Source organism: Vombatus ursinus, unplaced genomic scaffold (genome assembly GCF_900497805.2).
Source record: "Vombatus ursinus unplaced genomic scaffold, bare-nosed wombat genome assembly UNPS02001419.1, whole genome shotgun sequence".
Taxonomy (NCBI): domain Eukaryota; kingdom Metazoa; phylum Chordata; class Mammalia; order Diprotodontia; family Vombatidae; genus Vombatus; species Vombatus ursinus.
This window is the reverse complement of record NW_020941197.1, coordinates 22,285,919-22,406,151: the sequence shown is the minus strand read 5'-3', so window position 1 is coordinate 22,406,151 and position 120,233 is coordinate 22,285,919. Positions and strand designations below refer to the sequence as shown.

The 120,233-nt window shown below is 37.1% G+C and overlaps 4 protein-coding genes across 13 annotated transcripts; 2 read left to right on the top strand and 2 right to left on the bottom strand.

Moving 5' to 3' along the window:
* The first annotated feature begins 3,939 nt into the window (after positions 1 to 3,939).
* Positions 3,940 to 11,776, top strand: LOC114046676 (speedy protein E4A-like). The gene is made up of 6 exons (XM_027867085.1): positions 3,940 to 3,952; positions 6,403 to 6,633; positions 7,577 to 7,635; positions 9,421 to 9,506; positions 10,400 to 10,574; positions 11,717 to 11,776. Exons 1-6 carry the CDS (start codon positions 3,940 to 3,942, stop codon positions 11,774 to 11,776), a joined length of 624 nt encoding a protein of 207 aa, XP_027722886.1.
* Positions 11,777 to 17,437: 5,661 nt separating this feature from the next.
* Positions 17,438 to 62,088, bottom strand: SLC35A5 (solute carrier family 35 member A5). 10 transcript variants are annotated; one of them, XM_027866902.1, is made up of 8 exons: positions 62,055 to 62,088; positions 61,717 to 61,925; positions 48,228 to 48,406; positions 35,891 to 35,989; positions 31,353 to 31,486; positions 23,531 to 23,598; positions 20,143 to 20,926; positions 17,438 to 18,627 (listed from the first exon to the last, which is right to left on the bottom strand). In XM_027866902.1, the coding sequence occupies exons 2-8, from the start codon at positions 61,743 to 61,745 to the stop codon at positions 18,559 to 18,561; spliced, it is 1,362 nt and encodes a 453-aa protein (XP_027722703.1). In that variant the 5' UTR covers positions 61,746 to 61,925; positions 62,055 to 62,088; the 3' UTR covers positions 17,438 to 18,558. The 10 variants fall into 10 exon arrangements, with proteins under 10 accessions (XP_027722703.1, XP_027722715.1, XP_027722731.1 ...); XM_027866914.1 differs by adding an exon at positions 56,526 to 56,681 and having other exon boundaries at positions 48,228 to 48,389; positions 61,717 to 62,082; XM_027866930.1 differs by adding an exon at positions 56,526 to 56,681 and having other exon boundaries at positions 48,228 to 48,389; positions 61,727 to 62,082.
* Positions 62,089 to 62,542: 454 nt separating this feature from the next.
* On the top strand, positions 62,543 to 87,432 carry ATG3 (autophagy related 3). Its single transcript, XM_027866977.1, has 12 exons — positions 62,543 to 62,670; positions 66,126 to 66,167; positions 71,339 to 71,388; positions 73,969 to 74,039; positions 75,183 to 75,290; positions 78,182 to 78,231; positions 79,958 to 80,036; positions 81,519 to 81,553; positions 81,883 to 82,038; positions 82,960 to 83,087; positions 85,511 to 85,579; positions 87,186 to 87,432. Exons 1-12 carry the CDS (start codon positions 62,599 to 62,601, stop codon positions 87,265 to 87,267), a joined length of 942 nt encoding a protein of 313 aa, XP_027722778.1. The 5' UTR covers positions 62,543 to 62,598; the 3' UTR covers positions 87,268 to 87,432.
* A 1,906-nt stretch (positions 87,433 to 89,338) lies between these two features.
* Positions 89,339 to 89,640, bottom strand: LOC114047501 (putative 60S ribosomal protein L37a). Its single transcript, XM_027868349.1, has one exon. The coding sequence runs from the start codon at positions 89,638 to 89,640 to the stop codon at positions 89,362 to 89,364; it is 279 nt and encodes a 92-aa protein (XP_027724150.1). The 3' UTR covers positions 89,339 to 89,361.
* Positions 89,641 to 120,233: the final 30,593 nt, after the last annotated feature.

Genomic DNA, 120,233 nt, shown 5'->3' with positions numbered 1-120,233 from the left:
ATTGCTCCCATAACAGGGATGTGCATTGGTCGTTATTGTTGCTAACAACTAATGTCAGAAGAGTTATTATTAGCTCATAATAATTCATAGGTTAATTCTTAATAAGACAAATGTTTGTGAATTTGTTGTTAGCTCTCTCATGACTGCTGTGTGGAGGACTTCAGGCATCCCCATCAAATCTCTGTTCTGCTGCAAACAAAAGTTCAAATGGGAGTCCCAGTTCTAAGAAAAGGAAGAGAACTTGAAAAAGTTTCCATTTCAGGTCTGTTCTTTCAGGAGAAGGAATACTATCATCCCCTCTTTCAAAAGAAGCAACTGATAACCCTGAAAGATTTCATTCCACTCAACAAACATGTATTGAGCACCTATTCTATATAAATATACTGTGCTGGATATAGAAAGGATATAGGGAAGGATAAAAGGATTGCTTTTGGGACCAAGGATATAGAAAAAGATATAGAAGGATAAGGATATAGAAAAAATAGGAAATAATCAAGAAATTCACATTTTAGGGGGATGGATGAATATGACATCTAAATGCAACTCAAAGTCTGAAACAAGGGGAACAAGTGATAAATTACATCAACTATTCTTTAAAAAAATTTGAGGAGAAACAGAAAGAGAGAGAGAGAGAGAGGGCTAATAACTGAGAGAACTGGGGAGGCTTCATGAATAAAGTGGCATCTGAGCTGAGATTTGAAGGAAGATAAGGATTCTAAAAGGGGAGATGAGAAAAGAATGCATTAGGATGATGGGACAATTAGTGTGAAAGCATAGAGGCCAGAGATGGAATATAAAGTTTAGGAAATAGTAATATAATTTGGTTATAGGGAGTAGAGGGAGTGAAAGGTGATACAAAATTAAGTGGAGAAGGAAGATCAGAACCAGACTGTTGAGGGCCCAAAGAGTCTGTGTTTCACCCTATAGGCAATAGGATACCACTGATGTTTTTGAACAGGGGTTGACGTTTTTCATTAGGAAGATGATTTTGACAGCTGTGGGAAGATTGTAGCGGGTAAAAACACAAGAAAGAGAGATGAAAATAACAGCATCTGAGCTGGAAGGGACCTCTGAGACTATTTAAGTTAACTCTTCCATAAATTATTTCTCGATAATAGAACCAATGTATCGTTATCCAAGAGAATAGAAGACTCTTACAATAGTCCAGGTGAGAGGTAATGAAGTTCCAAATGAAGTTCTAAAGGAGAGTGGTGGGTATATGAAGGCAAAGTGATAATATGTCATAGAAATGGAATCAGCAAAGCTTGCCAACTGATTATTTGTGGGGTGCTGGGGAGGAGCAAGAGCCTGGAGGCAGGGGAGTAGTCAGCAGAAGGAAGAGAACCAGGAGAGAATTATGTCACAGAAGCCAAAGATGGAGAGTTTCTGGGATAATGGGGGGCATTAATCAACAGGATTGTAAGCCACAGACGGATGGATAGAGGGTGAGGGTTTAGCCATCTGGGGATCACAACTAGCCTTTGAAGAAGGAGTATTGGAGTGGGATTGGAAATCAGATTGCAAAGAATTGAGAACTGAGTGGGCAGTTAGAAAGTCCAGCCAGTGAATGATTAAGGAAATTCTTTCTAGGTGTTTGACAATAAAAGAGAAGAGAGGTATAGGATGACAGCTTGGGGAGGTGGTGGTATCAAGTGAAGTGCCATTTTTTTAGAAGATGGACCTATGTGCAGCCATCAAGTAAGAAGCCATTTGGAGGAAGGGAGTGGGGAATATCAGAGGAGATGGGGTAAATACCACTAACACAACACAACTAGCCTTGATAAGATGAGGTACCTGCTTCTCTGAGACTGGACAAAGGAGAGGATGGGTGAACATATAGAGAGGTTTGAGTAGGGAATTATGGCTGGATGGTCTCAATTTTCTCAGTAAAGCAAGATTTTTGCTGAGCAACATTGTTTGCAAAATTGTGGTGGGGCCTTTTGAAGAAAGAAGATATAGAATAACCACTGTTGGGTATGATAGTCACTCACTTTTTGCACTGAGGATCTAGTTGACCTGGGAGGAGGGGCAAAGATGAGTGGAGTGGAGGGTAGGAGTTGTCTGAGGGCTGAAGTAAAATAGACTTTGTGAAAAACAAAAGGAAATAGATAGTAGGTGTTGCTTAAGACTGAGGATTGGCATTGACATGAAAAGTTGGAGTCAGCAATGTATTACTAAATGTTTAACCACCAGCTCTCCCACAAAAAAATATGTATGACACACTTTAATCATGCAAGTTTAACCTGCATTATTAATATTTGTCTATCATTTTCTTAAGTCCAGACAACATTCAAAACAATAAATCAAGCTCTAATTTTTAGTGTTTGTTCATTTTTGAGATGTCAGTGCTCACACTGAAAATTTAACAGTCTCTGAACTGGTATGAGTTAGCTACAGCATGCTTTTTTTTTTTTTTTTTTGGTGAGGCAATTGGGGTTAAGTGACTTGCCCAGAGTCACACAGCTAATGAGTGTTATGTGTCTGAGGCCGGATTTGAACTCAGGTCCTCCAGACTCCAGGGCTGGTGTTCGATTCACTGTACCACCTAGCTGCTCCTATAGCACACTTTTGGTTGGAGTACATAGAAAGAGGTTGGAGGACAGTGATCAGCTCTAAAGGTCAATGATAGGGTCAGTACTGAAAGGATGACTGAGGTTGTAGTAAAGGAGATGGATAAGGACAGTAAAATATAGAAAAATGGAGATCATAGGAACCATAGAGAATAGGTTTAGGAAGGAGAAAATAATTTGTTAAGCACTTAGTAGGTGCCAGGCATGTGCTAAGCATTTTCATTTGATCCTCATAACAACTCCATGAGATGCTACTAATTTCCCCATTCTACAGTTGAGGAAACTGAGGCCAACAGAGGAAATGTGACTTGCCCAGAGTCACACAGCTAGTAAGTATCTAAAGCTGGATTTGAACTCAGATCTTCCTGATGCCAGGCCCAGTATTCTATTCATTGCACCACCTCACAGGCACCCATGTTTGAGAGGCATGAGGCTGAAGAAGACATGAAAGGACAGGAGATAAAATTATTGGAGAGGAGAACTTTTAGATCATGGAGGTGGTATAATTATGGATCTAAGGTTGATGTCAAGGCCTGGAAGATTTGTTGCAATGGAAGCCAAGGAGAATGATTTCTCTAGTCCTGGGCATTAATTGGGGTTACTTCATTCTACCAACCCTCCCCAGCACATTCCCCAGGCAGAGGTGAAGGGGGTGGTCCATCTGGAGCTGAGGCCACTTCTTGATATTATTTCATTGAGAAGATACACCACTATTCTCTCAAGTAGAAGGTTCAGGCCTTCTCAGAGTCAATGGAGCTTTTGTAAACAATTTAGCATCCTCCATGCTCCTCAGCTTTTGGACATCTCAGAAATGAAAACATGATCAGGAGACCCTACTTTGGACAAGCATGAGCCTGGATATTGTTTTAAGATCTGACCTGTGAGTAAGTGAAAAAGGTAATAATTTTGTGGGGAGCCCAGGCAAATTCCAGCTTTCCTGAGACAGATAACCTAAAGTCTCATCACCAAAATAATTTTCTTCTTCCTTTTTCCTCACTCCAGCTTCTTCTTCCAACCACTCTGCCCTGCATGTCAGAACAATGGGCCATAGGTTTCATGTGGCCATTTGAATTTGAAGCTGTGTTGACAGTTCCCATGTGGAACTATCTGATGTCACCTGAGAATCCAAGTCTCATGCATACCCCAGAACCTTTAGGTCCATTCGGATCCAAACATTCAACTAAGCTCAGTGTTCAGTCGGTGCTGCCTGCTCATTATCACCTTTGGCAAAGAGAAGGATTTGATGGGGACAGCGAATTTCAGCTGACACAGAGAACTGGGAAAACCCAGCGGGGGCTGCTTTGAGTGGGGCTCTCACTTCCATCTCAGAAAGCCACCAGAAGTTTTTCTTAGATAGGCTAGAGCTGCCATGGAAAGTTCAGGTGGGTGAGGAGACAAGGAGGGTTGTGAGCGGCTGGGAGTGATTTGGGCTCCTGTGAGTATTTTAAAAATGTCCCTCTGAGATGTTCACATGTGAGATAATTCTATGATATCTTAGACAACTAGAGCTTTGCACAAACTAGGCAAGCAGAAAAGATCTATAGTCTTATATCTTATATCTTAGCTCTTTCCTCAAGGGTGGCAGATGAATAGTCCCTCATCTTCTAAGATGTGGGATAAACACTTATAATAGAGGTTCGTGACCATTTTTGCATCAGAGACCCCTTTGGCAGTCTGGTGAGATCTATGGACCTCATCTCAGAATAATGTTTTTAAATTCATAAAATATAGAGGTTTAAAGAAAATTATATTATATTATAATTATTATTTATATAATTTATATAAATACAAATATAATAATATATATAAATTATAATCATGTTAAATTAAAATACAATGATCAAAATATTCAAAACAAACAAATTCATGGATGCCAGGCTAAAAACCGCTGGCCTGTAGCATATCAGCCAAAGGCAGCATGAAAGATGATTTTGAAGGGTGGCACTAGGAAAATGGAAGTATGATGGTACAATGCTGTCCTGGGAGACGGGATACTTGGTTTCAAATCCTGGCTCTGTTGTTATCTAGCTATGTGACATTTAACTACTTACCACACTTCTCTGTGTTTACCTTTCCTCACCAGTACGATAAGAGGTGACGGAGGAGGTTTCCTTCTAGTTCTTAGAATCTATGATTCTATGAGGTAAACTAGGCTTGTCTTTGGCTCCTCCCCCCCTGGTGACTATCATATATTTCATTTATCTAGGCAGTGGACTGTTGTGGAAAGTCAGGGAAGATCTGGCATCCCATTCTGTCTCCTACACTTACCAGCTGGGTAAACTCAGACAAGTCAATTAATTGAAGCCCCTGGTGCCTCATCTATAAAGTGGAGATAATAATAACTATGCTATATACCTCACAAGGCTGCTGTGAATATTACATACAATGATTTATGTAAAACATGTTTTATGAACCTTAGAAAACTATACAAATAATTAGGTATCATTGTTGCTCTCAGGTAGGCCATTTTTGTAAGGGTGATAAGTGAATCAAATCACTATATGTCTTCTCATTATTAGATTGTATCCCCCTGTATTTCATTTCTTCCAAATCTTTTTTACTTGAATGTAACAGAAATTTATTAGATGTTTGCTCTATGAAAAAGGAGATACAAAACTGAATAAGACATGGTCTGTACTCTTAAGGAGTTTACAAATATAATAAACGAAATGATGCACACATAGACATTAAATAAAAGACTGTGATCAGTGCCCAAGAAAGTTACCCTAGGAGCTAAGTCCTTTCAAAGGAAAGAGAGCCATCACTTTCAGTTGGGATTGATCAGAAATGACTTCATGGTGGAGGGGAGATTCAAGCTAGTCCTTGAGTGATGGGTAGGATTTCAGTAAGTGGAAACAGCAGAGAGATTATCAAGGATGACATAAACAAAGATTTGGAGGCAGAAAAGCACAGGACATATTGGAGAAAACACACAATAGTGGCCCAGTTTGTGTCTCCTTGGGTGAAAATTTGAGTGGTATCAAAGTTGATGGGGAGGAGGGGTATGTATGTGGGCAAGGATGGCCAACAAGCCCAAACTGTGGGAAAACAGGGATGATCAGCAGGCCTAGGGAGGTGGCAGTGATAGAATTAGTCAGCATTTATAGGGTGTTTTAAGGCTTCCAAATGCCTTACAAATTTCATTTGATCAATTCAACAAGCCTGTGAGGTAGGTGTTCTTATTATCCCCATTTTATAAAGGAGGAGGACAGAATTTAAGTGACTTGCCCAGGATCACACAGCCAAGGATGTGTCTGAGGCAGGATCTGAATCCAGGTCTTCCTGACTCCAGGGACTGCTCTGTATGCTAGCTGTCTAGGTGGCAGACAGCTCAGAGCAATGCTATGTGGGTTATCTGGTGGTTCTAGCCACTTGTTAATAAGCGGTAGTCCGCTGATGGTCCATGGGATTAAGCAGAAGGGGTCAGAGCCCAAGGCAACCATGAGAGATGATTTAGGATTGAGCCTCAGGTATTTCAGGAGGTGGTGATCCCTCAGTCTATCTGATCCAATAACCACCACATAGTTCAACCATCCTCCTTTAGTATTCCTACTGTTTGAGTAACTAGCTTATTTATTACATAGACCTCATGGAAGAACACTGAACTTGGTCAGAAGAACTGGGTTCAAGTCTCAGTGCTCCTAGTTACTGTAATGTGTTTAGCTAGGGAGGGAAAAGTATATTAATATCTCTGAGCCTCAGTTTCCTCATCCATAAAGTGAGTACAGAAACACCTTTAATAAAGGCCACTCAGCACTGTTGTGAGTGCCAAACGAGGCAATGGGGACCCTCTCTGGTGCCTTCTTTTTCTGATTCTAATTTTTTTTCTCAGTAGCTTCCTTACTGGCCACTCCTAATGTCACAATTCAGACTTACATACCCTCAACCTCAGGGGACACCACACAGTCTCCATCTCTGTCAGAAGAAAGGAATGAGAGTAGACAAAAAAGAAAGAGGAAGGTGTGGTCAGTGATTGAGTCAACAGACACAAAGCTTGTTCTGAAAAGGAGAAAAATTGCTGACTATCGCCCAGAAGACTTAAAGGCTTTCTTCAGGCTCCTGGGTAAGAGAAACCATATCAGGAACTCCTGTTTCATATTTGCCCAACTACATTCCCAATATTCAGAGCCAAATCCGCTAACAATGAGCATAATGCCCAGGAACCTAAACCCCAGGAAGGTCGAATTAAATATAAAGTGCCTAATAGCAATAATCACATAATCAACTTGGAGTTGAGGTGAGCAGGGGGCTCCATTTCCTACCTAGAACTCTTGCCTGGGTGCAAACCCAAGACACTCTAGTTCCTCAAAGGGAAAGGAGATTCCCAGAAAAGGGGGAGTCTAGAAGGTAGAATTAGGATTGATGAGCTAAGGCCACAGACATGCGGATTTCAGCTCTAAAGCAAAGCTTCCTAACAATTAAAACTGTCTCCAAATGGAATGCATTGGCCCATCAGTCACAGGTGGTCTTCAAGTTGAGGTTGGAGGACCACTTGTTGAAGATTCATATACCAGGTAGGGTTTGGGCTAAATGACCTCTGAGATTCTTTTTTTTAATTTTTTTTTTATTTTTAGGCAATTGGGGTTAAGTGAGTTGCCTAGGGTCACACAGCTAGTAAGGGTCAAGTGTTCAGTCTGAGTCCAGATTTGAACTTAGGTCCTCCTGACTTCAGGGCCAGTGTTCTATCCACTGCACCACTTAGCTGTCCCTAGAGATTCTTTTTTTTTTTAAACTCTGAGTTTATGACTCTGATTCGAGCTACTTGTCTAACTTAGGATGGAGTGGTGATCATGGTGTGACAAAATATCACATCCTCTAGGAGAGGCCTATGGGGCCAAGGCTGGAGAGCAATCTAGTCCATGGTTTCTGCTTCAAGAAGAAGAGGGGCACCAGAAGCCCAGCTTCAAGGTGTCCTGGCATTTGTATCTGTACCCATAGCTTTCCTCTAGGGTTGGAGTGTTCACGATTTCCTTGCCCTGTTCTCACACAGCCTTTCTCCTCCACAGAAGACCCAATCATTCGGAAATTCTTGGATTCAGACAGCCATTTTAAAGTGGCTGATAAGGTATCTGCCGCTCCCCTGGACACCTCTCAGTGGGATTTGTTTTCACTCTGTAATGCTGGGGTAGGAAGGACCTCCTGTTGCATGTCTACCTGAGACTTTAGAGGAGATTGGTTCTGAGGGTTGGGTGCTTGCATTGGGGAGATTAAGGCATAGTGTTCTCAATCCCATGCTGTGCTCCATGCTTTGGCTGATTGTTCTGTCACCTCTAGGCTGTGCCATAGCATAGGCATTCAAGGGCCTTCTGGAGCAATGGCCAGTAGTTTTCTCTGGAGCAGTGGTCTCTATCATGTGGTTCCCTTGTATCTCAGTGACACCCCTAAAGTCAAGGAAACTTTGCCTCACTATTTCTTCAAGGCTAAGCCTCTGAGCTGAGTTTTAGCAGAGGGGTCCCATTCAGGTATTTAGCCTTTGTGCTAGTAGGTAGTAACGTCCCCTCATGGGATCAAACAAGATAATGTAAACCTCAAAGCATTATAGAAATGCTAGGTATTAATGATGTTGATGATGATGTGGGAAGAGGAAGTTATTTCTTACTTTTGGCTTAGCCCAGCCCATAGCTGAGCTCCTTTCCATTAAAATAATCACACTAGGATCAGGGCTAGCCATAGAGAAAATGGTGGGCAAAGATGACCTCAATTTTTCCTTTTATAACATAGCCTATAAATGCTATGTAAATAGCATTTAAATAAAATATATATAGGTAAATATATTTTATTATATAAATAAAATGCTATATAAATGTTTTATATTTTGCAAAGTGCTTTGAAAATATCTCATTTTATCCTCAAAACAACCCTGGGAAGTAGGTGCTATTATTATTTCCATTTTACAAATGAGGAAATAGAGTCAGACAGAGATTAAATGACTTACCCAAGGTCACACAGCTAGGGAGTATCTGAGACCAGATTTCAACTCAGGTCTTCCTCATTTCAGGTCCATTCATTGTGCCACATAGCTCCCTCATGCCTTCTACCTTTCTAAGTAAACATTGAAAGTCACAAGTTTTCCCAGCCAGATGGATTATTGTTTTATGTGTGTGGGGGCCTATACTACCTCTTTCATTTCAACAATTCCCTACATTGAAGTAGTTTGCTCTTTATAGCAAACTCCCCTCCAGTGTCCACCCTAAACTCTTTCACCACATTCTCTTGGGCCTCCCCTCCCCTCCCCACTACTCTTATCCAATTCTAACTCTTTTCTCCATGCCAAGTTGTTCCAGAATTTGTTGCTTTTATACTCCTCAGTGTCTTAGCATTTGAGCTGAGCTTTAAAAGTTGGGTACAATTTCAAGTATCCAAGATAAAAGGAAAGGGCATTCTGGGTATAAGGAACACCTTTGCCAAAAGCACAGAGATAGGAAAATTTGGGATGTGTTTAGGGAATAGTTAGCAGTCCAGCTTGGCTGTGCTTTAAAGTTATATGAAAGAGAGTAATATGAGGTGTAGTAACAGCCAGTCTGTGGAGGCCCTTTCAAGAACCCTCTGGAGACAATGGTCCTGCCTTTCTCTGTCTAACCAATTAAGGACTCCAGACATTGGTAGATTATGCTGGGAGACTTTTTTGGGCATGGGGAGCTCTTCAAAGTATATAGACCATTGTTTAACCTCCTGCCGACATAAATACTAGTTTGTCTTGAGAAAATCACAATCTCTCCGGACTTCAGTTTCCTGATCTACAGAATGAGGGGTTACAGTTACACTGGAGGGCCTCTTAAGTCTTTCTCACCTCTTTGATTCTATAATTTCCTGAGTTTGCCTCATTGACCACATTCCTCTCTTTTGTTAGTACCTGCTCTCCATGGTTGTAGAATACTTTGGCCGGGTGAGACTTCCTGCGTACACTTATAACCGGATCCATTTTTTTGTGGCACTGTGAGTACTTCTCAACGTTCAGCACCCTCATGTCCTCCACCTGTCTAAATAAACATTGAATGTCACAGGGTCTCCCAGCCAGGTGGATCATTACTTTAGGAGTGATGGGGCCAATGCCATCCCTTTCATTCCAATAGTTCCCTGAGCTGACCTAGGCAACAAAGACTGCTGATTTATATGCATTGTGGATATATAGAAGGGGAAGGGAAGGAATTGAAGATTGAGTCTGGTCTTGGAGTCCTAGTTTAGAGCATACACAATGATGGAGAAAGGAAAATTAGGATTCAAGGGCCTCTGTGAGGGCCATCAGAAGTCTCGAATGGGCTACTAATGACTCAACTTCCCTACTTTAGAGAACACTGGTCCTTAAGTAATCTTTATTACATTATTCCATTTTGGCCATATCTGATGACTCATCAAATTCTAGACGAAGGGTTCTTGACCTTTTTTGTATGTGTCATGGACCCCTTTGGCAATGAATGAACACTATGGATCTTGTCTCAGAACAATGCTTTTAAATGCATAAAATAAAATACATAGGTTTATGAAGGAAACCAATTATACAGAAATACAACCATCAAAATATTATAAGTTCCAAGTTCATGGACTCCCTGAAATCTCTGTGGACCCCAGGTTAAGAATCCTTGTTCTAGACCCTTTCTCTTGCTTCTTCTGATATAGACTTTCTAGGGCCTGTTGATTTAAAATAGAAGGAAATCAGATTAGTCTGATGAGATTTGTTTGGATTAAAGCTGTTATTAGTTCCTAACCTATGTATCACCTGGGTTATTTTGGGTGCTTGTTTCTTAGTTCTCCACTGTCACATTTCACTGGTTCTGAGTGGTCTGTCATTACTAGGCATCTGCTTAGCGTTTCCCCTTCCCTTGTGGCAGATTCATCGCCAATCAAATTGAGGAGGATGACATGAAATCTAAATTCAACATGATGCCTGTCCTTTTTGGAAAGAGACTGTGGCGTAGTCTCTACTATGATTTCTGGCGGGTACAGAGAAAGTTTATTGTTGCAATGAACTGGAGAGTTCTTGTCACTCGCCAGATTTGTGATGAAGTGAGTATCTGGTGGTGGGTAGTTTCACTGAGAGGATATGACACTGACATACGGGATGATCAGATTTCAGAAGAAGAAAGACTGTTCATTTCTAGTTTTCATCTTTTAAAAGTTTTCATTAAAAGAAAACAGGAAAACCTAAAATAAGTAAGACACAGAAATGTCACTGCCCGTGCAAGGAGAAAAGTAAAAGACAAAAACAAGAGAAGGACCAGGAAAGTGAAGGAGAGATTTAAAGGAGAGATTTTAAGAGGTTTTTTTTTTTTTTTGAAGGAAGAAGGAGGAAGGGACTGGTAATGGGATAAAATGATAATAAACATTTATATGGCACTTTAAGATTTATAGGAAACCTTTCTGTCAATAGCCTTTAAGAAAGGTCTCCATTTCATAGGCACAGAGAGATAGCTTAATCAATTTGTCAGTAGTTGTGGAGCTAAAAAGTGTTATTGCCAGGATTGAACTTAGGTCTTTTGACTCTAAGACTAGTGCTCTCTTCCATCATACATGGGGGAGTACAGGAAGACTTGAGTGTAGATATGAGTAGATGTAGGAAAAATAGATAGAATAGAGTGCAGATATGAGTGAAAGTAGGAAAAATAGATAAAAGGTAGGTATTGGGGAGGTGCACGGTGTGAAAAAGGCTTGAGCCAGTTGATATAAAAACCTTGAAAATTAAGATAAAGAAAGTATCTTGATTTACTCTCGAGGAATAGGGTGATGAGGAACAGATACAGATGAAAAAATATGAAGGAAAGGATCATAGATGTAAAGCTGAGACTTTTGATGTTCTTGAGTTCAGCTCCCTCATTTTACAAATGAAGAAACTGAGGCCCAGAGAAATAGGATCACATAGAGAGTGAATGTCTGAAGTGGGATTTGAACTCGGATTTTCCGAACTCTGTGGTAATGTAGTAGTGGTATTGTTATCCACTATACTACAATACTAAGATTGACAGGAAGTAATGCCTGATGGACAGTTAAGGCAGGAATAGATTACAGTGTGACCAAGGTCTAATCAAAGAGTTTTTGTGTACAATCAATAATAAACATTGGATTTAACTAAATGTTGGAAAGGACACAACACAGGATCGAGGGGAAATGTCACAAAAAATTTCTTACCCTTTAATCTAATTTGCTTTTAGATCCAAGCCCAGGCCCCTACACACTGGGTCTGGGACAGGGACCGAGACCTCCTCACTTAAACTCCAGCTCTAGAAGGGTGGAATGGAGGGAATAGAATGGATGATCCCAACATTCCAACAAACCCAGGGTGAGTACCCATTCCTGATAGCCCCACTCTATTGCTCACGCTCACCAAGGACAGAGCAACTTTGTAATCATCAGTTGCCTGCCTCCTGTAGGAATTCAATTTTAGGATATTGCTGTATTTTATTTGGAAACAGGGGTTCTGAGGTATATTATTTCTAGATGTACCCGTTAGAAAAGTGACCTTACCAAGTGATGATGGCATGTCCCAGGAAATGTGTCCATTTGGGATTCAAGTGGGTACCACTTGTCTGATGGTCACAAGTAATTTGTTTATATACCATCTGAGCCAGATGAGAATATATTGAATACCAATTGTGCTAACATACCAAAGACAGCTTGAGTATGATTTCTTGGTGCGCTATGCTCTAAGCTGTATATTGAAACGGATACCAAAGCTGAATAAGTTATGAGTCATTCAACTTTTGGAAGGAATTGGATAAGATTTTTTTTTTCAGAATCATGAGGGTGGGTCAAAATTGGAAGGGAAATTGTGTGGCTAAGTTATCCAGGTGGGATAGCCTAATGAGAAACCTGGAATTTAACTTAGTCTAAGGGCTTAGTACACTGTTAAAAGAATCATAACCACTCAAGAGGAACATTTTCTGATCCGATCTGTAAGTATTTAAAAGTGGAAGGTTATAAGAAAATGGGTAGATCATAGGTCAACCCCAAACACTTCTAAATAAGACAAAGGCTTTGTTTCAATCAGCAGAGGGTTGTTGCAGCTGACTTTCCTAGAAGGGAGATTGTAGCTTCACATTGACTTTGGGATAAAAATGTAAAGACATCAGCTTGGCTTTTAAAGCCCTCCATGATTAAAGGTCAACCTACTTTTCCAGATATTTCACATTATTCCGCTTCGCATACTTTTATATTTCAGACAAATTGAGTAAGTTATTCCCTGAACTTGACATTATATTTTCAGTTCCCGTGCCTTCATACAAACTGCTCTCTAAATACAGAATGCACTCTGCCTTCACTTCTCAATATTATCTTTCTTCAACATTCAGATAGGTCATCATCTCAGCAAAGCCTTCCAGATCCCCACGCTGTTAGCATGGGGAGAGAAGTGAGTTTGGTGTCTAACTATAGGAAGGCAGATCAGAGCTATCAGGCATATTAAAGGTATACACACTTTTAATCTCTACTGGTGGGGCAGCTAAACCTGGTGGATTGCTTGAGCTTGGGAATTCTCAGCTGCAGACATTGTGTTGATGCTAAGTTTGGCACATATGGTGACTGCTTGAGAGTGGAGAACCACCAGGCTGTCTGAGGAGGGGCAAACTGGCTCAGATTTGAAACAAAACAAGTCAAAACTCCCATGCAGTTTGGCAGTAGAGTCTAATCTGTGGGTGGCTGCTACACATCATCCAGTCTAAGTGAGACAGACATTTAGTTCCAAGGAAAAATAAAAGGAATGTAGAACAAAGATCACCAGTTCTACCTCACCTATTCCAATCTTGGCAAGTGAAGCTCCAAAGTAATCTGTATAAACCTTGGCTATTGTCATGGGTATGAAAGAGGTGAAAGGAATCTACTCAACCTTACACAAATACTGGGTTGGCCTGAAGGAATTACTTCTGGTGGAAGCAAACGGAAGGATTCTCTCCTTGTTGGTTGAAATAGCCTTCAGCCAGAAATTAGGTTTAAACTAATGCCTTGTACCATATTCCACAATACATTCTAGATATGTGTCCTTAATATTAAAGATCATACTATTAAAAAAATAGAAGAGAAGCAGGTCATATACCTCTCACAGCTACAGATAGGACACGTCATTCTTGATGAAATAGGGGATAGAGGCAACTATCAGGCAATTATTAGAGTGGACAACACTGATTACATGAAATGGCAAAGTTTCTGCATAAACAAAATAAATAGACCTTGGATAAAATGGGAAGTGGTAAAACGGGAAAAAATCTTTGCATTGATGAGTTTGGTAATCAAGATATATAAACAATGAATAAATAATACATATCTATATACATATCTATGTGTATATGTATATATATATAAAGAAAAATACTTAATATATTCCTTAACTGTATATATACTTACATAAATACATAATTAATATATCTGTTAATTATTTTCCCAATAGATAAATGGTCAAAGGATATCAAAAAGTTCTCAAAAGAATTGCAAACTATTAACCACATGAAAGAATGCTCTAAATCACTAATAATTAGAGAAATGCAAATAAAAACAACCCTGAGATTTCACCTTAAACCTTGTAAATCCGCAAAGATGACAAAAGATGAGAATAGTCAGTATTGGGACAGAGTGTGAGAAGATAGGCACTAGGTAGAGCTGTGAATCAGTATAATCATTTTGGAAACCAATGTGAAATTATGCAAATAAAGTGACTTAAAATGTCCACATCCTTAGACCCAGAAATTTCATTGTCTTGTACCCCAAGAAGGCCTTTGATAAGAAAAAAGTCCCTATATGTACCAAAATATTTACAGCAACACTTTTTGTGACAGCAAAGAACTGGAAACAAAGTAAATACCCGTCAATTGGGGAACGCGTAAATAAATTGTGGTACATGAATACAATGGAATGTTAACATGCTGTAAGAAATAATGATTGCAAAGAAGCATGGAAAGATCTATAGGGATACAGAAAACAATATACACAATGACTACAACAATGTAAATGGAAAGAACCACACACACAAATCAAAACTGAATGCTGAAAAATCATAAAGAACAAGTATGTCTTGAAAGAAGAGAGATGAGAAAAACACTCCCACCTCACCTCTTTACAGAGGTCAAAAGTCCACAAGTGTTGCACATTGCACTTATTTTTAGATTTTTGTTGATATATTGACCAATTATGCTGATTCTTTCCTCTTTTTTTAATCTTAAAATACTATTTGTTAAGTGAAATAGGTTTCTGAAAGGGGAAGGAGTTATGAGAGATACTGGGGAAAATATGGTGATGTTAAAAAAAAAGTACATCAATAGAAATTTATTTTAAAAAAAAGAAATAGCCTTGAGGCTATGAACAATTTCACAAAAGGGCTCTCACCACTGTCCTACAGTGAAGATGTCACATAGCAGCTCTAAGTCATTGTGAGTTTGGCAGTAACAGGTCAGTGGATATCCAGCAAATGACATCACCAGCTCTTTGGGGAACATCGAGCAGTTTCAGAGAGAGAGAGGTATTTCAGTAAGGGCTTGGCACTAGGATCATGAGTTGTTCCATCATCTCTCTCTCCCAATTCCCAGTGTATGGGAGAGCATATCCATGTATGTATAGGGATATGTGTGTGTGTGCATGTGTATGTATCCCTTGTTATTTACCTTGCTATTATGCTAAATGATTTTGCTTTGAGTTAATATTTTAAAATTTAGCCAGATAAAAGAAGCTGCAAATGGGGATTTGTGAGCTTGGATACTCACCCAAAGCATAGTTTGAAACCTGGGTCTAGTTTTCCGGGGACCATTTTTGTGGGAGAAGGGATCTAAGCTACATGAGTGTTTTCTCTTCCTCAAAATCTTGTATTTACTTATCTACATACATGTCGTTTCTCCAACACAATGTAACTCTCCAAGGGTAGAGCCTAGGTTGTTTTTGTTTTTGTAGCCTGAGTGCCTTGCACACTTCAGTAACAAAAATCAATGTTTATTGAATGAATTGAATTGTTTTACCAGGCTATCACACAAAGTTGGTGGCAGGTATACCTATATGTACAGAGGGGGAGAATTCAATTAAATATACCAAATATTCAGCACTATGCTAGGCACTCAGGGAGATACAAGATTTAGACAAAGCATAGTTTCTTCCCCTAGGGAATTCAAATCTACTAAGGGGAATGAAACACACATAACATATATGGAAAGGCAACTTGCTAAGATTCTAAGTTGCAAAACAGTTGTTGATCTTCAATGTTAGAGAGAGTTCCCTCACTGGGAGTTGTCGTCAAAGAAATCACAGATCCATTAGTTAAAAAAACAAAAACAAAAACAAAAACAATAAATACCTGACAACGACAGTAGAGAAATACAAATTACTATATGAGATCAGAGGGGCGAGGTTACACCTGGGAGTTTGTATAACAAGGACTCTCCTCCAGTCTAAAGTCTTTAGGGTTTTTCAACTTTGATTAACACAGATTTTTTTCTTTCTGGAATGAGAAACAACTAAGAATGGAGCCTGGCAGGAAAAACCTATTCCAAAAGAGGCATGGAGGATTCTTGGCCTGAGCATGGGGAAAAAACAAAACAAAACAAAAAACATGGTGCTGTGACAGAAAAGAGAGAGGAAGCTGGTAAGTGGTGAGTACCATGAGACCTGAAAGCAGGACTTAGGGGAGGGAAGAAAACCAATTTCATAATTTTCCAAGGGTTTGTCCTGATCTTAATTAAGGATGGGGAAATAGATGATTATGGAAGCCCTAGGTAAGTGTTCTTGTTCTATTCTCAATTTTCCTTGTATTTAATCCACTTTTGTGTGTTTCCCAGTAGAAAGTAATCTCTGTGCAGGCATTGCATTACACACAGTAGGTATTTAATAAATGTTGTTAAATTGACTTGAAGTCATTGATATATCTACATATCAGATGGTTTCTAAGAGAGAAAAAAAAACAATCATTGGCAACTTTGGCACAGAGGGCCAGACTTCCCTGGCTACAAGATCTGGGCTAGTGCCACAGACATTTGAACGAGGGAATTTGTAGTTGAATAGTTTGTCACGTCTAACTCTCCATTTGGGGAGAAACCTTATTTGGGCTTTTCTTGGCAAAGATGCTGGAATGATTTGTCATTTCTTTCTCCAGCTCATTTTACAGATGAGGAAACTAGGACAAATAGGGTTAAGTCACTTGCCCAGGGTCACGTAGCTGGTAGGTGTCTGAAGCTAGATTTGAACTCAGGTCCTCCTGACTAGGCCAGTGCTGTAGCCATTGCGCCACCTAGCTGCCCAAACAAGGGATGCTCTGGTAAAACTAGACTGGCAGTTCAGGAGGATCATGGACTGCAGTGCTGGCTATGTCCCTGACTTTGCTCACAGCCTGACTACATTCTTGAAAGAGAAGCAGCTAGGCCAGAAAGACAGCTGAGTCCACAGAATCATTACTGATATACCTGACGTAGCCTGTGGTCCGAATCAAATTATAGGCTATTCACAGTCTATGAAGGAACCAGATTCAGACTACTGATTCTAGGTTGTTAACCACTTATAATCATAGAATTTTACAGGACCGCAAAGGCCTTCTAGCCCAGCTTCCATCCTAAAGAAGGAATGCAGGAAGGTGAGACCAGATGAGCTTTAATACAATAGGTCTACCTCCTTGTATATACTTGTTTGATATACTAGAAACAGCACCAATCTGTGATCAAGAGACTCGAGTTCTAGAGCCAGCTCTATCATACTGTGATGTGAGCCTGGGTAAGTTACTTCTCTTTGGCTCAATTTCTTAAACTGGAAAATGGAAAAAAATCCCACCCACCCTATCTATCATACAGTGCTATTATTTAATTATTATTTGAATAATAATAATAATAAATCATTATTATTTAAATAAGTAAACCACTATATGTGAGAACACTCTGAAAAAGAATGAAAGTGATACAAATTATTGTAAAATGTTTTATTTATTAAGTCTTTCTGTTTTAAAATAATTAGTTCATATCTGTATAATACTAATACTTATTTTCAAAGTCCTCCATTTGAGGAACTCTCATTCAGGCATCACAGCTGCATTCACACTGTTCTAACTTTGAAACAATCCCTAACTCTCCAGAAAAAATATGATACAGGATGCAGACACACCTATCAGTCAAAAACACTGCTTAATAATCCACAAACATATTATTCATTGAAATTTAATTGTATTCAAAAATAATGAACTTAAGATTTTTTTAATGGAGAAAAAAGCTCCTGCTTGTTCAGTGAATAAATTACTGGGTATGAGTGGCAACTATGGTGATCTGGAAATTCCACTTTCATTTAAAGCGTTGTTCACTTAAGAAGTTTACACAACAATCACTAAAATCTTATTGCTCATGAATCCTGTAAAATTCAAATTTGGACATTTGGTTTTTAGAAAAAAGAAATTAATTCTTTGGCAAAAGAAAAAATAATATACAAATTCCACATTCTGCTGAGTTATCAGAAATTTGGATTCTTTAAAGCAAAAATCTGATTAAGGGTACACATTTCCCTTAAGAGAAAAATAAAGAGATCACGGTGCCCTCAACATGCAAGGGAGTTACTTAAGTAATATTTATATCTATAGAAGGAGAAAAATAAAGACTTATTTTCTCCTCGGGGCAGGAGAGCCATGACCTTCATTTTTGGTGAGGCATCTACTCACTGTGAATCCTAACTTCTCTGAACCTTAGGAAATTCTGAAACTATAAAGTAGAGACAGGTTATGATTTGTATTTGTAGAAGGAACTGCCACACTGATGAAATTACAGGTCCTTGATGGACTGACATGAGTTTTTCCCACAAGTTTAGGGGGCTAGCTAAAGTGTCCACTGCATATTTTTTGGCACTTTGAGGATACCCTGTAAATATTTCACACTGACTCATAAAGTGTGGGGCTAGTGCTACTGTGCCCCAACACCACAGCTATTTCCTTGAGCCTCTGGTCTTGGAGTGGTATTCTGTACCAAAGTAGCAAGTGAAAAAGTTCAAAGTGAAAAGGAAAACATTTCAAATGAACAGCTGATTCTAGAGAGCCACCACTTGTTTTGGGTCTCAACTACAGAGCATCATCTTCCGATTCATTGTCACTGCTGGGTTTAGTCAGGAGTTCCAGTTCTTCTCCATCCTAAAGGAAATATGTGGAAGTCAATAATACATTAAAACAATGAACTATAATTATAATTTCCAAAGGCTCCTGAAGGGGGGAAAATGATAAGTTTTGTTTTACTAAGCTCTTGCTGTCAGATCAAAAAGGCATATTTATAGCTTGCAAAACCAGCTGCCAAAGATCTTACAAAACTCATTTTATAATAGAGATATTTTGGTAAAATATACTCCATATTTACTGCAAAGTTAAAGCCGCCCCAATGTTTTAGTGTGGCCATAGTTAAAAAAATATAGATAGCACACTCTGCTGGTCATTACCTGTAATGGCTATAGACAAAAAAAAAAAAAATCCAACCCTTTTTCCCTCTTACCCTTCCTCCCTCCCCCCATGCCCCCAGGAGTTATTTTTTTCAAATGTCCTTGAAAAGAGTGGCTATATCTTTTAGATAAGAAGGACAATAAATGCATGTTATTCAACTAAAAGGTTGAGCAAAAGATTGACATATTTCACTTGGGCAGAAAATTTTTTCTGAAAAAGTAATTTCCAAACTTTTTCTGCAAGTGATAGCTCTGTCACCAAGAATACAGATGCACAACACTGAAGGAAAACCTCCCTACAGGGAGCTTAGAGAGCTGTGGAAACATATTCCAAAGGAAGAGTGAAATATTAATTATTTGAAACATTTAAAAGTATATGTGTATATATGAGGAAATGGTTCATCTATGGCTAAATAAAGGGTGGGATATATTTTATTCATCTAATAAACATTTATTACACAACTACTGTGTTTAATGCACTGTGTGGGGTGCTAGGCCAGATACAAGGATAAAGAGCTGTTGCCCTCAAAAGGGTTTATATATCTTTGTTTAAATAACTGACTAACTCTCACTCTCACCCCATTAAGATGATCAAGACTCCCATCTACCACAATCAATTGATATTCAAAGTAAACGTCTATTTTGTCTACAAAAGCTTTTCCCTACTAAAAACAATCTTAAATTGTCATATGACATATGACAGAACTGTAGTGCCACATTACAGACATGGGGAATCTAGTCTCGGACATTTACTAGCTGTGTGATGCTGGGCAAGTCACTTAACCTCTGTTTGCCTCAGTTTCCTCATCTGTAAAATTATGATAACAGCACCTACCTTGCAAGGCTGTTGTGAAGACCAAATAAGATAATAGTTGCAATGCCCTTAGCACAGTGCCTGGTACTTAGCACTATATCAGTCATTATTATTCATGAATGAAGGGGAAATTAAGGAGATCAATTAGGTTTATATATGTATTATTACCTTTCCATGTTTAAATGCTATTTCCTCAACTGGATCATGAGGCTAGGATTTCGGGTCACATTTTTTGTGTATCCTATAAAGCATGTGGCATCTTATCCAGATATGCAATAAATATTTTCCTACTTAATAGATATTTTCAGAGATTCAAGAAATTAACTCTCTCCTCTTTTTATTTTTACAACCATCCCTAGAATTCTAGTGGAGGGGACAGAAAGTAACTTGCTAGGAACTCACCCCACTTGACCGTTCCCAGAGATTGCCACTTAGATCTTTGGTTCTCTCTTGCATAGAAGCGTATACCAGACTTCTAGATTTACTAGAGTTATAAATAAATATAGAAAGAAGGACTGTTGGGGCTTCCAAAAAGAACTCCAAAGATGGTTTGAAGTCAAAGACCAGGACAGATATTGTAGTGATTATCACTGTTGTGACTTGAGCCATCAGAACATGGAACATATTATCCAGGAATTTCAGAATAAAGGCTACTGAGAGACCCTGGAGAGCAGTGACAAAAATAAGTGCTACTGAAAATGCATTGTGGCCATAAAAAATCCCACAATTCTCCATCTGGCCACTATTAGTGGTCTGAAGGCTTAGGGTCAGACCATTAAAAAACACTCCAAAAGCATAGAGTTTGCTATTTTGTATGAAGATATTTTCAGTGAGCTGGTCCCCTTCCTTAAATATCTTTTCATTATAGATGTTGGCCATCGAGGAAATAAAACACTGAACTATCACAAGCACGTGACCCAGGCCCAGGCGGATACGACTGAAAGTCCTGGCAGTAGTGTTCCATTTGACTTCAGGAAGAGTCCATTGCTTTGCTGTGCAATTGTCTTTTCCATGGCACTCACTGAGAGGCCTGGTGAGGAGGAAGCAAGAGTTGGATGGGCTGAAAAAGGCATCATGATGAAATCCATGTCTTGTCAAGTGTGTATTTTCAGTCCCTGCCGTCAAAGCCACAATTGACAAAAAGAGAATCATCAGACAAGCCCACTGTATCCAGGTGAGATGCCGCCTATTCACAAAGGAAAAATAAGACCATATTTACTTGGTGTATTTTACCCTGTATCTTTCATGCTTATCATTAAAACCAACTCATTAGTATTTGTATTAATAAATCATGCACTGCTCTGAAATAATCCCCTCCTGCCCAAGTTCAAAGGAAAGTGATTGTTGTTTCTGGGTCTTAAACTTCGGCTTTTAATTAACATTTATAGGACATCCTTCCCTTCAGGTCACTGAGTCACCTCATACTGAAATTCATTTCAGAACCCTTTCTTCTAACTTCCACATCTAATTATCATGTTTTAAAGGTTCAGACTAGCTTTCTTGTCTACTGTTTTGTTGGTCATGTTCTTGACTTACAGTGATAGGGTTCCTGTAAGCTGTATTCACAGATCATTGTATCATAATCTTGGGAAAGCATCAAATTTGTAACAGATTAATAAGAAAATAACCATATCTTTAAGTATCAAAAACTTGAAAAGGAAATATTGTGGCATGGATAGACTTGCACAACTAAATGTCAGATTAAATTCCTTAACATAAACATCAAAACACTTGAGGCTAGGGAAGGGAACAGTTGCTGTGGGTTAGTGAGTATACTAGTGACCAAAAGACCATCAGGCAAAAGACAGGGCATATTTCTTTCAAGTGGTTTGATTTAAAATGAAAATGAAGTTTTGAGTATTCTACTTATATTTCTGTTTTTAATTACTGGACTAATAGCTAATAATAATCGACTAAAATGTTACTATAAAATGATTTTAACTTGACAAATTATGATGTTAAAAAACGTTTATTGCATAAGTGTGGGACCCCATTATTGCCTGGGACCCCATTTCCCTTCCACACACACCAGAGGAATATATATCCAGTTTTATAATGGAAATTGATAGGAAAATACTATTGTGCCCACAGACATTTGCCTGACAGAGTTATTTTCTATGATAGTGCTTTTTTTTCTGAAAAGCTCCTTAAACTATCTGGTAGTTAAGAATTTCAGTTTCATAATTCATAAATAAATGCATGTAAAGTCTTCGAAAGTATTAAAAAAAGCTAGCACTATACGAATTTTGATGAGATAAGTTTTAATGAAGAGCACCCCCCCCCTTTAAGGATAATAAAAGGAAATTTTCTCTGAGCAAAGGAAAAATCCTCAAAGAGTTCCTTGGACTTGGAGCGTTGAGGAAGGTACCATATTATCATTTATCATTCTTTGAATGGATAAAAGCCTGACAATTGTATATCCTAACTGATTATTCATAGTCTCATACAGATATGACTTGCAGTTTGAGGAATCAGAAACAGAAAAAAAAAAAGGGAATGTCATGTTAACAGCAAAAAGGACAAGCAACTAATATAATATCACTTGATTAAACTGACAATTTAAATGAGAATTAAGGAGGATTAAAGACCTGGAGAACCATATGCTCCAAATGGAGGCAGTGTAATATGATAGAAAAAAAGCTGGACTCAAAAGATCCCCATGGCAGCCTCATCTCTTCAATTTGCTAGTTCTCTGAGGTTGGGCAAGTCATTCAATTCTCTAATCTATGATAGAGGGAAAATAATACCTCCTCTACCTTCCTCACAAGTGTGCTGTGATCCTCAAAAGAGACAGTGAATATAAATCATTTGACAAAGTAAAAGCAAGAAATAAATGTAAGCTAATCATTATCTCAATTTAGGATATTTCAGTTACTGTACTTGGAAATAGTGCCTAATTAACAAAATTTATAATATCTAATGACCCTAATTTTAAATTATTATTATTAAAATATGATGCAGAGATTAGTTTCCCATTAAAGATTGAAAATTTGGTTCAATTCCTTTTACAGTTTGTTAACTTTCTGACTAGCTTAGGATGAGATAATGCATTCCACAGGAATCTGAAAATACTGTGAAAAGTTTAAGTCTGTCATTATTACTCTACAGTCTATTTGTAACATACCAAATTCCTTGTCTTAAGAGCTATTTTTAAAATAAGAAAAGTTATAATGTTTAAAAATATGTTTAATATATTACATTAGGCATTTTGTAGCCCTATCTCCCAAACTTAAAACATATCAGGAAACTCATGGCTTTCCACATTTGCACATGAAGCTTTTTTGGGTGGATGAATGAATGTAAAAGCAATTATTAAGTGCGGGTATGTGTTAAGCTCTGTACTAATAAGGCATGGGGTTACAGAGAAATCAAGATAGTCCCTGATCTTAAGGAGACCATACTCTAATTGGGGGAATGGGAGGACATGGAGGAAAGATGAATGGAAAGGCCCAGAAGCCTTGAGGATACAAGGATTCTTATGAACCATTTGCAGAAAGCCACAGCCTCAAAAATAAAATACTAACAATACCTTGCACATTTATCTTTCTTTAGAAGGGCTCAAACTACTTAATACACCTTATCAAAGGGATTTGGTCAAATTTTCACTGGAGCTGTGACTTGCATTTGCCTGATTTCCAGATGGGTTAAATAACTTGCCCAATACAACAAAGACAAGTAGGAATAAAATCCAAACTGGACTCTTGAGATTATGGTGTTCAGGGTATATCATTTGAAACAGGGTGAGGCAGTTTTTAAAGTATGATATATGCTTTCACAGTAAGTTACTTACTTTAGCACTATCCTGAATAGAAGAGCTGTTGTTATAATGCTAAAATTTGAGAAGAGCACAGCCATGGCCTAGAAAGAAACAGAAGATAAGGTTACAATGGAAACAAAGTAATGACCTCAGAAATCTCTCAACTTGGTGTTCACTTGACAAAAAGGCTTTCTCGTCAAAATATAGAGGTTATTAGGACAGCTCTTTCACTAGACGATTAAGTTTCATTATTATTGCTGGGTAAATTTATGCAGATATAATCAAATATTAGGCAGACCTTGAAAATCCATGCTCCACTGCAGAAACTGCTCATGTAAACAATCTGCATGTGCAGATTCGGAGATAGACATAAATTCTAAAGGTTTGACTTTAGAAATTAAGTAAGAAGTAAGATAGCAATTTTCATCAAATTTCATCAAATTTCATCTTCACAATGCATATCTCAAAGTGTTTCTTTAAGACTTCTCATCACTTTCTATGAGATAGGCAGTTACTATTATGCCCCCAAAACAGATGAGGAACAAATTATCTCCTTCTAGACTTGTTAGAGGCAGCTAGGAAGCAGTGGACAGAGCACTAGGCTTGGAATCAGGAAGACTCATCTTTATGAGTTCAAATCCAGCCTCAGACACTTACTAGCTATGTGACCCAGGGCAAGTCGCTTAACCCTGTTTGCCTCAGTTTCCTCATCTGTAAAATCAGCTGAAGAAGGAAATGGCAAATCACCCCTGTATCTCTGCCAAGAAAACCCCAAATGGGGTCTGACATGACTGAAACAACTGAACAACACCAACGCTAGTTAGAAAGTTAATAAATTATGAAAGGAAATGAGGAACTGAACCAAATTTTCAGACTTTAATTCACTAGGTTCTCAGTGTTTCTTCAAAATTAAGAGCTGACTTACTTTGGATTCCACTTTGAGGAAGTATGCTATAATGGAAATAGTACTGGCTCTCTGGAGTTGAAGGGCCTGGGTTCAAATCCTATGTGTATATCTTTGTGATCTTGGGCAATTCACCGTACCTCAGTTTCCTCATCTGTAAAATGAGGAGGTTGGCCTAGATGGCTTCTGAGGTTCCTTCCAGTTTGAAATCTAAGATCTTATGACATGATTTCAGTCATTTAGAAACTAGTTAATCTTCAGCTTTTAAAGATCTTGGTTTTCAAAATCAGCAATATTTTACGTGAATATGAGTAACAGACTTTACCACACTTAATATTTTCTCCAAACTCTTATGAAGACCCCTCCAAAAAAAGAAAGCAGTTCTAACTGGCTAGTGTATAACTTAAATGATAAGTTTATTTTCCTTACCAAACATCTATTACTAATTGTCAAATGTTGAGTAATTGTGAAGTTCTATCAGGATTTTCATAGGTAAGCCTAGAAATACAAACAATGGTAATCTTGGTATATGGCCAATAGGTTTAGTTCTTCTAGCCTTGCTAGTTTGTACTCCTTATTTAAAAAAAAATGGATATAAAAACTAGCTCAGAAATGTAGTCCTACCAATTCGTAAATGGCTGGGGGAGGAGAGGGAAGAAGGGAAGACAGGACCCAAACCCAGACCTCCTTACTCCAAATCCATTGCTCTTTGCTATACCATGCTTCGATATTGTTGATTTACTGGCACTTTCTGCTTTTCAAAGTACTTTCAAGTTTCCTTACTGGGAGTTCCCTATACCAATGAAATCATAGTTCTTCTACAATCTTGGAGAAAAACTTAAAATCTTGTTATTGCTTTATTAGATATTTCTGGGAATCTACATTAGGATGAGAGGTACTTGGTATATTTTGTTGAAGATAGATGTTTATGGGATGTGCAGCGATGGTAATTCTGGACAGGACTGATGGAAATTTTGTCACATAAAAATAATTTTATCTGATCAAATGAATAGGAAAAGCTATTGACAGAGTTAGTATTGAACAAGCAACATATTTAGTTTTGAACACCTAATCTTATTCTTACTATTCTTCTGTCATGCACAGAAGAAATGTATAGTTATTTATAATATTCTTGACTTCACAAAGCCAGCAAGAAGTTGCAGTGAGTTAGCTGAAAGTAGATAAGATCAAATACGATAAATCCTACTTTCTTGTAAGGCTTAAAGAAGGAGATAGCAAGCTGGACCTAATTTGGTCTAATATTTAATGTTTGGAAAAACTATCAATTATACTCAATAAAGTATTCAGTATTGATGTCCAAAAGACTCCCTCAGGAAAGTGTGAGTTTCCCAACACTAGAGGACTTTTGCTGTAACATGGATGACCAGTTGTCAAGAATATTTTAGAGGGGATTCGTATTCAGGGTCAGGCTTACTCCTACTTACTATTTCTAATGCAAAGGTAAAAACTAGATCCAGTAGAATTTTTTATACTAAAACATCTGATTGGGGCGGCTAGGTGGCACAGTGGATAGATCACTGGCCCTGGAGTCAGGAGGACCTGAGTTCAAATTCAGCCTCAGACACATAATACTTACTAGCTGAGTGACCCTGGGTAAGTCATTTAACCCCCATTGCCTACCCCCCCCCAAAATAAGTTAAAACATCTGATTTTTTAAAAAGGTAATTACATTTGGAGCCAAATAAGAATGCTTATCTTTCTCTGCTCTTCCAATATCCATTCTCTTTGTTAAATTCCTAATTTGGCCTGGATTGCTTCACTTCACATATGTCCCACCTTCTTTCTCTAACAGGAACCTGGCTCTGTCCAGAAGACACTGCATCCCTGGGTGTTCCTTCTCATGCCTCAAAGGCCATGCTCTTTACTCCTCACAGCCACCTTCCCATCAATTCCTTTATCATCATTCCTCAACAGCCTCTTTTCCTTTGAAGTTCAAATCCATCTATCCAGTCTTGATTCCTACTGCAGTTGTCTACTGGCATTCAATTCATTCCCCACTTTCTCAAAAAGTCCGGTACCTGGCTCACAATATTGTCTTCACCTGACCTGTTTTTGTATTTGGGGCTTCAATATATACGTTGACATCATTAACTTCTTTCCATCTATAATCTACACCTTCAACTCTACCTCAGTTAGACATAGGATAGTGAAACCCTTGATCAACCATATATATTCTGTCAAAAATACAGAACTTTGAAATTCCACCTATCCTTATATCTCTTATGTTTCATTCTTACCAGGGACTTAATCGCTCCATCCTGACTCTTTTCTAAATCATTACCCTGCTATGGCCCAACTTTTTTCCTTTCAGGCTTGATCTTATGATTGTTCAATTCAATTACATACTCTCTTCTGCCCCTGAATTTCTTGTCCTCTTGTCCAGTCTTGCCAAACACCAACTACTCAAAAATCTTCATTGGCTCCCTATTTCATTACTTAATCCCTCTGGGTCTCAGTTTCTTCAACAATAAAATGAGGGGGTTGGACTAGATGGCTTTTGAGGTTGCTTCTAGCTCTAAATCTCTGAGAATGGATGATTGCAGATAAATAGAACTTTCTTAACTTAGCATTTAAAGGCTTCAATCTGGCATTACCCGCTCAATCCTTACCCTAATCCCATTAGATTGTGAGCTCCTCTATAGTTAGGAACCTTCTTTTGCCTTTCTTTGTATCTCCAGGACCTAGCGCAGTGCCTGGCACATAGTAGACACTTAATAAATATTAGGTCAATATTATTATTAATAACATTGACTATTAATCAAAGTTTGCAGACTTCTTTCTTATTAGCTCCCTTCTTCCCTCCCCCTGCTCCAACTATTTTACCTTCCAGCCAATTGGCCTAGTAGCTATTCTTCAAATCTGAGCTAGCCTCCATGTCTGGACAGTCCCATCTTCAATTCCGCCTCTTAATGCCTGGTTTCATTCAGGGCTTAACTCAGGCGCCACTTCCTATGTGAAGCCTTTCCTGATCCACTCCAATTTTTAGAGCTCTCCTTTTCTCCTGAAATGATTTTTTATTTACTTATCAGTGTACAAGCTTCAACCTTTCCTGTATAACCTAAGCTCCTGATGGCATGGATTGTTTTGTTTTTGCCTTTGAATTCTCAGAACCTCCCAAATATTAGACACAATAAATATTTGTTGCGTTAAATTACTGGTGAAAAAAAATTATACAAATATTGACATTAAAGGAAATGTAGAAATGCAAATGTCACGCTTTCACAACCACTGCCTCCCCTAGTAGAGCTAGAAACTATAGAGGCTGTGAAATATGTTCATGATTATTTATTTATTGTGCACCTGCAGGGCAGGTAGCACTCACTGTTCAGATGTAGTTCAAATACAGTGTCTGAGAAGTTTTAGGGAACTTTAAAGCTATTAAAGCTTAAAACCACACTAAGACCTTTGGAACACCCTGCATATAACTTTGGTTAGTAATAAAAGTTAAATGTTAATAGCAATAACTAACATTTATATAGCACTTTAAGGTTTTGTGAAGGGTTTTACATGTTATCTCATCTGATTCTTACAATCCTGAGTGCTATTATTATCCACATTTTACAGATAAGGAAACTGAGGCTGAGACAGTCACTTAATGATTTGTGCAAGGTCACAGAGCTATTAACCATGAGTGAGAATTTGAATTCAGGTCTTCCTGGTTCTCGGTCCCCTAGTCTATCCACTGTGCCACCTAGCTACTGCTAAGAAGTCTCCTGTCTTTTGTAAAGATAAGTCTGAAAATCACAGATATAATGTGAACACATGGATTCATGTACCTATAAAAAACATACATATAAAGAAGCGAAGGCACTATCGGTACAGTGAAGTGGTTGAGGAGATGAAGGGTTTGCCAAGTTACTAACAGAAGCCTTCCTGGAGAGTTGAATTTTTAAGGTAATATTAAAGTCTGGAAGAGCATAGAACAGTCTAGGGAAAGGGCAATCTGGTTAAAGAAACTATTTGACTTTCCTTTAGATCAGGTTAACACATTCCCCAATATGAATAGCCTGGGTGAGTAACTAAAACAACCAGAATGGCAAGTATTGAGCATTTAGATCATCTGGATCTCATACCACTGAGTGCCAAGGAGAGGAAAGCTTTGAATATAATATTCCAAAAGGCAAAAATGTAAAGGCTTAAGATCAAGAATAACTTATCTGGCAAAACTAAGAATAATCCTACAAGGGGAAAAAAATGGTCCTTTAATGAAATAGAGGACTTCTAAGTATTCCTGATGAAGAGACCAAAGCTGAGTAAATACTTTGAAATGCAAACACAGTAATCAAGAGAATCATAGAAAAGTAAACACATAGAACAATTAGAAGGAATTATTTGACCAATGTACACAGCCAGCCCATGAGAAGTCAGGAGCTCTTCCCTTAGACTTCTGATCTGCACATTATCATGGTCAAACCAGAGTGAATCAGTGACTTCAGCCGGGTATAGCCCTTCCATGCTATGGCTAAGTAAACTTCCTTTTGTTAACTCTTTTTAAAAGGAAAAAAAAAAGAAATGAATGAAATGATTGCTGTGAGGGCTCTGATGAAGTTAGACAGTGTGGATTTGCAGTGGATCCAATCTGTATGATTCTGTGTCTTCCTCCAGAAGTATTTTGTACCTTAGGAGTAGGACCAAAGATGACAAAACAGTGCAAAGCAAACAGTGCTGCTGCTTTTGGAGCCAGGGGGCCTTGATACAAGTTCCAGCCCTGCCACACTCTGAACTTGGGCAAGTGACCTCCGCCTTCTCTTCTATAAGATGGGAGAGCTGGAGAAGGCAGGTGTGAGGGTCTCTTTCTATTATAAATCCAAAATCCGATGGTCCCAAGGTAGACACTTGTAAGATGAAGATTAGCAGGGCTTAAAAAGTTTAAGGACAAAGGAGAAAGGGGGTAAGGACTACACACAGTGCTTCTTTTTTTTAAAATTTTTTTATTAAACAGGTTAAATCTAGGGATCAGACTGTGAAAGGAGAGAAGTAAAGTCAGAATAGAAGTGGTGGACTAAGAAAACAAGGAGACTGAGAGTACACAGGAAAGGAAAGATGAAGTGGAGGAAGACTGTGGGAAAGGGTGAGAAAAATACTAGGAAATAATGATTTGAGAGGGATTTTTTTTGAGTTCTGGATCAGCCTGGGATGATTCGAGGATTTAGGGTGACTGTTCTTGTTGGCTGCTAAGCTATACTGGAGAGAGAAACCAGAATTGAGGATGTTGATAAACTTTATGAAGCCAGGGGTGTTTGTAGGATCATCCACCCAAAGACTTAAGTCCCCAAGAAGAAGGGCAAGGGTTGGGATGGAGATGACTATTAAGTGAGGTACTAAGGATTTATTGAGAAGTAGATGATAAGGATCTTATCACTGCATAGCCCTAAATAATTGAAGAAATAGAAATTGCTCATGGTAAAATTAGTCAACATAAGAAAAATGACACTACCTAAATTAATTTACTTATTCAGTGCCATATCAAGCTACCGAAGAATTACTTTATAGAAACAGAAAAAATAGTAATAAAATTCAAATAGAGGTAAAAAAGGTCAAGATCTCAAGGGAAATGATGAAGAAGTTGGAATAAAGGCGGCCTAGAGGCCTGATAGTACCAGATCTCAAACTATACTACAAAGTAGTAATTCTCAAAACAATTTTGTACTGGTTAAAAAATAGACTGATCAGTGGAACAGATTAGGTACACAACATATAGAAGCAAATGAATCTAGTAGTCATGTGTTCAATAAACAAAGAGACCCCAGCTACTAACTATTCAATAAAAACTGCTGGGAAAACTGGACAGTATTATATTGAATAAATTAGATTTAGATCAACACCTCATACTTTATACCAAGATAAGCTCTAAATGTCTACATGATCTATGGACAAATTAAAGAAATATGAAAAACCAGATGACTGGTAACTGGTGGAACACATTTCAAGGACCCAGGCTCTTATAGAAAACAGGTGCTTAATAAACGTTGGCTGAATTCAATCAATGAATCAACAAACATCTTATTAAGTGGTGACTATGTATGTGGCAGACATTTTTTAAGCACTGGAGATACAAAGAAAAAGCAGAAACAGTTCCTTCCCTCAAAGAGTTTACGTCAACAGGGAAGTAAACAATTACAAATAGGTACACACAAAATAGATACAGAGTAGATGGAAAGTAACCTTAAAGGAGAAGGTTGTAGCATCTGGGGAGAGCAGTAAAGGCTCCCGGTGGAAGGAGACGTTTGAGTGAAGGAAGAGACAAAGATGAGGAAGGAGAACATTGAGGTGGTGAAACTCAGCCACGGCAAAGGCAAAGAGACAGGAGATGGGATTTTGTGTGTGAGGAATAGAAACTAGGCCAAAAAGGCTGGCCCAAAGAGTTTGTGGAGAAGAGTAATGCTTAATAAGACTAGGAAGATGGAATGGGGCTAGGTTATAAGGGCTGAGGGTACTATGGAATCACTGGAGTTTGTGAGTAAGTGGGGGTGGGGAAGACTTAGGCTTTAGGTCTTAAGACTTAGGCTTGAGTCTTTAAGTCAGACTTTGGCTTTAAGAAAATAATTTTGATGCTTGTGTGGAAAATTGATAAGATTAAAGGAAGGGAGATTAATTAGAAGGCACTCACAGATTACCAGGACTGGTAGTCTCCCACCAAAGGGCTTCCCTTGTCTAACATAGGAATTGTGCCAATCCAGGGCAGTCTCTCACAATTTGCCAAGATTATAGGCTGCCCTACTAAGCCTACTACAAAAGTCCTAGTCTAGAACTTAAAAAACAGCTCATGCTGACCCAAGAAGACCAACAACAGGAGTAAATACCAGCAATGCCAATTTCAATATAAGACAACCAAAGCCAACAAATGTAATAATAAAAGAACAGCTCAGGGACTTTTTCCTGTGTTGCTTCAATGCTGCTTTTTTTTTTCTTTTTGTCAAGTTTACTTACAGGCTGAAGATAGGACAGGACATAGAAGACAATCAGGTTATCCAGAAAGTAAAGGAAGGCAGGAATGGACCACTTCATATAATGGCAGAGTTCTCTCCAAGAGGCACATCCAAAATCTTTACACTGGTAGTCTTCTACAGGAAAAGATAAAATGGATATGGAACTTGTATTGGTGAAAATGATCAAACTTTTAGATGAAAAGACAAAACTCTATTCCATTTCTGAAGATATTTCCTTAAAAAAGGATTTATGGATTTGTCTAGATGAATGTTAAATAACTTTAGAAAATAAAGGATAATAATGAATATAGTCAAGAATATAAATGTTTTATATATTGTTGATGTACCTTTCCTCTGCCCTTGGGAAACACAGTGAGAGTGATGACCATGATTTCTATTTACTTGAGATCCTGGAAGTAACAACTGCGGAGATCCAGGAATATGTACATGATTTTGCTTTACATCTATGGGCATAAGACTAAGAAGGAAGAATGAGGCAATAAGCTAGAAGAAATAGGCAGATATTTAGAGTAGATACTTATTTTCCCATTGTGGACCTAAAAAGATGGACTAGACTTCAAATTTGAACTCACCTCTGTGGCATTAAAGAAAACTAACCTTAACCTTCAACTGAATATACCCTGGTTTCCAAAAACTCTAGTGGAAGTCACCCCATAGACAGAGGGAAAAGGATAGGAAGACCAATGGCACAAAGCATAAAAATGCCCAAGTTTCATGCATCTTTCAACATTTCCCATCCAGAATCTTAGATTAAGAAGTTTAGTCTAATATGAAATAAGATTCTTAAATGCAGTAAACTGCTAGAGGTTCTCTTCTAGGCTAGCTCTTAGAAATTGCTTGTTTATATATTAAACCTCACAGTTGAAGCTTACTAGATGCAGGAGAACAGATTCCATACATGATTTTCTAATGATGCATCAATTCATCAGAATGAGATACTCCCTCCCCCAACAAAGCCTTCTTAGTAGATAAAATCCTAGGTAGTTTTTGAGGGACAGAGAGGTTAAATAACCAGTCTGGGGTCACAGAGGCAATAAGTGTCAGAACTATGATTTGAATCTTGACCCCAAGACTGGCACTCTATTCACTAATGTTTTTTCAGAACCAATACTAAACAGAAAATATATAGTATTTTTTAATATGGTCTGCATTCACAACATAAATAGCTCAGGCAACATAATTAACAGGATTCAATCAATAAGTATTTATTAAGTGCCTACTTAATCATTTGTTTAATTTTTTTATTATTAAATAAACTACATGGTATCATTTCAACAGCAAATTTAATCCCAAGGAACATAGAAACTAATGCCTTGTGGTTTGGCTATTTTTAACCAACATCAGATTAAGAAATAGCAAGATGAAAAAGGTGTAACTTAAATACTTTAAAAAAGAAATATACTTTTACAGAGATCTTATTAGGAAGGATAATGATTTTGTTACATTAGAAAGATTATGAAAGATACAAAAATGTTATTTCAGGTTTTACAATCAGTATGCCTTTTTTATTGTTATGGCTAAGTTTTCATTCTATCCAAAAAATTTCAAAATATAGTTTGTTACATGAATTAATGGAACATATACAAGTTCAAAATACATGTTTCATGACTAAAAAAAGTTTAACTGAGCATTTATAATAGACTTTTTTTTTCTAATAGATAATGTAACTCAAAATCTACATGCTTGATTGTAGATCAAGAGATGCTGGGCATACAAAGACAAAATGAAACAGTCCTTAAAAGAAACTTACTTAAGGGGAGACAACATACAAAATTTATCTAAAATTAACTCAGGAATATATAAAAATAACTCAAGATTCTGAGTTATAAGCTAAGTGCATCTTTTTAAGAGTTTGTAGCTAAGCTAATGGCCACCAATTGAGTAATAGCTCTCAAATGTAATGGAAGACTTCTAGACTACTGAGAAGCATGGGAAGACTTATATGAACTGATGCAGAGAATCAAGAAAACAATATAAATAATGTCTACAATAATAGTTAATATTTATACAATGCTGTAAGGTTAGTAAAACGCTTTATACACGTTATCTCACTTGATCCTTATAACTACCCTCCAAGGTAGGTGCTATTATTCTCTCCACATAACAGATGAGGAGATGGGGACCAAAAAAGGTTAAGTGACTTGCCATGAATACACAGCCAGTCACTCTGTATGGTGCTATTTGAAAACAGGTCTTCCTGACCCCTCAGGTAGTACTCTCATCATTATACCTCCAGACTATAACAATGTAAATGGAAAGAACAACAGCAAAAGAAATTGAATGTGATGTAATCTTGGCCCGGGGAGAAAATGCACCTGGTGCTTCTTGACGGAGGTCACACAGATGATCAGCATCAGGTGATAAACTGGTGAGTTTTGCTGATCTTCTTTCCCCCTCCCCTCCTTTCTGAAAAATTCTTTGTTACAAGGGATGACTTGATGATGAAGAGGAACATATTCAGAAATGAAGGTGATGTGAAAACAGAATATATAAATATGTGTACACTTATGAAGCTGCAAACTGTGCCACAACAAAAATCCATACAATATTAAAAGAAACAGGGTCTATCACCTTAAGACAACTAAAAAAAAAGAATACTTCCTTACTTAAAAGGAAGAAGAGTTTTGATAGACATTCTTAGAGAATATGACAAGCAGATCAATAATCTAGAGAAATAATTTTGGAATAAGCAGGCATTGCTTTACTGAGCAACAGTAAAATCTGAATAACAAGTACATGCCACTGGAGTTGTGTAATGTAATCTAAAAATGATTTATCTCTGAGAACCTATGAAATGGCTAAAACTCAAGAATGAAGTCAAAGGCCCTCTTTGGGTAACATCTGTATGAACATGGATGACAATATGCTGACAAAGAAATATCAAATAAATGCATGAGTCATACAGATTTATTTATGATGGCAATTCAGTGCCAGGTATTTGCTACCAGAAATTATAGAAGGGTTGTCTGTAAGGGGTCCAGACTTAGTGATTAATGTTGATTATGTGAGGAGATAGTAGAAATTGTGTAGCACATCACTACAAGCTTAAAAAACATAGCACCTATCAAATAGCTAGAATACATGACTAGCTGCTAAAATTACACATGATAATCTTTCACTGACTGACAGATTACAGATCCCCAAAGTCCAATATAGATTTCAAAATATCATGAAGATTTCAACCAATAACCTTTATTGGAAAATAAACCATTATCACAGATGGAACTGTTGCCCACATTCACCCAGAAATAACACTGATCCAAAGGAACTTAAGAATAATGTTTTAGATAGAGTTTCCAAATGAAATATTATACTCTTCAAACTAAATGAATGCAAAATTTTCAAAATATATGACCTAGTAGAGAAGATAAAAATTATATGGGAAGAGGATGAAGTCCATATCATTTCTGTTGTCCCATCTGCTACCAAAGTTGTACCAAGGATGCTTTCAGTAAGTATAAAAAGGGTAAGCTTACATACTAAAAATACTTTTATTAAACTCCAAAAAGCAGTTACTTTATATACCTCTGATATGGTAGACAGAACATTAAATCTAAAAGAATAATAGTAAGATAAGGACTTGTCCCAGATCTAACAGAAAAAGATGAGAAAAACAAGTTGTTAAAAATAATTGCTTATATTTATATAGCTACTGGGGCAGCTCTCAGTTCTGAGTCAGGAGGACTTGACTTCAAATCTGGCCTCAGTTACTTCCTAGCTGCGTAACTCTGGGCAAGTCGCTTAACCGTATTTGCCTCAGTCTCCTCATCTGTAAAATGAGCTGGAGAAGGAAATGGCAAACCATTCCAATATTTCTGCCAAGAAAATCACCAATGGTGCCACAAAGAGTCTTGGATCCCTAGTTCTCTCAAAGCTTATTTCAAGTTCCATCTTCTACATGAGGCCTTCCCCAATACCCTCAATTTTTAGCATTATACTCCCCACCCTGAAAATATTATTTTTCAGTTTCTTCATAGATATTTTATATTTATAGCATTTATGTACTTGTTTCCTCCTAGCAAAAAGCAAGCTTCTTGAGGAAAGGCACTCATGTTTCCATTTTTGTCTTTGTCCATACAGTGGGCGTTTCATAGCTTGGTGAATTGAACTAAATGCTTATTTAACAGTGTGTGACCAACTTCCCCTGGGCCTCAGTTTTCCCAATTGTAGAATGATTTTGGGCAAGATGATTTATAAGGTCCCTTCGAGCTATAGAATGCTGATGTTGTTGTTCAGTCATTTCAGTTGCGTCCGACTCTTCGAGACCCCATTTGGGGCTTTCTTGGCAGAGCTACTGTAGTAGTTTGTCATTTCATTCTTCAGCTCATTTTACAGATGAGGAAACTGAGGTAAACAGGGTTAAGTGACTTGCCCAGGATCACACAGCTAGTAAATGTCTGAGGCTGGATTTGAACTCATGAAGATGAATCTTCCTGACTTCTGGTCCGGCACTCTATCCACTGTGCTACCTATAATTCTAACTTGATGAAGAGACTATGAGGGATAGGCCTCCCTTACCTTTCTTCAAAGCCCAGATTGCCACAGCCACACAAAAGATCAGCTTCACAAGTTCTGAACACATGTTGACAGTTGTAGGAAGATAATCATATTTATTCTCTGAAAGGGAATAGAGAGGAATTTGTTACTCTATTTGGTATTAATGTGGTCATTAATTTGATAAATGTTTTATGAAGCATTTATTATAAATGTACTTCCAGTGAAATGTTGTTTTATAGACAATTTGTAGAACTGGAATATATCTGGGTATTCATGTAGCATTTTCCCATGAAAACTTTGTGAATTAGGGAGTATAAATATCACCATTGATAGATGAAGAAACTGAGGCTCAATCATCCACAAGCATTTATTAAGATTCTATTATGTACCAGGCGCAGTGCTAAGCACTTGGCAGACAATAAAAATAAAAACATCATCTTTGCTCTTAAGGGGCTCACATTCTAAGGAAAGGGAAACAAAATGCAAAAAAAAAGTATGCACACAAGATAAATACAGTATAAGTGAAATGTGATCTGAGAGGGGTGACACTATTGGGGGTAGAGAGGGCAGAGATGAGGAACAGGAAACATCTCCACCAAAAGTGGGATTTACGCTTTATCTTGGTGGAAGCCAGGAGGCAGAGGTGAGAAGGATGAACATTTCAGTCATGGGTGGACAGCCAGTGAAAAGACACAGTCAGGAGATGGGGTGTCCTGTCCAAAGAACAGTATGGCTAGATTGTAGTGTTTGTAGAAAGGAGCAAAGTGTAAGATGACTAGAAAGGTAAGAAGGGGTTGGGCTATAAAAGGCCAAAGAGAGCATTTTATATTTGATATCAGAAATAATAGGGAACCAATGCAATATGCTGAGAAGAGGGATACATGGTCAGACCCATGCTTCAGGAAATTATCTTTGATAGTGGAGGTAGCTTTGATAAAGGATGGATTAGAGTGAGGAGAGGTGTGAGACAAAGAGACCACTCAGAAGCTATTGTAATAGTCTAGGTGTGAGGGGATAAGGGCTCGTACCAGGGTGATGGGTATGTGAATGAAGAGAAGAGAATCTATACAATAGATGTTATGAAGGTTAAAATGACAAGATTTGGCAACTGATAGATATATGAGGTGAGTGGGAGCAAGGAGCCAAGGATGGCACTGAGGTTGTGAGTCTGTGTTTCTGGGAGGATGGTGGTGCCCTCAGCAGCAACAGGGAAGGATTCCCAGGTCACTCCCTCCCTAGACCACACATCAGCCTCTTCCTCACCTCAGGATGCCTGCAGTGTGAGGCCTGCTCTCCTGCTTTCTGTGTCCCTGGCCAGGATTGCTATTTTTCAGAGTAGCCCCAGACATACTAGCTTTACCTGCTCAGCAGCCTTGGACCCCCTACCCCTGCTTTCCATCTCCCTTTTATGGACTGTCTTCCCCCATTGGAGTAGGAGCTCCTTGATAGCAGAGACTGTCTTATTTTCTTGCATTTGTATCCCTAGAATTTAGCACAGTACCTGGCATATGGTAAGAGCTTAATAGATGCTTTATCTTGAAAAAAAAAGTAATAGGGAAGTTTGGAAGAGGGGAATGTTTGAAGGGAAAGATAATTAGTTCTGCTTTGAACATGTTGAGTTTAAGGACATCCAATTCAGTATGTCCAAGAAGCAGATGGTGATGTAATATTTGAGCTTAGGAGAGAGGTCAAGGCTGGATAAATAAATATGGAAAACATCAGTATAGAAATGACAAGTGAACTCATGAAACTGAAGACCAACAAATGACACAGTATGGAGAAAAGAAGAAGGGCTAGGACACAGCCTTGTCATTCTAAAGTGCAGATCTGGGGCAGCTAGGTGGCACAGTAGATAGAGCATCGGCCATGAAGTCAGGAGGACGAGTTCAAATCCGGCCTCAGACCAAACACTGGACACTTACTAGCTGTGTGACCCTGGGCAAGTCACTTAACCCTAATTGCCTCCCAAAAAAACCCCAAAAAACAAACAAACAAAAAATAAAATGCAGATCTGATAATGTTTCCTCTTTCCTCCCACCTCACCCAATTCAATAAACTCTAATGACTCCCTATTATCTCTAGGATCAGATATAAAATTCTATTTGACATTAAAAGTCTACCACTTAGTCATCCCTTCTCCCCACCGCTCCAGTCTTCTTACACCTTCTCCTCCTCCTTCCCCTTCCATGTACTCTGACATTCAGCAACATTGGACCCTTCCTGTTCCTCATACAATACAATTCATCTCCTGACTAAGCATTTTCACTGGTGATCCCCGGCCCTTTTCATCTCAGCCTCCCGGCTCCATTGGCTTCCTTCATGACCTGGCTAAAATTCTACCTACCAGAAGTCTTTCTTACTCCCTCTTAATGCTAGTGCCTTCCCTCAGTTATTTGTCTTGTTGTATGTTGTCTCTTCTATTAGATTAAGAGCTCTTTGGGGGTAAGGACTGCCCTTTGCCTTTCTTTTTATCTTCAGTGCTTAGCACAGTGGCTGGCACATAATGAGCACTTAATATACGCTTATTCACTGACTAACATCCATCATTACGGGCATGACCTTGATGAAGATCCCCAAAAGGAGACTAAGATGGAATGATCAGAAAGTAAGAACTAGGTAATCTCACAAAAACCTAAGGAAGGAGAGGGTTTCTGGGAGAATAGGGTGACTGACAGTGTTAAAGGCTGCAGAGAGGTCAAGAAGGATGATGGTTGAGAAATGGTCATCAGATTTGACAGTTAAGAGTTCACTGATAACTTTGGAGAAAGCAGTTTCAGATGAATGATAAGGTTGGAAGCCAGAATATAGGGGATTTAGTAATGAATGAGAGAAGAAGTAGTGGAGGTATTTAATGTGGACGGCTTTCTTAAGGAGGTTAGCTATGAAGGAGAGAAGAGAAACAAAATGACAGCTAGCAGAGATGGTGAGATCAAATGACTTGTCTACGGAAGGGTGTGTTAGTGCCAGTTCTAACCAGCAAGTCAACTGTTTAGTTTTCACTGTGAGCATTTATACCTCAGAAATCTGCAATCAGGGCTTGACTTATTGTTTTGTTAAGTGTCTAGACACTTAAGAAAGTGTTACTACTACCAAATAAACTTAAAAGTTTATTTAATAAATAAAATTAAAAGTTTACATTTTTCCTCCAGAGAGCCTATTGTCACCATACCCTTATATTGTTCAATAAACACTGCTTGAGCTCAGCAGGAATGCAGTTAAAGGTTTAGGGAATAAAGTCACTACCACATTGAAAGTCTAGAGACTGTAGGCTACTAATAATAATTATAATAATTCGTATTTATATAGCATTTTAAGATCTGCAATGTGCTTTAAATCCATTATCATATTTGAGTCTCGCAAAACCCTTGTGTTCATGCCATAGAGAGAGTTACAAACCAGAGCTGGGAACCAATCCAGGGCCTCCTGATTCCTGGTCAGTGCTTTTTCCTACTTGGACTTAGTGTCAGAAAAGCTAGGTTTCAGCCCTGTGTCCATTACTTATTCAGGGAAACAGAATGGTATAGTGGGAAAAATGCTGGAACTTAAGTCAGAAATGACTGGGTTCTAATTCTACCTTTGACATTTATTAGCTGGGTAATGACAGACAAGTAAATCGCTTCTTTAAGACTCAGTTTCCCCATCAGTAAATTGAAGATAATAATACCTATTGTACTTACCTCCTACTATTATCGTAAGAATTTTTCAATATTCATGGATTAAAGTTATATATATATATGTGACATTATAATTATTATACCATAATACTGCTATATTCTAACCAAAAGTCCAGAGAAGTAAGGATATGATAGCACTTCCACCAGTAGGGATCTACATAGATGCACATTCTAAAGAATTTTGGGATCATTAAATCATTACTTTCACATGCCTGTTTCCTCTTTCTATACTCCTCAACTATCATTCACCTAAATTTATTCCTCCTTTTTTTGTGCTCTATTTTGGTTTTTTTGTCAGTCTTTTGAAAATCGATCTCAATCACGTTCTAATCAATTTAAAATGTCTTCTTCATGAATCATAAATGTCTTATTAGCAGAGATTATTCCACATTACATGTATATACATATATACATATGTTTGTATGTATGTGTATTTATACATATATACTTAGATATACATACATATATATATACACACACACACATATGTATTCATTCCAAAAGCCAGCATGGTGGTTTGTACAAAAATCTAATAAGTCACAGAAGGCTACATTTGGAAAAGACTTTATGTAATGTCTATCCAATAATTCTCCTAATGTTTTTTCCCCACTTAATAGTATTTTATTTTTTCCGATTACATGCAAAGATAGTTTTCAACATTTACTTTCATAAGATTTTGAATTTCAAATTTTTTTTCTCCCTCCCTCCACTCCCCCTACCAAGACAGCATACAATCTGATATAGGCTATATATGTATAATCATATTAAGCATATTTTCACATTAGTCATGTTGTGAAAGAAGAATCAGAACAAAAGGGAAAAACCATGAGAAAGAAAAAAGAAAATAGTACGCTTTGATCTGCATTCAGACTCCATAGTTCTTTCTCTGGATGTGGATAGCATTTTCCACCATGAGTCTTTTGGAATTGTCTTGGATCATTGCACTGCTAAGAAGAGCTAAGTCTATCAAAGTTGGTCATCAAGAGAGGTGGAGCCAAAATGACAGAGTAAAGGCAGGGGATCACCTGAGCTTTCCCTCAAAACCCTCCAAATACTTTAAAAAACTGACTCTAAACAAATTCCAGAGCAGTAGAACCCACAAAAAATGGAGTGAAACAAATTACCAGCCCAAGACAACTTGAAAGGTCAGCAGGAAAAGTCTGTTGCACAAGGGTCAGGTCCCAGGAAACCTGAAGCAGGCCTCGTGGTGACCAAATCACTGGCAGCAGTGGCTGTTTCAAGACCTCTCAGCCCACAAATGCAAAAGACAGCTCAGAGGGTCAGCAGGAAAGGTCCCCTGCACATGGGTAAGAGTGGAGCGTAGTCTAGCATGCGCCAGGTCAGCACAGCCCTGGCTCCAGCAAACCAGGAGTAGGTCTTGGGAGTGACTGAATCAGCAGTGGCAACATCTGCTCATGGAGCTCTTAGCCCACAGCCAGGACAACTGGCCAGAAGATTACAGGGGTCTGTTGCTAGCACTGGGGCAGGACTCTATTGCTTTGCCCATACTTGGATCTGGGTCACAGTCCTGGGTGGCAGTCCCAGGGTGAAGAGGAGCACTACCATAGCAGAATTTGTGGCCACAGTGGAGGGGGGGACCCACCTCACAGTTCAAGAGCAGAAAAAGAGTGCTTGTGGTTGCTCACAGACTAGAGCACACACCAGTAGAGTAGTAAAGACCTCTTCTTAGATCATACCACTTTGGAAGAACTGAAAACTTACAGGTCCCTAGAAGTATATCTGAAAAAAGCTGTACAAAACCCCTGAAGATTGGAACAGTGCACCTTCCACCCTGGAAGCAGAGCCCTACTTTAACAAACAACTAAAAGTCAAGTAATAGGCTGGGGAAATGAGCAAAAAATGGAAAAAAAAACCCCTAAAACTCTTGACTATAGAAAGTTACTAAGGTGACAAGGAAGATCAAAATACACACTCAGAAGAAGACTACAAAGTCAAAGCCCCTATATCCAAAGCCTCCAAGAAATATGTGAATTGGTCTCAGGCCATGGAAGAGCTCAAAAAGTATTTTGAAAATCAAGTAAGAGATAGAGGAAAAATTGGGAACAGAGATGAGAGTGATACAAGAAAATCATGAAAAACAAATCAACAGCTTGAAAAAGAAGACACACACACACACACACACACACACACACAATACTGAAGAAAATAACACATTAAAAAATAGACTAGGCCAAATGGTAAAAGAGGTCCAAAAAGCCAATGAGGAGAAGAATGCTTTAAAAAGCAGAATTGGCCAAATGGAAAAGGAGGTCCGAAGTCTCATTGAAGAAAATAATTCCTTAAAAATTAGAATGGAGAAAGTGGAAGCTAATGACTTTATGAGAAATCAAGAAATAATAAAACAAAACCAAAAAAAAAAAGAAAGAAAGAAAAAATGGAAGACAATGTAAAATATCTCACAACCAACCTGGAAAATAGATCCAGGAGAAATAATTTAAGAACTATTGTACTACCTGAAAGCCATGATCAAAAAAAGAGCCTAGACAACATCTTTCAAGAAATTATCAAGGAAAATTGCCCCAATATTCTAGAACCAGAGGGTAAAATAGAAATTAAAAGAATTCACTGATCACCCCCTGAAAGAGATCCCAAAATGAAAACTGCTGGGAATGTGATAGCCAAATTCCAGAGTTCCCAAGTCAAGGAGGAAATATTACATGCAGCCAGAAAGAAACAATTCAAGTATGGTAGGGCCACAGTCAGGATAACACAAGATTTAGCAGTTTCTACATTAGTAGGGCTTGGAATATGATATTCCAGAGGGCAAAGGAGCTTGGATTACAACCTAGAATCCCCTACCCAGCAAAACTGAATATAATCCTTCAGGGGAAAAAATAGACGTTCAGTGAGGTAGAGGACTTTCAAACATTCTTGATGAAAAGACCAGAGCTAAATAGAAAATTTAACTTTCAAATACAAGACTCAAGAGAAACATAAAAAGGCAAACAGGAAAGGGAAATTATAAGGGACTCAACAGGGTTAAACTGTTTATATTCCTTTATGGGAAGATGATATTTATAAGTCATGAGACCTTTCTCATTAGGGTAGACAGAAGGAGTATATATAGACAGAGGGCACAGGTATGAGTTGAATATAAAGGGATAATATCTAAAAAAATAAATTAAGGGGTGAAAGAGGAATGTACTTGGAGAAAGAGAAAGAGAAAGGTAGAAGGGGGAAATTATCTCACATAAAAGAGAAAAAGCTTCTTCAGCAGAGGAGAAGAGGGGGGCGGTGAGAGGGAGTATGTGACCCTTAGTCTCATCAAAATTGGCTCAAAGAGAGAATAACATACACATTCCATTGTGTATAGAAATCTAGCTTACCCACAGGAAAATAGGAGAGGAAGGGGATAAGAGAAGCCAGGGGGTTGAGGTGTTATAGAAGGGAGAGCAGATTGAAGGAGGTGATAGTCAGAAGCAAGCACTTTTGAGGAGGGACAGGGTAAAAAGTGAGGGAAAATAGAATAAATGGGGAGAGGGAGGGAATAGGAAGGGAATAGTAACAGTAACTGTGAGAAAAAATTTGAAGCAAGTTTCTCTGATAAAGGTCTCATTTCTCAAACATATAGAAAACTGAGTCAAATTTATAAAAATAAAAGCTTTTCCCCAACTGATAAATGATCAAAAGATATGATCAGTTTTCAGGTGATATAACTATAACTATATGAAAAAATACTCTAGCTCACTACTGATTGGGGAAATGCAAATTAAAACAATTCTGAGAGACTAACTCAGACCTATAGGATAGAAAGGGTAAATGACAAATGTTGGTGGGGATGTGGGAAAAATGAGACATTAATGCACTGTTGGTAGAGGTGTGAACTGATTCAACCATTCTGTAGAGCTAAAGGGCTATAAAATCATGCATACCCTTTGACTTAGCAATACCATCACTAGGTCTGTATCCTAAAAGAGATTAAAAAAAAAAAAGGAAAAGGACCTAAATGTACAAAAATATTTATAACAGTTCATTTCTTGGGGCAAAGAATTAGAAACTGAGGGGATGCCCATCAATTGAGGAATGCCAGAACAAGTTGTGGTATGTGATTATGATGGAATACTATTGTACTATAAGAAACGATGAGCAGGATATTCTCAGAAAAACCTGGGAAGACTTGTATGGGCTGATGCAAAGTGAAATGAATGGTGTACAAAATAACAGCAATATTGTAAGATGATCAGCTGTGAATGACTTAGCTATTCTCAGCAATACAATGATCTAAGACAGCTCTGAAGGACTTATGAAAAATGCTATCCATCCCCAGAGAAAGAACTGATGGTGTCTAAATACACATCGAAGCATACTTTTAAAAAAAATTTTTTTTTAATTTTTCTTGGGTTTTTTTCCTATGTTTTCTTTTACAACATGACTATTATGGATATGTTTTGCATGTCTACACATGTATTACCTATATTGAACTGCCTGCCTTCTCAATGTGGGTGGGGTTGGGGAGGGGGTAAGGGAGAGAATTTGGAACTCAAAGTTTCATAAACTAATGTTAAAAATTGTTTTTACATGTAACAGGGGAAAAATAAATAAATGAATGAATTTAGAATAAAAAAAAAAGAAAATTACTTTAAGGAAAAGGACCACTATGTACAAAAATATTTATAGCAGCTCTTTTGGTGGTAGCAAAGAATTGGAAATTAAGGGGATGCCCATCAATTGGAGAATGGCTGAACAAGTTGTTCTATATAATTGTGATGGAATACTATTGTGCTATAAGAAATGATGAGCAGGATGCTCTCAGAAAGATCTGGAAAGATTTATATGAACTGATGCAAAGTGAAATGAGCAGAACTAGGAGCACACTGTACATAGTAACAGCAATATTATAAGATGTCCAACTGTGAATGACTTAGCTATTCTCAGCAATACAATGAGCCAAGATAATTCTGAGGACTTAAGATGAAAAATGCTATCCATCTCCAGAGAAAGAACTGTTGGGGCCTGAATACAGATTACTTTTTCTTTGCCTTCTTTATTTTTCTTGTTTTATTTTTTTTTTGTTTGTGTTTTCTTTTACAGCATGACTTACATGGAAATGTGTTTTGTAAGATTACATATGCATAACCTACCTGATTTTCTCATTTGACTCAGCATCAGTCCATACAAGTCTTTCCAGGTTTTTCTGAAATCTGCCTGCTCATCATTTCTTATTGCACAATAATATCCCATTACATTCTTATACCACAACTCATTCAGTTACTCCCCAATTGATGAGCATCCCCTCAATTTCCAGTTCTTTGCCACTATCAAAAGAGTCACTATAAATATTTTTGTACGTGTCAGTCCTTTTCTCTTTTTTATGATCCCTTTGGGATACAGACCTAGTACTGGAATTGCTGGATCAAAGAGTATGCACAGTTTTATAGCTCTTTGGGCATAGTTCCAAATTACTCTCCAGAATGGTTGTAATCCTCCTAATGTTACAAATGCCCTCTACAACATTTTTGACAGATGGTCATGTGGCCTCTCTTTAAACACTTTTTTTTTTGTAGGGAGCTCACTACTTTGAAAAGGATCCAATTCAATTGTTTGATAAATCTAATTCTTGAAAATGTCTCCTGCATATTAAGGCAAAATTTTCCTCCTTTGTCCACTGGTCCTGATGGACCAGTTGCTACAACAAAGAATAAGTATACTTGAACATGAAATTCATTCAAATATGGCTATCACTTCTCCCTAAGTCCTTTCTTCTGCAGTCTAGTTTTTTTTTTCATCTGGTCTTCACTGGACAGGATTGCCAAACCCTTTACCTTCTTCTTTATACTCTTCATTTTGCCAATAGCTACCTTGACAAAAACATGGAACTAATAAGTTATAGTAATATTACCAATTCAAAATTCAATTAAACAAACAACAATAATTTGTCAACAAGGCAAAGAGTACAGTTGGATTATTATTGATTGCCCTTGATTTAGATACTTTTTCTATTAATATACTAAATACATTAGGGTTTTTTTCTTTTTAGTAACTAAATCACATTATTGGTCACATAAAAAAAGACATCACTGATATCTTTGTATGAACTCCCCTATGATGACAGCCATTTATTGAAATACTAAAAAGATATATTTCATCCCACACTTATGCAACTGTTTTTTTAAAACTTAAATACAAGACCATTTGCCATTTATTCACTATATTATTATTAGTAGTAGTAGTAGTAGTATTATTAGTATAATTAACCTGGTTAAATATCAGCTTGTTAGTTTTGGTCTATTGGTCCAACCAATCACTACCTTTTAAATCCTTTATACTGTCAACCATAGAATTAGTTATCCCCAGCTTTCTGTTATTTAATTAGCAAGCTTTCTAGTCTTTATCCAAACCAGAAAAAAAAGAGATGAACAAGTAGAGAGCTCTGTGGTGACCTCTCTAGAGGCTTACATTAATCCACTGGTCAATATTCTTTGTTTTTTCCATGAACTATGAATCCATTTAATCATATCATCATCTAATTTAACTTTCTCCATCTTAACTACTATAAATATATCATAATAAACCTTGTTAGATGCCTTTGTGGTCAAGATACACTATACTTAAAGCTAGTATAATATTACAACATGAAAAGGATCTGTGATATTGTCAGCATAGGTAACTCTCAATGTAGATACTTCCTCCATCAGTGAAGACCTAAATCATGACTTTGAAGATATCCTAGGGAGTGTGAAGTATAGAGATTAAATGATTTCTCTAGGCTTACACAACTGGTTAATTCCAGAGGTGGAATTTGAAGTCTGGTTTTCCTAACTCTAAGGTCAGCATTATCCATTATGCTAAACTGCCTCCAGCCTAGTAAACTGATCAAAAAAAAGAAATGGGGTTAATTTTGCATGATTTTTTCTTAATAAGCCCATGTTATATTCCAGTTATTGCCTTATTTTAGGTGATTACACACTCCTTATTCAAATAATCTATTTTAAAAATTCTGCTAAGGATTGATATCATATTTATCTCCAGAGTCTGGAATCCTGCCTTTCCCCTCATTCAATAACTAGAATAACATTTCCTTGTCTTCGGCCTATTGGCAAATGTCCCATTCTTCGTTATGTCATAAAGATTATTGATAATAATTCCATAATCACATCTATAAGCTCATTAGTATCCTGGAAAATAATTTATTTGAATCTAGAGAACCTCACTGAAGTGGCTACAACTTTCTTACTAGCCTCTCTCCAACCTGTACCTTCAAATTCCTCTTAATGATATTTTTTCCTACCCTTTCAGTTTAATGACTTTTCCTTGCTGGGAAGATGGAAGCATTAGAATCAAGTAGTTTTGCTTTCTCTTTCTCTGTCAAATGTTAACAGAACCATCATCCCCAAGCAATGGTCCTATCCTTTTCTTGTTTCTCATGTTATAACCTGGGGGATATAGATGGCAAATGGAAATTTTAGAGAAAGATACCAATCAATATCTGTGAAATAAAAATCTCTTGCAAAGACGGGAAATTTCTCCCATGCACATGCCCATCAATGTTCATGGTTTATGCAAGCTGGACAGCCACTTTAGGAACATGAATGAGATAGTATGCACCAAATACTAAGTGCAGAGAGAGACAGAGCCTATTATGAAATAGTCTCTAGCTTATCTGGTAGGGCAATGAGGAGCTTATGATTGAAAAAAATAGACTTCTGCTCAGGATGGCTCTATGACAGGGAGAATGGCTGAACAAATTTTGGTATATGAATATAATAGAATAGAATGTTGTAAGAAATAAAAAGAGATAATTTTAAAGATTCCTGGGTAGTATGAACTGATACAGAATGAAGAGAGTAGAACCAGGAGAACAATTTATACAAAGACAGCAATGTTGTAAAGAAAAACAACTTTGAAAGATCCAAGTTCTCTGATCAATTCCGTAGCCAATCATGTCTCCCTAAAATCTATGATGAGGCATGCTACTCACCTCCTGACAGAGAGGTCATGGGAACAGAGTGCTGAAAGACATTTACATTTTTGGACAGTGTCACTTTGCGTAATTGTTTTGCTTAACTATGCTTTGTTACAAGGCTATTTCCCCCTTTCTTTCTTTCAGTTTTTAATTAGGAGGGTATTGGAGGAAGGAGGATCAGCAATAGTGATTCCCACCCCACTCCCACCGCAAGAAGCACTGTAACCTTTTTTTAAATGCAAAGAAGGAAACAAAATGTAGTTTAGAAAGAAGAACAAATAGAACAATTTTGAAAAAAAGGTGGATTATATACTTTTTTTTAAAAAGGCAAGTAATATCTCTGCGAAATGGAGATTCATGGTTTCATAAAGAATCCTCTTTTTATGTTATGTTGTGTTACAAAAAAAATTTTTTTGATGTTAAAATTCAGAGTAATTTTTAAAAATTCAGATGTTAGCAACATGGACCACACAAATTGGTTATTGTCTCCTATTAGACTATTAACCCAATCAACTAGAGACCCTACAACAGAATAAAACATATTGCTTAATAAGGCCAAAAATTTTTTTTAATATAAATCTACCTCATTGCCCATAGTCAACAATTTCACTTTACAGGGAATAATTTTAGTCTTATGTTTCTCATAAATAAACTAAAGACATATCTCTAAAGATATGATTCATACTGAAATTGAGTCATGGGCAGCACTAGGAACAGAATATAGGTTTTAGAATTACAGTGTGGATGGATATTAACATACCTTCATTGGCTGAGAATTTCATCAACAGAATACGACTTGAACTTAAAGTCACAAACATCGCCCCTAGAAGACTTGTGGAAGCCACTGATGTAATGCGTGGTCCAGGCTGACTGCAGCACTTGCCTTCCATTCCAATGTCTGAACTGTCTGGTTCTTTGCAGCCTTTAACAAAGCAAAACCTTCATAAGCAAAAATTCAGTGTTAGAAAATGGGCAAGCAAGTAATTTGGCATAACTGATGGCACTTTTCTTAGGCTTATTACACGTTGCTTCCCCTGATACCCTCAATTTGAAGTTGCCTGTATATGACATGCCATCTCCCACTTCTGGTCCTTTGCACAGGCTGTCCCATGCCTGGAATGCTCTCCCTCTTCATCTCTACTCCTGGAGCCCTTGGTTTCCTTCAAACTTACCTCAAGTACCACCCCTCTATAGTCTTTCCTGATTCCCTCACTTATTATTTGTCTGTGCACAGCAAGATTCTTTCATTATTTTTGCTTTTGTATTCCCAGTACCTAGTACAGTGCTTGGAATATAATAAGTGCTTCTTGAACTGAAATAAAATGGAAACTTCCTAAATTATCAAAACTACCAGAGTAAGTTCATCTGCAATAGTATTTCCATTTTAAATTATTTGAATAAGTGATACTGATATAATCCTAATAAAACTGTCCCTAGCCCCAATATTCTAACTTCCTTTCCCACTGAAGAGCAGGCCCACTGCTCCTACCGAGCTACTGCAAACCCCACTTCCCCCCCCGCCTACCCCAGACTCAGTATCCTAACTTCTTCATATCTGCCTCACTGCTCATTAGAACAACAGGCATGTGTGTCCATGAACTCGTGTTTCTCACAGAAACAGCAGGCATGTCCATGTGATGGGATCCCAGCCACTGCCTCTAGATAGTCACTACCCCCTCATATTTCCCACAGAAACAGCAGGTGTGTCCATGCACTCAACCACAACCACATCCATCCAGTCGCAGATAGGACCACAATACTCAGCTAATCAGAAAGCAGCACCACCAGGATGCCCAAGCAGGATGTGGACTCCAGAACAACAGAAGGGACTTTCCCTAAGTAGGCACCTGCACAGTAATAGCAAAAGCTGTCCTTTAGGTGAACCTATGACATAGAGAGGCTTATTATACATACATACCCCCCCAAATGGGTTTTTCTGTACACATTGTGGGTAATCGTGTGCGCAGTTCCATTGAGGCTGGGACCCCTCCCTTATTACCTAATCCCTTAATGAACCCCTCCCATCTTTTTAATATTCACAATTTCTGTTATGTAATTGCATCTTTACCCTATAAAAATCTGTCTTGCTTTCACTAAAGTTGCTGGTTCCTCTTGGAACTTAGCCTGCCTCATGAGAGACATCAATCTCAATAAATGCCTATACTTGGATTAGAGGTGGTCTGACTCTGATTCTTTGAGACGGTTCTGCCACAATACATCATGAAACTGCAACAGTTTTGGGCGTCCCTGGGTGGGCAGAGTCTCTCTGACTCTGACCCCCCCTCCCAACTGCAACACCACCATGTGCAGCCCAATATCTTTCAATATACAAGACATCACTATGCTGAAAGTAAACCAATATAGTTAAGCATTCTGTGCAGGTATTTAGGGAAAGGATAATCTAAGTCCTAATTTATTGCCATGGTCTCATAAAGCAAACAATTCAATAAATATTAAGTGTATTATAAAGTGCATTATATGCATTTAATGGTATATTACATTACTGTATTATGTTCAGCAATAAGCTCAATTGAGACAGTATTTCTAAATTAAGTGAGTACTTTGAGGGCAGGTAGTAGCATCACAGTTAGGGTTTTCCTAAAGCTATAACTAATGTTGAGTAAATGGGGCTTTACAGTTATAGAAGTTGTGGGAAGGCATAGGATACTTCTTCCTTGTGGTGATCACTGTCTCAGTGCTTTTCAGTTCTTCACCAGCTCACTCCAACACCTTCAGGATACCATTGAAGCCATGGGGCTCCTCTTATTTCTCTCCCAAGCCCACCTTCTTCCCCAATCACCTGAGATGAAAGGATAGACTTTCCTCTTTCTCAGAGCACCTCCATATGAAGTCAGATTGTCTTTTGTAATTCATCCCTCATTCTTTGCACCAGGTAAAAAATTTTGTAATTAAAGTTCAGGGGATGACAGATAGTGTAGCTGAACAATCTGGTGGTATTCACTGTAGTATAGTTCACAATAGAATAGAGTTAGTACACAACAGAATAGAGTTCTCAACACATACAGTAGAATGCACAAGAAGTCAACAAGGCCTAGGAGGACAGAAGACTTTGTTTTATGATTTAGATAACAAAGTGTACGGTAGTTAAGAGTCCCAAGGGCACTTCTATCTCAGCTCAATTGAAAACTGAAAAGGCCAAGGATTTTTATGAGCAAATGAAGAGCTCTGTGTATTTTTCTATGGGTGACTTAGGCATTTCAAAGTAAAACCTTACATTACAGGCCTCTTTGTCCTTAACTTAACATAGTCTACTATGGCCACTAACTCCTGTTGAAGCCAGAGAATGCCCTAGTTAGAAATATTGTCTTTAAGAGGAATGTCAGAAGCCTTCTTAAATTCTGAAGGAACACCATAGTAGACTATGTTAAGTTAAGGACAAAGGACAAAGAGGTCTGTGGCAACTCCCACCAAATCCCCTCTATATCTAGGTGATGATGATGCTTGATTCTATTGTGGACTTGTCTCTGTGGTAAGTAGTTTTAGGTACCCTGGACAAGTTATATCATTTCCTAGCCAGTTTAATACCTCCCATCAGCTTTGAGGGTGTTTGCTTCAATTCAAGAACATTCCTGAATTTTCCAACTCCATGATTTTTCTCTCACATATCACCTCTAGTCAAGGTTCCCTGTTTATCTTACATTTCAGGACCTCAGGACCATTATTCATTATCTCCCAAATAAAGATTCACCTTTACATGACATGTTGCTTTTTTTTCCAGTGGGCAAGTAGAGTACAAAAAATGAACCCTGGAAGAACATCTTCAGTTCTATGCCTCCTATATCAGGATAATCAGACCACCCTGTCTGTGGAATTTTGTTAGTGGAAAGTCTAACCATCAGTCCTCTCAGGATATGCCATTTTACATGACCTATATCTTCTACTTTTGTTTTCCTATATTTGTTGAATGATAGGAGTTGAAGGCCACTTAGGCTTCCACCTAGACTGACATACCAATAGAAGAAAAACCATTATCACAACCACTGGGGAATTTTGAAGCCAAGGAGACCAAGTATGAGTTCTTATAATTTTCATATCAGTAGAGCTTCTCAAAACATGAACAAAAGGCAGCAGGCTTTGCTCCTATTACTCAAATAGTAACTCCTTGGACTTAATAGCTCAGGCTCCACCTGACATTATACCAGGCCTTGTTAGGTTATGGCAGTAGCTTACTAATTGGTCTTCTGCATCATCAACCCACTCTCCACAGAGCTGCCAGAGCAATTTCCCTAAAGCTCAAGTCTGACTATATCACTTACCTGCTCAATAAACTCCAATGACTCTGGGAGCCAAGATGGCGGAGTAAGCAGTAAATCACTGTAACTCTCCCATAATCACCTCCAAATAACCATAAAATAGTGCCCCAAAACAAATCCTGGAATAACAGAACCAGCAAAAAGACAGGGTAAAACAAATTTTTAGCCCAAGAAACTTGGAAGATCAACAAGAAAGGTCTGTCTCACTGGGGTAAAAAGGGGAACACATTCCAGGATAGGAAGCTTCCCAGTAAACCAGCAGCAAGCTTCACCTCAGCAAACCAGTGGGAGATCCTGAGCCCCACTGTGGTGGAGCAGGCAAACGCCAACATCAGGACCCCCCATGTGCCTTAGCATAGCCAGGGGAACCAGCAGACTCCAGATCTAAAAACCACCACATGCTTTAGCACAGCCCCAGGCAAACAGGCATCCTCCAGCATGACAAGAAAGTAGGCCAGACCTTCACATACTTCACTGTAGCTCCAGGGAAATGCAAAAACACTCCACTGGGCCTCAGCACATGCCAGACACCACCATTAGGATCCCAGCTCAGGGCCAGGTAAGCTGCCAGACCCTTATAGCCTCCACCAGCACCAGCTACCCCTCCCACCTCACCCCCTCAGCACAGTACCAGATTCGAGGGTGCCTCTGGCCTCAGGGCAACATAAGCACAACACCAGGTAAACAGCCAGGGCCTACAGCCACTGGCATAAGAAGTCTGAGACAGTGCCCCTTCCACTCCAGGGGCAGAGCTCAAATTTAAAAGAATGGAAAAAGGACAAAAAAAATTTAGCGGAAAAAAAAAAAGAATCTGACCAAAGAAAGTTATTATGATGACGGGGAAGACCAAGACACAAACTCAGAAGAGGTCAACAATGTCAAAACACCTATGGGCAAAACCCCAAAGAAAAATGGGAAGTAGCCTCGAGCCCAGAAAGAACTCATGGAAGAGCTCACAAAGGAGCTTAAAAATCATATAAGAGAAGTAGAAAAAAATGGGAAAAGAAATGAGAGTGATGTAAGAGAATTATGAAAAATGAATTAACAGCTTGGAAAACTGCTTTAAAAGTAGAATTGGTCAAATGGAAAAGGAGATACAAAAATCCATTGAAGAAAACAGCTCTGAAAGAGTACAATTAGCCAAATGGAAAAGAAAGTACAAAAGCTAATTGAAGAAAACACGTTAAAAGTTAGAAATTGAGGAAATGAAAGCTAATTACTGTATGAGACATCAAGAATCAATCAAACAAATTCAAAAGAATGAAAAAATGAAAGAAAATGTAAAATGGTAGTCCAGAATCACTGGACTACCTGAAATCCACAATCAAAAGGAGGACCTGGATAGCATCTTTCAAGAAATTATCACAGAAAACTGCCCTGATGTCCTGGAACCAGAGGGCAAAATAGGCATGGAAAGAATCCACCAATCACCACAGGAAAGAGATCCCAAAATAAAAACTCCAAGGAACACTATAGCTAAATGTCAGAACTACCAGGTCAAGGAAAAAATACTACAAGTACCCAGAAAGAAATAATTCAAATATTGTGGAGTCACAATCAGGAGTACACAGGACTTGGCAGCTGCAACATTAAAGGATCGGAGGTCATGGAACATGATGTTCTAGAAGGCAAAGGAGCTACAACCAAGAATTACTTACCAGGCAAAATTAAGCATAATACACCAAGTGGGAAAAATGGTCATTCAACAAAATAGAAGGATTTCAAGCCTTCATAAGGAGAACACCAGAACTAAATCAAAAATTTGACCTCTAATATTAAGACCCAAGAGAAGCATAAACAGGTAAAAAAGGAAAAGAAAACATAAGGGATTCAATAGAGCTGAACTATTTACATCCCTACATGGGAAAATGATACTTGTAATTCTTAAAAATTGTATAGCTAGAAGGAATATACATAGAGGGTACATAAGGTGAATTTGAGGAAACAACATAAAATTAAGGAATGAGAAAGAGGAGTACAATGGGTGAAGAAGGAAGGGAGAGATAGAATGGGGTAAATTATTTCACATGAAGAGGTGTGAAAGACATATTACAGTGCAGGGGAGGATGGGAGGATGGGAGATGAGCATTGCTTGAACCTTACTCTCATCAGTATTGGCTCAAAGAGGGAGTCATATACACATTTAGTTGAATATAGAAATCTATCTTACCTAACAGGGAAGTAGGAGGGGAGGAGATCAAGTAAAGGGAAGGGGTGGGGACTGATAGAAGGGAGGGCAGATCAGGGGAAGTGGAAGACAGAGGCAAAACACTAGTGAGGAGGGAAAGGGTGAAAGGAGAGACAGGACAAACAAGAGGAAGAATAGGATGGAGAAAAATACACAGGTAGCAATCATAACTGTAATGTGAATGGGATGAACTCTCCCATAAAACAGAAGAAGATAGCAGAGTGGATCAAAAACCAGAATCCTACAACATGTTGTCTACAAGAAACATACTTGAAGCAAAGAGACACACACAGAGTAAAGGTAAGGGGCTGGAGCAAAATCTATTATGCTTCAGCTAAAGTAAAAAAAGCAGAGGTAGTAATCCTAAACTCAGACACAGTAAAAGTAAAAATAAACCTAATTAAAAGAGATAAGTAAGGAAACTATATTTTTTTAGATTTCTTTTTTAAAATTAATTTATTTTTAGTTTTCAACATTCACTCCATAAGCTTTTGAGTTTTAAATTTTCTCCCCTTCTCTCCTCATCTCCCTCCCCAAGATGGTGTGCAATCTGATATAGGCTCTACATATACATTCCTATTAAACGTATTTTCACATTAGTCATATTGTAAAGAAGGTTCCTCCAATAGGAGGAACCACAAGAAAGAAAAAACCAAAACAAAACAGAAGAGAAAAAAAAAGAGCAAATATGCATTCCAACTCCATAGTTTTTTCTCTGGATGTGGATATCATTTTCCATCATTAAACTTTTGAAGATGTCTTAGATCTTGCATTGCTGAGAAGAGCCATATCTATCAAAGTGAGTCATCACACAATGTGGCTGTTACTGTGTACACTGTTCTCCTGGTTCTGCTCACTTCACTTAGCATCAGTCCATACAAGTCTTTCTAGGTTTTTCTGAAGTTCACTTTCTTATCATTTCTTATAGCACAAGAGTATAAGGAAACTATATCATGCTAAAAAGGCACCATAGACAATGAAGCAATATCAATACTAAACATATATGCATTAAGTGGTATAGCATCCCAATTCTTAAGGGAGAAGTTAAGTGAGTTACAGGAAGAAATAGATAGCAAAACTATACTAGTGGGAGACCTAAACTGTCTTCTCTCAGAACTTGATAAATCCAACAACAACAACAAAAAAAAATGAAGTAGAAACTATGGAGGTAAATAGAAGATTAGAAAAGTTAGATATGACAGACCACTGGCATGATTTAAACATAAAAGGTGACACCACAAGCAAATTAGAAGAGCAAGGAATAGTTTACCTGTCACATCTATGGGGAGGGGAAGAATTCATGACCAAACCAAAGACAGAGAGCATTACAAAATGTAAAGTAGATAATTTTGATTATATTAAATGAAAAAGCTTTTGCACAAACAAAACCAATGCAACCAAGATTAGAAGGAAAACAGAAAGATAGGAAACAATCTTTACAGCAAGTGTCTCTGACAAAGCCCTCATTTCTCAAATATATAGAGAACTGAGTTAAATTTACAAGAATACAAGCCATTCCCCAATTGATAAATGGTGAAAGGATACAAACAGGCAGTTTTCAGATGAAGAAATTAAAGCTATCTATAGGCATATGAAGAAGTGTTCTAAATAATTTTTGATTAGAGAAATGCAAATTAAAACAACTCTGAGGTACCACTTCACACCTATCAGATTGGCTAATATGACAGAAAAGGAAAATGAAAAATGCTAGAGAGAAGATGTGGGAAAATTGGGACACTAATGCACTGTTGGCGGACTTGTGAACTGATCCAACCATTCTAGAGAGCAATTTGGAACTATGCCCAAAGGACAACCAAACTTTGCATACCCTTTGATTCAGCAATACCACTACTAGGCCTGTATCCCAAAGAGATCATAAAAACAGGGAAAAGACCTACATATGCAAAAATATTTATAGCAGTCCCTTTTGTGGTGGAGAAATATTGGAAATTGAGGGGACGTCCATCAATTGGGGAATGGCTGAACAAGGTATGGTATATAAATGTAATGGAATACTATTGTACAATAAGAAATGATGAGCAGGCAGATTTCAGAAAAACCTGGAAAGACTTGTATGAACTGATGCACAGTGAAATGAGCAGAACCAGGAAAATATTACACACAGTATCAGCAACATTGTATGATGATCACCTATGAATGACTCAGCTCTTTTCAGAAACTCAATGATCCAAGACAAGTAGAAAGAACTCACAAAGGAAAATATCCAGATAAAGAACTAACAGACTCTGAATGCAGATTGAAACATATTTCTTTTACTTTAGTCTCTATTGTGTTTTTTTTTCCTTTTGACCTATTTCTTTTTTCACAACTGTGAATAATATGGAAATATTTTTACATGATAGCACATGTATAAACTATATCAAACTGTCTACCATTTTCAGAAGAAGGAAGGGAGGAAGAAAATTTTGGAACTCAAAACTTAGTAAAAATCAATGCTAAAAATTTTCTTGACATGTAACTGGGGAAAAATAAAATAACACTATTAAAAAATAAACTCCAATGGCTTCTTGCTGCATTTAAAATCAAACACAATTTTTTGTTTGGCATTCAAAGCCCTTCATAACCTGGACCTCACCTGTCTCTTTGGCTTTATTATACTCTATGGTGTGACCACACTGGCCTTCTTGTTCTTCAAATACAATGTTCCATCTCCCACTTGTATGTTTTTAATATCCAGTTCCATACCTGGAATCAATTAGCATTTATCACCTTCCATGAACTGTACCAGGACCTAAGGATACAAAGAGAAAGCAAAACCAAACACAATTCTGGCCTTTAAGGAATTTATATTCTAATAGTTTAAACAATGTCTATAAATTAGAATATGCAAGATAAATAAGAAGTAAATGGAAGTTAATATACAGGGCATGGCACTAGTAGCTGGGAGGACTAGGAAAGGCCTCCTGGAGAAGACCACATTTGAGCTGAATCTTAACGGAAGTCAAGGAATCCAAGAATCAAACAATGGGAGGGAGAACATTCAAAGCACTGAATAGCAAGGGCAAAGGCAAGGAATAGAAGATGGAGTGTCATGGACAAGGGACAATAAGTGGGTTATCATGGCTGCACTGTATTATTCATAGCAAGTAGTAAAATGCAAGAAGGTTGGAAAAGTAGGAAAAGGACAAGTTGTGAAGAGTTTTAAATGTCAAACAAAGATCTCTATGCCCTGTAAGTAATGGGAAGTCAATGGAGTTTATTGAGTAGGAAGATGCTATGCTTTAAGAAAATCACTTTGGCAGTTATGTGGGGATGATTTTGAGTTAAGAAAGATTTGAGGCATGGAGAGCAATTATAAAGCTCTGCAGTGATCTATACCTGAAGTGATAAAGGCCTGAAACAGGACAGTGGCTATGCAAGGGGAATGTCTTTTTAAAAAGTTATGGAGGAAAAAATTACGAGATTTGGCAACTGATTAGATATGTGGAATAACTGAAAGAAGAGTTGAGGCTGCAAATCTGAATGTCTGGGAGGATGGTCATCCTCTAGGCAATAATAGGAAAGTTTTGAAAAACAGAGAATTTGAGAGTAAAGGTAATGAATTCTGTTTTGGATATGTTGAGTTTGAGATCCCTATGGGTCATCAAGTCTGGAATATCCAACAGACAGTTGGTGATGCTAGGCTGGTGCTGAGGAGAGAGAGTAGGGCTGGATAAATAGGGAATCATATGCAGAAATGGTAATTGATCTCATGGAGATGACAAGATCACTGATTGAGAATGAAAAAAGAAAAGTGACTATGGGCAAGTCTCTCAACATTTTTGTTTCTCAGGTCATTATACCTGAGGACCTACCACAGGCTTGTTATAAGGCTCAAATGGCCTAATGTACTCTATACTCCTCCTCATTTATATGCCCCTTAAAATTCTTTGTTTCCTTCAAAACTCAGTTCAGGTGCCCCTTCTACATGAGGCCTTTCCAGATCTCCTCAGTTGCTGATGTCCTCCCCCTGAAAAATAATTTTGTACTTATTTTATATACATATATATGTATATGTATATTCTATGTTTTCTACCCTGACAGAATGTAAGTTCTCTGAGGGCAGCCACTGTTTCATTTTTATCTTTGTATCCCTACAGGGCCTGGCACCTTCTTGGTGTGGTTAATAAACTGACTGATATTATCACCTCAACCCCAAATTATACCCTCTAGAGAGTTACTCACCACTGATAATTGTGGAGAGTATGCTGTTCAGGATATCCTTAAGAAGAAGGAAAATGTGGGGACAGCTGCCTATACCTGGTAGATCAATGAAATTTTTAATAACTAGTGTGCATTTCTTATAACAAAACTGTTAGGGCTAAACCAACATTTATCGAAGACTAAAAAGGTAAAGAATTTATCCAAAGTCATACAGCTGATTAGTGGCAAAGCAAGGACTAGAATCCAGATTTCCTGACTCTCTCTAGCACTCTTTCCATTATATCATATTTATATTATATTCCAGCTATGGAACCAAAAACTTATCATAGTATTATAATAAGGACCTCAATAATATTGAATATAGGGAGGATTTTTCTATAGTTTGCCCTTCTTAAATTTTTGCAGTGTCCTAAAGCAAATTCTATTACTGAAGCCAAGAGAGCCTGAAAATTTGTTTAGGCTTTTATGTTTTTGCATTATCAGTACCACTCCTATCTGTAATTTGCTAGTTGGTTTATCTCTCACGTGGGTTTACTCTCCTGTTTTCATAACCAAGTAAGATGCTTTCAGTTTTGTTTCTTGAAGGAGAAGGTATAGGCCAGTGTGAACATTCAATTACAAGCAGAGCACCTACATGTGCAACTTCAACTACTTCTACAGAACTTATTCAATTGCTAATATTCATAACGATGCTGCTGAAAAAGTTAAGCAATATTCACTATATAACAAGCTGCTTTAGCTCTTGAGAGAATCGCTGAGCTGACTGTCCCAGAGAGACTGAGGACTACTGACGAACTTTTATTATTCCATTTATTATTTAAGAAAACCTTTTGTTAATATAGGATATAGCTCAGAAATTGTTACATTTTTGTGGACAATTATATCTGTTTATACTCATTAAATACCTGATTTAAATTTTTAATAATAAAATAATTTATGATTTAACTCAGTTTCCTTTATAAGCACATTATTAATCCTTGGGAATTCTGAACAAAGTGCTATACTTCCAAAAATCTAGCTTTATTTTTTATCTGTGAATTTTACTTCCTACTTCTAGTTAAAAATTAAAGATGAACCTGCTTGTTGAATGAAATACATTAATCAATTTCAATGATTAATGTAATCTCTTCTTGTCTTTTATTCTCTGTTCTTTAACAGAAATAGTAGTTTCTATGTTGTGGAGACAATTTGTTTTATTTATTTTCTAGGCCTTACAGAAAACATTGCTTATAAATTCCAAAGCCATAGGAAACATGTAAAAAATATATCACTGAAGTCTGAGTCCCTCAGGCCTAACCCTTGTAATACTAAAAACGTCAATGGAGCAAAGATTATAATAACCAAATTAGTCAATATTTAAAGGATTTGTCATTTCATTGATAGTATTACCTCCGATGATGTACTGTAACAGAGTTCCTAATGCCTTCTCTCCAACTTCCCCTCCTACCCCCATACAATAGTCTTACCCAGATAATACCCAGATGATATGCTTGCCCCAGGTCATAGGAACAGAAATTAGAGCTAAAATAACTCTGAAGGTAATTTAGTCCAACTCCATAATTTTACAGATGAGAAAACTGAAGCTCAGGGGAGAAGGTGGGTTAAAATGTGGCAGATTCAGAATTTTAATCCAGGTCCTCAGACTCCAAGTCAAATACTACATTGTAGTCATCCAACAGCTGATGTAATTTGTGGCATACTGCATTAATTAAGTCAAGATAGACCTGGCTCTTTATAGCAGTTGAGCCCAAAGTAGGAGCTGGTGTCCACTGAGAAGAAAGGTGTAGTGTCCTGATCACGAGGTTTATCTCTCCAGTACTACCACACCTACCCTCATTCCCCAACATTTCCTCACTAAATCACCTCCCCCATTCTGAGCTGGGCCTCAGTCCTTCTGGCCAATTGTATAGCAGGTACCATTTGAAAACTCAGCCTCCTCCCTACTCCCACATATTCACTACCTTACCTCACTCACCCCATGACTGTGATAGACACCTCTCCAAGAGCTGGCTCTGCATTTGAGCTCTGCAAAAAGACCTCCCCTCTTTTTATTCTGGATGAATAAATGCACAGTATGAACAGATATGAATAGGTTTCAACAGAATCTCACCCCAAATAATCAATTGTCAAGTATTGTTTCTTCTTCCACATCTACCTCATCTGTCCCCTTCTTTCTACTCAAACAGCCACCCGATTAGGTCAGGGCCTCATTTCCCACTTGGACCATTCTATAACCTCCTAAATGGTCTCCCAGACTCATCTCTCCCCTCTCTCGAATCCATTCCCAATCAATGTTTCTAATGATGCTTTATCAAGTGCCTAAATTTTTTTTATCAAGTGCATAAAAATTGCTTTATTAAGCACCTTCTATGTGCTAGCACCTGACAAAATGAGTTTCCTAGTACTCAGCTGATCATGCCACTCCCCTACTCAATAAGTTCCAGTGACTCTCTATTGACTCTAGGATGAAATATTTTTTCTTTTAAGTTTTATGACATACAAAATTGTGGGTGTATATAATTTATAAAGAAGTATATGCATACTGGACATGCTTGCTTAAAAAACTTTTTTACTGATATTAGTGCAAGTTAAAGTTTGGGCATCGGTGCTGTACAGGATAGGTGTCAGTATAACCTCCAAGAACCCAAGAGGCTTTAAAACGGATTTATTTCATTCACAATCTCATTCAAACATTTATAAAGCACCTACTATGGTCAAGGAGGTAGGAGTTGATGATATCACAACAGGCCTTTTGGTGAAAGAATAACTTCAAGGCTTCAGTCCTGCCATCTGGGTGACCCTCCTTTAAAAGGGTAGCCTTAGCAGAAAAAGTATTCTGATAGCACTTGAGTTCCCCCACATGAATTTTAAGAATGGCATCAAGAAAGGAAATGAATTTAGCTCCCTGCCATCAAAGAGAACCCCCACCTAAGGAGCAGAAACCCCTAAGTTTGTCTGGATTTGTCTTCCCTTCCTTCTCTCCATCTCTCCCCTCAGACAAAAACAAGGGCACTTTGATTTTTCAAAATATCTCCTAGGATGGTATAACATGTTTGAAGAGACAGAAACCCCGGGTAGAGAGGGGAGGGAAACACAAGATTCGCATTCTTACTGTAAACAATGATGTGTTGTGACTGTAGCCCCCACAAAAGGGTCTGAGAAATACCTCAGACAGAGGCCAAAATGAAGGGGAGGGAGAGGAAAAAAAGGACTTCGTGATTAAAAGGAAATTCTCTCTTAAAAAAAAAACCCAAGAAAAAAAGTAAAAAGTTTTTCTTCTTAGAGAGCCCAAAGTCCAGAGTGGGTTCAGCTCCAGATGGAGGCAGAAGGGCCTGAGGTGACTCCTGGGCCTTTAAACCTGAACCACTTTGGCTGTGGGAACCTCCTCACAACCACCAGAGAAAGTGGGGGTCCTGGGCGCCCCACCTAAACCGGCATTTCCCGAGAGCTGCCCCACGCGAGGTCACCCCGCTCTTCCATCAGCCCGAAATGACAGCTCCCAAACGTGCAAGCGCACTCCAGGCACCAGCAAGCTCCGCCCAGCATCACGTGACAAGGATGCCCAGGGCCCCCCCCTTTCGCCTCCACCACGAAACGAGAGAAAAAAAAAACACCCAACAAACCTCTTCTTACACATGCGCAGTGGGCTCATAGTTTTTCTTCCTTCAGTGGGCTCCTCTCTGCCTACGCATGCGCTGCTTTCAATGCGCGGGGAGCTGTTACCTATCCCTGGTGCTGGGTACACCTGCGTAGGAGGAAGCGCATCCTAGGCTGGCGGTACACGCCAGGCTGGGCAGTGACGGGCAGATGTAGCAGCCGTAGATTCTGAGAACTGTCGAGGAAGGAGAAGGGAGTGGTGAGGGGGGGAGGATGAAAGGGGAAGAAACGGACCGATAAGATCGTTTCTGTTCCCTAAGGCTCAGCTTCTTGAACTGCCAGAAGAATTGGTACCTGAACATACCAGTCAGGAAATGAGCCGCTAAGGGGACCCCCTGCGCAGGCGCATTAACTAAGGGGGGGGTGGTGTTTGTGAAATGGGAGGAGAGAGAGCTGAGGGAGGGCCATGTGGCTCCGCCCCTTCTCTCCGCGCATCACGTGCAGGAGGAGTCCGGGGTCATGTGAGCCCTCCGATGGCTGTGAGGTTCTAAGCTACGGCGAGAGAGGGAAGGAAGGAAGGGGTGCGAACCCGTGCGAGGCAGGAAGGAGAAGGCGCGCGCTGGAGGGAGGGGTGCGCCGCCGCGCTCGCTCGCTCCTCTTCCCCCAACTTTCCCCTGGCTTAACTCCTGGCTGTCGGCGCGGTCTGAGGTAGCGAGCTCTCGTGCCGGGAGCCGGCTGCCCATCCCCCGCGGGGGCCGCTTGCGGGGTGTGAGGCGGCTGCGGGGAGCAGGACATCCCAGTCCGCTCCGGTTCCGGTCCCATCCCCCGCCCCCTCCCCCTCCTCCCGCCCCAAGCTCCCGGAGCCCAGTGCGCGGCCCGCACTCCGCGCCGTCGGCCCCGGCCCCGGGATGCAGAACGTGATTAACACGGTGAAAGGGAAGGCGCTGGAAGTGGCCGAGTACCTGACCCCCGTGCTTAAGGTAACCGGCCTCGGCCCCGGCTCCGAGGGAGGCTAACCCGGACTCCTGCCCCGCCGTCCCTGCCCCTTGCCCGGGGGATGGGAGATGGGGGATGGGGACGCACTGACTCGCTGTCCCCGTGGGGCACTTGGCAGAGACGGCACTAGTCGGTGTGCGACCCTTGAGCTGATGCTCGGGACCTGCTTGGATGCCACCGAGTCCCTGCTCGGGCAGGGCTGATTGTCAGCTGCTGAGGACTGTCCACACCGGGAATTCAGGGATAGGGAAAACTCGTCTGCTGTGGTCCTGCTACCTGGGCGACCCTCCCTTAAAAGGATGGCCTTTTAGGAACTGCTGTTGCTGTTAGCCTCCCCTCTCTCCTTCCACTCTCCCTTTCTTTCGTTGCTGTTCAAACTATCGTTTTTAGGTTTTTTTGGCCTCTATATGTTCCTTGTTCCAGTACTTACTTTAGTGCTTGAGCATATAATGGGATTACGTGGTCCTCAGACGTCCTCAGTAAGGAGCAAATTGGGTGAGGGTTGCAGAGGGGCAGATTTTGGTATCCTGTAAGGAAAAACTTCCAGAAAACTAGTTCTATCAGAAAGTGATGAATGGCGTGCCTTGGAAAGTATCTGTCTGGAGGTCTTCATGACTATTAATGTCAAACGTCAGAGACCTGAAGGGGATTCCTTAGGTACCATTTGAAACTAGCTAACTTTTGAAGTCCTTACAGCAGTGGTGTCAAACCTAAATAGAAAATAGATCCCTGCTGGCCACATATTTGAGTTAGAAAACCACAAGAGTAACATTCTGTGTTGTATTTCAGATATATATAGATATAGATATATAATTTTGTTAAACATTTTCCAGTTACATTTTAATCTGGTTCTGGCAGCACTTGGGAGTTTTGCAGCCTCAGTTTGACACCTCTGCTTTAAAACACAGATTCTGTAATGTATGGCAGTGCTGTTGTCTCAGAAACTTAGAGCTTAAAACGATCACATTTGGAATAGTTCAGAATAAAGTTTCTTGACAACTTGAAATACATTGTTTGAGCTCACAAGTATTGTAGGTGTGGTATCTAAGAGTATGGACTACTCCTAGGATTAAAAGGGGTCAAGGAAGTTTTGGATTTTCATTCTGAAAAGATTTTTATTGGACTTTTGTTTTTATTGGTATAAGGCTGTGAAATTTAGTTTTAGAGAATTAGAGGGAGAGGGAGGGAGGGAAGGGGATTGAGAAGATAAATGACTCGCCCAGGTTTATACAGCTAGTATTGTGGGAGGCCCTTTTCTTTATCCACTGTGCCACTGCTGCCACTCACTGAAAAATTGTTGTTCGTACTTTGTAAGTACAATAAGTACTTTCAGTGCACGACATTTTAATTTGGTTGGGGCTGCACTTGGGGGTTTTGCTGCTGGAGTTTGACACCTCTGCTTTACAGCCCCAGTGAATAGAGAGGAAAACTTTTCTATTCAGTATAATCCCTTTACCATTTCACTTTAAGCCACCAGAGTTGTTCAGGATACAGGGTTTTGGGAAACATGCCTCTAAGTTGACTTAAAATATCAAACATTTTGTTCTCTAAAAGTTTTATAAAAACCATCTATTTGTTTTATTAAAGTGCTGACTGAAGTATAAAACTAACTAAAGTTGCAACAAACTGAACACCCATTTGCTTCCTCTTAAGTTTTTTTTTTCTTTTTCCTCACCTAGATATTGCTGGCTAATATAATTAGCACCAGATATCTTATGGACTTTAGTAAGAGCAGATGTAAAATTAGCCCGCAGATTGATGATAGCTTTTCTAATGAAAAATATCAGCTGCATTACAATACATATAGTAGTAATCATAAAAATGTTCTATTTTCTTAACACTTTTTAAAAAAATAAATTTGTAGATTGTGAGGCTGCTTCCTGCTTTTGTAACTTATGTCATAAGCCATTAGAATTGTGTAATGGCTTTTTGTATATCCCTTCTAAAGAACAAATTATGGTCATTAGGAGTATCTGACTACCCCTTAGTCTTAATTTTTGAGAAATATGTTAAGATTCTTAATGAGAATTTAAACATCTTTGAAAATGTCTAAGACCTTTTTTATTTAAGATAAATAGAAAGCTATACCTAGCAAGCTGGAAACAATATTAAGTCCATAGCAATAACTCAGAGCATCCAGGGATTAGGTCAGCTTGGAGAGAAAATGCAAGTTGGACTGTAGTTTTATACTCATTTACAATTTTCTTTCAAGGATGTGCTTCATTTGCCTAAAACTTTTTTTTTTTAGTCAGGGACTTAGAATTTAAATTTTTGCTCATCTTTGAATTTTCTATACAGTATGACCTCTGGTAAATCATTAAATTATCTAAAAATGGAAATAATAGTTTGCGTCAATGTCAAAAGCAAATACTGCTTTGGCACATAATTTTAGCTTTTTAAAATACAAATGTGTTGAACCAAGCATTTAGAAGGAACCTTTGCCTTGAGAGTAAAGAAACGTGAGAAAACTTAGTTGAGTCAACTGGGAGTTGCTGTTATGAATGATGTATACTATTAGAAATGAAGTAAACACAGAGGAGGCTACTTTTTTCTGTGAAAAACCATAGATCTGTAGAAATCAGTTGAGAATCACAAATAAAAAGTAACTTTGGATATTTTGGGGGGGGAGGAGGAAGAAATTCTTCACTTTTAAAATTGACAGTAAGAATCTTTAAAATATTAAATAACATGTTATTTAGAAAAGCAAGTAGATTAGGGTAAATCTATTTGGCTTCTTGGGTCCAACTCTGTATAATTAACTAGTTGTCTAACTTTGGCTAAGTCACTTAACTTTTCTGGGTCTAATTTTTTTCAGGGAACTCTAAACTTCCAACTCTGAATCAAATGAATAACAAATTTCAAAAATTAAGCAAAAAACTTCCTTTAGTTGGAAAACTCAAGTAAAACTTTTTGTTTTTGTTTTTGTTTTTTTTTTGGCTAGGTGATGGGGTTAAGTGACTTGCCCAGTCACACAACTAGTAAGTGTTATGTGTCTGAGGTTGAATTTGAACTCAGGTCCTCCTGACTCCAAGGCTGGAGCTCTATCCACTGTGCCACCTAGCTGCCCCGAAAGTAAAACTTTTAATGAATTATTTTCTGAGACTTTTAATACTAAATTAAAATCCTTTAATTTAGGCTAAACAGAATTGATAGTAAAGTGATAGTAAACTAGTGTAGTCTTTGCAACATCAGCAGAAAAGTTATTTCTCAGCAATTTGATGGTTGTCAAGGAAAGTTGAAAATAGCTCGAAGTTTCTAAATTTCATTTCTAAAATTTCTCCAGAATCTAATTGAGGAGAAATTAGATAAGCTTTGTAGTGCCTTTAAATGTCTTTGATACCATTTCACTTGCTTGTGCATTTTTAAGGCTTGTTACGTATAAACAGCTCTAGCTTTATGCTTTGTCAAAGTGAACTCCTTTTTTTTTGGTTCATTTCAGGAATCAAAATTTAAGGAAACAGGTGTGATCACCCCAGAAGAGGTAAGTTTAATTTCTTTTAGATCTGTTTGTGGAAGATTTGTAGTATTTAGCTCTGATTTTGATAGTTCGATAAATTCTGCAATTCTGTACCCTTGGAGGGATTGTCAGCATTGATAAGATCATAGATCCGTTTTCCTAATTGTACTAAATTAATGGTTGTATTCCCTTCTCATGTTAAAAATATTCTAAATACTTACCTTGTTTGGAGTAAAGTTAATCCATTTCCTCCATGATTACTGATTTTACAAAAATGTACAGCTTAGAACTACTTCCTGAAGAAGGGGTTAATTCTTCCTCCTTTTCTACTTTACCAACTTTCTACATAGTTACTCTCTTCATAGAAATAGAAATGATGTAGCTAATCTGGTCATCCAAGCTCTCTTCATATTTAGATGGCACTGATGCTTGATTTAGCTTTACCTGTGCAAAGCAGTGTGTTGTCACATCCCCTTTTTAGAGACTGTTCTATAATGTTTGTGTTTTCTTAAGCTTTTCTAAAATGTTTCTTTCAATTCATCAAGTATAAAGCTTCTGCTGTGTGCAAGGTACAATGTTAGGCACTGCTTAAATGTTTCAATTGAATATTTCTATTTATCATACTGAATAGTTGCACCCTTCCTTTCAGTATTCACTGTTAACAAATAGTGGAACCCCTTTAATGATGGACTAAGGGAATAGAAGGTAATATACCTGTTACAGACTATATAATGATATTATATTAGTTTTTTTATTATGAAGCTGTAGTGTAAGGAATATGAATCCGCCTACAATACATTCCCAAAATCTGTGTAATAGTGGGTTTCTGTTATATTCTAAATAGTTTGCTTTTATTTGCTTCTTATTATAGGCATATATCCTGGTTAAGCTGACATTGTAATGCTTAGGAACCTAAAAATTAGACCAAGAAGTCATAAAAGCCATTGCCAGAGGTGGCAGCCTGTTATATAGCTGCGTTCATATGCCCTATATACTTTAGTAGGTCTCCCATTTACCTAAATACCACTCCTTTGGAGCTTTTAGTCTATTGAGGGAGCAAATGAGGGGTGGAACAAGTTCATTTTCAAACTAAATTTACTATTTACATAAGCATGTGATTTAATTTTATGAGCACATCAGTTTTATTCTTTGATTCTTTTAGATACCAATGCCACCTATATCAGGTTTTATGAACAGTTGAAAAAGTTGTATCTGGTTCCTTTTAAAAAATATTCTTTGAACTAGTACAGATATTGAGGTCTTCTATTATTTAAGCTTCTCCCAATTGTTCTTTCCCTCCAAAAGAGGGAAAAAAATGTCGTAAGCAAGTTGATTGACAGTATAACTTTATTACTTTGAAGGAAAAACTAGTTTGTCACGTTTTAGAATGAATTGTGTTGGATAATCTTATGACCATGGCAGACTTTGGTAAGAGAATTGATTCTTCTAGAAGAGTAGTACCTTAACACAATCCTGGTGAGTTGTAAGTGTGAGATGCCAAGAGAACAATGATATATTTTTATTTTCTTGACTGACCTTCAAGAAAAGCTAACAAAAATTTTAGTTTTAGTACAATTCACTTTTACACACATAAAAAAAGTGTACTTTAGACATGATTTTTGGACTATTATTCTGAAGATTTTACCATGGATTTTACCATGCTAAAAAAATTGAGTTTGGGGAAGATGCATTTCTTTTAAAAAACAAAACAAAACTCTGTTGATATATATTTTTTTACATCACCTTCATTTCCATATATATATATATATATATATGTATATATCTCCTCTCTCCTCCTCCTCTACCAAGAGAATTATCCCCTATAACAAAGAAAGAGTACATAATAAAAGTTAGTTCAGCAAAACAAGCCAATGCATTAACCAAGTGTGAGAGTATATGCGGTCTTCCACACCATAACCCTCCACCTCTATGAAGGAGGGAGGTGCATTTTGTCATTTTTTTCTTAAATACCAAACGAAATCATTATAATTAATCGGTGATCAGTTCCCTCTTCCCCCTCCCCCTCAGTTTTTTCTATTTACGTTGTTCTAAGTGTTGTGTATATTATTTTTCTAGTTGTGCTTGCTTCCCTTTATATTAGTTCATATAATTCTTCTCATGTTCTATATTCCTATAGCATAGTTATTGTCCATTATGTGTATTTATCACAGTTTGTCCATTCACTAGTTGATGGACAGGTGTTTTTCTAATATGGGTGGTCTCCCAGACAAGTTTCACAGGGTAAAATAATATGGTACAGTTATGTGATTGCTTTTATTGACTACCCTCTCCTTTTCCCCTATCACTACAAATGATTTTAGCACAGATGGACTATGCTAAACCAATCCTCACAGTTTTGTCTGGTCTGTCATTTATGAATGGGTGTTTGCTCAATCATAAAAATGTTGTACTTAAGGGTATGGACTGTGGCTATTGAATAGTTTGAATTATAGCTCACATTTATATAGTGCCTGAAAGTTGATAAACCACTTTCCACATAAGAGCTCTATCTGATAGGTAGTGTCAATATGATCTCCATCTTCCAGTTGAGGAAACTGAGGTTGAGAGAAAGTAAGTGACTTGCCCATGGTCATGAAATATCAGGTGGGAATTGAGCCCAGACATCCTAGATTTCAGGCCCAACTTTCTACTATCTTTCTAGCTGTTTCACATTAGGGGCTCAGCTCATGGTCTTGGTACCATTCACTGAAACACCTAATAAAAAGCTTGTTTCCTAAAGTTATCTCTTTTATAAAAGGCATTACCAGGTAACTGGTAGCACCAATGCAAGGATTAAATAATTTTTGGATGAAGAGAGTGCAATTATAGGAGTGAGATTAGGCCTAGAACTGGAAATAAAGTCCCTGAAACCTCCTACCTTACAAAGGGGATGCTGCTATGAGCAAATGCTTCCTTATCCTGTTCCTCTCTAATATGGTTGAAAGAAAGCTGGAACAACGGTATTGTGCTATGATGGAATTGTCTGTTTTATCTCTCTGGCTAAAATATCTCTCTTTCCATCTAAATGCATGTTGTGGAGGTATAATGGTAGAGGAGAGAGAGGTTAAAAATATGCATTACTTATCTGTCAGTAAAAAAAAATACTTTGACCTAATGTTTATAAGAGAACTATAACAAAAATATTTTGAGCAAAAAATTTTTTTGAAATAAAACAGAATTAAATAGGAATTATCTATCATTGGGTAAAGTGGCATTGATTTTATTGAGTACTTTGAAGTGATAGTATGTTGCATAAAGATCACTAAATAAAAGCTAGTGTTTTAGCAATAGTATTGATGCATTTAAGTCAGTTAACTGAAATTTAATGTCTGTAAGGTATGAAGCAAATCATGGTAGGAAGGAAGACAGAGAGCATCGATACCCTATTTATCTGATAAATCTCAGCTCTTTTTTTATGATATTACCTTTCCTTAGAGGTTGTTAGGAGACACTTACAGAAAGGAAGATTAGGGTAATATTGGCCATACATACTTATTGGAATTTTGTGTCTCACTTTTGCCATTAACATTTTAAGAAGACAAATTGGGTTCTAGTTTCAATTCTACTGCCAACTTGCTAAGTGATTGCTTCTTTTTTTTGGGCCTCAGTTTCTTTATCTGTAAATGAATTGTGTTGGACTAGATGACCTCTGAATTTCTTCCAGGTTTAAGAATATAAAATTATCTTTCTATTGTCTTTTTCTTAAAATGTTCTTAAAATATTCTCAAAGTATTTGATAATATATTAATCCATAGTGAATCTATCATTCTTGACATAAAACAAATTCTTTTATACAGTGTTGAAAGCATAAGGAAGACGTGAATCTTTTTCAGTGCAATATACTCATTAGCAATAAATGATTGGGGAACAGTAGTAGCTGGAAAAATGTGCATGTCCCTTGCTTAGGTTAGTTTTCACTACAAAATATATTTATCAGGATATCAGACTGTTCTGAAGAATATGTTCTCTATTCTACATTAAGGTGAGCTCATCTCTTGACCAGACTGAAAAATAAAATAATAGATATGACACTTAAAAAAATTCCACTATTTTGGTTCAGAAATACATGTTTGCCTTTGCATATTATGCAGTTTGTGTAGTTGGTGGATTCTGATTCATAGAATGTCTAGAAGTTCTTCAAACTTCAAAAGTACGTCATTAACCTTATTACTCCATTTATCTCTTCTTTATGTGTCCATCATTCAGACAATGGAGTATACTCTTAAAATTGAGCATATTGGAAATGAAAAACATACCACAATGTATGTAAACTTAATTCTTGTGTAAATAGTATCAGTTTTTATTCAGTATTTTCCCTATAGTTTTTCTCAATGAATTTTTAGCTAACAGCAAATATAAAACACTAGAATACATATAATTGGTAAGATGATCCTGCTTGGGAGCAGTGGAATAAATGAAAAAGCTCTTTCAGGTCTAGGAAGTTTGTGATTTAGTGAATGTAAAGTAAAAGTGTCCAAACAAAGGCTGGATGAACGCCTATTAAAAATAGAAAAAATTTCTGAAGGAGGTTGAATTAAGTGAATTCTGATGTTCAACTTTCAATAAATGTATTGTTTGCTATGTCTTAAAATAGATAAATTCACATTTCTATATGTGGGGACTTTTGATTGCATCAATATAAGAAACTCCCAATGTGGAAACCATTCGCTAATTCATATAGACAACTCTTTTATAACTTCTAGTCTTAGCATTCCCTAAATTAGGCACTGAGAAGTTGACAGTAGTCACCCAGAAAATAATCTGTTGGTACTGTGCTTGAACGCAGATCTTTTTGATTCTAAGGCTAGCTCTATCCATTATACCACATTGCTTCTTGTGGTTATTCATTCATAACCATTTTAAGTTGTAGCTTTATTTACTATGTACTGTGATTCTCACAGATAGTGATTTTATAATCCAGTGATAGTTATCTTAAACTCACATATTTTATTTCACTTCCAAATTTAGATTAAACCTTTTTCAATGTTTAAGCATTTGAAATTTAATAATCACCAGAGATAGGTCTAAAGACTGGTAGAACAGGTCTAGTGTCTTAATGCATTTTAAATTTATATGTACTGCTAAGGTTACCAAGGATAATCAGATTGGTATTTTGCCACACAATATCCAATGATATTCAACCTTTTTTCCCCTTTCCTATTCTTTCTTTTATCTTTCCTTCAAACTCTGAATAGTTTGTTGCAGCTGGAGACCATTTAGTCCATCACTGTCCAACATGGCAATGGTAAGTAAACTTCAGTGGAGATTAAAGTTTAGACATAAGCTGTGGTTTGAAAATTATAGGAAGCTGAATTTTACACAGTTGCAAAATATGCAACTGTATAGTTTTGACATATTTACCAAGGAGCCTTTGATATTGAAAGTGTTTCAGTGTTTCTCAAAGTGTAGTTAATCGAGAAGGAAGTGAAAATTAGTTTTGTTTTGCCCTGAAAACAGAAATGGTGTGAATTTTTTTTAGCGAAAAGCCTTTTCTTTCTCTGTCTTGAGCTTCTTTGTTAATAATTTGTACACCTCAGCTTTTGGTTATTTTGTTTTAAAAGCTCCAGTGCAATTGAAATATGACTGCTCTTTTTTTCAAAATGAATTAAAAAACATTTATCAAGGAAAAAGCCACTGTAGGTAGTGCCTTTTAATTCCCAGAATAATGCTTTGGAAAAGGAGAGTTTTGAGTTATATGTGTGCCTCAATTTATTTAAGACTGAAGATAGGGACACATTTGTTTCAAGGGTTTTAAAAATATAACTTCCTCTTCAGGAATGGATACTTTGAAAGATCTGTAGTAGTGATTAAAACACATCATGGCTACTTTGGTCTGCAGTTGTTGAAGGTTGGTGATTGTAAACTGGAGTCTGTTAACTTCGAGGCTTTTAAAAGTAATAGGAAAACCTCACTAAATTGGAGTAAAACTTCACGAAAGACAAATATAAATAATAGAATATTTTAAGGAAAATAGTCTTATTTTAAATGTATAGACAGTAACAAACTATAATGGCTAAAACAGTTTTCCTAAGAACCACTTTCATGAATAAAGATCATTTGTAATTTTGTATGAAAGTGCATGCTATTGGAATAGCCTTCCAAAGGTGGAGAAATATGTCTGTATTTCTTTTTATGTTCTAGATTTTTCTAGCAAAAATCTTTTCCACTGATAATATAGAACTGCCCTATTGGTTATGATTTTGTGGGATCCTGATTTATGTTTTGCTATATGCTATCTTTAAAACTTAATTAACTAAATAGTTTTAAAATAAGGTTTTAGATGAATTTCTCAACTGTGGTTTCTAAACTAAAGCCTTTGATCACTTCCATACTTTTTAATCATGTTTATCACCTTCTTGGGATTTTCCCTCCCTGAGGCACTATCATTTTGATGACTATTTTTCTTCAGCCTTTATGTGTGTTTTAAATTTACAGTTGAGTTTATAAGTTTATAAGCCATCTCTGATTTGGTATCTGGCAATTAAAAAAAAATTATCTTATACCTATTACCAAGCATGCTGTAGTTCCTTAAGTAACTTTCTAGACCATTTAACCTGTCAAAAATTTTTTATTTCACAAAAAACACCTTTTATTTGCATCTAAAATTTTCATCAGATACACTCACTGTTGTGAAGGTAGTATTCTTTTACATTTCCTTTATAAACAGAATGCCTGATAAAAATTTTAAATTCCTTGATTAATATAAGGGTTGATAGCCTATATTTAATCCATAGATGGAATTTGTTCTTCTTCTTTTTTTTTTGGCACATTTAATACTAATTAATACATTTAGTAAAGTTGGTGTGGTAGAATTGTTTTGTTTGCTTTTGAATTCAGTCCTAGCCCTGATCCTTGATCCGTACTTCTGCTTGACATCCCCAAATAGGCATAGGACTAGCTCACACTAGCTTTGTGTTTGAATATGCTACTCCTAACTCATTTGCTGTCACCTCAATATGATTGGCATTGAACTTGATCAGCTGATATAATTGATTCTTAAGCTTGGTGAGATGGGACAGGGCAAAAGGGGAGGTTGACAGGGTGCTGGTACTGCTGTGATAGAGTCCAGCATGTGGATAGGCCAAGAATGCAGATAAGCCTTAATTATATTTGTGTGCTGCTGTGGTCCACCTGGACCTCAGTGAGTGATCAACCTCTAACAGGTTTTTAACAAGTGTTTATGAAATAGACCTACTAATCAGAGGCTAGATGGCCTGGCAAACAGAATTTCGTCCTGTCTGGGACTCAGCTGGGACTCTGCCACTAATTTGATGCTTAATTCAGAAGCAAGGACATGGAAAGAGACTTAATATATTGCAAATCTGGTAGAGATGACCTTCTAAACTATACTTGGCACAACACATCCTTTTATGTTGTCTTTCTCTCAAAAGTTAACAAATAGGATTAAGAATCTGAATGGATGATGTAATGGTTTTTGTTCTGAGAACAAAAGTAGTTGTTAAGTAGTTCCATATTATTCTCTCTTATTATATCTGAATTTATATTTACTTGAGCTCCCTTCTCTTAAATATTTGTTTTGTGGTATGTGTTAATGCATATCTAGTCATTATAAAATAGCTATGCAGTTCTTAGTATAAGTATTGTCTCTTTGTTGAATGTTTAAGCAAATCGCTTATTCCATATTTTCCAAATTCTCTCTTATATACACTCTGAAAGTACTAATAATATTAGTTCAGCAAGGCACTATACTAGGCAACTTTTTAAGGATTCTCTGTGCTTTATTTTCAACCTTATAAACATGATACCTTCTAATTTACTTTTGTTGATTTTGATTTATTTATTTGCTACTTTTTACTATTTTCAGGGCTTCAGGGGAAGAATTGAAAGTCAAGGCATATCTACCAACTGGCAAGCAATTTTTGGTAACTAAAAATGGTAAGTTTTTTTTTTTTTATATTAATGAAATGGTATAAATCTTCTAGGGGCAGCTAGGTGGTGCAGTGGATAGAGCTCCAGCCTTGGAGTCATGAGGACCTGAGTTCAAATGTGACCTCAGACACTTGACACTTACTAGCTGTGTGACTCTGGGCAAGTCACTTAACCCTGATTGCCTCACCAAAAAGGAAAAAAAAAATCTTCTGGGATTATCAGATAAACATAATTGCACAAAAATGTAGAAACAAAAAAAAAGTTTGTGCTCATCAAGCTAATTTTACATGGATTGGTAATATAATTCCACTTGCCTTCTTAACTCTGAGAAGAGTTATGAAAACTAATGAAATTATATACTCTAAAAATAATTATGGATTATCTGAAGCTTTAGGAAGTCTTCTGAATTGCTTCTCTTTTTTTTTTTCCACCAGTTTCACTTAACTTATTCCATGAAAAATCAGAATGTATGTTGCGTCTCACCTTTAACCATTTTGATTTTGGCATAACACTGCAAAGATAGTTTGGATGTTCATGGCATCTAAGAGTTTAGAGACTATGGGGAAGAGAAGATTAGGAGTTGGTAACCAACATTTAAAGAAGCAGATAGCTAGACAGCTGAATTAACGAGATAGTATACATTGGAAGTTTTGTGTGCTTTTATCTTAGTTTTATTCCCTTTAAAAAATAAATGAATGTAAAATGATTAAAAAACTAGTTTGAGATTCTGTAAAGCAACCTAGCAAGCTGAAAGGCACCTCTACCACCCTGTTGACTGGCAGATGGTACCTTTCTCTTTCTTCATGTCTGCCTCCTGTTTCCGTGCGTGGAACATCAGAGTCATCATTGTACAATGTCAGCCAAGTGCCTCAATGTCACCTCTTTTTTCAACCCACTGCCTTCCATGTCTGGGTAGGTAGGATAGTGGTATCACCAAAAATCAAGCTTTTCTGGCACTTTTCCTGGTAGTTTTGCTAGTCAAAGAGTTTTATGCAGCAAAATAAGTATAGACATATCCCTTTTTAGGAGCATTTTAAATATGGTATCTATATGGTATTTGTGTTCTTCCTTTTTGGACTGAAGATTTAGCAAGAGAAAACACTCCCTTAAAGGATCAGTTAATAACTGCATGTGTCAATTTTCTTTTAGTGCCTTGCTATAAGCGGTGCAAACAAATGGAATATTCGGATGAATTGGAAGCTATAATTGAAGAAGATGATGGTGATGGGGGATGGGTGGATACATATCACAACTCAGGTAAGTAAAGAAATTGGTGATTAGTAAATGGGAACAGAGTGGCATATATGCAATTTGAACAAACTTCATAATCTTGTACAGCATTCTTTAAGCAAAAACTGTTCATGAGGCTTAGTTTTACCTCCAAAGAACTGTTATTTTTAAGCAAATAGGAATAAAAGATATAAAAATTTTACTTTAAAGAATACTAGATTCCTAAAGTACTTGTACTCCCAGCTGTTCTTTAGAGTTTGTTCTTCTTCCTTCATTTTCCTTTTCTTATTTTTTTTTAAATAGCTGTGTCAGTGACAACAGTTCTGCAATTTATTTTATTATTTGTGTTCCTTTCTCTACCTCTCCCTCTACTGCCTTTCTAGAATGTAAGCTGCTTGAGGTCAAGGATCATGTCTTATTTATCTCAAGTGTTAGCCCCAGTGCCTTGCAAATAGTAGGCACTTGATGGATGTTTGAGTGAGTCTTAAAAAGATTCTCAGCTGATTGTCCTGCTTTGACCTATATCTATACATTATAATATAAGCAGTTCATTTGCCAACAGTTGAAATAATAATAGCTTACATTTATTCAGCACTTTGTTACAAAGTTCTTTACATATATTATCTCATTTGGTCACACAGCCAGTATGTGGTGGAGCCAGGACTTGGACCCAGGTCTTCTGACTACAAATCCAGTGCTCTTTCCACAAGTTGTAAGTTGGTTATTTGGAACTCGAAAATCATTTTCTCGTAGAAATAACGCTATAAATGGCTAAGCTTGTTTTATCCATAACATAGCAAAAGTATGGTACTAGTAGTATTAATTTATTATATCTAGCTACCATTTATAACATTGTTTCTAAGGAAAAATACATTTTGAGTCCCAAATTGTGATATTAGGAACATATCCTCCTACTCAGTAACTTGTTAGCTTTCTACACCTCTGCATAATAGAAGACAGCTCTTTACATCTCCAAGTCTACATAAGAGAAAAAGCACCTTTCTTCAATTCTACATCTGCCTTAGAGAAGGCACTTCTTTATATGTCTCCATCTGTATAAGAGAAGATACCTCTAGGTCGGTTATCACCTCTGTGTTCAGAAATTGGGTACAAAGGGTAGTGGGGGGAGGTGGAGGTTGGGAGGGATTATTTTCCCATACCTATTCTATATGTCATTGGTAAATTAAGTTTTCTTAATTGGATAGCACCTCTAATCCCAAAGTTCACAGCTATATTTAAGCTTAAAATATCTTCATGCTTTCCCACACTGAATAGTTAGGCATTTGGATCTCCTTTTCTCTTAACCTTTCCTGAAAGTTTTGAGCTGCTGTTTTGTAAAACTAGAATTTTACTGTGCCTGGAGGATGTATCAAAGAGAAAGTATTACAAGGTGTCCTCTGGTCTCTGATTATTTCTTTCAGTGAGACAACTGTATTAATGTTGATGAGATTTTGAGTTCATTCACTTTGTAAGCCAGTTAGTTTTAGTTTATTCTGTTACCATGAGCTAGACCCAAATTTAGGCCAACTGTTTTGCAAATGCATATCATTGGCCACAGAAAGGAGTGGAATCAGCACACTCATCACCACTACTGGAAAGACAGGTTAGTGCCTGATCTAACCATTCAGGAAGTAGTAAGTTCCCCGTTACTGAATGTCTTCAAGCAGAAACCAATTATTGTTTAGATGGTTCATGCTTCAGGTAGGGATTGTGATAGATGATTTCCTGGGTCCCTTCCAGCTCTGAGATTCTATGGTGATGGCCCAAAAGTATCATTTTTGTATGTGAAAGGCCACTCAATTTCTTTTTTGATAATGTATTTGCATGTGTATAGAAAACTAATTTTTAGAGAAAATATCTTTGACCTTAAATTCTAAAACTGATTTTTTAATGCCATGTAGTTTTTCCAACAGCCCTTGAGAATGTAACCTTATATGTGAGAGTAATTTCAGCCTATTCTCTCTTGCGATTATCAGTGGTAGTTCTACTTTTAAAGAATTTTGATTGAATTGGGATTAGATTGAATCACTTTTTTTAAGGGAATAAAAGTACGTTTAGCTCTTGCATAATTTCAGAGAAGCATTTCATAATAAATATTTTCATATTTATAATGAATTTTATAATGTCTGTCCATTATTTCACCACTGCTAACAAACCCAGCTACCAGTAGAATCTTTATTCTAGAGTAGTAGTGGTTGTGCCCATAGCCTTTAGTGCAGGCATTTAGGGGGTTGATATATCCAAGTATTTTCAGAATGGTATAGACACTAAAGACAGTTGGCAGTTGGCTTTGAATGACTTTAGAGATTCTGGTTCCCTATTGTGCATTTTCTTTCCATTCTTGTCAAAGCATCTAGTCAAAAATGTTGGCAGATATTTCTAACTTGGAAACAATATCAAATAGCTTATTGCTGCCAGCTATTTGACTCAAAAACTGAACGTCTTTTTAGAGTATTCTTCTCAACATACCTATGTCCTAAAGATTGTAGAGTGTCTCTATTTACATATATCTAGGATTACTTATATTCTTCTGAATCAGTAGCTCAAATTTTGTTAGGAAAATCTTTTGGAAATGAGTTTAAGATATAGAGGAATGTATTTTAGACTTTTAATCTGTTAATAGAAATATCCGTGATAGAATAAGTTATTTTAGCATGTAAAACTAATTGAGAAATAATAGAGGATTATGAGTGAGTGGACATAGTTTTATTAATTATAAGATATAACATGTCATTGGGCTTCAAATGCCTATGTTTGTACAGTGAAGTTTATCTCCTTAATTTTTAAGGAAATTGTGAGGATTTCATTAGTATTTTTAAAGTATTTTGGCTCCTTTAAACAAAAGAATCTATATTCATATCAGATAATGGAAGATTTTTAATCTAATATTAGTAATTCTGACCTGTTGAATTTTATAGGTATTACAGGAGTGACAGAAGTAGTTAAGGAGATTACCCTGGAAAGCAAGGTATTAGTTTCATTTCTTATTTAATCTGAAGATTATGTTAATTTTTTTTAAGAAAAATTCTTACATTAATTTATCTAATTCAAATGTTGGACTAATCTACTATCAAAATTCAGCTTTTTTTATAATTTTTTTTTCTTCATGTATAAAACTTTTATTGTTTCCTTCTAAGCTCTTCTCCTTATTTTCCTAAATCTATCTTGGTTAGGAGGTTTAATTTAGCAAACATTTTCTTCCTAGAGACTGAAAAAGTTCACTTTAGCTTAGTGATTGTTAAAAATTATCACAAATTATGAAGAAGTTACTTCAAATTAGTGAGGATTTACTTTACAGTAAATATATTTTCTTTTATTAAATTTTTTGGTGGAAGGATATTCAGATTAGTAGATAATTGTCCTATGCTGAGGATTTTACTTAATAAATGGATATGCTATACCATCTAGCCAATTCTAAATTAGAGAGATGTGTGGTTGTTATTTTAATATTGCTTTTTTCAACCATGTAAAAACCACACTTCAAAAAATTATACAGTCCCTACTATACATATATATGTATGTATGCATGTACATATATATATAATATAGAGAGAGCTGCTCACTTATTCTGACATGATTAGAGATACCTGATAAAAAGAACGTCTGAATTTATAATCGTAGGCAAATAGTCATGTCTCATTTTCATACATTTAGCAATAGACCTTTCCTTTATTTTGGTGTAATGTTGATCCATTATTTCTTGCATATTATGCTGGGTTTAATAGAAAATTTGTTAAAATTTATTTTTAAACTTCTGCATGACAGAACTTTAGATTTCCCTTAGATTAAAGCTTTGTACTGACTGATAAGTAACTCTTGGAAGTTAACATTGACAAACCTCTTTTTAAAGAGGTGATGAAGAGCTAGTTAAAAGTTTTACACTGATGACCCTGCATTTTTAGGAGTAGTTTCTGTTCACTAGGATAATCTTTCCTTGCTTCTATCTCTATTTTGCATTTGGCAAACAACTTCTGTCATTCATCATCTGGTTATTGCAAGCAAATACATTTTTCCAGGCATGAATAGACCACTGCTATGAATATTTCTACTTTCTATTGAGGTTTCACTTTCATCCAGGTTTGTACACTATTCCTAGCGTGTGGGATAAAATATCTCACATTGTAATCATTTGCCAGATGTTTCCTCATTTGCAGATTCACTTTTGTTTGAGATACTTTGTCATTAAAAAATAACCTAATAGCACTTATTTTAATTGGCAAGCAGAATAGGTAAAATGATAAGGCAGATGAATCTAGATTTAGAATTTATCATGTTTATTATACTCAATTCAGATTTACTGAATATCAGCCATGTAAAAATGATGGTTCTTTGTGGAGCATATGTAGCTTCAACCATACATGGTAAACAGTGTTGTTGCAGCAAAAGAATTAATTAAGGAAGACTTAAGTCTATGGCTTTAAACATCTAAAGTGTTGCAATTAAGGATAATTTTTGCTTTAGTTAGAAATAGGATATTGTTGGGAATTTAACAGGTAAGTAATTTTGTAGTACTTACTACAAGATATTTATTTCACCCTGAGATAAATTATGTCAGAGATATAGTTTAACTTAATTTTTTTTCTCACAAGGGACTAGATAAACTGAAAATATTTTCTATTTTATTGACACTCTTCTTGTTTTTAAATGATTTTTTTACATTGTACTATAATTGGCTTTAAATGTGATTTTCAAAGGATAGTATAAAACAAGACTGCTCAGCTTTATGTGATGAGGAAGAAGAGGAAGATGAGGGAGAAGCAGCAGATATGGAAGGTATTTTTCCTTTGGATTTGATTGAATCATTATAGAATACTAATTTGAGAATGATGTATATGGTAGATGTAACATTCTTGAAATGTAATATAGTATAGAAAGGTACATGATGTGAATTTGCCTGCAGACTTTGGAAGGAGGCAGGAAAGAGGCCACAGACCTGTGGAGGGATGGAGTCTGCACAGGGTTCAAGACAAGTGGGAACTGAGGCCAGAAGCAAGAGCAGGAGAGGGAACACTCAGGGCTGGGGACAGGTGTATCCCAGCATGGATTGCTGGAAGACAGATGGGGAAGAGACATTAAGGCAAGTGGGGGGAGCAGGAAAAGGTAGCTTCTCTTGACACCTGAGGTCTCTAGCTAAACCTCCCTTCCTCCCCATCCAGTCAGGCGCATCTTTCCATGCCTCTCTTCTTCTTCTTTCACTTGGACGGTTTTTTTTTTTTTGTTAGTGGAAGGGAGTGAGAGACCACAGAGCACTGAGCGGAGGCAGAATGTAGAGAGAGACCACAGTACTGTACAGTCAAGTGACGATAGGTGTTTTTTTGGAAGAATTCTTTATGTAAAATTGAATTCATGTAATATGATTTATGTTAAATGAGAACTCTCTCTGTCTCTCTCCACATATGTGTGTGCACACACACACTATTCATGTAATAAATTAATGCTGTTATCACATAAAGAAGTAATAAGTTATACTTTACTGCCTTATGGGGGGTTGTGCTTATTTGCCGAATCACATGGTTAAAAATTTGTGTTCTTTCGTCAGAAACCTTGCATAATCTGGCTGTTTCCTAGTTTACAAAGAAGACTGAAAACATCTTCCTGTTTTGTGATTCTGGAACTAACACATTATATCTTAAGTGTAATGACCAGTGGAGAAAGTGTATCTTCAGCTTTGTCATGCTAGTTGTTCTTAATGAGCTATGATCTATACCAGGCTAAAAGGTTCCAGATGTTTTATTCTGTCTTTTACCAGGTGGATGAAATTTGTGTAAGAGTAGTATGTTATCAACCCATCCTTTTTCTGTTTACATCAGTATTTTAAAGATTCATGATTGTATTGGAGTAGTATTTCCTCCAGTAATGCAGATTGCAGCAGTCTAAATATATTTTAGTAGTTTGTGAGTTGCTGGGCTCTAAAAAAAAAGTCAGTATCTCATGGCCAAAATCTTGGTGAATAAGTCTCTCCAAATGAGCTAGTCATCCTTAGAAAACAAAACATTCTGCTCAGAGGTTCTGTGCTTGAGCTTTTCCAGCTTGGTTGAAGGAATGTCAGCTTGTGCTCTGCAGATGACCTTGTGAGGGCCCAGGTTAACTTCACATTACAATGAGGCGTTGGAGTGGAACTTCAGGAGAGGATTTTTCTTACTGTGTTTTAAAACATTTTTTTTCTTTGATACACCAAAATGATGATGTATTGTTTTTTACTTGGTAAATTTTTAATCCTTATTTTCATTAGTTGTATTTTGCTTTTCCTAACAGAATATGAAGAGAGTGGACTCTTGGAGACAGATGAGGTTCGTAAATGGGCTTTTTGATTGGTATTTTTTTAGTAGGTCTGTTCATCTTCCAAAGAATCTTTCATAAATCCACATTCTTATAACCTTTAAAATTTCTAATGAGAAGTTTTAATTTTGACTTAAATCATTTCCCTTTGAGAAAATGAGGTAAATATAAAGGAAACAGACAGGGTAGAAGAAACAATTTCTAGGATTTGTCATAAATAATGGCTAGCATTTATATAATGTTTTAGGGTTTTCAGAGCATGTTATCTCATTTACTAATACCATTTTTTTTTATTCTTTCTTTTTTTTGTTTTTTGTTTTTGTTTGGCATTATACCTCAGGCTACTCTGGACACAAGAAAAATAGTAGAAGCTAACAAAGCTAAAAATGATGCTGGAAGTGAAGATGCTATTTTACAAACCAGAACTTATGATCTTTATATCACATATGACAAATATTACCAGACTCCAAGACTCTGGTTATTTGGTTATGATGAGGTAAACCTATAAGGAAATATTTTTAAATGAAAATAATTTGCATTGATGGTAGATTTGTTTTTTTTGTTCTCATATGCCTAATTTTTATGACTTCATGAATCTAATACCTAATACTATTTGAACTTGGATTTGTATTTTGAAGGAACTATAAATTCAGCTATGTAAGACTATATTAATAATGTTTTAAACACATATAGATCACTATTTTATTACTTATGAGCAACTTGGTTCCACCTGATATATGTTTGAACTTTTATTTCCAAAATTTGAGAGAAAATCAAAGTTAGTTTTTTCCCCTAGATTTGGTGTTAAAAATAAGAGAAATCTTTTAGTAATATAGAACCTTATAGCACCTTATAATTTTGAAAGTACTTTTCTTATAACATCTGTGTAAGGTAGTATGAGTCTTATTGCCCCCAGATTTACAGATGAGGAGGCTGTAGCTCAGAGATCTGAGGGAACTTGCCCACATTCACATCCCCAGTATGTAGCAGAGCCAGGACTAATATCTGGGATTTGCCACTCTACTATAGCAGTTTTCCATAAGGTCACGTGGTTCTGGTTTTTTGCTCAAGCCTTCTTAAATGTTTGTCTTACTGAAATAAAAGAAAACACAACGTACACTCAAAGGAATAGTACAGAGAAAGTAGTGGATCAAAATAAATTGGAGGTAAAGAATTGTTGTGTTTTATCAGTGTGCCTCCTGTATCCACAAAGGTAGCCTTTATGGTCACTTTCCTTGGCTTTGAAGGCATTTTCTTTGACCATAGGTGAATAAATTTTTTCAAAAGCAGAATCTGGAGATTAAAGGAGGGGAAATGAAAATTGTAGAGTATTTGGGGAAGTTTTAAGCCTGTCATAGATAGCAGTCCTTAAACTAAAAGATACTAAGCAGTTTCAAAACATACTCTGGGCCTTCAGCAACGGCAACCTTTAACAGTAGAACATATGTATGAAGACATCAGTCAAGATCATGTGAAGAAAACAGTGACCATCGAAAATCACCCTCATCTTCCACCACCTCCCATGTGTTCAGTTCACCCATGCAGGTATGTTTGATTTCTTTTGCAAGTCTTATAATGCACAGATGAATGTCCTGGGAACCTTTTTGTTCCATAGATGCAGAAACCTAGACTTGTTAGACGAATGAGATTTTATTTCCCTTTCCTCAAAAATGATCATTTGTTTAATCTGTTAAACACAGACAAAAGAAAAACAATTCTTTCCTGTTCAGTTTATTAATATTAATCAGTTTGTCTTTACACATTTTAGGACAACTAGGTGGTATAGTAGATAGAGCACTGGGCCTGGAATCAGGAAGACCTGAGTACAAATGCAGCCTCAAACACTTACTAACTGTGTGACCCTGGGCAAGTCACTTAACCCTATTTGTTTCAGTTTCCTCATCTGTAAAATGAGCTGGAGAAGGAAATGGCAAATAACTCCAGTTTGCCAATAAAACCCCAAATGGGGTCACAAGGAGTCACACATGACTGAAATGAATGAACATTTATACATTTTTGTTCAGCTTCTCTTAGTTTGTGTATGTGTCCTAGCTCACAAGTATATCACTAGGCTCTTGAATTGTGGGCTTCATAGCTACCATTTTTGTGTCTCTAAAGAATAGAAAAAACTTTCATGTTTTATGACTATTTTTAATAGATTATTTTGGAACAGTCTAGATTGTTTTAGTATAGGCATTTAAAAGAAAATACATAAAGTTTTAATATTTGAATCTGTTACTTGTTAAATTGGCATACATGAAGAAAACAGGCTGGTCTGTGAGTTGTTACCATTCAGACCTCTTTCTCCACCTTTAGGTTCCCAGCCAAAGCTTCCTAGTTTATAACCCCCTGAGGCTGTTTTAGCACTATTTGTAATGTTGAGGATCTGGGGCATCTGATGTAGGTATAAAGTTACATCAATTTGGACACAAGTGAAAAACATTACCTTTTATATATTGTGCATATATTTGACACTAGATTAGGTTAGGGCATAGAAGGCAAAAGTATTAGGGGCTCTCCTGGTTTTTTGTTTTTGTTTTACATCTTGGTTTAGGATATTCTTACAGAACCAGCGGTTCAACTTAATTCAGGTCTGAGTAAGTGGGGAAAAAAAGCAGTGCTCTGAGAGCCATCCTTTTCCTATAAAAATATTTTAATTAAAATAATACATAATGAACAAATACTAATTTCTGCTTCAAAACAGGATACACAAGTAAGAACAAAGCATGAACAAGGAAAACAAATGCTAAGTGTGATTTAAGCACACTCGTTGCCAAACTCGTATCGAGTGTGCTTCATAAACCTAAGCTTTTGTTTTCATGAGTTGTCATTAGCTGTTTTCAATGATTCCTACAAGTCTTCCTTTAAAAAATACACCTACACACAAATTGCAGAGGTTTATTCAAGTAAATCATACATATTTGTAATAGAATAAAGTTCTTTAATTTATTCAGAAGTTTTTTTTTGTGGCAAATTTTTCCATTTCTTCTCATTTCCATTACTTTTGTATCCAAAAAATGTAACAACTCACTGTTGCTAGGTCATTATGAACAACAGGAGAGGGGTAAAAAATTGGTAATTTTCTAATGTTACTTAGAACTCTCATTGGACCTGAATTATCTAAAAGTAAATTTTTAAAGATATTTCCTCTTGATTTGAGGTTTGTGGACATGTCCTTTTAATTCATCAATCAATAAACATTTTTGAAGGACTTACTATGTGCTGGGCACTATGTTAAGTGCTTTTAGTTTCTCCTGTAGAATTCGCCTCTGATTGCTGTCACCAGTTAACATTGGTTCTGTTCTTTGGGTAGGAGAACAGGCATACATATTTACCACAAAAGTAAAGTTAGTTTTAAATAAGAAAATAATTGTATAGTATCTTGTAGTGCAGAATACCTCCCCCCCAAAATAAAAACAAATCAATAAAACAAATGTAGGAGTCCAAAAAGTCTACTCTGGCATTTGTTTTTAGTCAATCTCTCTTGGCCCACTTGATCTCAGATTATTCTTGTCTTTTATACAGTTAAATTTATTTTTTCAATATGAGACCATCTTTGCTTTTAAGAGCCATAGTGTCTCAACAGCCTTGCTTGATTGAACTCAGCAGTTCTGATTCTGATATGTCAGACAAGCTCACCCATTAAGCTCATTTCTTCTGAAGGATACTTTCATTTGGAGTATTCTCTCCCTCTTCCTCTCTGCCTTTTTATAATGGAGGTATCTGATGTCGGTATCTGTCCTTAGCTGTTTTTGGCTAACGTTTTCCCTCCAAAGCAAATTAGGTGAGTGACTTAGTAATTCTGAACCAGTGTGTTAAACAAAAAGCCACATCATAACTTTAAGCCTAATAGATTTCTTCCTTGTGCCATTGAGAAAATGCCATTTTTCACTTTGGTATACTTGCCCTCTGTTGTTTGTTTGTTTTTTTTGTTTTTTTGTTTTTTTTTGTTTTGTTTTGCTTTTCAGACATGCTGAGGTGATGAAAAAAATCATTGAGACAGTTGCAGAAGGTGGAGGAGAACTTGGTGTTCATATGTATCCTTGGCTAATAGAAGTGTTTATTTTTTGACAGATTATCTATAGTTCTTATGGAATTTTTCTTTTTTGCATTTGACATTATAGCTTTAAAATTACAAAGTTCCTGTTCTATTAGAAATTTCCTCTTATATCTTGAAGACCTAGTGAGAGGTCTTAGAATTTATTTTGAATATACAGTGTGTTAAACTTTGCTTTGTTCCATGGCCATGGTCTGATCTCTAAACTTAGATATGTGTCTTTTTGTTCAAGAGAAGTAAACGTATGTGAATATCTTGCCAAACTCATCACTCATGCTGGAAAAAAAGACGTCAAAGGGTGATTGGTGGATCAGTAATATTATCTGCATATAAAAAAGATAACTTATAGAGTACTTATTTTCTTTTTTTCCATCAACCATACCTACAGTTTAGCACATTGGCATAACCATGCTTTATTAGTCCTGTTGTTTGTTGTTTTTTGTCCTTTGTTCTTGAAGAGGACCATGACACCATGCCATTACTTGCAAGTGAATTGGATTACAGTGAGGCAGGGTTGTGCAGTGTCACCAGCTCACTTTGTCCTCCAGAGCCATCAGGATCCAATGGCAAGATATAGATCAGAAAGACTGGATATGGCCCTGCATTGGTCCTGCTCATCTTTGAAGGATAGAAGGGGGGGGAGAAGAGGAGGGAGGGGCGACAAATTGCTCTGAAGTTGTTGAGTGAAAGTACAGCACATAGAGATGCCAAAACATATGAACTCATCGATGATTATTACTGTTCACTGCACAGTAGTTCAGTGGCAATAGAAACTTCCAAGGCAGTAATCTAAATTTCTTAGCTTAGATTATGGTGCCAGCCTTTCCTTGTATCCACCTCCATGTCATCTAGTGTTTGGTTTGTTTGTTTTACTATTGGCGAGATACCAGTAAGTCAGTCCATGTTCCCAGTGAACTTGGGCAGAAGACATCCTGGACCTGGCCACTAAAATAGATCCTCCAGCAAAACCTTTATTGAACTGATGCTGACCACATTCTGGTGTTTTAGGTAGAACCATCATACCATGGAAAGTCAATAAGCTTTATGTGGTTTGAGTTTGCATGTTGGCTGCTAGATTTCATTGAAGCCATTCAGTTTAGGAATCTTCTAATTAAATATTTTTAATTAATTGCTTTTCACGTTGCTTCAGTGCTTTTTATATCCCATAGTATCTCTTATTTTCTAATTTTTATTCTCCTTTTCTGTGATCCTTCCATCTCAGATATTAAGTCTGTCCTCTAGTTTTCTGAAGTTAGGCGACCATCTTCTTCCTTTTTTTTTTAAAGGAATGATTCTCCCTTGTTCTTGCTTCAGATTTAAAAAATAGAAACTATGAACCTTATTAGTTCCTTTCAAAGCTTAAAGGTACTGAATGGGATCAAGTGGTCATAGATATTAAAAGCAATAGAACCTTCAGTTTGGAATAGATATGGAAATTGCAATTTGATAATTGTTGAAATATTTATTTTTTAGTATCAACCATGTTCCTTATGATATGGTACTGTTTATTAAATCCACTAGTATCGTTACCTGAAAAACAAGTAACCTGTTTATAGATCTTATTTTCCTTAGCTAAATTCCTTTAGGTATCTTCTCATTTTCCTGAAATTTGTACAAGCGGTCATTCCAACAATAGAATATGACTACACAAGACACTTCACAATGTAATGAAGAGATAATAAATTCTATGCTAATTATTGATTATAATTTTAAAAGATTTAACCCATATAGATGTGACCATACTTACCAATGAATACAGTTTCTGTAATAAAGGGACTTATGTTTATTCATTAAACAAACAAACAAAAAAAAAAAGACGTTCCATTACCAGCCTTGTTTAATAAAAACATGTGTGCAAAGAAACTGACTTAGCTTGCTTGTTTTATAAAATATTTCACTTTATGCCAGCTTTCTGATGATACAATATTATAACTTTCATACTCATCTATAAGGAACAGCTTATATGCACCAGCTCTACATTGTTTTCTAGTTCATAAACCCCTTGTGGTTTACTTAGGAAGTTTTAGATAGTTGTTTGTTTTAATGCAAATAAGCCACCCTTTTTTTTAAAATTATAACTTTTCTATGACTGCTAGAATAATTTTAAGTAACTTTACTCTTTCTAGTTTAAGTGTTACTTGAATAAGTAGTAAAATATATATATTTTCATTGATAATTTTATAAGGATATATAAATAAGAGGCAGCATGGCACAATGGATAGAAACCTGAACTTCAAGATAAAAACCTGGGTTCCTGTTCTGCTTCTGACACATACTAGCTTTGTTGCTGTGAGCAAGTCACTTTCATTTCTCAATATCCTCCCTCCCCTCCTGGCAAAGCTCTGTATAATGATAATGGCTAGTAATTATATTGTCCTTTAAGGTTTGCAAAGTGCTTTTAAGTAGATCTCATTTCTATGAGATAAATGCTATTATTATCCTCTATGAAATTGATGCTCTTATTATTTCTTTTATAGCTGAGGAAACTGAGACTGAGAGAGGTTAGGGGACTTGCCCAGGGTCACCCAGTAAGTTTCCAAGGAGTGGTTCAGGCTCAGGTAAACCACTATTAAGCTCTAATATGTTATGTTGCAGAACAGATAACCATCTGCACCAGTCAGGCAAGTTTTCTCCCTAGTTCTCCATATAAACAGAAACACAGATTCAGACCCAATAAGGCATTTACATGTACATAGATGACAAGAACTTGAAATTCAGTGAAGATATACAGATATTATGAAGGTGAGAATTGGGGTGCTAAAAGGGCCTGTAATCTATGTTTCCATGAAACTGTTCCTTGGAGCTTTCTCATCTGCCCCCACCTCCTGGGCCAGGTGGATTTTTCTGCAATGAATTTTTTTTTCCAGAAAAGAGGGGAAATTCCATCAAAAGCAAGGGCATGAAGGTTGTCTCATCTGTCTATCCTGTACCACAGGTGATTATGGCAGAGAACCACTGTAATCCTCAAAACTCCATGCTTCTCTTTTATAACCCACATATGCCTTTTTCCTCCTCTCTACTGCTGTCTTACCGATCCCTTCTAATCTTTCTGCTTTGTTGTCTCCAACCACAAGAAAACCATTATAGAGCATTTTCTTAGGTCATGTGTACTGTGGTGACTCCCCTTCACTGAATGATTGAGAGAAGGGTTTGTTAATAGAAATCTTGATGTGTCCTTTCCACTTGGTCCTAATCTAGGGCCACTTCTGCATCTTGAAGAGCCATTGGAGATTGTTATTAAGGAGAAGGACTGGACCTCCGACTTGAGTGGTATGGAGCAATGTTTCTCAAACTTTTTGGTCTCAGAGTGCCCCCCTTACATTTTTAAAAATTATTGAGGACCTCCCCCTTCTTCTGAGAGAACTTTTATTTATGCGGGTTATAACCATTGATATATACTGTGTTAGAAATTAAAATACCTCGGCATTATGATGAAAATAATTTTGGCCTCCCAGACTCCCTGAAAGTGTCTCATGGGCCTGGACCACAGAGAACCACTGTAGGGAATTCCCAGGTGAGGAAATTTCTCTGCAACTTGGAGTCTTAGAGATTGTTTTAGAGAACTGAGAAGTTAAATGACTTTTTCTTCACCCAGCTAGTATCTCAGGGGCAGGATGTGAAGCCTGATCTTCCTGGCTTTCAGGTTAGCTCTCTGTCCATTATACTTCACTTTTATTTTTTTATTTATTTTTTTAATTTTTATTCCACAAATTAGCCCATTTATTGTTGAACTATGGGCTACAGATATTTGATAAGAAGATTTTACTGGTTTTTCAATTCCTTCAGTCTTCTGATGGCAGATTTGACTGTAAATGCAGAGGTGGTATTGTAGGTCCATGCACCACCAGCTACTGTCTTCATACAGGATCCACAATGCCAGATACCCACACCCCGTCTCTTCATTTTAGTCTTGCCACAGAAGGAGCAGGTATACTTGGCATGCTGGCTAATTTCAATTTTCTTCACCATTTTTCTGAGGGATGCACCATAACGTGTTCCATGTTTACCAACAATTCTGACCTTCTTGTTACATTTAGCCATGTTGCCAGTTGCAGGGCTGGAGCTCAGAGAGCTATACTCCACTTTTAAAAGTAAATTCAAAATGATGTCAACCAGTATCATCATTGTTATCCTGATAATAGCTCAAATTTATATAGCACCTACTGTTTGCCAGGCACTACACTAAGCACTTTACAAATATTACCTTATTTGATCCTCACAACAACCCTGGGAGGTTGGTGCTAATTATTCCCATTGTACTGTTGAGGTTAAATAGAAGTTAAGTGACTTGCCCAGGGTCACACAGCTAGTATATGTCTAAGGCTAGATTTGAACTTAAGTCTTCCTGACTCCAGGTCCAGTGTTCTAACCACTGCACAACTAGTTGCTTTGAAACACCAGTGGAGTTGTGAGTATAGGAATTAGTTATTTTATGCAGAAATCATTCTTATCTCATGAATTCTGAAGATCCTATTTGACCAACTATTGAGCTCCTAGGATTTAGAGATAAGTTGGAATTTGGACATCAAACATGTAGTTCGTATCTTTAGTTCCCACTAGATGGCATAGATCACCCAGTAATCATGAATAAAATTGAATGCATTCTAAGATGCAAAGATAATATAATCCATATAACTAAATCTACATCCTCAGAAAAGTTAAATGTGAGAGCTTTGAGGAAAGTCAATAAAAAGTAAAATGAATCTAAGACATTGATCCACAAAGAAGTTAGTGCTTATTTAAGACTAGTAATATAGTCTAGAGCTGAGTAGTTGGTTCACATGAAACCCTTCCTTTATTGACCAACATGCATTTGGACCAGTAAGTCCTGCTTAAAGTGGTGGGGGAAGTTCCCCTTTGCCTGTAACAACAAAAGAAACAAAGCTACCAAAATGACTTTTTATAGTTAACTTTTGCCCAAATAGAGAAAAAGAAACTATAGGTAATATTCTTGCTTCCTATTTTCCACTTACCCTAAAATCAAACCGTTTCAAAGTGACCCTACATTCTCATCACAGACCTCGAACCCTGAGAGGACATCTAGTTCATCCCATTTCAGATGAGAGGTAATTGAGGCCTTGGGAAGTTGTGTCCTGTTCAAATTCATAGGATAATCAGAGGACAGATTTGAACCCAGGTCTTCTATCTCTACAACCAATGCATTTTACCCTGTATTATACTTCCTCCCACTGTCAGGAGAGCATAGACTTTCCTACCAAACTGGAAAGGCTGTGAATGCAGGTAAGTGATGCTGAATGATGGATATGGAACATTATATATGTTGTTGGAAAGCAGCCTATATTTGTCTGGAGAGGTTAGCCAGCAGGTGCATACCAACTCTTAAAAGACCACTGACTTAAGTTATATAAGTGTGTCAATCTACATCAGAAACAAGTGTTCACAACTACAAAATTACTGATCATTTAAATATGTTGGTGGTTGGAGTTCTGCTTCCAGGAACCAAGATGGTGGAGTAAGAAATAAGTTGCTCTTACCCTCCCGTATTAACTTCTGAAAGCACAGAAAATATCACCCCAGGAAAAACCCTGGAACAGCTGAACCAGAAGAAGGGTGGGATGCAGCAGTCTGGTAGCCCAGGTTGCTTGAGGGATTAACAAGAAATGCCTCTCTTACCCTGGGGGAAGGGAAGCAGTACAGAACTGGAGGAGACCCAGCAAGCTAGCAGAAAGCCCCACCTCAGCATACCAGGAGGAGATCCTGAAACCCAGGTGGTGCAGCAGGCAAACGCTAACACCTGGACCCCCAATGCCTCAGTGAGGGTGGGGGAACCAGTGGAAAACCACCAGATACCCCAGCATTCTTCAGCAACTGGCTCTCCCAGTGCCTCAGCAAAACTAAGGGAAGCAGCACTCCAAGGGGCCCCAGGCGAATAAACATCCTGCAACATCCATCTGAAAGGAGCTGAAGAAATCAAAAGGAAGGAAAGGCCCTGTGGAGCAGGAAATCTCCAGAGCCACACTACCCAATCCTACCCCTGGAATTTTAGTGTTGCTTATTCCAGCCCAACACCAGGTAAGCTGCCAGAACCCTACAGCCTCCAACTGCCAACATTGGAGGCCCCAGCACACAAAGCCGGGCCCTGGGTTCCCAATACAAGAAGCTTGGGTCAGTGCCCTCTGCTCCCCAGCAGGAGAACTCAGTCTCTTTAAAGGCCAGGAAATAAGCAAACACCATGAGCAAAAAGAAACGTATGATAGATTCATATTATGGGAACAGTGAAGATGAAGGCAGAAATTCTGAAGAGGACAATGTTGTCAACAAACCCACATCTGGAACCTCAAAAGGGAATATGAACTGGTCTGAAGGCCAAAAAGCCTTCTTAGAAGAGCTCAAGAAGGATTTTAAAAGTCAAATGAGAGAGGTAGAAGAAAAAAATGGAAAGAGAAGTGAGAGGTATACAAGAGAGAGTCAATAACTTGGAAAAAAGGAAGGACAAAAATTAACTGTAGAAAACAAGTCCTTAAAAAATACTGTTGGCCAACTGGAAAAAAAGTACACTGAAGACAACAAGTCCCTAAAAAATACAATTGGCCAAGTGGGGAAAGAGGCACAAAATCTAATAGAAGAAAACAATTTGTTAAAAATTAGAATTGGGCAAATGGAAGCTAATGACTCTATGAGAGAGCAAGAATCGGTCAAACAAAAACAAAAGAATGAAAAAATTGATGAAAATGTAAAATACCTCATTGGTAAAACAATTGGAAAATCAATCCAGGAGAGACAATTTTAAAATTATTGGTCTACCTGAAAATCACGATGAAAAAAAGAGCCTGGATAGTATCTTTCAGGAAATCATAAAGGAAAACAGCCCTGAGGTCCTAGAACCAGAGGGTAAAATAGCCAAAGAAAGAATCCATCGATCACCTCCTGAAAGAGATCCCAAATTGAAAACTCCAAGGAATGTAGTAGCCAAATTCCAAAATTACCAGGTCAAAGAGAAAATACTGCAAGCAGCCAGAAAGAAATGATTTAAATGTCATGGAACCACAGTCAGGATTACTCAGGACCTTGCAGCTTCTACATTAAAAGACCATAGGGCATGGAATATGATATTCTGTAAGGCAAAGGAGCTTGGATTACAACCAAGGATCAACTACCTAGCGAAAATGAGCGTGATTTTTCAGGGGAGGAGATGGATATTCAACGAAATAGGGAACTTCCAAACTTTCCTGACAAAAAGACCAGAGCTCAACAGAAAATTTGATCTTCAAATACAAGGCTCAAAAGAAACATAAAAGGGTAACCGGGACAGAAAGAAACAACATGTTATTAATAAGGGCAAACTGTTTACATCCCTACAAGGGAAGATGACACTTGTAACTCTTGAGAACTGTATTGTTATTATACCTTGTTAAAGGGGTATACATAAAGGGTGTGGGTGTAAGTTGACTTTGATGTAATGATAAAAAAAATCTAATCAAGTGGGTTAAATAGATCAGGTAAATGGATTAATCTGATCTAATTAAGAAAATGTACTGAGAGAAAAGGAAAGGAGGAGACAGACAAGGGTAAATTACATTACAGGAAAAGGCACAAAAACCTATTACAGGGGAGGGAAAGAAGGGAGGCAGATGAGCATTGTTTGAACCTTACTCTCATCAGATTTGGTTCAAGAAGTGAATAACATAATCAGGTATAGAAATCTAACTTGCCCTATAGGCAGTAGGAGGGAAAAGGGGAAAGAAAAGGGAGTAGGGATAGAAGGGAGGGAAGAAGTAGTAGTAAGGGTAAAAGGGAAGAAAAGGGAAGGGGCTAATAGAAGGGAGGTGGGACTGGGGGAGGCAGTGGTCAAAAGCAAAACACTAGTGAGGGAAAAGGAGAAAGGAGAAAAAAGCATAAATGGGAAGGGAAAGAATGGAGAGAAAGACACAGATAGTAATCATAACTGTGAATGTGAATGGGATGAACTCTTCCATAAAACTGAAGTGGACAGCAGAATAGATTAAAAACCATAATCCTACAATATGTTGTTTACAGGAAACACATTTGAAACAGAGGGACACACAGGGTAAAGGCATAAGACTGGAGCAGAATATATTATGCTTCAGCTGAAGTAAAAAAAAAAAAGCAGGGCTAGCAAACCTGATTGCAGACAAAGCAAAAGCGAAAATAGATCTTATCAAAAGAGATAAAGAAGGAAACTATATCCTGCTAAAAGGCACCGTAGACAATAAAGTAATATAATTACTAAACATATAGGCACCAAATGGTATGGTATACAAATTCTTAGAGGAGAAGTTCAGGGAGTTACAGGAAGAAATAGCAAAAATATACTAGTGGGGGACCTCAACCTCCCCCTCTCTGAACTAGATAAATCTAAACACAAAATAAACAAAAAAGAAATTAAGAAGGTGAATAGAATATTAGAAAAGTTAGGTATGATAGACCTCTAGAGAAAATTGAATGGGGATAGATAGGAATATATTTTTTTCTCAGTGGTACATGGCACATACACAAAAATTGACCATATACTAGGGCAATCAAATCTCACAATCCAATGCAGAAAGGCAGAAATATTAAATGCTTCCTTTTCAGATCATGATACAATAAAAATATATGTAATAAAGGGCAATGGAAAGATAGACTAAAAAATAATTGGAAAATAAATAATCCTAAAAAATGATTGGGTTAAACAACAAATCATAGAAACAATAACTTCATTCAAGAGAATAACAATAATGAGACAACATATCAAAACTTAATGGGATGTAGCAAAAGCAGTTCTTAGGGGAAGTTTTGTATCTGTAAAGGCTTACATGAATAAAATAGAAAAAGAGGAGATCAATGAATTGGGCATACAAAATCCTCAATTAAACATCAAATTAGAAATACCAAAAACCAAAGGAGAAATTAAGAAAATTGAAATTAAGAAAACTATTGAATTAATAAATAAAACTGAGAGCTGGTTTTATGAAAAAACCAATAAAATAGATAAACCTTTGGTTAATTTAATTAGAAAAAGAAAGAAGAAAACCAAATTACCATTATCAAAAATGAACAGGGTGAATCCACTACCAAGGATGAGGAAATTAAAACAATAATTAGGAACTATTGTGCCCAACTGTATGCCAATAAATTCGACAATCTTAGTGAAATGGATAAATATTTACAAAAAATATAGATTATATAAAAATATAGATTATACAAAAATATAGATTATAGCCCAGATTAACAGAAGAGGAAGTAAAATACTTAACCCCATCTCAGAAAATTGAACAAGCCATTGATGAACTCCCTAGGAAAAAATCTCCAGGGCCAGATGGATTTACAAGCAAATTCTTTTTATGATACAAATATGGTGCTGATCCCCAAACTGGGAATAGTCAAAACAGAGAAAGAAAATTATAGACCAATTTCCCAAATGAATATAGATGCAAAAATTTTAAATAAAATATTAACAAATAGATTACAGCAACTTATCACAAGAATAATACACTGTAACAAGGTAGGATTTATACCAGAAATGCAGGGCTGGTTCAATATTAGGAAAATTATCAGCATAATTCATCATATCAACACCAAAACTAACAGAAACCAAATGATCATCTCAATAGATGCAGAAAAAGCTTTTGACAAAATACAACACCCATTCATATTAAAAACACCAGAGAGCATAGGAATAAGTGGAGTCTTCCTTAAAATAATAAATAGCCTCTACCTAAAACCTTCAGCAAGCATCATATGTAATGGGGACAAGCTAGAAGCATTTCCAATGACATCAGGGGTGAAAGCAGGATGTCCATTATCACCACTGTTGTCCAATATCATACTGGAAATGTTAGCTTTAACAATAAGAGAAGAAAAAGAAATTGAAGGTATTAGAATAGGCAAAGAAGAAACAAAGCTATCACTCTTTGCAGATGATACGATGATATACTTAGAGAATCAAATGAAGAACTACTTGAAATAATAAACAACTTTAGCAAAGTTTCAGGCTATAAGATAAACCCACATAAATCATGGGCATTTCTAATTACCAACAAAGTCCAACAGCAAGAGATAGAAATAAAAATTCCATTTAAAGTTACTGTAGACATTATAAAATATTTGGGAGTCTACCTACTGAAACAAACCCAGGAACTATACGAACACAAGTACAAAACACTTCACACAAATAAAGTCAGATCTAAATAATTGGAAAAACATCAGTTGCTCATGGGTAGGCTGAGCTAATATAATAAAAATGACAACTCTATCTAAGCTAATTTACTTATTCAGTTCCATACCAATCAAACTACCAAATATTATTTTATAGAGTTAGGAAAAATAATAACAAGATTCATTTGGAAGAACAAAAGGTCCAGAATATCAAGGGAACTAATGAAAAGAAATGCAGTGGAAGGTGGCCTAGCTATTCCAGATGTTAAGTTGTATTACAAAGCAGCAATCATCAAAATTGCTTGGTAATGGCTAAGAAATAGAGTGGTAGATTAGTGGAATAGGTTAAGTATGCAAGACACAGTAGTCAATGACTATAGTAATCTATTATTTGATAAACCCAAAGATCCCTGGGATAAGAACTCACTTTGACAAAAACTGCTGGGAAAACTGGAAATGAGTATGGCAGAAACTAGGCATTGATCAAAATCTCACATCATATACCAAAATAAAGTCAAAATGGGTCCATAATTTAGATATAGAAGCTAATACTATAAGCAAACAGAGAGCAAGGAATAGTTTACCTATCAGATTTATGGAGAACAGAAGAATTTATGACCAAACAGGAGATAGAGAACATTACAAAATGCAAAATGGATAATTTTGATTACATTAAATTGAAAAGTTTTTTTGCGCAAACAAAGCCAATGCAACCAAGATTAGAAGGAAAGTAGAAAATTGGGAAAGAATTTTTACAACCAGTCTCTCTGATAAGGGCCTCATCTCTAAAATATATAGAGAATTAAGTCAAATTTATGAGAATACAAGTCATTTCCCAGTTGATAAATGGTCAAAGGATATGAACAGGCAGTTCTCAGATGAAGAAATTAAAGCCATCTATAGTCATATGAAAAAATGCTCTAAATCTATATTGATTAGAGAAATGCAAATCAAAACAACTCTGGGGTACCACATCACACCTATCAGATTGGCCAAGAAGACAAAATAAGAAAATGATAAATGTTGGAGAAGATGTGGGAAAATTGGAACATTAATGCATTGTTGGTAGAGTTGTGAACTGATCCAATCATTTTAGAGAGCAATTTATGAAAATGTGCATATCCTTTCACCGAGAAATAGCACTTCTAGGGATATTTCCCAAAGAGATCATACAAATGAGAAAAAGACCCACATGTACAAAAATATTTATAGCAGCTCTTTTTGTGGTGGCAAAGAATTGGAAATTGAGAGGATGCCCATGAATTGGAGAATAGCTGAACAAGTTGTGGTATATGAATGTAATGGAATACTATTGTACTATAAGAAATGATGAACAGGCAGACTTCAGAAAAACCTGGGAAGACTTGTATGGTCTGATGAGTGAAGTGAGCAGAACCAGCAGAAGTTATACACAGTAACAGCCATGTTGTGTGATGACTAATATTGATAGACTTAACCCTTCTCAGCAACACAAGGATCTAAGACATCTCCAAAGGCCTCATGACGGAAAATGCTATCCACATCCAAAGAAAGAACTATAGAGTTTGAATGCAGTTCGAAGCATACTATTTACTATTTTTTTTTCTTCTATTGTGTTTTGTTTCCTCTTTCTGGTGGTTCCTCCTATTGGTTCTAATTCTTATTTACATCATCACTAATGTGAAAATACGTTTAATAGGAATGTATATGTATAGCCTATATCAGATTGTGTGCTGACTTGGGGAAGGAAGTAGGGAGGGAGGGGGAGAAAAATTTAAAACTCAAAAGCTTATGGAAGTGATTGTTGATAAATCAAAATAAATTAATTTAAAATAAATAAATAAATAAATATGTTGGAGTAAATGAATATGTGGATTTTTGAAGAGATTTCATGCCTGGGCCAGCCAGGCCTATTATTCTGCTATGCCAAGAAATTCAGGGGAATAGCAGGGACTACTTTTGTTAAAGACTTCACCTAGGAAGCCTTGAATAGCACAATCCTAAAAGCACTTGTGTATCTCATCCAGCCAAAGACTTCCTTAATTACCTCACCTTCCATTTTTCCAGGTCCTGCTCCCAGGCTGTTGCATGGTTTTGTTTTTTTTTTGTTGTTGTTCCTCTTTTACTGGTGGCTGTTTTGTTGGTTTTTCAAATTAAATTTGTTTTTAAAATTCTTTTAAAACATTTTTTGAGTTCCAAATTCTTTCCCTTCTTCCAGCCTCCCTCCCACTAACAGAGAAGGCAAGCAATATGATATCAATTGTATATTTGAAATTATGCAAAACATTTTCATATTAGCTATGTCACAAAAAAGCAAGAAAAATAAAGTGAGAAAATTATACTCCAATTTGCACTCAGTTCATCTGTTTTCTCTTTGGAGGTGGATAGTATTTTTGGTCCAGTCCTTCAGAATGGTCTTTGATCATTATATTGATCAGAGTAGCTAAGTCTTTCCCAGCTGATCATCATTACAATAATGCTGTTACTGTGCATGATTATCACCTGATTCTGTTCTCGTCACTTTGCATCACTCCACATTGGTCTTCCCATGTTTTTCTGAAACCATCCCTCTCGTCATTACTTATAGTACAATAGTATTCCATCATAATCATATATCACAACTTTTTCTGCCACTCCTCAATTGATGGGCATCTTCTGAATTTCCAATTCTTTACCAACTGAGAAAAAAACTGTTTAAATATTTTTGTACATATAGGTACCTTTCCTTTTTTTAAAATCTCTTTGGGATACAGACCTCATAGTGTTATTGTTAGGTCAAAGGGTATGTATGCACAGTTTCATAGCCCTTTGGGCATAATTCCAAATCATTTTCCTGAGTGGTTGGACCAATTTACAATTCCACCAGCAGTTTATTAGTGTACCTATTTTCCCTCATCCCCTCCTGGGATGACCCTGGACAAGTCGCTTAACTTCTATTTAACCTCTACAGTAAAATGGGAATAATTAGCACCAACCTCCTGGGGTTGTTGTGAGGATCGAAGCATTTGTCATTTCTAGTAGTTGTGTGGTGGTACCTCAGAGTTGTTTTAATTTGCCTTTCTCTAATCAACAGTAATTTAGAGCAGGGCTTCTTAAACTTTTTCCACTTATGACCCTCTCAGTACTTCTTAAACTGTGATCCACAGTTTAAGAAGCACTGATTTAGAGAATTTTTTCATATGACTATAATAGCTTTGATTTCTTTTTCTAAAGACTGCCAGTTTATAACCTTTGACCATTTATCAATTGGAGAATGACTCTTATTTTTATAAATTTCTCTCAGTTCCCTACATATTTGAGAAACAAGGCCTTTGTCAGAGAAACTTCCTGCAAAATATTTTGATATTACTTCATTGTGCATGGTACCTTTTATCAAAATGTAGTTTTCCTGATTATCTCTTTTAATTAGGTCTATTTTTGCTTTTGCTTTGCCTAAGAACATGATTGCTACTCCTGCCTTTTTTACTGCAACTGTACCATAATAAATTCTGCTCCTTGCCTTTACTTTGTGTGTGTCTCCGTGCTTCAAATGTGTTTGTTGTAAACATATTTTGGGGTTTTGGTTTATAACTCATTCTGCGATCCACTTTCATTTTATGGGTGAGTTCATCTGATTCACAGTTATTATTACTAACCATGTGTGTTGTAGTGGTGGTGCAGTGAAAAGAGCACTAGGCCTGGAGTCAGGAAGATCTGAGTTCAAATATAACCTCAGACACTAAGTAACTCACCCCTGTTTGCCACAGTTTCCTTATCTATCAAATGAGCTGGAGAAGGAAATGGCAAACCACCCCATTATGTTTGCCAAGAAAACATTAAATGGGGTCAATGAAGGATCGGACATAATTGAAACGACTGAACAAGAAATTTCCTTCCATCCTATTTTCTTCTATTTATCCATCTCTCTTTCTACCCTGTCCCTCTTTAAAAGTTTGTTTTGTTTCTGATCTCCCTTAATCCACCCCTCTTGTTTATCACCCCACCACCCTTTTCTCATCCTCTTTTTCTCCTCCTTCCCCATTGGGTGTTACATTTCTGTACCCAACTGAATGTGTGTGTGTGTGTGTGTGTGTGTGTGTGTGTGTATACACCTATATATGTATGTATGTATATTCTTCTCTCTTTGGACCAATTTAGATGAGAGTAAGGTTTAAGCATTGCCCACCCCTCTTCCCATTTTCTCCTCTAATGTAAACACATTTTTTTTGCATGCCTCTTTTATGTGAGATAATTTCCCCCATTCTACTTGTCCCTCCCTCCTTCTCCCAGTGCATTCTTTCTTAACTCCATTTTTGGGGGGAATCATCCCAATGTAATCACCTCATACCTATGCCCTCTTCCCATGTAGATTTCTAACTGACCTAATAATGATAAACTTAAAGTTCCCAGGAGGTGCATGTTTGTTTGTTTTTTAATTCATTTCCCCCCAATTACATGTAAAAACAATTTTTTTAACATTCATAAGTTTTGAGTTCCAAATTCCATCCCTCTAACCCTCCTCTGCCCCTTCCCTGAGATGGTAAGCAAGCTGACGTAGATTATATATGTGTAATCATGGGGTTAATATTAGTCAATTTCTGGGGGAAAAAAACTCAAAAAACAAGAAATGGTATGCTTTGATCTGCATTCAGAGTCCAGTTTCTTCTCTGGAAGAAACTCATTTTTCATTTTCATTTTTCATCATGAGTCCTTAGGGATTGTTTTGAATCATTATACTGCTGAGAATAGCTAAGTCATTTACAGTTATTCTTTGCACTTTCAAGCATTCATAATTAAAATATAAGAGCTGAATAAAAAAATTGATCTTCAAATGCAAGACTCAAGAGAAGCATAAAAAAGTTAAAAGGAAAGAGAAAATATAAGAGATCTAATTGGTTAAATTGTTTATCTTCCTACATGGCAAGATATTTATAACTCTTAAGAATTTTATCATTATTATGGCAATTAGGAGAATACATAGAAGTATAGGTGTGAGTTGACTATGACTGGTTAATATAAAAAAATAAATTAAGTGATGAGAAAGAAGATTGCACTGGGAGAAGAGGGAAGGGAGAGAATGAATGGGGTAAATTGTCTCACATAAAATGTGCAAAAGTTATTACAGTAAAGGGGAAGATGGTGGGGCAGTAACAGACAATGCTCAAACCTTACTCATTGAATTGGCTCAAAAAGGGAATAACAGATACAATCAGTTGAATATAGAGATCTATCTTACCATATAGAGAAGTAAAAAGGGACAAGGATAAGAGAAAGGAGGGTAGACTGGGGGAGGTGGTTATCAGAAGTAAAACATTTGTGAGGAGCTGCAGGGTGAAAGATGAGAGGAGAATAAACAAGAAGAAAATAGGATGGAGGCAAATACAGAGGTATCATAACTGTAAATGTGAATGGGATAAACTCACCCATAAAACAGAAGCAGATAGAATGGATTAAAAACCAGAACCCTACAATATGTTTGTTCAAGAAACACATTTGAAGCACGGAGACACAGAGTAAAGGTAAAAGGCTGGAGCATAATCTTATGCTTTGGCTGAAGTAAAAAAAAAAAAAGAGTAGCAATCATGACTTCAGAAAAAGCAAAAGTAAATATAGATCTAATTAAAAGAGATAAGGAAATTATCTTGCTAAAAGGGCCCATAGACAATGAAGTAATATCAATGCTAAGCATATATTCACCAAATGGATAGCATCTAGATTTTTAAAGGAGAAGTTAGATGAAACATGTGAGAAAATAAATAGTATAACTATACTAAGGGGGACCTCAACTTTCCCCTCTTAGAACTAGATAAATCTAACCAAGAAATGAAGAAGAAAGAAGTTAAAGAGGTAAACAGAATTTTAGAAAAGGTAGATATATGGCATTTCTATATATTACCAACAAAACCCAGCAGCAAGAGATAGAGGAATTCCATTTAAAATAACATAAAATATTTGGGAGTATACAATATAAACACAATTACAAAACACTTCACACAAATAAAGTCAGATTTAAATAATTGGAAAAATATTACTTGCTCATGAGTAGACCAAGCTAATGTAATAAAAATGACAATTCTTTCTAAATTAATTTACTTATTCAGTGCCATAACAGACTACCAAAAATTATTTTATAGGGCTAGAAAAAATAATTCATCTGGAAGAAAAAAAGGTCAAGAATATCAAGAGAATTAATGAAAAAATGCAAAGAAAGGTGACCTAGCCGTACCAAATTTATAACTATATTATTAAGTGGCAATCATTAAAACTATTTGTTACTGACTAAGAAAAAGAGTAGTAGATCAGTGAAATAGATTAGGTATATAAAATATAATGGGGGCAGCTAGGTGGCACATTGGATAGAGCACCAGCCCTGAAGTCAGGAGGACCTGAGTTCAAATCTGGCCTCAGACCAAACACTTGACACTTACTAGCTGTGTGACCCTGGGCAAGTCACTTAACCCCAACTGCCTAAAAACAAAAAATGAAACAACAAATAAGATATAATAGTCAATGACTATAGTAATATTCTGTTTGATAAACCCAAAGGCTCCAGCATCTGGGATAAGAACTCACTATTTGACAAAAAAATTCCTGGGAAAACTGGAAATTAGTATGGCAGAAACTAGGCATAGACCAATATCTTATACCATATACCAAGATAAGGTCAAAATGGGTATATGATTTAGACAAAGGGTGATACCATAAGCAAATTAGGAGAGCAAGGAAGAGTTTGCCTGTCAGATCTATGGAGAAGGGAAGAATTTATGACCAAACAAGAGATAGAGTGCATTCTAAAATGCAAAATGGATAATTTTGATTACATTAAATTAAAAAGTTTAAGGCTTTGCACAAAGGCAATGCCACCAAGATTAGAAGGGAAGCAGAAAGCTGGGAAATAATTTTTATAGCTAGTGTCTCTGATAAAGACCTCATTTCTAAAATATACAGAAAATGGAGTCAAATTGATTAGAATACAAGTCATTTCCCAACTGATAAATGGTCAAAGGATGTGAAGGCAGTTTTCAGATGAAGAAATTAGAGCTATCTATAGTCATATGAAAAAAATGCTCTAAATCACTATTGATTAGAGAAATGCAAATTAAAACAACTCTGAGGTACTACCTCACACCTATCAGATTAGCTATCATAACAAAACAGGAAAATGATAAATGTTGGAGAAGATGTGGGAAAATTGGGACATGATTGCACTATTGGAGGAGTTGTGAACTGATCCAAGCATTCTAGAGAGCAATTTGGAACTATGCCCAAAGGGCTATAAAATTGTGCCTACACTTTGACCCAGCAATACCATTTCTAGGGCTGTATCCCAAACAGATCATTAAAAAGGTAAAAGGACCCATTTGTACAAAAATATTTATAGCAGCTCTTTTTGTGGTGGCTAAGAATTGGAAATTGAGTGGATGCCCATCAACTGGAGAATGCCTGAACAAGTTGTGGTATATGAATGTAATGGAATACTACTGTGCTATAAGAAATGTTGAGCAGGCAGATTTCAGAAAAACCTGGAAAGACTTTTATGAACTGATGCTGAGTGAAGCAAGCAGAGCCAGGAGAACATTGTACACAGAAACAGCAAGATTGTATGATGACTATCTTTGATAGATTTGGCTCTTCTCAGCAATACAATGATCTAAAAAAATTCCAAAAGACTCATGATGGAAAATACTATCCAAATCCAGAGAAAGAACTGTGGAATCTGAATGCAGATTGAAACATAAAATTGTCACCTTTTTTTTCTTTCTCTTGGTTTTTCCCTTTTGTTCTGCTAGTATAAACTATAAACTATATCAGATTGCTTGCTGTCTTAATGAAGGGGGAGAGGAAGAAGGGAAGGAGAAAAAAGTTTGGAACTCAAAATCTTATAAAAGTGAATGTTGAAAATTTCTTTACATGTAATTGGAAAAAATAAAATACTATAATAATAAAAAGTGGGGGAAGGGAGGTTGGAAATGATAGACCACTGGAGAAAATTGAATGGAAATGGAAACAAATATATCTTTTTTTCATAGGTTTATGGCACCTACTCAAAAATTGACCATGTATGAAGGCATAAAAACCTCATAACTAAATGTAGAAAAGCAGCTGCATCCTTTTCAGATAATAATGTAATAATTACATTCAATAAATAGCAGTAGAAAGATGGATTAAAAATTAATTGAAATTAGATGTAACACAAACTAAAAAAGAAGAGGTGGCTACAATATTAAAGGTCAAATTATAAAATAATATTTTGAAAGGATCATACATTATGAGCAGGTGGGATTTACACTGGAGATGCACGGCTGGTTCAATATTAGGAAAACTGTCAGTATAATTGGTCATATCAATAATAAAACTAACAGAAATCATGATTATCTCAATAGATGCAGAAAAAGCCTTTAATAAAATGCAACACTCATTCCTATTGAAAACACTAGAGAGCATAGTGTTAGAGTGTTGGAGTTAATGGAGTGTTCCTTAAGATGATAAGCAGTATCTATATAAAACCATCAGCAAGCATTATCTGTAATAGGGATAGGCTAGAAGTCTTCCCAAAAAGATCAGGGGTGAAGCAAGGGTGTCCATTATCACCATTATTATTCAATATTATACTAGAAATGCTAGCTATAGCAATAAGAGAAGAAAAAGAAATAGAAGGAATTATAATAGACAATGGAGAAACAAAGCTATCACTCTTTGCAGATGACATGATGATATATTTAGAGAATCAACTAAAACATAAGTTGAAATAATTAACAACTTTGGCAAAGTTGCAAGATATAAAATAAATCCACATAAATCATTGGCATTTCTATATATTATTCACAAAGTCCAGCAGGAAGAGATAGAGAGAAATTCCTTTAAAAATAAGTGCAGATAATATAAAATACTTGGGAAGTACCTGCCAAGACAAACCCAGGGACTATATGAGCACAATTACAAAATACTTCTCATGCAAATGAAGTCAGATTTAAACAATCAGGAAAATATTGTTCGTGGATAGGCCAAGTCAATATAATAAAAATGACAATTCTATGTAAATTAATCCACTTAATTCAGTGCATACCAAACTATCAAAAAATTATTTCATAGAACTAGAAAAAACAAAATTCATCTGGAAGAACAAAAGGTCAAGAATATCAAGGGAATCAATGTTTTGTTGTTTCTTGATATCTCATGGAGTCATTAGCTTTCACTTACCCAATTCTAATTTTTAAGGAATTGTTTTCTTCATTAAGCTTTTGTACCTCTTCTGCCATTTGGCCAATTCTTCTTTTTAAAGAGTTATTTTCTTCAGCAAATTTCTGTACGTTTTCCATTTGGCTTATTCTGCTTTTTAAACAGTTCTTTTTTTTTCCCTAATGATTTTTTGTGCTTCTTTTATCATTAGGCCAATTCTGGTTTTTTTTTAAGGTGTTATTTCTTCAGTATTTTTTGTGCCTCTTGTACCAAGCTATATGTTCACTTTTTCATAATCTTCATTTCATTTCTTTTCCCAATTTTTCCTCTATTACCCTTATCTCTTTTTTTTAAAAAAAACTCTTCCAGGAATTCTTGTTGGGCTTGTGTCCAATTGGTGTTTTTTTTGGAGTTTTTTTCACATTATCTTATTCTGAGTTTGTGTCTTGGTCTTTCCTGCCACCATATTAGCTTTTTAGGGTCAATTCTGTGATGGGAACAAGAGTATAGTACAAGGAACAGGGATTGTGAACATGTGATGGATGACTCTGAGAAATAAGGAAAACTAGATCCCTCAGTGAACACCTGGTGCTGGTCCAAGCAATACACTTTTCCAGAGGATGAGGTCATTGCAGAGCATGAAAGATTACTGTTATGCCAATAAGCTAGCCTGCTTATTGGGTCTTACCTTTGGGAAACAGAGCATCTCCAAAATATTTTGACAGGTGGCAGGTCAAGAATGATGAGAATTGAGAAAAGGTCATTAAATTTGGCAAATAAGAGACAATAACTTTACAGAGAGCAGTTTTGGTTGAATGAAACTATATTCTTAAAAGTCTTCAATGATCTTATCCTATTTTTTTTTCAGTTCAACAAACATTAAGCACCTACTTATGCCAGGCACTGTGCTAAGTGCTGGGGGTACAAAAAGAGGGAGATAGTCTTTGTCCTTGAAAAGTTTACAATCTAATGGGAGAGAAAATATGCAAACAAATATATTCAAAGCAAGCTATAAATAGGAAATAATTGATAGAAGTAAAGTGCTGAAATTAAGAAAGGTTAGGGAAGGCATTTCTGTAGCATTTCATGCTATTGACTGTCTCCCCTCCCTGAATAGTCTGCTTCCTTGGATTTCAAGACGCTGTACCCATCCCAGAATTTTTGCAGTGGACCTGTTTAGGGTAGCCTATATTCTTGACAAATTGTAGGGGCTCCCTTGAATTGGCCAAGTTCCTGAATCAGAAGATTGTTGTTGTTGATGTTGTATGTCCTTCATTCCCAAAGAGGACTGATGAAGTCAAGAGCGTAATGTCTTGAATCCCAATGAGCTTTATCAAAGCCTGGTTTACCAGGTCCATATTTCAAGAAATCATTAAAGAAAAGTACATGAGACAAAAGAGTTGTCTCAGTCTTTTTGGAAAAAATAGGGAAGGGAAGAAAATCTAGACCTCAAACTCCAAGATATCTTGTGAAGTATAATCAATCAAAATGTATATTCCTTTGGACAGTGTATCCACATGTAAGGGTATGACTCCCCATGTGGATAGACAGGGAAGAGGAGGAGGGGGGAAGGGGAAAAGGAAGAAAAAAAATTAAAGGAGGAGGAGGGAGGAAATAGCAGCATTGTCCAACTGGAACTGGCCAGTTGGGTCCCCAGGGGGCAGCTACTACTATTCACAGATTGTTGTTTCTAATTCCCATGTCATTAAGGTAATCCTCCTCGGTTTGTCAAGTGTTCTTCCTAAAAATGTACCCAGACCTGAACACTATACTCTTGTTGTGTCAGTGCAAGGGACAAGAGGACCCATTATCTCCATTATTTTGATGTTCTGTTTCTGTTAATGCAACCTAAGATTGTGTGGCCCTTTTTTGGTTGCTGTATCACTCCATTGAGTGATATTAAGCTTGAACTCTATCAAGCACCTCCTCAGATCTTTTTTCATACAAACTCTTGTCTAGATATGTCTCTCCTGTCCTGAACTTGTAAAGATGGCTTTTTTTAAACCCAAGAATACAACTTTGCATATATTCCTACTTCTTATTAGTTAAGGCTCACCCTTCTACTCTTTTGAAATATTTTTAGATCTTGATTTTGTTATCTAGCCCATGAACTGTGTCTTCTAGCTTGATTCATCTGCAAATTTGATGGGCATATCATCTATGCCTTTTTACAATTGACTGATAAACATGTTGATCAGAAAAGGGCCAGGAACAGAGTCTTTTGATACTCAGATTCCACACCTTTGATTGATACACATCTATTAAACATCACTTTTTGAGTCTAGCCATTCAATCAGTTCTTAATCCAATGGTACTAATATAGTGCCCGCATCTTTTCATCTTGTTGACAATGATATCACAGGATACTTTATCAAATGTCTTCCTGAAGCCATGGATACCATATCTCTGGCAGTCCCTGGATCTACCAACCTAATAACCCTGTTGAAAAAGAGAATTAGAACAGCATGGCCTTATTTTTTAAAATTAATTTTTTGACATTTTGCCTTTATATTGACTTTATTTTAGAATGTAATCCTCAACTCTATCTACCCAACCCCCATCCATCAATACATTCCTTGAAACATTTTTAAAAAGAGAGGGAAAAAATTGACAGAGCAAAACTACCCATAGCTTCAGCCTAGTCCAACATTATATGTAATATTCCACACCCATAGGCCCCCACCTCTGCAAAGAAAAGAGGGAAATATATTTTCTCATCTCTCCTACAGGGCCAACATTGATCATCATAATTGTATATTGTTCAGAGTTTTTCTGTGTTTGTTTTTTTGCTATTGTTCTTTCCCTTTCTTTCCATTGTGCATATTGTTTTCCAGCTTCTGCTTGCTTTACTCAGCATAAGTTCATATAAGTCTTTCCATGTTTCTCTTATGTTGCAGTAACTTTCATGTCGCACAATTTACTTAGTCCATTCCCAGTTGATGGACAACAACTTTGTCCCAAGGTCTTTGCTACTACAGAAAGTGCAGCTATGACTATTTTGGTATATGTGTATTTCTTTTCTACATTTCTACCTTCTGGTGTTGATGTGCATGGCACTAGGTTCTCTGGGACAAATGTTATGGACATATTAGTCACCTCTTTTTAAAGTATTATTGCAAATTTCTCTCCAGGATGGTTGGAACAGTTTACAGCTTGATCAACAGTTTATCAGCTTGTTTTCTTTCCACAATCCTTCTAACATTAACTATTTATCCTTGCCAATTTATTGGTGGAAGGTGACACTAAAGGATTGTTTCATTTTTATTTCTCTTATTATTAGACATTTGGAATAATCTATGATTTCATGTGGTTATCAATAGTTTTCTTCATTAGAGAATTAATTTTAAAAATTGGCTAGTTTCCTATATATCTTGGGTATCATCTTTATCAGATATAATTTATGCAAAGATTTTTCCCATTTGGAAACTTTCCTTCTTATCCCACATGAATTGATTTTATTTGTGCAAAAGCTTTTGAATATCATATCATCAAAATTATGTAATTTAAAATTTTAAATCATCTGCATTCTGTGTTTACTTAACACAAATCTGGCTAAGTTGAAAGTATTGGATGGAGAAACGGGGAAAAAACTGAAGATGAGAAAAATGTTGGGGAAAAAAGTACTTAGGATGACCTAATTTTACCTTTGAAGTTACCAAATACTCTTCATTTGTGAAGATAATGATTGCTTCTCTTTATCAGTTAGCTTTTGTTGGCCAAAAACCTTTTCAGCTTCAATCAGGGTCCAACTTGATATGTTGGGTATTACAAGTTACACAAAGCCAGTTCTGTTATAATGAAAAAAGTCCTTTATTTGATCTAAGAAGGTCTGGGTTTGAATTCTAGTCTTTTTGAATCTCAGTTTCTTTTCCTTTGTATACTACTTTGTGATTGATTTACAAACATAATATGATTTGATCTCCACAACAACCCTGTGAATTGCAAGGTAGTGTAAATATTAACCTCTTTTATTGGATTAGAGAAGTTGACTTGCCCAAAGTGACACATAAATTGCAGCTAGAATTTGAACCTAGCTTTCTTCAATTCTAGACCTGATGTCCCATCTACTGTATTATAATGCCTTACAGTGAATCTTGTTGGATACTACCCTTTGAGATTGGATCATGATGGACTGTTGACAAACATCAGGTTGCATGAAAAAAATCAGTTGACAGACTTCCTAGCCATGTGACCATGGAAATTATAGTCTTCTGAGTCTCAGTTTCCTCATTTATAAAATTGGGGTATAATTGGAATAATAGTTATACTTCCTACCTCACAGGGTTGTTTTGAGGAAATTGCTTTAAAGTACTGTAGAATAAAGAGTTATTATTCTAGGTAGTCTAGGGTAATTTTCTACATGCTATAAGAACCTTTTCTACGTCACAAATGCAACATTTCTGTTGGCCCTTCTTAAATATGGATTCTACAACCTGCCCCTCTCTTGTCCTCTCCCCTTTCTCTCCTTCTCCCTCTCCTTTCCTCTCCTCTCCCCTCTTGGGATATCATGCACTTACCTGAGGGTTCTCTGCCCAAAGGATGGAAAATTTTAATGACTGAAACCTACCTTGATATCTTGGGGTTTACTGGTTACACATCTTTCTTAAAGATCATACCTTAAACCCAATTCCCTTTGCCTCTCATTGTTTGGACAACAATGGTCCTTGTACAAGAACCACTCAATGATTTTTTATTTTTGGGCCCTGATGGCTCAGAGTGAATGTAAATAGTAATTGTTTCTCTTTTGACCAGAAACTCTAAGGATCTTCCCTTCCCAGTTTGATTAAAGGGGCCATCCTTTGGCTCATTTCTTAAACAGCCTTTATCACTGAATGGGCCTTGCCTCAGTCAAAGACCTTAGCTTACAAAGGCCAAGGTCTCCCACTGCATTCTGGGTCATCTCTAGTCCTCCTGATCTATAGCTGGCCACTGGACCCAGATGGCTCTAGAGGAGAAAGTGAGGCTGGTGACTCTGTACAGCCCACCCTTACTTAAATTCAATTCACTTGCATGTCATGGCATCATCTTCCTGATGTCATGGTCTTCTTCAAGAACAAAGGACAAACCACACCCAACAACATTCCTAACAACCAAATTTCCTTATTACCACAAGTATATTTTAAAATTATTAGTCATTCTCTGCTCTTTCTAATTATGGGACAAAGCCTTATATCTAAACACTATACTTCCCTTTGTATTCATGTGTCCTTTTGAAGGGCTTGTTGAGGATCTTATTTAACTCTCATAATGTTCAGGACCCAAATCAAATCACTGTATAAGAATGATTTTAACCTTTGTAAATATGCACTTGAAATTAGGCTTAGATTAACACCTTACACCGTATTCCATAATACATTTTAAATGAATATATGAACTTGATTTTAAAGTTTATACTATAAAAAATTAGAAGAGAAATGGATCATATACTTCTTATAACTATGGATAGGAGATATATTCTTAACCAAGCAAGAGATAGAGGCAATTATTAAAGATAAAAATAACATTTTGTGAAAATTTTTTAATTCTTAATTCTCTCCCTCCTTTCCACTCCTCTCCCACCCATTGAGAAGTCAAGAAATGTGACATCAATTAGATCTCAACTTCTGGTAGTCACAGAGAAGCTAGGAAGTCTCAAGAAAAGCAGGAGATTACATGATAATATGATAGTAATAAGGTGGCCAAGTGAATAGCGTGAGGGACCTGAAGTCAAGAAGACTCATCTTTGTGAGTTCAAATCTGGCTTCAGACACTTACTAGCTGTGTGACCCTAGCCAAATCACTTAATCCTGTTTTCCTCAGTTTCTTCATCTGTAAAATAAATTGGAGAAGGAAATGGCCAACCACTCTAGTATCTTTGACAAGAAAATCCCGAATGAGGTTAGGGAGAGTTGGCTATGACTTAACCAATGGGACAACAACAACAAACTAATGACAGGTTCACAAAGTGAGCCAACAAATAGATAGCTTTATCTGAAGGGCAGAAGTGAATAATAGATGAAAGTTGGGAGAGGGCTACCTTCCCCTATGGTCAGGGAATCCCAGGGTAAATCCCTAGGCATCTATGTCCAGATTGAGGGTAGGGGATGAGGTTAAAAAGTCTGGTTATTCAGATCCTGCCCACATGGTGAGGAACCCTTCTCCCTCATCTATGGATTGTCCTATTTTTCCCTTTTTGTTATTTTCTGATCCTCATTTCCTCTCCATCCTTGTGTTCACTGATCCTCTGTCACCTCCTTATTTTATCCTTGCCCTTACATAGACCATATATTTGGCCAACCTTGTACCTCTGACATTATTATTTATATCTTACCTTGGATTACATGAAATACAGTCTCTTTAATCTAAATATTGTTTACATTGTAGTTACTGATAGTAGAATATGCAAATTTTGTCCTAAAAATGAACAAGTTTAATCTTTGCTTGTGAGGATCTAAAATAGAGAGCCTTACAACACTCTGCCAAACATTCTTCCAATGAAAGTTAGTGGATTTCACATTAAACATTGCTTCCTGAAAGTATGAGATGTTATTGGCATCCTATGTGAGAAGGCAGGCACCTCCAATTAAGTTAGGCCAAAGGATGGGAAGTTAGTAGTGGAAAAGAGCTCTGTATCTTGGCTGGTTAGTTTTCTGTAAAGAAGTCCAAAGATATGGTGGTCCCCTAGAGCCTGCCATAGTATGTCTGCATAGTATGTCTACTTCTAGTAGTAGTAGTAGTAGTAGTAGTAGTAGTAGTAGTAGTAGTAGCAGCAGCAGCAGCAGCAGTAGCAGCAGCAGCAGCAGCAGTAGCAGTAGCAGTAGTAGTAGTATCTCTTGCTTTTAGAGAGCTCCTACTCATGAACACTGTGTCCACACCTTTAAATGGATTGCTGTATTTGTCCCTTGAGTATGTTTGGGTAAGTTTAACAGTACCATCCCCCATAATTAACAACCAATTTGAAAGATTCTTTTTGCTTTTTGTCTCACTACAAAAGGAGAAAGAAATCCATGGAATTAGGAAGGAGTTAGACCTGGAGATGAATGCTGAGAAGATCCCTGCCCCCTCCCCCTCACTCCTCGGCCTCCCCTCCCCCACCCCTTCCCGAGAGATAAATTGTCTTTCTTCTTTCTTTTGGCAGTTAAAAATCCTACGAATGGAACATCCACTGATATGTACCACTCTCCCCTAAGGAAAGCTATCCCAAGTTTGAGGCACTATGTGAATCAACACCTAATCAAAAACATACATATAAAGATGCATGTGAAAAGAAAGTGCATGATCAAGGAGCACACATGTGTTCCTTGTGTGGGGTTTGGGAAACTCACACTTCTATTATTCCAGAGCAACACATCTGCTCTATTTGTATCAGTCAACTAACATTTATGCTGATCTCTGCTATTCTTTGCTGGGTGAGTTATCCATTCTAGCTAGGAGCTTAGCCCAGAGAGGAATGAAATATAAGGGAAAGTCACTTAAACTCTCTATGGGTCATGTGTATGAATTGTCTCATCTGTAAAGAAGAGGGAGCTGGCCTTGGTACCCTGTGAGATTCCTTTCACCTCTCAATTTATAACCCTATGTGTCAATGGAAGGAGAACCTATACTTCTCCTTCACAGTAGCAAGTAGATACAGAATGGGACCCTCATCTCTGATTGACCAGATATGCAGCAAGATGATGACAAATACAAAAACACAATTTCTTTAAACCCCTAAAAATCACTTCCTAACAATTTAAAATTTGTGCAGCAGAGGGCAGCAGTGTATTATCCATGATCTTCAATCCAACAAGTAAGGTTAGGTAATAAATGTGTTTTTTTAAAAAGTAAAAATAGCATAGTTTTCCCATATAGCTCTTCTCCTGAGATGTGTAGTGTAGTGGATAGAGAGCTGGCCTCGGAGTCAGATACCCTGACACAGATACCCTGAACCTGGAGAAGTCACTGAACTTTAGTGCCCCAGGGAACTCTATGACTTATACATTGCACTGTGAAGCAGCTGTTGACCTGAATTGATGGAGGGTGTTTTTTTTTTTAAATTGGAAATTCCTTATATTCATGAAATCACAGGTCCACTTAAGAAAAAAAAACTGTACTCCCTCACATACATGACCTTTAATTCTTTAAATTCTTACCTCTTATTTATAAAACAACAAAGGAAATGATACCCTGAATGTTACAAGAATTCTCATTAAGAAAGTTGTAAATGAAATTTCTCTTCATCACAATGAAAAGAAAAGAAGGCAACAGCTAACGGAATCCCTGTTACCTTGCGCTATTGGCTGCCTGAAATTAGAGACCATTAATAAACACTTGTTCTATGATTGATTATTTGGTTCTTTTTTCATCTTTCAACCTTCCTTCTCTTCCCTAGATCATCAGGTATTTCCTTTCTAGTATGGCTAGCAATTTTCTACTTTCTCCTCCCTAATCATGTAATTCAGAGACACTCAGGGGAAAAGACCCCCCTCCATTCCTCTGCTACTTCTATCAGAAGTGTCATCCCTATGTAACTCCTGTCCCAAAGCCCATTGGTATGGGACTCAGAGTGGTAGCCACTGGCCCCAACTTCCTGCTTCCCCTGCCGGTAAGAATTAATATCTTTGTTAGAGAAGAGGCTGAGAAGTCTCTTCTGCCTCTCTTCAAGTCACAGTCACATCCTTCTTGTTACATAACACCTCATTACACACTTCTGCCTCTCTTCAAGCCACACGATGACATCCTCCTTGCTCCATAAGACCTCACTACACATGTGGAGACCACTCTCACTCTTACTACACCGCCATATTTCACTCATGTGCATCTTCGGGTTTCTATCCTTCTCTGCTCTCTTCTTTTATTGCACCCTTGGATTCCCCCACACTATTAACCTTTTTCCTAGATCACTTGCACACATTCTATCTTCTGAAATTCATGAAAACTCAGCTTTTTTCAAAGAATCCAGTACCTGGCTCACAGCCTTCCTTTCTACCCCAATCAACCCTTGCCATCATCTTTAGTTACTTTAACACTTTTTAACGTCCCTTCAAATATCCTGATCTCACCCTTTTTACTACCATGGTACCATCTTCATTTTACCTTAACCACTCACCAGGGGTAGCCCCATCTTAGATCTCATCATCACCCCAAACTTTCACTTCTCAGTGATCTCAGCTTCTGAATTTCTCTCTGATATCAATTTCAAGTCCTTCCTTAATTTGTACTATATCCTCAATGGGCTCTCAATTTACTCCATTTCTCCTTATTTTCCTAGTTAGCCCCCCCCCTTCACTTTCTGCACTTTACAGTCTCTAATTCAAAGCTACTCAGTTTAATCCAATCCAATGCAATTCAACAAGTATTTATTGTCTCCTTTGTATGTCAGGTACTAAACTGGTCCAGGAAAGGCAAAATAGACAAAATTTGGCAACTAATAGATTTTGGAGGAGGAATAAAGAGTTGAGTACAGTTCCTAGTTTGTGAGCCTAAGAGAGAGAAAATAATGATGCCTTCAACATAAATTGGGCATTTCAGAATTGGGATAGGTTTTTGGCAAAAAATAATGAATTCAATTTTAGACATGTCAAAATTGAGATGCCTATTGAACTCCATTATAGAGATGTCCAATGGTCAATTAGAGATGCAAGACTGGAGCTCAGAAGACTGATGAAGGCTGGATATTTACATCTGAGAATGAGCTGCATAGAGGTTGAACCCACTGGAGTTGATAAGGTCAACAAGAGCCCTTATGAGGCAGCTAGGTAGAGCCCTCAAGTGAGAAGGACCTGAGTTCAAATCCAGCCTCGAAACGTAACACTCACTAGCTGTCTGACTCTGGGAAAATCACTTAATCCCGATTGCCTCACCAAAAAAAAAGAAAGAAAAAAAGAAAGAGCCCTTATGGTACGAACATGGATGATAAATGCTTCAAAGGGTGACTGAGAAGAATTGATCAGACAGGTAAGGGGGGAACCATGAAAGAGCAGAGTCAATAAAACCCTGGGAAGAAAGAGTGTACAGGGGAGAGAAGGCCTCTTCCTTGAAGCCAAACTTCAAGGAGGAGTCAGGAAGGATGAGGACTGAGAAAAGACCATTGAATTGGCAAGAAGAAGCTCATTGATGATCTTGGAGAGAGCAGTTTCAGTAGAGTGATGGAGACATGTCAGACTCCAAATGGTTGTGAAGTGAGTAGTAGGTAAGAAACTAGAGACCAAGAATGTAGATAGTTCTTTTTTTCTTTTAGTTTGACTGTGAAAGGAAAGAGAGATAAAGGGTGTTAACTTGAGGGTGAAGTGAAAGTAGTTTAAGAAGGGTAGAGATCTGGACTTATTTGTAAGTCACAATGAAGAGACCAATAGATAAGGAGAGACTGAAAGTTAGGGAAAGAGAAGGGAAAATTTAAGGAGAGAAGAGGAATGGATATGGGATCAAGGGCACAAGTAGAGGCAATGTCCTTGGCAAGGAGAAGACTATTAATTCTTCTGATACTAGAGGAAAAAAGAGACTAGGTCATGATATTAAGTGGCTTTGAAGTCTAGAACTGAGAAGATGGAGGCCAAGTAGCATAGTTCCAGTTTGTTTTTTTTTTTTTTTTAGTAAAATATGAGGAGAGTTCCTCTGCTGAAATGAAGAAGGAAGACAGTACAGGTGACTTGAGGAGAGAAGAAGCTTGGAACAGATGCTATGTGGAGAGTCTCTTAGAGACTCAAGCAAAGAATAATTAAAAGCCTTACTATACAGCAGTGGACTCAATCAGCAAGGCTGTATCACTTCCTCTAGCATTGTCTTTTTTTTTGTAATTTCTAAAATTTTAAACTTAAATACAAAATGAGAAAAGAAAAAAAAACATTGCCATGTACACAGCAGACCATAAGAGAATATTCAATACAAAACAATAAATTTCTATTTCAAGAAAACCTATATCATAAATACTACACAATGTTTTCAAAGCTGTCCAGCTTTTCTTTGCTTCCTTGTTGGTTTTATTTTGTTCTCTGCTGTGCACTTTTTACTTTATTTTTAACCCCTCCCTCCCCCCACCTTAAAGAAGGCTACAATTAAATGTGGATATATATATATATATATATACATATATAAAGAGAGAGAGAGAGAGATCTATAAACATACAGATATATACACATATACCCTCATGCACATGTAAGCAAGACTGTACTATGCTAATTTCCTCCCATCATCTGTTTCTCTGAAGGTGGATAGCATCTTCCATCATATATCCAAGTCTTTCCATGGTTTTCTAAATCAACCAGTTTCTACACCACAGCAATATTCCAATCCAATTGATGGAATCCTAATAAAGCTACCCCCATACTCAATACAGCCACTGCCCCTGGCTAACTGCTGCCCCCAGATCTAATTCTCATGTTTAAAGAGGTGTGTCCATGTACTCAACCACAAGCACCTCATCCATCTTGACCAGACAGGACCACAATAGCTAGACAATCAAAAAGCAGTATAACCAGGATATTTGACCACCAAATCATAGAAGGGACCTCTCTCCTATTACCTAATCCCTTGACAAATCCCTTCTTTTTAATATTCATAATTTCTGTTATGTAATTGCATCTTTCCCCTATACAAATTCATCTTGCTTTCACTGAAGTTCCTCTTGGAACCTAGCCTGCTTCTGGGGGGCATCAATGCTTAATGAATGCCTATGCTTGGATTAGAGGTGGTCTGACTCTGAATTCTTTGTGATGGTGCCACCACAACACACCATGAAGCCACAACAGTTTTTGGCATCCCAGAATCTCTGACTCTGATCCTCCCTCCATGTGGAGCAGAGTGTCTGATTCAGACCCTCTCTAATTCAAAGGTAAGCCTATCTTTTCCCCTTATCTTTGCTGAGGAGGTCCTTCAAGTCCTATAAAGACTTGATTGGATTATCTGGACCCTAACTCCCAGGGCCCTTGCAGTCTGGCAAATTCCCTCTAGATAGAGGACACTCTGGGAATTTCGAGGAGAGTTCTTTTTGAACTCATTTTTTTTCTTTATTCTTCTGGTGGGATGTCACTGAAGAGATGAATGTGGCTGTAGGGGATTTCCTTAGGCTTACTGGCATTCAGTTCCAGTTCCCATCACATGGGACTACTAAACTGTAATAGAGCCTGGTCTCAATATAATCTAGAGGACCAAGAAAAGCTATCTGTTTGTATTTGTCTGCCCTGTGTCTGTGTAAAAATCTCTGAGTCTCCAACCTTGTAAGATTTAAAATGCAGCCAGCCAGAAAAGAAAAACTCCTGATGGCTGTAGCTAGACTGGAAAGATTGATGAGTGTCTCTTAAAGAAAAGTTGTTGGAAGAAAAAAAAACTTTCTCTCTTTCCATTCTTGAACTCTGGCCAAGTTGTAGATGTAGAGGACAGATGGAAAAAAAAAGGGGAAAGGAGAAATTTCTCTTCTCACATTTCTCTAAGAGAAAAAGTGTCACTTCCCTGATCAAAGAGGCAGGTTTCAAGGCTACACTTTGGAATAGGACTAGCACCTAACCCTTTCCTGGGTCACAGAAAGAGAAAAAGTTTGTGTGACAGCATTAAAATTCTAACTCATGGGGCAGCTAGGTGGCACAGTGGATAAAGTGAGGGCCCTGGAGTCAGGAAGGCATGAGTTCAAATCTGACCTCAGACACATAACACTCACTAGCTGCGTGACTCTGGGCAAGTCACTTGACCCCAATTGCCTCACCAAAAAAAAAAATAAATAAAATTCTAACTCCTGAGTCTGTATAATACCATTTGGAACATAGATCTAGGTAATTGAACTCATTCTGGTTAAATTTTAAGTGAAATATTGACTATCCTAATTTGATATTTAAGACAAGCTAGAATTTATTATACTATTTGGATAAATTGGGAAAATGCATAGATTTGAAAATGAGATGCCTCAGAGATGAACCTTTGAGCTCTCCATATGGGGGAGAGGGCACTAGGTGCCACTGGATCTTTTCCAGAGTCCTCCCACTCACCTTAACTGGCAGGTTCAAAGCTTCCATTCTCACAGAAGCTTTTAAGGGATGGATGCAGAAATGGTTTACTTGAGTGAAAAAAAAAAGTCCTAAAATCCTTCTCTCTTTGGTCCCAGCTCTGACTAGCCTAAAGCTACAGTGAAAAGTTAGAACAGCTAACAATATCTTAGCAGATTCTATTAACTCCTCTCATTCCAGATCAGATTAAGGAAAGAGAATGCTGCCTCAGATTCTTAAGAGTCTAGCTAAAGGCTCCAAAAAGCTCACAAATGTTTATTCCTTACAAGTCTGGCCAATATGGCGTATCTTTAATAAACGTTGTCTTTGGCTGAAAGAAGGCTTAGGTTGAATTCTTTCAGGCAGGATCCACATCTCTTGCTCTCCATATTTTGTCCACCCCTAAACCTCTAGACCTCAACAGTATGGGAAAGCTACCAGCACCTCAGGCCCTGCAGGAGAAAAACAGTGACTAAGACCGTGGCACCTAGCTCAAGAAGCTTGGGGCAGTGTCCCCCATGCCCTAGGAGCAGGGCTCAATTTTTTAAAATGGGCAATAAACAGAGAAGAGCCATGACCACATAGAGCTACTATGGCAACAGAGAAGATGAAAAAAACAAACTCAGAAGAGGACAACAACATCATAATGCCTACATACAAAACCTCAAAGGGGAATATGAATTTGTCTCAAGTCCAAAAAGCCTTCTTGAAAGAGTTTAAAAAGGATTTTAAAAATCAAATAGGAACTAGGTAGAAGAAAAATTGGGAAAAGAAATAAGAGATATGCAAGAGAAAGTCAACAACTTGGGAAAGGAAGTACAAAAATTAACTGAAGAAAACAATTCCTCAAAAATTAGAATTGGGCAAGTGGAAGTTAATGACTCTGTGAGACATTAAGAATGAACAAAAAAAATTAAAAGAATGAAATAATAGAAGAAAATGTAAAATACCTCATGGGGAAAATAACTGACATGGAAATTAGATCCAGGAGAGATGATTTAATATTTATTGGACTAGCTGAAAGCAGAGAAAGAGAGAGAGAGAGAGAGAGAGAGAGAGAGAGAGAAAGAGAGAGAGAGAGAGAGAGAGAGAGAAAGACTGGTCAGCATCTTTCAGATAATGAAAAACTGCCCTGATATCCTAGAAACAGTCACTGAAAGAATCCACCAATAACCTCCTGAAAGAGATCCCAAAAAGAAAATTCCAAGAAATATTGTAGCCAAATTCCAGAACTATCTGGTCAAGGAGAACATACTGAAAGCATCCAGAAAGAAACAATTCAAATATCAAGTAGCTATAGTCAGGATTACACAGGACTTAGCAGATTCTTCATTAAAAGATCAGAGGTCTTGGAACATGATATTTCAGAAGGCAAATAAACTTTGATTACTACCACAAATCAAGTACCCAGCAAAATTGGGCATAATCTTTCAGGGGGAAAGATGGATATTCAATGAAACAGGGAACTTTCAAACTTCCCTGATGAAAAGACCAGAGCTAAATGGAAAATTTGATCTTCAAATACAAGATTCAAGAGAAGCATAAAAAAGTAAACATGAAAGAAAAAATGTTATTCAATAAGGTTAAACTACATCCCTATAAGAGAAGATGTTGCTTATAGTTCTTGAGAACTTTATCTCTCTCAAGGGAGTTAGAAGGGGTGTACAGAGACAAAGGGTGTGGGTATCAGTTGAGTGATGATATTAAAAAAAAATAAGAGGTGAAAGAAAGGATTGTACTGGGAGAAGATGAAAGAGGGAGACAGAATGGGGTAATTTGCATCACATGATAGGGTACAAAAGACCTATTACAGTAGAGGGAAAGAATGGTGGAGGGTGAGCATTGTTTGAACCTTACTCTTATCAGATTAGGCTTAAAGAGGGAATAACATAAACACTAAGTTGGGTATAGAAATTTACTTGCCATATAAGGAAGTAGGAGGGGAAAGAAAAGGAAGGGGCAGATGGAAGGGAGGGCAGAAGAAGGAGGGGAAAAGGGGAAAATGGAGGAAGGGCTGATAGAAGGGAGAGGAGATTGCAGGAGGCAGTGGTCAGAAGCAAAACACTGGTGAGGAGGGATAGGATGAAAGGAGAGAAAGAAGTATAAACTAGTGAAAGATGTTAAGTGAAATTTCTTATGCATCTAAGTCATAATAAATTTTATTGCTTATTGCAACTCCATAAGAGTAAAAATAATTATATCTAGCCCTAAGCTGTAATTGGTGAGACTTGTCATTTGAGGTAAAAACCCTTGAGACTAAACCTAATTTTATTTTGAGTTTGAATTTAGATATAGTTGTCTATATTAAATCAGTATTTGAGAAAAATGCCACAAGCTACTCAGAGGGAATGTGATTCTGTTACAGGTGGAGGTTGCTTCTGGGAAAAGCCAAGAGGACAATCTTAGCCTCAATCTAAGATAGGACCCTCCTAGCTCAGTTTCCCC

What these genes read in the sequence shown, in the direction of transcription:
- SLC35A5 (XM_027866902.1), bottom strand. Translation starts at nt 61,745, where the DNA reads ATGAGCCCACTGCGCATGTGTAAGAAGAG. An exon ending in TCCTGTCCTATCTTCAGCCT is followed by an intron (nt 23,599 to 31,352) that starts GTAAGTAAACTT and finishes GTTTCTTTCTAG; the next exon opens with GCCATGGCTGTGCTCTTCTC. An exon ending in TCTGGGAACGGTCAAGTGGG is followed by an intron (nt 18,628 to 20,142) that starts GTGAGTTCCTAG and finishes TATTTCCTTTAG; the next exon opens with GATGGAGAAGAACTGGAACT.
- LOC114047501 (XM_027868349.1), bottom strand. Translation starts at nt 89,640, where the DNA reads ATGGCTAAATGTAACAAGAAGGTCAGAATTGTTGGTAAACATGGAACA.
- LOC114046676 (XM_027867085.1), top strand. An exon ending in ATCCATTTTTTTGTGGCACT is followed by an intron (nt 9,507 to 10,399) that starts GTGAGTACTTCT and finishes CCCTTGTGGCAG; the next exon opens with ATTCATCGCCAATCAAATTG. An exon ending in CTCGCCAGATTTGTGATGAA is followed by an intron (nt 10,575 to 11,716) that starts GTGAGTATCTGG and finishes ATTTGCTTTTAG; the next exon opens with ATCCAAGCCCAGGCCCCTAC.
- ATG3 (XM_027866977.1), top strand. Translation starts at nt 62,599, where the DNA reads ATGCAGAACGTGATTAACACGGTGAAAGGGAAGGCGCTGGAAGTGGCC. An exon ending in GTGTGATCACCCCAGAAGAG is followed by an intron (nt 66,168 to 71,338) that starts GTAAGTTTAATT and finishes AACTCTGAATAG; the next exon opens with TTTGTTGCAGCTGGAGACCA. An exon ending in AGATTACCCTGGAAAGCAAG is followed by an intron (nt 78,232 to 79,957) that starts GTATTAGTTTCA and finishes TGATTTTCAAAG; the next exon opens with GATAGTATAAAACAAGACTG.